Source organism: Bactrocera neohumeralis, chromosome 2 (assembly GCF_024586455.1).
Source record: "Bactrocera neohumeralis isolate Rockhampton chromosome 2, APGP_CSIRO_Bneo_wtdbg2-racon-allhic-juicebox.fasta_v2, whole genome shotgun sequence".
Classification (NCBI taxonomy): Eukaryota; Metazoa; Arthropoda; class Insecta; order Diptera; family Tephritidae; genus Bactrocera; species Bactrocera neohumeralis.
This window is the reverse complement of record NC_065919.1, coordinates 9,260,977-9,405,155: the sequence shown is the minus strand read 5'-3', so window position 1 is coordinate 9,405,155 and position 144,179 is coordinate 9,260,977. Positions and strand designations below refer to the sequence as shown.

The 144,179-nt window shown below is 36.1% G+C and overlaps 3 protein-coding genes and 1 long non-coding RNA gene across 5 annotated transcripts; 3 read left to right on the top strand and 1 right to left on the bottom strand.

Annotated features, from left to right (window-relative positions):
- The first annotated feature begins 16,904 nt into the window (after positions 1-16,904).
- On the top strand, positions 16,905-24,420 carry LOC126767859 (uncharacterized). Of its 2 annotated transcripts, none has more exons than XR_007669168.1 (2): positions 16,905-17,215; positions 24,280-24,420. It is a non-coding gene; the product is annotated as an uncharacterized LOC126767859 (long non-coding RNA). The 2 variants fall into 2 exon arrangements; XR_007669167.1 differs by lacking the exon at positions 16,905-17,215 and adding an exon at positions 23,980-24,223.
- On the top strand, positions 18,389-20,110 carry LOC126767834 (uncharacterized). Its single transcript, XM_050485503.1, has 4 exons — positions 18,389-18,832; positions 18,892-19,057; positions 19,119-19,650; positions 19,740-20,110. The coding sequence occupies exons 1-4, from the start codon at positions 18,447-18,449 to the stop codon at positions 19,916-19,918; spliced, it is 1,263 nt and encodes a 420-aa protein (XP_050341460.1). The 5' UTR covers positions 18,389-18,446; the 3' UTR covers positions 19,919-20,110.
- Positions 24,421-24,898: 478 nt separating the features above from the next.
- On the bottom strand, positions 24,899-26,677 carry LOC126767836 (uncharacterized). The gene is made up of 4 exons (XM_050485507.1): positions 26,102-26,677; positions 25,869-26,034; positions 25,257-25,782; positions 24,899-25,133 (listed from the first exon to the last, which is right to left on the bottom strand). Exons 1-4 carry the CDS (start codon positions 26,485-26,487, stop codon positions 24,952-24,954), a joined length of 1,260 nt encoding a protein of 419 aa, XP_050341464.1. The 5' UTR covers positions 26,488-26,677; the 3' UTR covers positions 24,899-24,951.
- Positions 26,678-50,536: 23,859 nt separating this feature from the next.
- LOC126767839 (uncharacterized) lies at positions 50,537-125,492 on the top strand. Its single transcript, XM_050485512.1, has 6 exons — positions 50,537-51,536; positions 62,173-62,559; positions 102,656-102,810; positions 110,148-110,358; positions 111,518-111,775; positions 121,036-125,492. Exons 2-6 carry the CDS (start codon positions 62,490-62,492, stop codon positions 121,524-121,526), a joined length of 1,185 nt encoding a protein of 394 aa, XP_050341469.1. The 5' UTR covers positions 50,537-51,536; positions 62,173-62,489; the 3' UTR covers positions 121,527-125,492.
- The last annotated feature ends 18,687 nt before the right edge of the window (positions 125,493-144,179 follow it).

Sequence of the window (144,179 nt, the reverse complement as noted above, 5' to 3'; positions counted from 1 at the left end):
ACTTATGTGTAGAGCGAAAATGGTTGTTTTAATATAACACCTTCTCAAAGTTGTAGATTTACTTGCTTAAAGCGAAGTATCGAAAAATCCCATTTTATAATAGGTTGTCAAAAAAGTCTTGCGGCATTTTCGCTAGTTGGCGCTGAAAGCGCGTAGTTCTAGTTTTATTCGTCGCATCGGGTCATGCTATACCTTTTTGGAAAGCTCATTTCACGCGCTAACACGTGTTTTCGTTCGAGTTATAGCGTCGCAAACATGGAGCAAAATAAAGAGAAAATACGGCTAAAATATGCCGTACTACTACGATAAAGGCAAAAATGCATCTCAAGCCGCCAATAAAATTTGTGCAGTTTATGGACCCGATACAGTTTCCATTTCCACCGCACAACGATGGTTTCAACGTTTTCGTTCTGGTGTAGAGGTGGTCGAAGATGCGCCACGCTCCGGAAGGCCTGTCGTCGAAAATTGCGATAAAATCCCTGAAATGGTCGAAAGAGACCGGCATAGTAGCAGCCGTAGCATCGGTCAAGAGCTGGGCATGAGTCATCAAAAATTCATTTCAATTTCAATAAAAAAAATGCAATAAAAATACCGCAAGACTTTTTTGACAGCCATGCGAGCTTAGATCGCATTGTCGACCTGAAATGTCTCTTCTTACTAACAAAGCTGCTTATTTGTTCGAACCACCGATATTGGACCACTATGGCGGTGGTATGTATTTCACTTTAATTTTTCACCACTTTATTTAATAAATTTTCCCAATAAAAACTGTTTCTCAAGCATTCTATCATCTTCATTACGCATTGCAATGTACAATTCGCGGTAGTTACTAAGAAATTAAAAAAAGTTTATAAATGTTATGCACACATTACAACGGTACTTGTGTGAGAGCGCAATGGCATTTACTTATAGAGACATGCATGCTTATTTTACGACCGCAGAACAACCCACTAGAATAACACCAATACTTTTTAATGGAAGCGCCGACACCCACACCGCTGAGTTATCGTTGGACGAGTTAATAATATAACAAGTAAGAAAGGGTTAAGTTAAGCACAAAGAGGCAATGTTATTATAAAAACACGCTTTCCCAAATATATTAATATAAGGAAGTATTGACCCGATTCAATGCATTTTTAACAACTATAGGCACTGGAGTCACACATATTATTAGTTATTCGAATATAAAAATGTTTGGAAAAGTGGGCGTGTCCTCGCTCTTTAATAGATTTAAGTTGTTTAGATCGAATCGTTGTAGTATGTATATACAAAGCTGTCATAGAGACTGATCAATCGGAATCAGGTTTTTGTATGGACAACTTTTTCATTCGTGAAGGCTATTACACCCCCTAAGCCACGGAAGGTAACTTATTTTCTGTCTTTATTTGAAAACATCAGAAAGCACATATTTATACGAACAAATATGCAGGAAAAGTATATATTTTGAATAATATTTTCATGTGGACTGCCCAGCACAGATTAGCTGCTTGAGTGGCCTTTGATTAGATTACTCGTGTGTGTGTATAATAAAAAATATTTTCTTTGTACATATTTCCCAATATTCAGCTCAAGGATTTTTCGTACGAAAATCTGTATTTCGGAAATTACTAGGAACTTTTAAATATTAGATACATAAACATATGTACGTATGTACCTTTAGATTGCGTCGAAGCAGGAGAGACAAATAGTTCTTTTAAACTGCGTGGAAAATGACAAAAGCGCTCCACTGCTGTGATTGACAGAAGGAAGTACCAAAAATATGTTAACTTTGAGCTACTAACTGAAAGAGTACAAAAAAAAACTTTTAAAGCTACTAAATGGAGTATAAATTTTTCGATGTCTGAAGCACACTTCCAATAGAGATATTTTGCATAATAGAAAAATTATATATACACATACGTGGCAATTAAAGACAAAATAGTAAAACAGAAAGCAACAGCGGCTATGAATTTCAGCTCAATGCCGTTGAAGGGTGTAATTTTACCTAGAAAAGCGAGTTGCTCTACGAGAAGATAGCTGAGAAAGCACAGGTATATCAAAATATCTTGAATATCTCAATTTCTTAAAAATATGTCTCAATATGGACTATTGAAGAACCGGCTTATTACTCCCATTTGGAAAAAAATTTAAGCGAAAAATATAATTAATTTGAAAGATAATTTTGATTTATATTTATATTGCTTATTTGCCTTTGGTTTCTCTCTCTGCTCGATCGTACTCGCTACCACTGTGGGCAGAAAATAGTAAGACTTTTTAATTTCAATTTCGCGCGAAACATTTTAATTTTTCGAAATATTTTTTCCATGTTGGTATAACCTTCAGTGACATCAAAACAATCATTAGTGTTTAGTATACGCTTGTCTTTCGGAGGTACATAAAGTGCATTCGACGGTTTTTAAGAAGAGTAAAATTATTCAACAAAAAACTTCCATTAAATTTGGTAAAATGTCCATTACCGAAACGTTCAGAATGCTGGAAAGGCCTTCGGTGACAATTTTCAAATTCTTCAAATAGGGCCGAGAACGCGTAGACGATGAACCACGTTCAAGATGACCATCCACATCAAGTGATGATCAACATAAAATAAAGGAATTGGTGTTTGAGAATCGATAATTAACAATCAGAGATCTAACTGGCATCGTCGCAATGTCGGAAGATGACAACCATTTTAAAAGATCATTTGCGCTTAAGGAAATTGGAAGCATGATTGCTTTCGAAATCTTTTTTTTTTTTTTTTTTTTTGGAAAACAGCGTCCCGTTAAAGTCTGTGAAACAATACTTTCCGACTACCAGGATGCCATAAAACGTATTAATACTGGCGATGAGTCTTGCAGCTATGCTTATGATCCTTTAGCAGACGATCAAATGGCCGAATATCATGGCAAAGGATATCAAGGTATGTAAAAATCAAGGTAGTGTAGACGTTTTCTTCGATTATAGAGGTGTGGTGCACTCTGAAATCGTTCCGACCGGTCAAACTATCAACAAAGAACACCATTTGCTTGTTAACCGTCGTTTGCGTGAAGCGATTCGTAAAAAGAGGCCGCAATTATGGGCCAACAACTCTTGGTTTTGCAATGCCATAATGCGCAGTCGCATAGTGCATTAATTTTTCGTGAGTTTTTTGCCAATTCTCAACCAATGTCGTGCCGCAACTACCGTATTTGCCTGATTTAGCTCCGTGGACTGCTGGCTGTTCAGCAAACTCAAACGACCGCTTCTGGGAAACTGTTTTGAGACAAATGAAGACAGTAAACGTGAATAGCTCTTTGAAAGCTCTTCCGGAAATTGACTTTAACAACTGTTTCGAGGATTGTTAAAACCGTTGGCATATGTATATTGCGGCCAAGGTTGTTTACTTTGAGGGGAACGACATCGACTATGAAGAGTAAATTTTAAAATTATGCTCAAAGTCTTACTATTTTTTGCTCATAGCAAGTAGTAAGTATAATATTTTACCATATTTTTGTCTTTTAAGTCTATTCACACAAATAGAAAACGGAGTTAATTGTTTTGGACTTATGCAATTCACACGCAAACGCACACAAGCACAAGCAATTTCAATTTCGAGAAACCGTTCCAGTTTGAGTGTATTAGCCACATATGTATACTATATAGTATATGTATGTATGTATACTCCACATATGCATAACTTTCGTTATGTGTAAATTCATTCGATTTCCAATATTGTCTATATTTAGCGCTGTTAGCAAGCTATAGGGAAATAAAACTGTCAACCCACTAAGTGACATTGTGAAAAGGGGCCAAATCTGTATCTATGCATATATGTGCTCATATCGTTGTTTGTTTTTGAAAAGTACGTTGTGTGCAGCTAAAATGGGGAAAGTTCAATAGACATGTGGAGCTAAAATGTTCTCGAGCAATGAAGACAAAAAAAGGAAATGAAATGGAAAGCGAAAATGTGCTTGTGCCAGCGCACTCGGTGCTATAATTGTGCAGTTTCCCAATGAATACTTTGATTGTGCACACAATTTGTGCTTGCGAATCTACTCACCATATATATATACATATCTGTATTGTATGTCTGCATTGTGTGCAGTTCATGCAGTTTTATTAGGATTGCAGCCTTGAGCTACTAAAAAATGCAAAACGCTCACAATCCGAATAAAAGCAAAACAAAATTTCGAAAAAGCAAACAGCTCTGCCAATTGAGACTTTTACTTTACTGTTATTTATACACATATATATGCATTTTTATATGTAAGTTATATAGAAATATCAATTCTTATCGATCACGTAGTCGGAGAGTGATGCTGTCACTGGCAGTGACTTTCAACGCTAGTGGGTGATTTCGATGAAGTCAAGTGGTTTGCAACAAATATCGAGGCACGAATCATGGTGCGTGCCGAAATTCGACGAAAGAGACGCGTATGTGGAATACATGTTTGGCTTGTGGATTTGTGGCTCAAATGTTCCCCTTATTTTATCAACGAAATACGCTATCCGGACGAAGTGCTTCACATGTGTCGCCATATGTATGTATGTGTAGGTGCCACTTGCGTTTCTGTATTTACTTTGGACAATTGACATTTTGCATTTTATTGATTTCTGATTTTTATAGTGAACTCAAAAAGCAGAAAAGGCGACTTGAAAATTTTATTTCGTTTTGACTGTTGTTGAGTGAGTTGTTGTATCGTTATTTTGTTTTGCAGCTTCACACGCGCCACAGCACTCGGCAGTAGACACGTGACCATTTTGCGATTGCAGCTTTTACGGCCAAATCAGCGCGAGTGTGGACGTGGTGAAATAAATATTTATAGGAAGTATTGTTCTTGCCGCACGACTCATACTGCCATAAGTGGGGCCAAAATACGAAAATAGTGAATTACATAGCGGAAAATCTGAGTTTATAGTTTAATGGACATATATGTATCAGCATATACCCGAGGAGGGAGATTCCACAATCTGCGTCAACTATCGTGGGATAAGCCTCCTCAACATCGCATTTAAGATTATATCACACGTAGTGTGTGAATGATTAAAGCCACCATCAACAAACTGATTGGACCTGATCAGTGTGAATTCAGGTCTGGAAAATCTACAATCGACCAGATATTCACTAGCCTCCAAGTCTTGGAAAAGACGAGTGAAAAAAGGAACGACACACACCACCTCTTTGCTGATTGAAAAGCTCCTTTGGCAGCACGAAAAGGAGCTGCATTTATGCCGCAATGTCTGAACTTGGTATTCCCGCAAAACGAACACGGCTGTGTAAATTGACGTTGAGCGATAACAAAAGCTCCGTCAGGATCGCGAAGGATCTATCCGAGCCGTTCGATACCAAAGAAGGTTTCAGACAAGGCAACTCCCTTTCGTGCGACTTCTTCACTCTACTGCTGGAGAAAATATTTCGAACTGAAAAGCTAAATAGAGAAGGTACAATCTCCTATAAGAATGTACAACTGTTGGCGTACGCCGATGATATTGATATCATTAGTCTCAACAACCGCGCCGTTACTTCTGTTTTCTCCAGACTCCATAAGGAAGCGAAGCAATGGGGTCTCGTGGTGAATAAGGGCAAGACGAAATATTCAGTCGTCGCATTCGCGGCTTGGCTCACATGTCACAGTTGACAGACATAACACCCAAGCCGTAGATAATTTCGTCTCTCTTGGAACCAGCACTAACACCAGCAACAACGTCAGTCTCGAAATCCAACGCGGAATAACTTTGGACTTGGCTGCACTTGAGATCTCCAGTTGGCGGCAAACAGTGAAAAAGCGGTGTCTACGCTAATAAAGAAGAGGAACATTTACCCGAGGAATCTCGAAAATGTTCGGAAAATTAATAGAAACCGGTGCAGTCTAGCAAACGGTCTAAAAAGTGACAAAACCTTTTCGAAGTCCTTCGAAGTTAGGTTGTTCCTGTGGAGTTCAAAAAAGGAAACTATCTTTTAAGTAGTTTAAAGTAGTAAGTCTTAAGTTGACAAGAATTTGTAATCAGCTTTCTCTTATTTTATAGAATTTTTAAGGTAATATTCTACGTGTTAGAATGCTGAGGTACGAGTTCATATAGTAGTCTACAAGGGTAATATAACGACATTCTATAAAATTCATTGAGTTTAAAGCGTATTTCACTCTTGCATTCTTAAGATTGGACCAGTTTTCACCACATTTCAGAACGAAATTAAAGCTCTTTCTTGTTTTATAATAATTTTTCCCGGAATGCACCAGAGTATATTGGCAATTTTCCTACAATTCTACGACTACGCACTTTTCAGTAACTACCGGCCTTTATATGAGACGTCTCTCATACATATATATTCTTATCAGGCCTCTCTCCAAGTTCAACGTTATTTATTTGTTTGTTGTATAAACTCAATTATCGCAGAAAAGCAAATACTGTACAAAGTAAGTATGTAGACTCTTAAGAAGGTACGATTAAATGAACGTTAATGAAATGATAAAATGTTAATTTAAGGTGCTCTTCACAAACAGTCCCTCAGAGAGCCGCCTCATCAAAGAACCATATTGCAATAAAACTGTTCACAGCACAACACACATACGCACTTGTGTACACAGGCACGTTGACTCGCGTTTGTCAGTGGCGCTGCTGAAGTATGATAAACATAAATCTTAATATTGTATATTTGCCAAAACTGTCATAAATAACGACTCAATGCGGCGGCGACTGTAGTTGCGGCTGGAAGATGTTGTTGAGCCTGAGCGCACGAATGTGGAGAATGTTCATTGGAGCGTATGCATTCGAGTACATACACTCAGTTAGTGTGTAGAAAATGCATGAGCGTATATGCATGGCTATATTACATATCTATTGAGTGTGCAGTTGAGTGTCTCTCTGAATGCGTGAATGGGCATGGCGCGTTTATGACACGAAATCATGATAAACTACGTTTGCCAAGTAATACGTATAATGTTCACATATCTACATACGCAAACATGTACGTGTATTTGACAAATTACCGTATGCACTCGTACGCTGCAGTGAAATCAACTAGTTGCAAGCAAATGTGCGACTAGTAAGAACCTGATAGCCTAACCAGTCCGACTTTACAACTGGTGCGCGCTGGTGTCTTATTGCTAGATTGTGGTCAGATATACATAAATGAGGTTTCATACTGCTTCAAAACAGATGAATAACTTACTGGCTAAATTTACTTATATTAAAAAAAATATTTTTTTTTTGGTCCTCACGCTTTTACTATTGAAATACTCCTTTCCAACTTAAACTTTCTAAAAACATGTCCGTATTCTGTCAGTTTTATGACTAGTGCGTTGTAAGTCAGCCAATTGTGGTTGTAAATTAATATCCAGTTCGATTCGATTTACCTCCGGTTGTAGAAATTTCCATGCTGTTTTATGCCTTGTTATTCTATATGCGTGTAGTAGGGGGTGTGCTGTGTGTGATATTATAATTTATGATGTCTCAAATGCATAAAGAAGAAAACGTGAATAGACCTTCTCACACATGCCTATATAGGTATATACATAGCACAAAAACATGAATGTACAAAAATTAAACACGCCATAATATGGTACATGGAACCACTCACTTATATGTATGTGCTCTCAGCAATGTCTAAGTGTACAGCGAACAAGTACAAATTCACTCCAAGAGAGCTATCCCACACACTATGCTAATATTTATTAGAAAACGGACTAAGCTCTACATTTTGCTTAAGCAAAGCAAGTGTCTAAGTTTTTTGTATTTTTTGATCGGCAAAAATTCAGTACAGAAAACTGGTAGGTCTTTGTATAAAGATCTATGAGGAAGACAGAAATTAATGGTAATTTCGCAGGTTTAAAGAATTCAATAGTGGAATGTTCTTTTGTTATGTTGATATACATATATACATACATTTTCCTGATGAACCATAAAACTTTCAACAATATTCATTGTTTACTTTATCTGTAGCGACCGTTAAAGGCGGTCCCTACGTTGTTTGTTTGTGAATTCTAAGCCACAAACAACACTGTAACAGCGGTGCCTACAACGAGCATCCGTATTTGCCAGACAAGGCTCCGTATTACTTTTCTCAATTTCCAAAACTCAAGAGAAACTTAAAGAACTATCGTTTTACAGTTGAAAAACGCTGAAAGAGCTAAAGGCTGTTTCGGTAATTGTAAAGAAACAACGTAATCTCTCAATTTCATTAAGATAACTTGGCCGATATATGGGATACAGAGTTTGTCCGGAAAGAAATTGGACTGAGTCGATTTAATAAATTTATTGAACCAATTGTTACAATTCTTTAAAGAATTTCAAAATCGGCTCCTTCTGCGTCGATGCAGCGCTGCCAACGCGGTTTTCAAGCATTGAATGTGTCACGGAAGGCATTCTCCGAAATAGCTTTAAGAGCCGAGGTGCATGCTACTTGGATCCCATCTGTAGTGTCAAGATGCTTGCCTTTCATCGGCATTTTCAGCCAAGAAAACAAAAAAGTCCGGGCGGGCCACAACTGGGATATAGGGCGGTAGCTGCTCACAAGAAAGCTGGTGTGAGCCGGGGCGTTGTCGTGGTGCAGCTTTCAATCGGCTGCAATGTCTTGTCGGACTCGATTGACCCTTAGTTTGAGTCTCTTGATGACTTTCACGTAAAACTTGGCGTTGATGGTTAGACCAGCAGAAAAAAAAATCATGGTTAACGATGCCTTTGATGTCAAAAAAAAACAATGAGCATCGTTTTCATTTTGGATTTTCTCATTCTTCTGGTCTTCATCAGCGACCTCTTCCCGGCCCTTCAAAACGGCCTGGTGACACCGAAGCACACCACTTCTTGCTAAGGCAACATCTGGGTAAGCCTGCTTGATCATATCAAACGTCTCTGTCGCAGATTTATCGAGTTTCACATAATATTTAATCGCGTACCTCTGCTCTAACGAACGCTGCATTTACGGCTTGCACACTCACAGGAATATGACACGCCAAAATGTTTGTCCTGACTCTCCGGATATACGGAGACTACTGACCAACCGCTCGATCGCTAGGAACGTCTCTACCAAATCCAGTCGGGCGCGCACGCTCTGAAGTAGAGTCGCGGCGAAAGAAAATCAGTCCTATCACTGTAAAGTCACCCCGAAGTTCGAAAATCTTTATGTTACTATCTCTCTGATTCTCTCTGAATTTCATTTATATTTGAACATATTGACCGATATATTTGGTAAAAAGTCAACTGTAGGTACTGGGGTCCAAACATTCGGCACCGGGGGGTTTGAACAGTTTTAATTTTTGGACTTCAACTCATCACATCATACCGTTCACTTATAACCCTATATCTTAGTCGATTATTTTGAGGTGATACAAACAACCGTTATTCGAAAAATGCTGTTTTAGCAGATTCAACTGAGGTCAGTCAGTACATTTTAGTAGTCTGTAAAGCAAAAACCTTTTTTTAAAAGTGCCCTCCAGCAGTACCCCTTCAGTATATCTGCACCTAATTCTAGCATATTGTTTGTTTTTACTATTTCTTTTATTTTCATTCAAATACTTTATTTCGCTTAACATTTGATATTAAAGATTATAACAATTAAGGCTCTGTGAGTGTATTCTAACATCGAACTCTTAAAAAATGTGGCGCTCAGTCCTTTACTTCTGCATATTTTTGTAAATACATGCCAATGCGTCTGCGGTTCGTCCTTCAGAAACCTCATATGTTAACGAGTTCTAACACACGCGCACCTTCAGCTGCACTTCTTGATGTTGACGACTACACATTACTTACTCGCACTCGTCGAAATTTTAATTATAAAAGTTTTTCAAACGAAAACAAAGTGAAGAAGTTTAACACAAAGAAAAAAAAAAGAAAAAACAACAACAAAAGAGACTTTCTTTTGGATATGTTTTCCTATTTGAATGTAAATTTTTTTTCCTGACACTCATACCTCGCCGTTCTTGCTTTCCTTTCGAGACGAATCATCTCAAGACTATTGTAGTGCTCTTTTATTTGGGATACCAAAATTTCAAAGCGCTTGGCATTGAGCTTCGTGTTGAAAGCGCCCGAATCAGCAGCAGCTCAAGTTGCTGCGTGTGCGAAGACGACGCGCATTTAACTACACATCGAGCACCTGTTGGGCAACAGGGGAGCGGAATTTAAGTACATGTTTTGGAGCCCACTCGTATATGCGTATATGAAAGTTTCTGCACAATTATGTGTAGCTAGATTCAGACAAGTCAGCGGATAGGAACGTTTACACGCACGAAGAAATAAGCACGTTGGGATGCGTTTTGTATTCGATCACAGTGCGCCTTTACTTTGAGCGTTTCGAAAAACTTTAATTAGGAATTTCAATATTAAAGTTTGAAAAATAATTTTACAGAATTTCAAAGGATGTAAATGTCAGTCGAATAAAAGAAAAGTGTATCGTTCTGTAAATGCCATTGACCACGAATAATCATTGAAAATATGTTACATCTTTGAGCAGTTTCTATGTGTGACCTCATAATACTCTCTCTTCTCTTCCTTAAACTACTGATTTTTTTTGGTATATAGCACCGGTGTGATTGTACAACAACATTATTAATAACAATAATGTTGTACTGCAACTGATATATAGTATATGAATATATATGTATATATTCACTCACACGTTGGTAAGTGCTCTTCGTTTGTATTATATTAAGCTGGCTCATGACGCTTTTGTTTTATTTTCTTTAAATATTAATTATTCCGTGTGCGTGTGCCTGTTTACCAAATATGAACAGCTCTCTCTTTAAGTTGTTTGCTGTTACAAAAATAATAGTCAAACAAATGTATGTATGTATGTATCTACCCACAAAACAATAACTGCAATGCATATGCGGCGAATTAGATGGTACGACTCTCACTCTCTCTTTATTAGTCGTGCTGCTGCGCGTTGAGTGAATACAGCAGAAATGAGTAATTCTCAAGTGGCTCGTGCTGAGAGCGAAAGCTCTTATGTGAACTACCGCTCAGCATAGGTATACGTATAATCACAATTAATTTTTTTGGTTTTCTTTTTAAGCAAACTTGATAACGAACTTTCGCAAGAGATTGTTAACAGATTACGACAAATGGTGAGATTAACATTCGCTGCTAGAGTTTTGATAACCAACTTCTGTATTCAGTAACATTATTCGATTATACTGCAGCTCTGTTAATAATATGTTATATGCTGTTATAGTCATTAACATTCCGCGGTTATTCTGCAGCTCTGTTACTAAAATTTTTGTTTTAATTGAGCAGCAATGTAATAATAATGGCCAAGCGTAGGAGAGTAGTCAAACGAACAAACCATACTTATAGTACAAAGTTTGCTTCGATGTTAGTACCACCCAAAAGGTATCCTATAGAGTAAGAAAATATAAGTGAATAATGTAACGAACTGAGTCGATTTAGTCATGGCGCGTTTGTGTGTATATACTGAACTGGTTTTTGAGTTTTTAAAATATTGATCTTATGCTTAGCACACGTTCTTTTCTGCCCAAATTGTTGGTCATTTGTCGGAACCGTTGATATTGGACCACTCTATCATATAACTCCAATATAAACTCAACCATCGGAATCAAGCGCTTGCATAGAAAGCCTTTTCATTTGACGAGATATCTTCACGAAATTTGGCACTGGTTGTTATCTAAGGTAATTGTGCAATCCTCGAAGAAATTGTTCAGATCGGAACACTATAGCATTTAGCTGACATAAAAACTGTTGTTTCAAAATCAAGTCTTGTAAGAAGTCTTTTATATGTATTTATGCAGACTATGATAGCTTTGAAGAGCTTTATGCAAGACATTATTATTTCAGACTCTTCCTATTCCATGGCTATTGCTTTTAATTAATAATTATAATTTTGCTTGCTATTTCTCCACTGCTCCAGAACATTCAAATTTGTTAGTCGTAATAAAAATATAAGAACAACAACGTTTCGTTATCCTTCACCAATTGCAGCTTATGTAACAATTATGTCAGCTGATTTTTCTTGCGTAAAAAGCTTCAGGCACACAAATTTTTATGCGCAAATTGCTGACCAGAAAGTGCTTGACACATTTTCAATCTCAGTAACAGCGCTGTCAATAATTCATATTAAATTATAATCGAATATGCTGGAAGGGAACTTCGCTCATAAAAGCAGCTGCACACCCCAAAGAATATAACTAAAGTAGAAATGCATAAGAAAAATGCAATAAAGCGTATTTGATGCCAATAGGAAGAGTTTTAAAATATGTTGGAATGGGGAAAAAAATTGGAGACATGCTAACAATGACACCGATGAATGAAAACGCTGCTTTAGATGCTCAAGTAATGACAAATTATTCAAAAAAAAACTCAGCGAAATGCCATTCACTTTTTTTTTTTTTAGGAGATTTCGTTTTCAATTTTAACAATTTTTCGCCACTCTTTGGAAATCCGTAGAAAATGCAACTAATTTTTTGCTGTCATCATGAGAAGTGGCATTTGCGCGTGTAAAATGCGCGATTGAGCTTTTAAATTGAAACTATTTGCGTCAGCTCGTTGCCAAGCGCTTTGCGCCCTTGCACGATCACACTGCTGCCAGCAGACAGAGTCATCAATATAACTTTATGCTGCTGATAGTTTTGTTCGTGCTCAGACAAATGCGAAGTTGCTAGTTTAGCACCGGCATGCCGGCGTTCTGCGTCCACGCACCCACTCATATGTTGGCGCGTGGCCACCTGTACCCGCACAGCTTGAGCTAGTTTCTGCGGAGTCTAACCATTTAACGGCAGGAATTCAATTACCAAAGTTTTGACAGTGAAAAATTTCAAACTCACTTGTGTCATTGCTTTTGCGGGGCATGATGTGGCAGACGCGTATACAGGTGTATGAGAAGCAGATAGACACATGACTATTAACGCAACTTCCTTAATGTTTGAATACACATTCTTATGTAAATTTTATAAAAAAAAATACAGAAAATAACAAAAAAAAGTAAATAAATAAAAAATAGATAAGGAACCAGAAGGACAAAAATCGTTTTATTGGGTATATGAGTAATAGGGAAAGGTTTGGACTAATCTACTTTTGACATAAGCCAAAAAAATTAATACAAATTATTTATTTTTCATACAAACTACATACAAACTGAACGATCAAAGTTCTCATAACGAGTTTTTCCAAAAGAGTGCAATAAAACAAAAACGGTTTGGGATATCACATTTCTTATTCCTGTGAAAATACATTCGATGCCATTATGTATGGAACTCGATTTCTTTTGCATGGCCACCACGGGCACGCTTGCGGTTTTCAAGCATAAATCGACCGATACTGCTTCAATTTCACTTTCGATATTTGTACGAAGTTCATCAATCGCCGCTAGCTTGTTAGCATAGGCCACAGACTTGACGTAGCTCTACTTGAAATAGATTCACGGCGTCGAAATGCACGAACGAGGCGGCCAATGGATTGGGCCATTTCGTGAGATAACACGTTATCCAAACTTGATTTTCAAGTTGTTGCTCAGCCAAATCACGAACACGCGACGATTCTGCTGGTCAAGAGGTTTCAGTTCTTACGTTAATTAGATCTTGTAAGGATATGGCCAAGGTATTTTCAAAGAATTCGCCTCTCACTGATTTGGGTCTTCCTTAATTGATGCGCTAGCGGCAGCAATATTCTCGACACTACGAGCACTTCTTTGTCTCACTGGACGTTGCGCTCTTAAAGGTTAGGTCACTGACACCGAATTTCGGTGGTAAATTTTAATGATTTCGACTCGTTGTTAGATCGTACATCTGTCCATGATGAAATAGCAAACCTTACTGAAGCGAAATGTCAAAAGAGCCTAGAAAAATATGGCGTCGTTTGTTGTCCTTATCGCTTTTGTAGCGTTCGTATTGAAAACCCCTTTATGTGGAGGCTGTTTATTGATTTGATTTCTAATTTACCTGTAAAAATTAAATTGCAATCTTTTTTGCAAATAGAAATGCTATAATATTTGCATTTCTATTTGCCGCTTTTATTTTCACACCTGCCCTTCGACCACAACTTCCGTCTATTCTCACTTCATTCTATGATCTACTTGTCAATGCATTTATCCACACTTTTTTCTTGGATTTGCAGTTTTCGTATAGAAATTAATTTGATAAATTACAAATAGCAACAAGTTAGGCAGATAAGAAATCAGCAGCAGTAAAACCACGGAAGGGACACCACGCCATCAAGCGATTCGCACTGCTCGCTTTCCAACTCACTCAAGCGAATTCATTTAATTTTAATTTTCGATTAAGCTTTGTTAATGATTCCAATTGGAGCATGTTTCTAATTGCATTACGCTTGTTGCAATTTAACAATCAAGGTCGTCTCCAAGCGTCCACGTAACCGAGTAGTAGTAATCAAAGCGACCCTCCGAAAAAGAAGTGTTTGCATTTGAAATTGATTTTCAAGAGCTAGCGATGCAACTCCCAGTTACTGCGGTGAAAAGAAAAGAAAAGTGAGTTTGCGTAGACCTTTAAATAACAGTATTCGGTATAGTTTGGATTTCTTCAAATCACTTTTAAGCTGTCGTGGAAATTTAGAATCGCAGTGACTCTAAATCGATCGAACTATTTTTTATATTTTATTTACAGATATACTTTTTACCGTTATTTTGTACTTATCCTTTATCCTACAACATCCTGAAAGAGTTACTTCACATCCAACGCGATTTTTAATTTCCGTTTACTCAGTATTTTTTCTTAAAGCAAGCATGTGTCCTCTCTTGTGTGAAAACATTTCTTATACCTGCATGTATTCCATTTTCCTTTGCGTACTCCGGTCCTGCTCTTTAGTGCATATACAAGTATATGCGTTTCTCCTACTCTTTAGCTACAGATACGTTTTCTTCGGCTGAAGGGCTGATATGTTGAAAGCAACTTTGGTGCATAATCAATCTTGTTGCCTGCTATAATGGTTACATCTAGCGCCACAGCCACTCAACAGCGGCGCAAGCCCGTACCCAGGTGCTCACACACACATACACCGCCGCATTGCTGCAGAAGTTTTTAGATACATTTTCGGGTCGCACTTCCGGTGGCAAACTTAAGATGCCACGCATACTGAAATAGCTGGTAGCAACTTTCTGAGCCACGGTGGGGATGGGACTGAAAACAATTGTACTTGCTTAGCTTAGAAGGATATAATGAAGAACTGAAAGAAATTTCAGCAGCAAACGGTAAGAACGAAGTTGAAGTTATTGCTTTACCTTGGTGGCTTGCGCTGCTTTCTGCGTGTTTGTATTATTCTGCTAGTGTTACCTGTCCATCGGCTGTGCTTGTCTCAGCCGCAACAGGCGTTAAAGGTTGCACCTTGCCTTAACAAGCAGAGCAAACTGTTTGTTTATTTCGCAGCATTCAGCGCATTCACTTTTCTAAGGAGTCTTTATTACTAACTAAAGCAAATGGCTTGCTAAGAGAATATTGCTTGAGCGCTGCTTACCGTTCTTCGTTATGGCGTATTGCAGTGAAGAATTTTAATCAGGACAGTACTACAGTGGTAAGACCCAAGTGCTCCAAATCATGATTAATGTTGCGTATCTAATTTTACTTCTGTGTCTTTATTAATAATGACAGGTAACGAGCGCGCTACGCTTACTTAGTACAGCAATGTGGATAACTAATTGAGGTCTAAACTAGAAAGTGGTATCAAATGGGTTTTCAAGTGATACTTCAATTAATTAATAAACAAGAAAAAACGTCAACTTCGTCTGCACCGAAGTTGTAATACTATTCACAGGTGATACCCTATACATATCTTTATATATAAAATTACGTGTCACGTTGTTTGTCCGCAATGGACTCCTAAACTACTGAACCGATTTTAGTAAAATTTAGCACACTGCGTACAGTTCGAGCCAACTTAGAAGATATGTAGGATAGTAAAAACCATTCATAAATTCATTAAAAAAAAGTTATCTACTCATGTTATTGTAAAATTATTTTAGAATTCTAATTTGCATCCTAGTTTTTCTTTAGTCTGTAAGATTCATTGTTCATAGACTTTAATAAATAAATAAATAAATAAATAAATTAAAAAAAACGGAAAGGCTGGCGGACATTGAGAAGGCAGCCGTAAATTCTTTATTTTATCCAATGAAATTTATTAGTATGAACATATTCAAAATTATATCTGAAGTACAATCCATTGGATTTTTATTCCGTGAAAAACGTTTTCGCCTTTATTTGTAAATAAAATTTTCACTATTTAATAGTTTATTATATGAATAATAGTGTAAAATATATACCACAGCAACGCGTGGCCGGATCCACTAGTAGTTTATATATAATATAGAAGGTATTAACGGTCTTTATCGTGATGTGGATCAGTCAGTTTATATGGTAGCTATAAACAATAGTGATCTGAGCTAAAACATACGTTAGAAGCTAACCTTTGACAGATAATCCATGTCAAATTTCATGAAGATATCTTAACAAATATCTCGTACAGCTCATCGTGCATCGACTGCGATACTCGCAGTAGCAGCACTTGACTCTCAAAAAATCGTAACGTCGACTCAACAGATGCTGTCATCGTGCATGCCTCTGTACCGTATAGAAGGATAGGAATAACAAGTGGCTTACATGTAGTCACATATGTAGTCCCAAATTATTGCTATTATGTATTAGATTAATATATGTACATACTTTCGTCTAACAATCCGTTACGTTTATACATACTAAATACATTAATAAAGACAGGTTTTACACTTCAATCAGACAAGTGATTGAAATTTAAATATTTTTATAGCGATCAGTGCATTATACTATTTTAGGTACAAATTCTGTCACGGAACGCATTCGTATTCTCAATTCATTTGTAGTCTAAGTGCGTTGGAAAAATAATACTTAAATGTGCAATTACTACTTGCTATTCACATAGTGTGGACAGTAAATATTTGATAACAAGTATAAACAGATATGTAAATGTTTATTAACTCACAATTACGCAGCATATTTTTTAAGCGTGCTGTTTAACACAACTTTAACTGTTTCTGAATTATATGTATACCGATTTTTTTTTTTACTGAACACACTTAGAGCCTTATCACACGAGGCAACTTTTGTTGCGGCAACTCTTGGTTTATAGGCGAGGGGGCGACGAGGAGAGGGGAATCGCGCCGAGTTTCCAGTGTTCAGCAACTCGCTTTGTGTTCTTATTCGTAGCAGTTCGCTGCGACGTTTTTCGGCATTCGTGTTCTTTCTTTCGTAGTACATAGTTGCATTTGCGTATATTTTTTTGAAATTAATATTTTGAATATATTTAAAAAATTTAATTTCATCTTTTGGTAAGTAATTTGCAAATATGTTTACAAATATACATAATATAATATAAATATTTTAGAAAATGGAGTATGACGACAAAATCGAATTAATTAAAGATATTGTGAAATGTATGGAGGAAGCCATACAAATTGATTCAGACGATAGTGAAAAGGGTGATATATCTTTGTTTTAAAAAATAAAATGTATTTCTTAATTGACAGAGCTGATTAATATATGTGATAGAGTGGCCCAAATACCTATAAGGAAAAAGAAACGACAATGGGTTAAAGTAAAGTGAAAGAGAATGAGAAAAAAACTCGAGCAGAGTTGCGCAACACAAGTTGCTCGTGTGAAGGTAATGCGACAGCAAAAGAGAATCGCCCGAGAATTAGCAACTAAAGTTGCCCCATGTAATCGCAAACTTATTTTTACTAATGTGAATTTGTCTCTCACATAGAGCAACAAAAGTTAAGCGCTCACAACTCATTTGCTTGCGGACTGAAGAGAAAATTCGTTAACCAAATACTTGCATCTGCGCGGATATTTATATTGCCGCAAATTCAACCGGCTTAGTGGTATACTTAGCCAAGAGAGCGTGCTAACTACTACTACTAAGACGTCTTAAATAATTTCTGCTTTAATGGAAACATGACAGCAACTCGATCACATTGTGGTCTTAATTATTAAAATTGCCTTACAAATAATATTTCAATGTGGCATTTTTAATTGTTCTTAAGCATTATTCATAATAGTTGAGTACTTATTATCTAACTGAGACCGTCTTATGCCATTTCACCTGCAGTTTTACACCCTAAGTGCTAGTATATTGTTGGGTATATACACTTGTGAGTTAACAATGCTCAGCTAAGAACCATCAGACAACTGCTCGAACGGTACTCGAACTGAATATTTATACAAGTATTTATCAAGCAATTTTGCGCTAAGTTAAAAATGATACCCATTTTTGAGTATCAACTTACTATATCATTTATGGTTGTGATGACACCACCAAAATGCCAAAACCAAAACAAAACAAAAAAATACCTGTCTACCTTAAAATACTCTATTTCTGCTACTTGTATAGAATTTCAGAGTAATGATCTTATCTACTTATAAAATGTTGCTTGGTCATTTGAGCGAAATCGCACTCAACGCTTCGCGCTTTAGTATTTAAAGCTACGTTCATTTATCCGCAGATCGCAAAATACGCACAACGATCGACAAATAAACAGTAACTGGCAATATAGAGACAATATGGCACCTAAAGCAGAGGAATACAACGAGGATGAGCTGCAGCCGCCACAATGGTTGGATAGTGAGTTTCTTATGCAAGTGTTGCAGAATTGTGAGCAAAACGCAAGTGATGTGGTGTTGAAAAGCTTCAAACTCACTCCCGCCACTGTTAAGGGTGACCACTATGCCAGCATAATGTTTCGTGCATTGGCCGAGTATCGGTTAGGTGGTGTAGAGAAAAGCAAATCGATGATCATTAAAACAATGCCAGAGGTCGAAGGCATCAAAAAAGATATTTTGGAGAAATTTGACATATTCGAGGTTGAAATTGGCATGTATACGCAGGTACTGCCACGCTTCGAAAAGCAACTGCGCGATATTGGTGATAACACAACGCTGAAAGCACCGTAAGTACCAATCATTGTAGTAAAACATAAAAGTGATACATTTTTTTTTTGCGCTCAAGTGTACTCTACCATGCGTTATCACCACACAAGCTCATCGTATTTGAGGATATCGTGCCACTGGGCTATAATGTAATTCGTGAACGTTTTGCGAATGAGCAAGAAGTAAAAGCTGCTTACGCCAAACTGGCCAAATGGCATGCGATCAGTCACAAGATAATAAAAGAGGTATGTGAGGAGGTTAATTTTGAATTTCATCTAGTAATTTTATTTTACAAACATCGCCTAGGAACCACACTACTTCGATCAATATCGCCACAGTTTCTTCTCGCAGGACAGTATTAGGGAAAATCCATTCTTTATGAACGGTACGAAAACTTTTATGAAATTTGTGCAAAAAACACCAGAGTTGAAGGAATATTTGCCAACTTTTGAGAAACTTTTGGAGAAAGTTGATCTGCTCGATGAGGCTGTTGCTTCCTATAACGAATATCGGGTTGCGCCGCTTGATGACGCTTACTATGTGCTCAATCATGGTGATTTCCATTCGAAAAATATGATGTACAAGCATAATCCAGATACCGGAAAATTTGAGGATGTTATGCTCTTGGACTATCAATTTTCCCATGTTGGTCCAATAACCAGTGATTTGATGTACTCCATATTCATGTTGTTAGATGATAAGTTGCGTCCGCGTACAGCTGAATTCCTGCATTACTACTTCACGATTTTCAAGGAAACTCTTGAGAAAATAGGATACGACGGCCCTTTACCGAGTTTGGTCAAATTGCGGGAGCACTTGTTCCGTCACAGATATACAGGTAAGTGCGCGAAATATTTTCAAGATTTCTTTTAAGCGTTACATAAGCAGACCCAAGATTGCTAATTTTATTTTATTTTCATTTGGAAGAATTGCTGATGATGATGATATTTCTGCCGATGTGGCCTAAATTTTGTCGAGGAGATATCTCACCAGATTTGCTGACAACCGACAAAGAGTACGCTCTTAAGATTTATGACAAAGAATACCTCGACGAGTTGCTCCGGATTATTCCGAATTATTTACATTTGGGTTATCTCGAGGTTTAGTACAAAATTTGAAGTTAGTTTCTATAAGGTGACAAATATGTGAAGGATTTAAGTGCAAGTTAGCGTTAGTTTTATTAAGGCTGTTGTTATAGAAGATGCGATTCAAGCAATAAAGTTGTTATGTCCGGAGAGTTTAATACTTTGCTCGACACAAACAAATAAAGAACCAAATAAAATAAATACTATATTATATATTAGTGATTTTTATTTTCCGAGAATTAATATTAGCGATAAATTTTTTAAACGCCTTTTCGTTACCAAGAAGCAATCACTATAACGATATTGCATCACTATAGCATACAGCTGATATTTAAACTGACCGAGCAAAATCAAAAACAAGATTTTTACTGGCGTAGACACCGCTAACGCGGCTATAGCCGAGTTAACAACAGCGCGCCCGTCGTTTCTTCTTTTCGGAATGTGGCGCCAATGGGAGACTCCAAGTGAAGCCAGGTCTTTTACACCTGGTCTATCCAACCTAGTGGAGGTCTTCCTCTTTCTCAAAAGTGTATATACCCAACAATATACTAGCACTTAGGGTGTTAAACTACAGGTGAAATGGCATAAGGCGGTCTCAGTTAGATAATAAGTATTCAAGTATTATGAATAATGCTTAAGAACAATTAAAAATGGCAGATTGAAATTTTATTTGTAAGGCAATTTTGATAAGTAAGACCACAAAGTGATCGAGTTGCTGTCATGTTTCCATTAAAGCAGAAATTATTTAAGACGTCTTAGTAGTAGTAGTCAGCATGCTCTATTGGCTAAGTATACCACTAAACAGGTTGAGTTTGCGGCAATATGAATATCCGTGCAGATGCAAGTATTTGGTTAACGAATTTTCTCTTCGGTCCGCAAGCAAATGAGTTGTGAGAATTTTACCTTTGTTTCTCTATGCAAGAGATAGGCTATTCTAACAATATATATATGTATATGTATGCATGTATATACTAATGATATAATCTTTAATTAATTCATATATGACAAGATGACTTTGCAATAAAGCGATGGAGCGGCAAGCGTGCTTCTAATTATATGCTTTGTACCTAAACAGTAGCATATGACGTTAGCAGAGAGCAAATGAGCACGATTAGCAAAAAAAAAATTGCGGTAAACAATTCAAAAACAGTTAAGATTGTGTAAAAAAGCACACTGAAAAAATATGCTGCCTAATCGTGAGTTAAAATATATACTCGTATATATAAGCTTATACTTGTTATCAAATATGTAGGTACTGTCAACACTATTTGCATAACAAGTACTAATTGCCCATTTAATCAATATTTTTGCAACGCACTTAGTATTCCCAATAACTGCGTTTAAAGTTTTGGTCGAAGATCCTTGTTGAGCGCCTCAGAATATGGCGCTAATTTTTAAGATTATGGTTTCGTTGTCAGAATATCATTAAAGGTATGAATACTGATTTTGATCGTTCTATTTTGATGGCAGCTATATGCTACTGTGGTCCAATATTGATGGCTCTGGCACATAAACAGCTTCTCTGAGAGGAAAGATCGTGTGCAAATTCAGATTGATATACACAGATGAACATGACTAAGTCGACTCAGCTCATCATGCTTTATATACAAGTATATAAATTTTATAGAGTCTCCCATGTTTGCTGCTGTGTGTTAAACGTGGTAGTAAACTTAATATGTCCTGTTCGGGGTATAAGTATAATAAAAGTTTCGATGATGATCGTTTATTTGAATTCCATTTACATATAGGGTCTCTTTGTGGGCCACTTCATCAAGAACTGCTCACTTTTCACACATTATTTTTTAAACTAAACATATTTCCCTTTATAGGTGTATGGTATACTTACATATATGACATAACGACTTGTGTATATTAAGACATATATATTAAGTGGCTTTGGGTCAGAGATCGGCATTTTATAGCACTCTCGCTTACCTCACACCTGCAGCTTCACTTTATAGTTGGGGCATTGTCCATACAACAATGAGAAAACATCGCGCATGTCAATATGCGAACCATTATACAATTATTAACGTTTTCTGGCGACGTTTAATACATTTCGTGATGTATTTCAATATTTAAATAAAAAATATATGTATGCATTTTTACTGCTGATATGAATAAAAAATAAATAGAGAAATACGCGAATGAAGATAGTATCCAAAGATAAGATAGATAGTTTTCACTATGCTATATTTCCTCTCCAGCCGTCCATCAGCTGAAGTAACGTATGGGAGAGGCAAATGAAATAGAGAATCCGTAGGAAAAGAAAAAGAAAATCAAATTCGTTCTACATGCGAAGTGCAACTTGAAAAAAAACCAGTAGTGATATTTGTTCTAATTAAATAAAATTAAATATATCTATATATATATCTATGTATGTATAATGTGTCAGTGCACTAAAAATTAATTAATAATGTTTGAAAGCTTGCGGCAAGTGTCCTCTATTATTAACGAGTAAGTTTGAGTAAAGTTGAGTCAAGTAATTTACTGTTTAGTTCGAAAACTACTTAAAAGCAATAGAAAGCTTGCTGATAGTTCATAAGTACCACCAGTCAAATGCTTTAACCGTTATATAAATATTTTTTTTTATACTCACGCAACATGTTGCACAGAGTAAAATAGTTTTATTGATTTAAAAAATTATTTTATTCAAGCAAATTTGTTGCGTAAAGTGGTTTCTGGGTCTTAGTATTGGGATGATGGGCGAAATCAAACTGCGGTCATGCCTACTTTTCATATATCACAATTTCATTCTCCATTACGGTACATACCTGTATAACGGTACTTATGTATGTACATATAGAGCGCTCACGAAGTTGAAAATTGTACTGATGAGGACATTTTGGCCGAATTTGTGGTCATCTTAAAAAAAGTTGAGTGGAACAAAGTTCACGAATATAAAATACTCGTTACATCCGAACTTTGTTCTGCCTAACTTTCTTATAAAAAAAGATTTGGCACATGAGAACACTTCACCGCCTTCCGGTTATACGTTCATTAAGCACTCCGCACCACATTATTATTATTTCTTTAATTTTTAGGTACTTATGATTAATAATGACTTTTTTCTTATCATCACCCCTGCATTGATATTGAGTTACAAATATAATAATGATATCAAGTACTATAGTAAGTGCTTAAGGTTGAGTCAATACTTTTATCTGTTTAATTTTACAATGTTTTTTTCATAAATTGTCGACATTTTTATCTATTTGTTTCTTACCTTTTGACGAATGCGTTCTTTTATTCCGTTGAGAAATAAAAAAGGTCTGATGTAATTCAACAAATGAATTACGCTAGCCGTGGGGAAGATACAATTTTAGAGCTCTTTAGTTTTGTTTGCATAATTCGCGGAAAGTAAAGACCAATAACCATTTTAACAGATAATCATAATCATTTCAGAAATAAAAAGAATAAGAAACAAAGACTGTTTGATTAATTTCGCTATTTAGCCTACCAAGGGTTTAAAAATATTTTATGCCTAAATCCGTTTGAACCATCCATACTTTTCTGAGCCGAGCGCATTTTCCTATTTATGCAATACGTAAATTTACGCGAAACAATGGCATGATAATATTATCTACCGAATTAAGTTGAAATCGATCGAGTAGGTCCCGAGATATGAATTTTCACCTAAATGTAGACGGCGTCATGCCCATTGTACAATTTTGTTTTCGGCTCCTATAACACTCCTATCGAAGAATTTAATGTATCTGGTATATTTATTTATTGACTTATCCCACTTTTCTTAGTTTTTAACAAAATCGTTATTTGAGAAGTGGGCGAGTTATAACCGGAATTCATACAAATTAAAAAAAAAAATGATCTCAGCGAACTTGGTAGTTGTAGCTTAATTGATGTGGAAGATATGAATGATACAATAAATTATAATTATTAGGGAGCGAAACCAAGCCCGCTTTAAAAAAGTGTGTCCAAAGATGCCGCTCTTTAATGCAATTCGTTGTAACAGCCTTATATCTTATTGTGGAGCTTACTTAAGACATTTTAAAAGTTTGTGATTAATGGACTTTGGTGGGCGGGGTAATGGTCCGATTCCAGTACCAACTCTCCTTAGAGCCTTATCACACGAGGCAACTTTTGTTGCGGCAACTCTTAGTTTATAGGCGAGGGGGCGACGAGGAGAGGAGAATCGCGCCGAGTTTCCCGTGTTCAGCAACTCGCTTTGTTTTCTTATTCGTAACAGTTCGCTGCGACGTTTTTCGGCATTCGTGTTCTTTCTTTCGTAGTACATAGTTGCATTTGCGTATATTTTTTTGAAATTAATATTTTGAATATATTTAAAAAATTTAATTTCATCTTTTGGTAAGTAATTTGCAAATATGTATACAAATATACATAATATAATATAAATATTTTAGAAAATGGAGTATGACGAAAAAATCGAATTAATTAAAGATATTGTGAAATGTATGGAGGAAGCCATACAAATTGATTCAGACGATAGTAAAAAGGGTGATATATCTTTGTTTTAATAAATAAAATGTATTTCTTAATTGACAGAGCTGATTAATATATGTGATAGAGCGGCCCAAATACCTATAAGGAAAAAGAAGAGACAATGGGTTAAAGTAAAGAGTAGACAATGGGTTAAAGTAAAGTGAAAGAGAATGAGAAAAAAACTCGAGCAGAGTTGCGCAACACAAGTTGCTCGTGTGAAGGTAATGGGCGACAGCAAAAGAGAATCGCCCGAGAATTAGCAACTAAAGTTGCCTCATGTAATCGCAAACTTAGATAGCAAGTAACATGAGACCAAGTTTCAAGATATCTAAATGTTTACTCAGGTTATTGTTTGCTCGTACAGATGGACGAACGAATCGACATTATTTTTTTTCGTTCTTATTCTTTACCCATTGACTATTGACGGCTACACTTATAAAAGCTATAACTTAAACAAAACACTTTCAAATACTGGAAATAAGCTGCACATGCATGTGACGTGTTCCTTACTTAATTAAATTCAATATAATTAAAAATAAGTTATTAATTTCAACTTTAAAAAATAAATTTTTTTTTTATTGTTAATATACAATTTAATCCTCCAAATAGCCTAGATGCAAGTATTTAGGTAAAATGTGCTCCAAATATTTGATATATTCCACCGAATCGTAGAAAGAGCGGCGATATTCGTCGGATGTCATGATAAGTTCCACTTTAGTCTCCTTTTCATTGAGCGCGTACCACATGGGCAAAAATGTCACCAAGATAAACAGTTCTAATGAAAATAGAGAAAGGTATTCCATTGTATATTGGTTAGAAGTATTATATTCGTTATATAATTATTCTACACCGTTATTTGTGAACAATTTTTAAAAGTAATTAAGTGCTCAATACTTGCCCAAGTTTTTATGACGCATATGTTCTTGTCTTATCTGCAAAAGTGTCGGTGAAGTACCCTTAAAACCGATATTGACTAAAGTGTCTTTGAAAACGGTGTAGTAATAGTAAAGCAGTGCTGGAAAGTCTAAACGTAACTTCTCATCCAGCAGACAGTAGATGGAATATATCAAATCATTCACACTCGGACCCACATAACAAACTTGGAAGTCTAACAGCATTACATTGACCATGTCATCACTTTCCTTGTGATGTTTAAACATCATATTTTTAGTATGAAAATCTCCATGACAAAGAACATAACAAGCGCCCTTTTTCGGCGCTTCATGGTACTCGGCATAAGTTTGGCGACAACTTTCAAACAGTTTGGGTTTCAATTTCTCAAAATATGGCAAATAAGCCTGTAAAGAAGGTGTTTTTCTCAGTAGATCTACGAAATTGACTATGCCGGATGTCATAAATGACTGCTTTTCTATGTTCGGCATGTTGAAAAAGCCCTTCTGAAAGTCGTCAAAATACTGCGGTTCCTGAAAATGCATGGAAGAATGTATTTAATTAAAGTCGGATATCCGGTTCAACCAAATATTTTCATATTTTCAAGTGTAGTAAGAACCTCTAGATTGATTTTATAACTGATGGCATGCCACTTGGCTAACGTAGAATAGGCCGCTTTCACTTCGTTCACGGTAAGAGCTCGATCACGCACCACCTCATAACCGGCGGCCACCAGGTCTTCAAAGACAATCACTTGCTTAGGGCTTAAAGCGCTGTATAAACACCTGCAATTATGCGTTCATTTAATTGTACTGTGAAATCGCGGAACATTGTTGTTTATGAAATACTAACTGTACTTTCAGCACTGTATTATCGCCAATGTCGCGTAGGATCTTTTCGAAGCGCGGTAGAATCTTAGTATACATGCTTATTTCCTTTTCAAAAATATCCATCTCGCCTAGCATCTCTTTTTTATGTCCATCGCTTTCTGGCATAGTTTTCAAGATCACAGATTTAGTTTTGTGCACACCATTCACTCGATATTCCAACTGCGCCCGAAACATTACGCTTGCATAGTGATCACCCTTCATGGAAGCTGGTGAAATGTTCACATTCACAATTTCTATTTTGCTTGTTTTCTGCTCACAGTTCTTCAACACCTTCAAGAAGAAATCATTGTCCAACCATTCGGGCGCCTCCAGTTCATCGGCATTGTAATCGTCGGTGTTTCCGGTCATTCTTATTTACACACGCTTCCGTTTATTTTGCGAATTCAATGTGAATTCAATGAAATCACAATTCTAACTGAACGTAAATTTCAAATTACTTAAGCAGCTGAGCATGCATTGATAAGCGATATGGCAAACTATTTAACTAATAGAATACACTGACTGAATGCGAACATTAGTTTCACAACATTACTAAAATATTGAATCAGTTGGCAATATAAAAATTAACAAGCACAATTAAGGAAGAGCAAAGCTCGGGTATAACCGAACTTTTTATACTCTCGCAACTTGGAAGGTGCAAAGCGAGAGAAGTACCTTCAGCTGCCTAATGTTTGTTAGTTATATGTATTCTAGGGCAAGTTTTCACCAAATTTTATTCCTTCTAAGCACAAGTGTGCCTCGTTATTAGAAAAATAAACTCTCTAAATTGTATTAAGATAACTCACATATTGGCCGATGTACCAGTATGCATTATAAATTCACCCGGAAGTTCGAAAATCTTTATATTACCTTTAGGTATATGGGGGCGAATATTGAGCCGATTTAACGCATTTGTGCCACACATACAAACTACTATCAGGAAAGGACTTTCTCTGAATGTCAATTAAATACTGGATAGTCGAAAAAGTCTTTTCGTATTTCTAATCAAATTTCAACTTTTTTTAATATAAATAATAATAAATAAATAAAAAAATGTGTACCATTTTGGTCAACCAATTTTTGTCATTTTTCCGCTAGTACCATTTTGGTCTCAACTGAGAGGAAAAATTTGAATTTTTGTCATTTTTGTGTGGCCGCTCAAACCTCAGACATTATTCTATCACGTGAAATCGAAAAACAGCTGTTTTAATAAAAATAAACAAACAAAAACACAAGTGGATAATAAAGATAGTATGCGTGCAAATGGGTACCATTGTTGTGCAAAATCTTTAAGATAAAATACTTATTTTTATTAACATCTTCTCCTGAAACATCCTGCGCGCTAGACTTCTCAAATTTCATTGGTGGCTTGCGTGACATTCTTCCCATTTTTATACAAAAATTTCAAAATATAGCGAATTTCTTCATTTTTTCACGCACCTTTGAAAAATTTTCTCTTTTTTTAACTTCTCCGAATTATTTTTTATGAATGCTTAAATGAAGCTTAAAATCTCACCTTTCCAATACTATATGGTATGACTCAATGTGATTGGTAGCACTGGACATGTATGACAGCAACGACATCTATTGACAAAATACGAAAAGACTTTTTCGACTACCCAATATAAGTAAATAATCAGCGTGACGAGCTGAGACTTTTTCGACTACCCAATATATTTTGTATTTAGATTCTCCTTTATTTTCTTCTATGTATTACAATACCGACGACTGAACAGCTTTTTATCATCGATTGTAGACTTTGTAGCACGTACATATGTACTTAATTTGATAAAGTTTTTTTTTTTGTATACTTACCTGATAACTTTGTAAAATAAATGCTAACGTTTTCACAAAATTCTAAAGTGTTGTTGATTTTAAAAACCGCCTTTAACAACGGGCAAAATTATAGTTTACAATTGGCGTAAAGGTAATAGAATTTCAAGTGGCATTTGCGACGTCTCTTCTTTACAGCACAATAAGAGTGGATAATCCAGATAATGTGACTAGACATTAGGGAAGCGTCGAGCAAACTAATCAATTACTAAGTATTTTCTGAAACTCGTTGCTATCTCATACGTGCGTGAGAGCTTCTACTGTGAAAGCTTACAGAGTTATGGGATTTTTTAATTAATAACCCTTCAGTTCAACGTAATAATTTCCACATCAGTGTAACATGCAATTATCTTCGCAATTATTGATTTTGTAAATAATTTGAGAGACATTATAATGTCTTATAATTACATATCTTAATTATAGAGAATAAACAATATTGTAGATTTATAACTAAATTTTAATTAAGCATTGAAAAAACACATTGTAATATAAAACTAAATACTTAATTTTCTTATAATGTTATCTTATATTCATGTGTGGGGTTAATTAAGGGGAATTTTTTTTCGAAACAAATTATTTTTAAATGCTGGTTGTTATTATGGAAAATATAGTAAATTTGTGAATCATAAAAACGCAATTAAATTGATACACATACAAAGTAACGGGGTTGCCTTTTATATTTAGAGATTGGAAAACAAAAACAAATAATATACTTGGAAGATTACTATATTGTTTTTCAACTTATTCTCCATTAAGATCTTAACACTACAGATAAATGACAAACAAATAGTTGTAACTGGTCAATTGAGAAGTCTCCGGCCTAGCATAGTGAAGGACATTTTCTGGCAAATTCGTTTCTTTTCTATTCAACATTGTTCTCTTCAAGGGTGATACACTGATTAAAGCAACCCGCCAACTTTTCGATACCTTCCTTGTAGTACGATTCGTAATTTGCTTCAAAATAGGCCTCAGCTTTGGCGATCAGCTCTTAATTCATAAAAAATTTATTCCTAGCGAACATTCTTTTCAGATCTGAAAATATAAAATAGTCGCTGGGGGCAGGATCTGGAAAATACGCTGGATGCGGGAGCAATGTGAAGACGAATTCATGGATTTTTGCAATCGTTTTCACTGATCTGTCACACGGTGCACAGTCTTGGTGAAACAGCACATTCTGCTTCTTCGAATGCGGCCATTTTTCGATGATTTCGTACTTCAACCGATATGTAATAGTCATAGTAACGTTATGTAAAGGTCGCTGTTGATGGTCCTTCCTTTTTCGAGATAGCCAATAAATATTTTTCCATGCGTATCGCAAACTAAAGACGCCATAATCTTTGCCAGCCGACTGTTTTTTGCACGTTTTGGAGCGGGTCCATCGTATTCAGTCCACTCGGTTGACTGTCAGTTGGAGTTCGAAGTGAAATTATGAATCCATTTTCCATCTATTGTCACTCGGTCTTATTACGCTTGAACATATCCAAAGATTACTTTGAATCATCAACTTCACCATCTTCACTGAAAGTTTTGTGCCACTCAATTACATGTGTTCGTAAAAAGTCAAAACTTCAAGCAAAAGCTAGACGAAAATTTCACGTCTTAAAGAAACAGGCGCTAATTGATAAGAGGCGAATGAATTTCAACGGTTGCACCCAAAAATCTAAAGTATTTTGTAACGATTCGGTCTGCGCGCGTAGTTTAAATGAGCCAGCTTCGGTCAAATTGACAAACAAATAGCTTCACTTTGCTAAACTCCCTAAGGAACAGTAGATTCGACGTCGAGCAGTGATGACGATCTTCAGGAAAGCAGACGAATGTGTTGCATTCAGATTACTGATCCACTACTAACTCGGGAGTATTCTGACTATTTAAATATCATAGAAACCATTTGACGCAATAAAATAATTTTTGCAATTATTACACCGACACTTATATATGTATGTGCCTACATAAACAACCGCATATACGTATGTATGTGTACAAGACCTTCCTGGTAGGAAATTCCACAAGCATTGTAAGCTCATTAAATTTAATCTTCTTGGTATGTCTTATAGGTTCAAAAAATAAGAAACAAAACAAAAACGTATCCATACAAGAAGTTGTATTTGATCAATCACTTTATATCGCAGGTATGTATGTATATGCTATAGTGAGCTGAACAATTTGTTCGAGTATAAATCCATGCCAAATTAGAAATTTGTGAAGATATCATCTAAAAATCCAAGAATTTGATCGACAAATGAGCAGAAATGCCTTGTTCTCTTAGTGGATCTAAGCCCCTGTTTCACGACAAAACCACAATGGGTTCCAGGATATAGAGATTTCTGTGAAAACTGTGAATCAGATGAACTAACCAGAACAGGCGCTAAACTACAGAAAAGAGAAAACTTATATGGCACGTCTTAACACTGTCAAATAAGCAGGTATTCCAGTAGACTAGGATCGTCATATAACAACTATTATAGAGGTAGAGAAGACTGTAAGACGCTATACAGGAAACAAATTACAATCACTTGTCGGGGTTTTCTTGATGACGTTTCGTTTTCGAACTGAAAAACTTTATCACGAGCGCGCGATGGTTCCGAGTGGAGACTGTAGAATGAGGAAATTATAGTCCCGGTGGTATTAGCTAGATGCGTAGTTAGACAGCCACTCCAGTCATCTACCTATCTACCTAACCCTGTTTAAATAAATAAATTGCCAACATGAAAAAAACTCGCAATACTAAGCTTGAATTAGCTTGAATTAGCTTTAAAGACTGATTACATGCAAAATTTCTTATAGTGCTGACGCAAAGCACTCATATTTATAAAGCTTACTGTAATTTATTGCTGTTCTCTCGCACAATTACATAATAACCTACAAGCACTTCACATAAGCACTCTTCTCGTTCTCTCCTATAGCATACTCCGCCGTTCACATAAGTATAACCTCCCCGCCCCAACTGTTCTGCACATACGCCAACGCTCATACATGGAATTACGCTCATGGCTTGATAGCAATAAATATTCATTCATATTTGTAATTTGTGCGCTCTCTGGCTGCAGTTTTCTGCTTCACGCTGATTTCTTATATCTCCCGTGCTGTCGTTGTTGTTGTTGCAGTTATTATTGTTAAGCCTTTTGACTTACAACAATGCGGCGGCGATAATTTATGAGCTACATGTGTGAGGATTGTACGGTGGCAGGTAAAAACTGCCGCACAACACACACACATACTCGCATACACAGTAGCTCTGCCGAGCAATGTTTAACATACATTTGAAATGAGAATACAAAAACGGCATAGTTAACGTCATCAGCAGCAATAACGCTAACAAATAAGCAAAATAATTGCTGTGCTGTAATAATGCTTTTTATTTATTGATTCGAAATTAAAATATGGCATTTACAGTACATATCGCGTATACATAGTATTCTGTTACGGATGTATGTAGTGCTCAATTGGAGGTAAAAAAGTTTCGTTGTATTGTTGTAAGTGAAATATGTCAGGCATGCAAAACAATAAAATACCGTAACATAAGTTATGACAGTCAGCACAGGACATGACATGATGCATATGTATGTACATACTTACATATATACATACATACATATTCGGAAAAAACCGCACTATATATTTAAGAGTTATGAGCTAATTATTTATACTTATTAATTGAAAGGATAAAGCTTAGTGAGTGAGGCCTCTTGCTTTCATTTTCCTGAATACTAAAAGCAATATTGTTGTGAGAAATTTCTCGCTCAGTTTGTTCAGCAAATGAAAAACAGTTTATGTGTTCTTGTCACATTTGACTTCCATGAAGTCTGCTTATATTCCTGCTACCACAAACAATGTTTATATTATTTAGTCTCTCACTATATTCGTGTGGTGTGCCAAGAGATGGCGTAACTTGATTATTATGTCATTGTTTCAATATTTCGAACATATGTTAGAAAGCTATTGCCGTTGTCCTTATTTAGATATATGTCGTTCACTTGAAGCGTAATTACATATACATTTTTTTGACGAAATCTGTAAAGTTTTGTGGCTGAAAAAGTGTTTTGCTTCTTCATTTTCTAATATGAATAAAATCTTAGAAGAAAGTCATTGTAATTTGGAGACAATTTATGCTAAGTATAACGTATTTTTCAATAGTGCATCAAAAGTTTTTTTTAAATAAAACAAAAATGGTTGCGAACTTGATCATCATGGAAGAAGTCCAGCTCAATGGCGCCCGCGGCCCATAAACCGCATCAAACCGTAATTTTTTTGGATGCAATGGTGACTCATGGAGTACGTGTGAATTGCTGCCTGACCAATAGTGCATATTTTACTTATTGACAAAGCTTTTCAACCAGATGCTTATTTGATGAAAACTCGGATCTTTTTCAAGTTGTTGCGCAGTCCAATTTACAAATATTCGACGATTTTGGTGGTCAAGCGGCTTCAGTTCATGCGTTTGGAAAAACAGCGCGTGATAAATTTTGTCCCAAACGCCTTACAGCACTTTCAATTATCATTTGCTGCAGTCGATGCAGAATGCTTTTAATGGAAAATGGTTTACATCACAAAAGAGAATCAAAAAGCTTGGCTTGATTCATTCATGGTCGCAAAGTCGTCGTTGTTGTTCGAATACTCCTCTGCATCTAAGCAAAGTTAGCTAGCAAATTCTGGATGTGTGAATATGTGCACTATACCATTTTGCACGACCCCATTTTGGCATTTTTCCTCTAGAGACATTATTCAATCAGTGTAAAAGTTTTCTGGTTTCTCGTCGAAAAACTGCGACAAGTATTTTTCACAGGTAGTCCAACGGTGCAAGGTCAGAGTTATATGGTGAATGCATCAAAACTTCCCAGTCAAGCTCTCCCAATTTGTGCCGAGTCATCAAAGATTGTGTGGTCGAGCGTTGTCCTCGTGGAAGACGATCTGTTGATCAGTTTTGGCCGCTTTTTTCGATTGCTTGCTTCAGTCTCATCATTTGTGGAAAGCAAAATGTAGAATCAAACGTTCGACCAGGCTGGAACAGTCCATAGTGATTAATTCTTTTCCAATCCCACCAAACACTCAGCATAACCTTTCGAGGTGTCAATACTGGCTTTGCGACCATTTGTTGAGCTTCACCCCGCTTGGACCATGACCTTTTTCGCACATTGTTATCGTTTTTGATGCACTTTTCGTCGCGAAATTTTTCACAGACAATTCATGTGGTACCCAATCACCGAGCTTCTTTTTAAAGTCAGGCGTTTTTAAATAGTTCAAAATCGTTAGATAATGAATTTTAAGTTCCTTAGTGATGTCATGCCTGCTTATGTGACGGTCCTGGTCAATCTTTTCCATAATTTCTTCGACTTTTCCAACGATAGGTCTACCAGAGCGAGTTGCATCATTAAAATCGAAATTTCCAGAACGGAACCGAGTTAACCATTGTTGTGCTACAAGAACTAATATAGCATCGTCTTCGTAACCTTCACAAAAATTTCAAAATATAGCGAATTTCTTCATTATTTTCACTTATTTTTGAACAGCTGTAACTTTTTTCAATTTCCCCGAATACAATTTTTGTTGAATGAAGCTTAAAATCTCACCTTTCCAACACTATATGGTATGAGACAATGTGATTGTTAGCACTGGAAATATACGACTGTGACGACATCTATTGACAAAATACGAAAATTCTATAATAATATATGGCTTAATGCTGTTGTCAATGCTGCTGTTGGCACTTCGTCACTTGTCATAACACAATAGAACATCTGAAAATCACAATCCAGTCAAATGCTAATTTTAGCAGGCTGTTTTATCGTTGCCGCTTAAGTAGAAATACAATCACCTGCTGCCAAGGGGCAATTTCTGTATGATAATTTAGCATGCTATTTCCTTTCAACATAGGTTGAATGCGTTGTGCGTTATGGCACAATAGTTTCCAAATTGAAGACAAAGCCTGGATTTGAAAATCTTCCTCAACTTTGAAGAGTTTATCCACTTTATTTAAATAAAATAGACACACAAAGCGGAAGAGAGCGATCAAGGCACATTCATTTATCACATACTCAGTAGTTTTACGTCTCATTGTGTTTATTTGCTCTTCATAATTTTTTGGCAACCTAAAAGCAAATAGAAGGTAGTAAGCCACATATTTCAGATTTTTGTGCAGCGAAAGCCCCACGGCAGCTTAATCATTTGAAATTGTTTCACAGAATAACCAAATCTAGGAATGAGAAAAGAGCATGGCTTTGATAACTCCTCTGTTTATGGCATTAAGGGGGTATTCTGGTTTAAAAATTCGAAAAAGTCGATTTTTTTTGCATATTTTTATAGTATAACCCTTCAAGAAATGTCCCTAAGAAGATTTTTCAAAATTCAAATTATTTACCGAGTTACAGCTCATTTTGTGACGAAACCGTTTCACAGCCTTTCTCAAACTTTATACTCTTTTTTCTCATAACTAATTTTCTAGAAACGGTGTGCATGATATCTCAAGTTCTACTCAACCGATTCACATGAAATTTTACACAGAGTTGTCTTATACATTATAGTATCGCACTACGAAGCTTTCGAAAGAATCTTGTTTTTTATTTTTAAAAAATTCCGAACCACAAAAAAACAAGGAAAATACGAAACTTTTTTTTCAAACCTCCACCATTTTGTAAAATTTTTTTTAAGCGTTTCGTAGTGCGATAACTACACTTTCACTCTTCACGGATTTCGCATAAATTTTCATTTTAGTTCACGGAAAGGATTTATATCCAGCACACCAGGACAAGCCATTGTTTCATCAGTCTCTACTTCGCCGACCTGCAGTTTTTTAAATTTAATTTTTTTTTATATTATTTATGTTTTGTATTCCTAAAATATCAATAAAAACCATGTAAGAAAATGGATAGTCAATATAGTTTTTGATTTTTTTTTAATCAAGTCAAAAAAAATACCTAAAATTCGGGCTTCTAAACCGGAATACCCCCTTAATCGTCGTTGAATTTAGCATAGTTGAACAAATAATTGAATAAACGACATATCAACCTTTGGTTTTAGACACCGAAGTGATACATATTTTATGTTTTGCCGAAAGGTAATTGTCTCACGTCGTCTGCTGTACCGCAACAACTATTGACGCACGTTTCCACAAGTGTGTTATGTTGAGTGTTGTTATGAAGTTTAGACCTCACATTAAGAGGAGATGGCACAGGCGCTCACACCATTCGGAGAAATGACGGGCTTTACGGTGTTCCATTAGCGCAACACGGTTAAATTACTTTCCTTATTACCATTACGTTGTCCGTTTTTTGTGGCAGCCAGTGCGTGTGATTGCTGCGTCAGCTGTCTTTTATGCCATTTTGTCATCGCTACACGTGTTAATGCACCATTTCTTTGTAAAAAAAAAGCTAGGTAGCCACTGTGTTTCCATTTTGCGGTCTCAGCTCTGGATTCTACAAAGTACTCTGGTTCCGCTTTGACAATGTGCTGCATCATACATTTTCTATGTGCTCAATTTCACGTGTTTACAACAAAATTACACATTGAAATTTTGTACAGACGCAAAAACATAGGCAACACAGTGTTTTGTGTGAATTTTACTTGTTTAATGATCGCCTATACAACATGTGACAAAATATTAAAAAATAAAAATAAATGCTAACACTGATGCAGCGATGATTTTAGCTCACCATTACCACCACTCACTACTCATGCCGTGGTGCTACTTGGGTGGGCGCTGCGCTAATGAGCATTCCCTTGTCATGTGCTATCGAGCAGCAAGAATTGTCGCGAATGTAGAAAGTTAAAGTTGCATAATCACAGGATTACTAAAATATTAGCAAACACAAAACTGTTGACTGCTTCTGGTAAAATATTTCGCCCTCACTAATCTTGCTTCATTTGCCACGAATGCAACTAATCCTTATTCTTGCCGAAACTTATGCAATATTATATAAAAGTTGGTGATTTGCCTAATCCGTTTCACATTAGCACCGTTAAAGAATACTAAACGCACGAAAGGACGAGGAATAAGCCTTAGGCATAATCCATACATCGATGAGTAAAGAAAGTTGTCGGAGCGAACGAAGCAAATTTCGAAGAAAAAACTGAATTGGTAGGGGATTTATAAAATTATACCTAATAATTATTATATTAAAGTGAAAACCAAACAGTCCAGAATTGGATCTCTGCGGTTGAATCCGCAGAATACGAATCTGCTTGTGTTGTCAAGAAAATACAAAATCCCACCATGAATGTTCCTTTGCTAAAGCGGATATAACTCTCTCTCAAGGAATATAACAAGAACATTGGGGTAGTATTGGACAGCAAACTGCTGTGGGAGCACAGTGTGGAAGAAAGAGTGCGAAACAAACGTAAGATTTTCATATAGAACCTTTGGGCATAGCTTGGCGGGTAATGGTGCTTTGGCAAGTACCGATTACATGATCCCACTTTTTAACTGGGAAAGAAGGTTCAAAGTAAACATTGAAAAAGATGGTTGGCTGCTCGCGACATACCAAACAATGGGTCGAAAATGAAGGATAGATTTTGTGCCTAGACAGTATAGTTCATCAGTATATTTTCAAGCAGAGGTCTGTGCTTTTGCGAAAGCAGTGGAGCCAGCCTCTAATTCACCACCAGGCAACTCCAGAGTTAGTATCTACGTGGACAGCCAAGCAGCAATCATATCGCATATTTGCCTGAAGTATCTTGGGAAGCAAGGCAGCAGTGGAAAGTGTCACCAAAAAGGGTATACTGGGTATCAGCTCACAATGGCAATGAGATATTGGACGAGATTGAGAGTGGTGTACGGTTGGCACCCGAAAATGAATACTCACTGGTAACTGACTGGTGGCGGAGCAAACCATCAGAATTGAACTAATAGATCGAGAAAACTACAGATAATGTCAAGAGCAAGGCACCAGGCAAACAATAGAGCATCTCTTGTGTGTCTGGGAGCCCCAGTATATGAGAAATTGGAGGAACTATCGATGGTGAGGCCGCAGAGTCTATTGAAATTCGCGTCAAGTGCAGGCTTCCGAAATGATGACTACTCCTCATTGACCTCGTAACTGAACTCCATCTTTTATCGCAAAGGACCAAAACAAATCTAATATAACCTAAAGTGAAAAGAGAGTTCTAACACTCTTTTGCATGATTTTTTTAAAGTTAAAAAAAATAAAAAAATACAAATTTTGGCGCCTTTGGTTCGTGAAAATATCGCCATATCAGAGTTATGCCAACACACTAAACCAGCTAATCAGTGATCGTGGGGTACAGGGTCACATACGTACATAATGTTACGGCCGTAGTGTGCATTGCATGTTGCAAGCGCCAATCTGCAGAAGAAATGCGAAATCGGAAAATTAAATTAGCCAACTAGTGGAGCAGTAAATTCTCAAACGTAGTCTCAAACATGCATGCAAAAAACACACAGTGATAGAAGGGAAGATACAAGCTTTCAAAAGGATATATGAGGGCTAAGGTAAAAAAATTTCTTGAATTACATGCGCAGCCATGTTGACGTCCCCTCACATTTCAGCATTCAGCAGTTCGAAGTCAGTCCACGTAGGAGTAAAGCGGAGGCCATTCAATGAATTACTATCTTCACATACGCCCCAATCCATCAGTTAGTCAGGCAGGTAGTCTGTCAGAAGTAGCATTCAACGTGCTCATCGCTCACTAATGCGATAAAGATCTGGGGTTGGAACACCGGATATGCGCTTGCTCCACTTTCAGCGTGTTGAATTGAGGAAAGAAATAAACTTGAAGAAAAACCGTATGTTCAAGATAACTGTAAAAGGGTGGAAATGTGCTAAAAATCTATTTGCATTCAATTTAAATTTATTAAGCGTTGCTGCGCTAAGCCAAACACACGCACAAACACATGCCTGCACTAGCGAAATCGGTCTAAAATGTTGTTAGATTTAGTTTGTACGGCTTGCTTACCCTCTTACTAATTATATCTGCGCATCGAGCAGCCAATTTCTAGCGTAGACACACATGAAGGCAATACACAAGCTTAGTGCTGCACTTCGTTAGAAACAGACAATTGGAGAAACACAATTCTAACGTATTAATTGCATACCATAAATCGTGGCCTACAGTCAGGCGCAATACTATTGGACTAGCGTATTCGTGCTTCTTGGCGAGCATGTAATATGTAACAAATTGATTCAGTTAGATGCCAGTGGAAACGCTAACGGTGCTCATGTCTATCTGATTCTAATTGTAGATAATGAGCGTGTATGCGCGAGCTGCAAGCAATAAAGGAATTTATTTCACATATATCCATTAAACAAGCACTCATTACCTTCATAGGTACGTGTATTGGTAGAAGACCTGGCGTAAATTCAGGTGAGGCAAAAGCACATAAGACACTCAATACTTAAAGACATGCCGTCTACTGATTTCTCTTAACCGTGGTAGCTTTTTGTTCGAAATTATTCGAACTCGTTGTATGCGTTGTTAATGCCGTCCAACTCTGTTATAATAAGTATTTTCTTAAAGCTGATACGGTGGTCCTACTTGAGCAGGATCATTTTGTATTTGTTGTTTATATTCTAATCGACATGTAAAAGCATATAGATATGGGTATATAAAAGGTTGTGGTTGAGATTTTTATACTCTGAACAGGTCAACACGTCGAAATCCCTACAATAAAGTATGTATTTTAATGATTGGACCACTACTTCATATGCAGCTGTTGACAGCTAATTAGAAACGACACCTGTTTTGAAGTAAATTCAAATTTTAATAGTAAAAATTTTGTTAAAATTCGTTTTTGTTTTGAAGATTTTAACAAAAATATGTGGAATCAGCGATTTGAGCGCGACAACTAATTAGAAACGAAAATATTTTATCAACAAAAAATAGTGATATGTAATGATTTTGCTTACTTTCAACTAGTATTTTATTGGTTATCTCTTTTACTTTGATATTGCCTCACATCGATTCCGAATTTACGTTATAAGATTCTGACAGCGCAAAAATGGTGTAGGTAGCCATGCCATTATAATTTCATCACAAGGAACATTTATATTTGGCATATTTTTGGTACCTACAGTTTTTTTTTACATCACCCAGAGATGTGCTATAAGGTTTAAGTCTGTGGTAGACGATTCCCACTACAAAACATTGATAGAATTTTATTTTTATTAAAAAACTTTTGTGTTAACTTAGACGCATGCTATCAATTGTTATCTTCCTTATAACAGGCAAGTTTTCCTCAACCCATGGCAGCATGACATTTTTTAGGATGTCGAAATATTGCTCCTTGTTTAAAAATCCATCAATCTTATGGAGTGGACAAACACCATTTCAGATAAAACATCCCCACACCATGAGTGATCCTCCACTATACTCAACTACGCGAGGAACATAGCGAGGATCAAATTATTGGTCGGCGAACATATCTTCGATCATCAGGTCCTAAACGATAAATTTTTGTTACATCGTTCCAAGCCGCATACCTCCGTTGATTTGTTGCCTTAGACCAATAAGAGTTGGCAAAGTCTACGCGTCGTTTCTACGAATTTTAGTCAGAAGTAGGGTTCTGCGTGGTACCCTGCCGCGAAGTCCAGATTCGACCAAAAGCCGGGCAATGTTTCTCTTGGATATTTGGATTCCTCTAGAATTTTACGTTGAATGTCAGTGAAACTCTTTTTTTAGGTCTCCTCGGGAGAGAGTAGTAGTTCTGCGGTATATTTCTGTTGAAGTTTTTCGGGTTTTTTCTTTCCGTGCAATATTGAAAATGGGTTTAAAATTCTGCATATGCCTAAAGACATTCAAAACAATTTTTTTGAGCATTTGATCTTATTCGAGATTTCTATGCACATCTTTTCAGACCGAAGATCAGTCTTTGTATGAAAACTTATTTCTTTATTCTGGAAATTCAATGTGGATTTTTATCTAAGACAACAGCACAATCTCCGAAGATTTTGATTGGATCGGACCACTATACATATAGCTGCCATACAAACTGATCTACCACAACTCAGTCATTGTATGGAAAACCTTTTTATTTCAGAATATATCTTTAGGAAATTATGTATGTGCTATAATCCAGGAAAATGACACGATCTCCGAAAAAATTGCTCAAGTCGAACCACTATATAGATGGCCTACAAACAGACCGATCAAAATCAAAAAAATATTTGTATAGCCTTTTATCTTATAAGAAAAACACCTCCGAAGCAGCCGGAGTTAACGATTTTTCTTGATTTTGTTTTTTTTTATTGGCAAGTTCTATCTTTTTCCGAATCGTAATCAGATCATGGTCTGAAGAAACAGCCCAGTTGTAAAATAAAGGGGAACTAAACTATTATCCTTCGATTATATGCAGTATAGCTAATCAGCAAATTATCTGGAATTACGCCTCTTAACAACTTGAACAACTTGGCACAACAGTAAATCATACCATAATTATTGCTAGCTACCACGAAGGTGCACTCGTGTCAACTCGGAAACAACTCTCTGCCCGGCACGCATAAATGTGTACAATTGTAGGTGTAAAATTTATGCGAAGCCTCCTGTGCACCGATTCCCTTGCTCATTTTGCAAGCGTTCCTTAACAAAAGTTTCCTCTTCGTGTGTGTGTGTGTATGCTTTGTTTGTTTGTGTAGATCGCAAAGTCATGTATGCCACGTACTGTGGCAAGTTTTAATGCTTAAGCATTTCATACATAAGTCTTTTAAGCCTATTCTCCACACACGACCATTTGCGAGTACGCTCACGCGTGTATGTGCGCATTCGGCATTGCTGTTTTACGCGCTAATGCGAATAAATGTTTTGCTTGTTGTCGATGTTGGCTTATTTATGTTTTGTGCGTTGCACGCACAAGTGAAAGCACAGCAGATTTATCAGGTGTGATTTAATGTTGCAAATTCCAAAGTGACTTTATTTACTAATGAAGAGGATACAACGCATAATTCACAGAAGTTTTCAAATTGGCCTGAGCTCGATTTAATGATAACAATTGGTGTTTGCCGCTTTTGTTATTTCAGTAGGATCAATGGATTTAATGGACAATTATGTATGCTCCAGTGTAGTCAGGTATTTAGATACCAGGATAATTGATATGTACTATGTCTCAACCAGAAGTTCATTCGATTAAATATCGCCAAAACGATTTTTCAGTCAGTTTTTATACCTTTAATAGTGTTTGTCTCTATATGCCTAATCTATCGCCTACAATTTGGAATTAACGATCTGAAATTTTGCACATACTCTTTTTTCATTAAAAACTGCTCTTATGGCGGAATCGCCTTATCGAACCACTAAAGAATATGATTGCCATACAAATTCACCGTTCAAAATCAACTTCTTGTGTGAAACACATTTTGTTTGACGAGATGTCTCCCGGATATTTTGTATAGATTAATTTCCAAGGCAGCGCTACAAGCTTCGAACCTATTATTCAGATTGGATCATTACTGCATATAGCTGCCATACAAACTGACCGTTCAAAAACAAGTTTTTGTGTGAAACACTTTTTTGACGAGCTAATCCAGTTGAACCGCTTATCTATACCCCTTTATGCTATGAGAAATGCAACTATGAAGAGTATTAAGTAAGTTAACGTTTTTTGCTGTTTTTTCTGAAGACTTCTCTTTAATTTGGAATATGCCTGGCGCTAGCCATCAAGTGAAAACCTAGTTTTTCAACATGGTAATAAAAGAGTGTATTTTCTGAGCTTTTTTTCATCGCCTGCATAGTTTTAGATTAAAACGCTTTTTTTATAAAACATATATCCGAAGCTTTGGATGAAGTCATCGATGCAATCAAGTCTTCGCTTCGCACTTATCATAAACAGGCGGACGTTTGAAACGCATTTAGTTGAAAGTCTACAAAATATTTGGGGCATTTCATCATTTTACGCGACTTCGTGACTAAATTCCCACATTGAAACTAAATTGATTTTTGCTTTTGTAATTTCGCTTTAAGGACTCATTGAAAGTGTCGAATCTTGCCATCAAATCGATTGGGTTCACGTGCGATTTCTGCTCAATTGAAACGCTGCAAATTGCGTTCACAGCAAGTGCATCAAATTATTTGAACAAGTGTTTGTGCGCGTACGTACGTGTGTGCGAGTGTCCTTCCAACTTCGCAGGCTGAGGTACAAAGCAGTCATACATCTATTGTAGTACAATCGTGGAACGCAAATGTAAAAGTAGACGTAAGCAATGGTGAAGGAGAAATGGCAAAAACAAAGCGACAGCGGCGCTGCAGCTAAAAAGTATGCGATAAAGAAGCGTGGGAGGGCACGAACTGTGCAAAGTCAAAAAACTTTCTGCAATAAATCATGAGCGAGTTTTTCGCTTACTTTCTTTCGCACTCGCGCTGCAGAGGAATGCAGAAAGTTTTTCTTTTCGCCACTCATTTATACCTGCTGAGGTGTGTCAGTGCCAAGAGAGGAAGCGCCGCCAGAGCCAAGTGGAGTGGAGCGAACGCTGATATATGATTACTTTTGTTAGCCAAGTGTACATAGGTGGCTGGGCTGTGGGTCTTATGCGATTTTAAGAAACGACAGCAGCACTTTCTCGAACTGATAAGTGTAATTGCGCAAAACTTTCGGTATTTATTATCAAATTTCTACACAGCAAAAATGGTGAGAGAAAGAGGCATATTTAGCCATGTGGAAATTCAAAAAATTTAAGTTGCTAAACTCCTTAGAATTACTTTTTTCTGCCAGACTTTCGCAACTCACAGAACAAATGCATATAAAATTAAATTTATGATTTATAAATAGTGAAATTTCATGCGCGCAGTCGCACCCTGCCTTCCACATTGCTTATTCTGTCTTGCTTATGAACTCAATGTTTGGTGTTGAGGAAATGTGGGGAAGCAACAGTGGACTGGAATTCAAATACTGAAGGAAAACAGCAAGAAATAAGTACAAACAACATGAAAGAAGTAACCGCTACAACAAGCAATAAAAATAAGTACAAGTTCGTATAACTGTATTGAAGGCGTTTGTTACGCCTGGTCTGCAATATTGCTGCCCGATCAAGTTTGGAAAGACTTAAAGTATGTTAAGCGAGGAGCGCGTCTACAGCAGCTGCCACAGCGACGCACTCTCATTATCATTGCGAAAAAAGAAACATGCGACGCAATCAGCAGGCGTAGCAGCTTTGCAACAAAGCGTGGTTGATCATTAGGCAACTAATTGTTGGGCTTTAACCGCTCGCGAAATGCAACCCTTTTTAACCCACTTAAAGAGCAGTGTAGTCGGCAAAGAAAGTATTATAAAGAATTGAAAGTGCTGCGACCTTGTAAGCGCCATGCGTTGGAGCAAAGACAAAAATAAGTCTTTAATTCGAATTAATTTCAGATATTTACTGTTGGTTAATAACGCGGGCTGGATTTAAGTCTGTTAATTAATGTTGCGAAGCTGAATATTTACAGGTATTTCCATGTGAAGTTTAGGTTCAATTTAAGAATTTTTAATGAAACTCGCTACTAAATACTAGTGTGCACCATCAGATCATATTTGACCCCGTCCACTCGACTGATCCGGAAAAACTGTGCACGGAAACAGAATTGATAAAAAAACAAAAAACAGTTTTCTATTCGACAAGTAGCCGAAGTATGTCACTTGGGAGTTTGATTGGACTTTAAAACGCAGGTGGCAATCCACGTACCCGGTTCGTCTTCTTCCTTCGCGTCGATCAGCTGAGCCAACTGTGGAGAGCTTCCGTGCGAATTTCGCTGTCTTTTCCGGTCGCAGTAGGTACATCCAGCATGGTGGCATGTCATCGTTGTTGCCACTGTCATGCTCTTCAAACAACGGACGCTTCTTTTGCGATACAGCTTCTGAAAACTTAACTTTCGTTCAGTTCCTTTGTCGCTTTTTCGGTTAATTTTTTGTTTTTAATTATTCTTTTGGTTATTTTTTTTGTTACTTTTTGGGTATCAAGTGTGTCAGTGCTAAACTTGCTCCAAAAAATCTATTGCAGAGGTTCCAAATTCAAGGCTTCGTTTGTGATTATGACGTCGAAACAATTCAACAATCCAGAAAATAGCGTTCCAAAAATGAAACCGAAAAAGTCAAAATTTGCTGAAGGCAGTGAAGTCATCGTAATCGAGATTTATAACAAGTAAAATACTGATTCAGAAGCCTATTTTGATATACATTTGTATTTTGTGGTGGAAGTCCGCGTGAAATTTGAACAGATGATATCTTTTATGCGACGACACATCCTTCTATGGTGATTATTTGTATTAAAATATGTAAATATACGAATAAATGTCAATCCGAGTCAATATTGATCAGAGGGTGCATCTTACGTGGCTGCACAACTTTCGCAGGTGTTAACTTTTAGGGGTTTTAAGTGGATTTCAAAATGACAAAAACTCGGAAGTCATCTTCACTTGAGTATATTTCTTGCATGCCCTAACAAAACTGATGTTATAAATTTCAATTAAATACAAAACTTTGACTTATGCGTTGAAACGAAAGTAAAAGTTTGACATTATTTGACTCAGTTGCGATAAGAGTAGCAGGGAGACAACTATAACAAAAAGAAAGTTGAAAAGCTTTGAAAACAGCCAGAACAAGTGCTATTAAGCGAGAACTGTGAGTGACTTGGAATGTAATTCAAAAACAGCCAAACACATTCGGATTCACGACAGACTGTTTGCGCGTCACAACGTGCAATGAGCAACATGTGTGAAATTGCCAATGACAAAGGCAACACCACAATAGCTATTGACACCGCAAATATTTACAAAAACAACCATGTAACTAAGAACATGCGTCGGTGTGTAAGAATAATTCAAAACAGACAGAAGGGAAAATTTCAATGAAGATACGCAACAACTGTACCAACAGCTAGCCAAAGTAGAAATCGCATCCGGTACAAATTGCTAATAAAATCAAGTTTATTTGAATGAGCTACACGCAATTTGAGCGCGCAACAGTTTTAAAAATTTTTTATTTTTATCAAAAACCAAAACGGAGCAGAACATTTGTCATTTAAGGTTTTCACGCACTTCTCGTCAATATTAGTTCCCATTTTTAGACTTGATTTTTTCATATTATTGAAGAAGTTTGGAGTTCGAAACTTTTTGCTATCTAGACTTTATGCCATTTCAGATTATTATTCAGATATTATTAGTCTGACCGAAGACAAAGCTTTAAAGCAATTTTATTACACTCGATTTCCAATTTTTCATCACATATATACGCTTATTTTGAGTAAGACGAGTGAAGCTTATACTATATACTGTATTCTGATAGTAAATACCTAAAATTTCAAAACTACATCTAAGCAATATGCTTATGCTAGAAATTACCCATGCGACACCTGGAAATTTTATAACCGAGAAGTAAAAAACGAGAGTACTACATACATATGTACATACATCCTGTAGACGTGGGTTCGCAGTTCGCCTTCTGCTGGCGCAGAAAATCAATAGTGAATAGTATCGAAGCCTCGAAACTTATTTGATCCAATGCAACCGTATATGTGCTTGAACAGATTTGCTTCATATAGAATGGCGTTTTTGCTACAACATATATACATATACATATTCATATATACAACATAAGCATATACTATATGTATGTACGTTTATTGATTTTGCTGAGCAATGAAGCATAAGTGCTCACACCCATACATACTTACCAAAGCGAGCCGATGAAATGCTTTTTTCAACAATAAGAGTATAAGGTTGCAGCGAAAGCAGCCGTATTCCTTCATGGTCACATAGCTTTCTTGAGATCACTTTTGGCGAAATTTTAAAAAATTTATGCAATGTTGTTGTTTACTACTCATGGCTTTATGCTGATGTCAGAGTGGAAGTGAAAAGCGATGAATCGCTCAAAGTTGTCAGAGTGAGAGCGAACACCAAAGCGAATTTCAGGTCAAAGCCACAAAGCAGGTTATGCATTGATTTCTCGTTTGAACTCTTCTTGCTATTTTTAGTCTTTGTTGCTTTATTCTTTAACGTTTTGCAATTTTCTTTGTTATTATTAATTTATCATACGGTGAAATAGCGTACTTAATTAAAATTGTCCAATTAGTTTGAGGGGAATGGGGTGCAATTTTATTGAGGATGTAGCTAAATACAAGACTTTCTGGTCCGTAGTCTAGCCTTTGCAAGACTGAGGCTGAAACATGTCGGTAATCTTAGACATAGCATAGAAACTGTATTAGTAGGCCAAACAAATTTGTGATAGGTTCAAAGCGCTTTGTTGATCTGTAAGAATTTTATGATCCAGCTCTTTGGAGTCAATAGGTACCACAGCGGACTGGAGTTAGCTGTCCAGATGAGAACTTTCTTGGATAGTCATTTTAACTTAACCTAACCTACCTGGTGGAATGTCTATTTTTGCGTAGTTATAAAATTTTGCTGAATATTGGTGCAGTTTTAACGATAACATGTTATATTCACGGTTTACATTCCTTCGTTCATTAGTTGAATGTATTCCAGGTCATGTTAACCATAACTTTAAGAATATAAATCTCTTCATCTCAAAAAGCCATGTACAATTGCCACTTTCACTCTACCATTTTAGAGCATCGATCTACGCTTGAACTATTATCGCTCCAGTCTTTGTATCGCTTCCCGCTTCCGCTGCGACCTCAACCTTAGACAAAAAGGTAGAATGTTTCATAAGAACGATGTACAAGGGCCTTGAAAATCCTACAGTTTATCTCATAATATTAGAGAATGCTCATGCTCTAGTAATGTGAAAATATTCGTCATGCGCATTCGTTTTCAGTTCGGTGATATCTGAACTTTGGACAGGAAAACTAAGAACTTTTGAGCAGTTATACGAGGACTCTAACTTGGATTGGTGTTCTTATGATGTAACCTGAAAATCTTGAAATGTTGGATTAATTTGAATTTTTGGATCGACAAGGAGAAACTGTAAAAACGGACAGCATCGAAATGATAAATAATAAAAGCTATGTTGCAATTCATATGTCAAGCGACCTACGAATTGCTTTTGAAACAAAAGCACATGTTGAACGAAAAGGAGACGCTATTTTCTACGAACATAATTTAAAAAAAACAAGTAAGGAAGGGCTAAGTTCGGGTGTCACCGAACATTTTATACTCTCGCATGATAAAGTGATAATCGAGATTTCATTATTCGACATTTACATATTTTTTTATTTTGCTGTAAAATTAATTAGATTAGATCAATTTGTGTACTTTGAGTATTGAATTGTATTTTCATTTCCTAATGTATATATTATACAGAGAAGGCATCAGATGGAATTCAAAATAGCGTTATATTGGGAGAAGGAGTGGTTCTGAACCGATTTCACCCATATTTCGTACATGTGATCAGAGTGTTATATACCGAATTTCATTGAAATCGGTCTAGTAGTTCCTGAGATATGGTTTTTGGTCCATAAGTGGGCGACGCCACGCCCATTTCCGATTTTTAAAACAAGTCTGGGTGCAGCTTCTTTCTGCAGTTCGTTCCGTAAAATCTAGGGTTTCTGACGTTTTTTGTTAGTCGGTTAACGCACTTTTAGTGATTTTCAACGTAACCTTTGTATGGGAAGTGGGCGTGGTTATTATCCGATCTCTTCCATTTTTGAACTGTATATGGAAATGCCTGAAAGAAACGACTCTATAGAGTTTGGTTGACACAGCTATAGTAGTTTCCGAGATATGTACAAAAAACATAGTAGGGGGCGGGGCCACGCCCACTTTTCCAAAAAAAATTACGTCAAAATATGCCCCTCCCTAATGCGATCTTTTGTGCCAAATTTCACTTTAATATTTTTATTTATGGCTTAGTTATGACACTTTATAGGTTTTCGGTTTCCACCATTTTGTGGGCGTGGCAGTAGGCCGATTTTGCCCATCTTCGAACTTAACCTTCTTATGGACCCTAGAAATACGTGTACCAAGTTTCATCATGATATCTCAATTTTTACTCAAGTTACAGCTTGCACGGACGGACGGACAGACGGACGGACGGACAGACAGACATCCGGATTTCAACTCTACTTGTCACCCTGATCACTTTGGTATATATAACCCTATATCTGACTCTTTTAGTTTTAGGACTTACAAACAACCGTTATGTGAACAAAACTATAATACTCTCCTTAGCAACTTTGTTGCGAGTGTACATATAAAAATAAAGAACCAACAACAAACAAACCACCAAAAATCTATTCAGAGAACAATTTTAAGCTTTGATGAATCTTATATTTAGCATCGCAGTGTATTCGTAAGTTCACAGAGATGAGTATTGATTCTACAATCCTGTGCAGTATGACTGAAGACCATCTGATCTTATATCATTTTAGGCTTATAATGTGGAAAATAAACAATGGCTTACACCTATACTACACGTATGCATATATATTTAACACAAAAGCTGATCTCTTTGCCATAAATATTGTTATCACAAAGGGAAAATCAACTAGTATAATATAGAACAATATGTGCCTTGCACAAACAAAAACAAACACATCTAAACTTGAAGCCTTTTCGGCACACGTGCGGCAATAGTGAGCCATACAACAGGAGCAACTATCCCAGGCAATCGAAGTTATAGCAAAATCACGCTCAATTTTATTTTGATGGTATTTATTGATGTTTGCTTTACTCTTCGTTTTATTGCGTGTCGCTGCTTAAATCCTTCGAATAAGTTGAGATGAAAGTCGGGCTGCAGCATACTAAAGTTTTTCGTGCAAAAATATGCAAAATGTAAAAGGAATTTAATAATGAATATTCAAAGACATTTGTACTTTGATAATTTTGTACCTTTAGATTTATACGCATTTTAGAATAATCGGATCCATTAGGTGGAATTAAATCAAGTGCAATAGCGAGCAGAAGCATGTAACGTTATAAAAGATATAAAAATGTGATTTCAACTCGTTATTTGCCTATAGACACATACTATATATGTATTTATAAGCACTCTAACAAATTTTCGATAGCAGATAAAAAAATGTGATTCGTTTTGCAAAATTTTAGATTCGCTTCATCTCGTAGATGTTCTACAGAATGGCTTCTTGAAACGGTATCTGGCATTAAGAATTTTTTTTTTGCTTAAAACTGTCTCAAGTCCAAAAAAAACAAAAATAATATATAAAATATTGGGAAGTAACTGCGACCTTACCACGTCAAGGGGCTCTGGCATGGCGGACCTTTAGTTCCCCTTAAGAAAAGTGGACCCGACAGCTTACCGAGTTGAGCCAAGGGTCGTAAGGAATTGACGTATGATAATGCTAAACAAAAACAAAAACCAACTACAGACACAAAAAGGCAACAAACAAGGCAACAAACAAGGACAACGGCCATGGACAACGAGAAGGACAACAGAATCAGCGCAGCTGCAGGTAAGGGAGGGCAAGGAGCTAAGCGGAAGTTTAGAGGAGCGGTCGCTGTTTGAGAAGCATGCTAGAGAGGACGACGACGCCATGCCCTCATACAGCGGTGCTCTGCAGGCAAAATCGACTGCGGTCGCTGATGAAGTTGCGAGCACTTTCCCCCTCTTTCAGCGGCTGGGCACGATGACCCTCACAGGAAGGGCATGAGCGGAGCCAGCCTGAAGTGGTGCCTGCGGCATCTCCGTGAGGGGAAGACTACTGAGGTGGCGGAGGTTCTAGCCAGGAGCAGAGCCAGGGGTAGTGGTGAATCCCCCGCAAAGGAGCGTGGCAAACCGCGTCTCGCAAACCGCGTCACCCCGACTATAAGGCTAGCTTCCTGCTGATCCAAGAGCCTTGGGTCTACAAAGGAAAGATTCCAACAAGGTAGTCTGAGATCTCTCTAGCGAGAGACCTAGAACTTGTGTAGTAGTCAGGAACAATATTGACTTCTTCTGCTTTTCAGAGTTCCTGACGCAGGATCTGGTGGCGGTGCAAGCCAGGGAATTTGAAGGTACAGACTTTGTCCTGGCATCAGCATATTTTCCAGGGTAGGAATTCACAGCACCCCCAGAGGCTGTGGATAGATTAGTGATATACTGCAGGAGACACAGGGCATTAACATGTGTTTAAAACAAAAAAAATTTAGTTCAGTGAATTTTTTAACGATTGCGTCCAAAAAATGGCGAGATAAACTTTAATTGAACAAAAACAGTGTTGCGACAAAACTGAAAATGGCTCAAAATGAAATTATTAACTAATATTAGTTCAAGGCTTACTCATATTCGTTGTTAAGCGCCAAAAATTATGCCTTGCATAGCGCCAAAGTATAAAGAGAAACAATAATCAACCAAAGAGTGTATGCTGCTACCAAAAGAGTACTAAAGAGCAGATAAGAAGAGTGCCTTAATGTACGTAATAGTTAAGTAAATTAAATACAATTGCATAATTAAAGTGTTTTATGGATATACCAAATTTGCACTGAGTACCTTTGAGAGCCACACGCGCTCTAACGAATTGGCTACAGGTCATTTCGTGCTCGCGCTAGCTCCTCTCTGAAAGCTTTGCCATTCACTCCAGCATACTTGACACTACCAAGACATGTGGCTATATTTTGGTATGTTGATATAGCTATTGTGCTGTTCGCCACTAGACACTCTCACCGCTCTTCGTTTGCGCTCGTATGCACGAACTTAATGACGGCGAATAGATGAAAAGTATGCCGCGCTTTTCGGTCACGCTGTGACGAGGGTATGCAAACAGCCTGGCATGCGACATTTCTTGAAACAGTTTCAGCACGAAAATCCTTCCGAGAGGATGTTAAAATATTAAAGGCGCGTTCGTTACAGCTAACGGTATATACAACAAATATTGTGTTAATAATGCATTGTGAAAACAAATAAGCAGCATATGCAAAAGTGTGTGCATGAAACGCTTCAGTTATAATATATATAAACAAATATTCGTTATAATAAAAAAAAAAAAAACAGAAAAAAACAAAACTACAGATATTAAGGTTTGAAGGAAATGTATGTGTATTAGTGATGTTGCAACTATTTGCAAGCGAAAATATGTACCTTTAATGTTTCTAAATGTTTAATTAAATTATTTAATATGTGCTCACCTTTGCCGAATAATAAAAAATATTGCTTTTGAAAAGTAAAACTAGTGAAAAGCGAAAGAAAATAAAATCACAAAAATCGTTTTAGGTAAAGCTAAGTTAAATCGAGCAATCGATGAAAGTGGCGGCTATCTAGCACGTGTCCATTCTGGCAACAGCCGTTTGGTGTACTCAACTCTTGACGAGCCGCTGGATTATACCACATATATGTTTGTATGTATATATTAATGCATGTCTATATAACGGTAGTTGCGAAATAAGTTGCATCTCAAGTTATTCGTACATATGCTGTGAAGTGATTCAAAATATTTACTTATATACATAAGTGCAAATGTATATGGTGCTAACAGTGTGGTTGTGCAGCCTATAATGTGGCAGATGAATTACGAAAACAAGAGTGATTCACAGAAAATGAGAATTCGATTTGGAAAATTACTTAACAAGTAATCAGTTTGAATAAAGTGGTGAGATCCAAAATTGCATGTTCGGAAAGTGATACGTTTTACTTTAGTTCGACTGACGTATTTAAGGTGTGTGCAAATACTTGGAATACAAAACCAACAAGCAGGTGTACTAGGAAGCCACAAGCCACTGCAAGCGATTTGGTGTCAATCGATAATTAGGTGCAGAACAAATATTTCAGCTATTAAATCAACAATGTAAGCAAATAACGGATACCTTCATCATTTCATGTCATAAAGCAGAGACAAATATTGGTTTAAACCGTAGGCAAGCAATAAATTTTATTTTTATTATTATTTTTCTCTTTTGAATACTTGTATTAATGAAAAGGTAAGTTCTTTGAAGGCATGCTTGAAAACTGGAAGAAATTCGCTGCTCATATACAGAGGTGCAATACATTTTTTATTGAGGTCAAGCCTCGAAGAATGCCTCCTATTCAACCAACAACAAGTTAATTCTGGTTGCACCGAAGCTAAAATGCTCTTCATAAATAAATACATAAGATTCCATAGAAGAAGTAGGTTTTGTAAGTTCGGTTAGTCTGACAGCTGTATGCTATATGTAGATGGGCTCACTATTTCACCAATTTTTACGGGGATTGTTCTGTTGCTTAGGCGATAATTTGTGCAATATTTCGTGAAGATACGTCATCAAATAAGAAAGTTGTCCACATAAGGATATGTTTTTGATTGTTCAGTTTTTTTGGCAAGTAAATGTAATAAGTGTCCCATCTGAAAAATAAGTTCGGAGGTTGTAGTGCTGCCTTGGCAAATAATCTATGCCAAATTTCTTGAAGATAACTCCTCAAACAAAAATTGTTGCACACTTCACAGAACTTGGTTTTGATTGTTCAGTTTCTATGGCAAATATAGTCTATAGTGTTTCGATAACGGCGCCTCCGACAAGCGAGCAGCTTCTTGTTGAGAAACAAACGTGTGCAAAATTTCAAACCTACATTTCAAAATTTGAGAGACTAGTTCGCGTATATACATTTCGTATATTGCCTTTTATATTTTGGATTTGGCAACCCTAGTGTTGCAATCTGGCAACTTACAACTGTATCATAAATTTTGGCTTTTTTGTTGTTATACATCCACAGAACAGCGCTCGTTGTTTGAGTTGTTTGCAGTAACTTAAAATATTCATCTCTGCCAAAAATTTAAATTAAATCACAAACATTTTCGCGCGATTGTTTTTTATAACAGCAACTGCGCAAAGCTGAACTCAGTTAAGTTTTGGGCGATTAAGCTCAATCAAGTACCAGTGTTTATCGATTGCAGAGTGGATTCAATTGAGGTTGTAGATCACTTCAATGCCATTTTCGTATAGGTTAGGATTAGGTTAGGTTAGATGACTGATCAAAGATCGCACGCGGACTACTATGTATATTCTATTAGAACTATAAATTAGCAAAACGCTTTTTAGCCAATACAAATTTGCACAGGCGTTTAATTTCTATTCCCGCCAGCTCTTAAGTCTTCACCTCCCAAACGCGGAACAGTCAAGAAGGAAGTGTTGAGTTGTTTCCACCTTATCTTGTTTCATAAAGCTTCCGCAGATGGCGTCTGATGTGATTCCCAGCGTTACTGCATGGGCGCAAATATGGCAATGGCCTGTTGAAAGCCCAAAACCTAGGGAGACGCTAGTTTTACTGAGTGCAAAGAGATCACTATATCTCTTGGAATCGATTTTCTGTCAAAAGGCTTTTGCAACAGCGTATGTATCGAAGATGGCCCAGCGCTGACCAAGCTTCCGGAAGCCCAGCTGTTTAGTAGTAGAGAAATTTATAGGTCGTTCAAAAGCATTTGTTATTCGGGAGTGATGCTGTGCGCATGCTGCGAGTACCAAATCGTCATGTGACCTGCCGGGAGATTAAGGCAACTATAGGATTAGCGGGTCAAGCATACATGAAAAACTGCATGAACATTTGACTAAAAAAAAAATTTGTTCAAGTTGGATCGCACACAATTTGTCAATCGCTAAAAAAAAGGCTCGTGTCGATTGATCGAGATAAATGTCAATAAAATGTTAACAGGTGATGAATCGTGGACTTACGTATAAGTGTTGTCATATGAGCCGAATATAAGAAAAGTTGTTCACGCACGTAGCACTCCCAAAAAATGGTCGCCTGTTTTTCTTGCAAGAAATCTAAAAAACCAACCGCCAAAAACGGATCACTCACATCGACTGAAATAACTGCATTTTTGAGCAACACTTTGAATTGCTGAATCATACATCATATAGTCCTGACTTGCACCAAACGACTTCTTTTTATACCCGTTCTTAAAAAATGAATTAGAAGTCAGCGTTTCTCGACACTTGAAGCGTCGTTCGATACGTTCAGAATGCATTCTTTGGAGATATCTCAATCAGAGTGACAAAAGTGCTTCGACAATTTGTTCAAACGAATATAAAAGTGCATACAACTTAATGGAGAATATTCTGAAAAATATTAAAGCGATACGATGACTAAAATTCGTTTCTGTTCTCGAATCTCGAAATAAAATCTTCTGCATTCCTCGTTTACATATTTTTTATAGGGATATAGGCAAATCTTTGCTGGTTTTGATATACAATTTTACAAATTCACTCCTCATTTTCGCTCATACATATTTTGAAGCTTCATTGAACTAGCCACAATATGTTGCCAACCTAACCTCAAATCAATGAAAGGTTATTTATAGACAGTTCGACACAGTAAAGGCTCTTTAAGTGTAAATGTACAAACAATAAAGTATATGTACATAAATATACTGTGACAATGTGTTCATCAATATTTATTTTGTCGCGCTCAAAGTAGTCATCACTAGATGCAATACACTTCTGTCAAAAAATTCCTTGAAATACTTTCCAAAAACGCTCCTTCAGCGATTTTTGTTTTATCTGTACGATCGACTGAAAGCGGGTTCCAAGGAGCGGTAATTTCAGTTTGAGTAATAAGAAAATATCACATGAAGCCAAGTCTGGTGAATACAGCGGTTGCTCGATGGTATCCATGAATTGTTCTTTCACAATTTCGGCCATTTTCCATAGATTTTGTCACGCAAACTCCTCAACATAATAATCATATTGAACGTCTGTCCCTCTGAAACAAATTCATAATGCACCAAACAACGAATATAGAAAAGAACAATGAGCATCACCTGAATTTTTGAACGGCTTTGGTTTTTTTGGTTAAGCCTTGCGTTTTTCCCTCTATTTCCATGAGTGTTGACTTGTTTACATGTCAAACTCATAAACTCATGTCTCGTCGGCAGTTGAAATGCTCTCTGAGAATGTGAGGTCGGAAATCGCACGCTTAAGCATGTTCAAAAAACCTTATTACGGCACTCTTTTTGAAAAAAATTCAGCTTTATCGGAACGATTCGAGTAAAAACGCGTTTCATACAAAAATATTCATCAAAATCTTACATATGCACTCCCGAGAGCTGTCGAGCTTTTTTGTCATTTCTCTAACGTTTGCCTGATGATTTTCAGTCACCATATTCTTAACTTTTTTAATATTTTCATCAATTGAAGAGGTCGAAGGTCGTTAAAAGCGGGGCATGTCTTCAAGGAGCACTCGACCGTCTTTGACGGCTTTGTCTCACTCGTAAGCTTGTGTTTTTGATATAACTGAATCACCGTAAGCCTTTTCCAGCAGTCGTAATGATTCCGCATTCAAAATTTGGTTAGAAATATAAAATTTATAAAAAAACTTTTGTTCCATATTTTTATCCAAAGTAAAAATGGCAACTTAGTACTAATGTGTACCGACTTAAACAGCTGCTATAAGCAAACTGGTCCACAGATCGACTCATATTTTGCGTAGTAATTAAGAACAGTCCAGTTTATGAAAAAAATAAAAAAAATTTCATTTAATTTTTTAATTTTTAAAAAATGTATTAACAAAAATGTTTTTTTTGCAAAATCATTTACCCGGTGAATTTTTTACAATTTCCGGTTGCTTTTTTGTGACAATGTTATAAATATATTACATTATATTGTATTAATTGCAAACAAAATTAGACCAACCATTAATCATTGGGGCGTGTGTGCTTACAGTTATATAAGCGCTTGACAATTACTTTGTTTTGACTTTTCTAATCAAGTAATGATACTACTTCCACCAGCTATCCTCATCAATCACTTGCTGTGGTTTTTACATATTGAATACCAAATGAAATACAAATATCCTTGTATATACAATCGTGATATAAAGGTTATCAGATATAAATTTCATCCTTATGAAAATATGACAGAATTTTGATTTTGTAATTAAGCCTATCTTAGCAAAAAGTCTGCAGGCATGTTTCTGTAATCTGTAAATTGGTAATGATCAATGAAAAATATGGTTTAAAGAGCACGTATATCTAAAGTCACATATTTGTATATTCAGTTAGTTTCATTAAAAATATTTCACTTGTGAGCGGACAATTACGATGTAAAGTTACTATGTTATACTTGTATGCTTGCTATTCCAAAGTTTGAATAAATTTCACTCATTTTTGATGCTTCTCATCAGAAAAACTATGTCCGCTTAGATAGGAAACGGAAAGTCGAAAGTCCCTATTATGGCTATATAGCTAAGACGGGAGGGTGTGGACGCAAGTCAGTTACAGTTGCCAGTTATCTTTGTCGTTAACTTAACGAATTTGCTGATATTTCCAGATAATAATTTAAATCTCTAGATAAAGATATGAAAAATTTACCGCGTTCCATTATTCCATGTGAAAATAACTGCTTTTAAGAAGAACTAGTGTGCTAAGTTATATTCTGATATTTTCTCGGCTCTTTTGTTAATCTATCGTAAAGGAAATTATATAGGATTTTCGTTAGAGAGTTAAAGCACTTTGAATATAATATTTTTCTGAAGGGTGAGTGTAGCTATCGAATTTCATGCAATTTTACGCTACATCATGATATGCAGAAAATAAATATTTACACTCAGTTTAACTAGTTTCGTTTTTGGCGACTTGAAGATTAGGTTTCAGAGGGTTTCATAGAGATATGTACGATTTTACTCTTTTCAGAGATGAGAACTGAACTTAAAAATAAGTGTGATGACTTTCTCGCAATTTATTTTTGATAAGGCTTTTGTCTACATTAAGCAATCAGTTGGTCTGAAGATTCTAGTTTCAGTGACAAACTGAACTGATTCTATGATACTCTGTAGTGAAAACTTATAGCGGAATTAATTACAATTGATATCTCCTTATTTCCATAGATTTCACAGTGTTTAAGCACTCTCATTAGTCAAACAACCTAAAAAATATCTTGTCAACCACATATTTAGTTATAAACTCACCTATTGGAAAGAAGGAACTCATTTATTTGTAAAAAGTATGTAATTCTACAGATCTATGGAAATAATTGGAGAAATTACGAGGTTTTCCGTTAAATATGGTGGGTGATTTTAACTCTCGAATTGAGCCCCGTGCAATTGATATAAAAGAGAAATGGTAAAGTCATAGCTTTACTCCTTCGGTTAAGCAGCAACCGCCTGATACAGCAACAATAATAATACACAACTGGTACTTGAAAGCAGACGGTTCGGCTGCGGGTTTAATAGGGTGTAATATTTGCGCAGTTTCTATGGAATTTTGCGCATTGTAAGTGTTAATGAGTGAAAAGTATCCTCCAACTGCAACAGTTGTTGAGCATTTTCGCAAATCTTCATGCACCATTCGCCGTTCGCCGTTCGCCGTTCGCCGTTCGCATTTCGCTATTCTTTTTTCTCATTTTCATTTCGCTGTTATTATTTTTGCCAACGTCGTTTTCACCCCTGGCACATATTTTATAACACAAATAAAAGACGGCGGAGAGAATACGAAACTTCCAATGCAGAAAATAGAGCGAAATAAGATACTGTAATGCAAAATATAGTAAAGAAATAAATAAAAGCTAAAGTGAGGACAATTTCAGGTCAATCTAAATATAAAGGACCTGTTACTGAAAGTGCCGATGACTGCAGCACTTGTACAAAAACTACAGCTCTGCCACTTGTGCACTACTGAGCAGGTCAAGTAGCACGATGAGATAGTTTCATAGTTGGGTAGTATTAAGAAGGAAATGCAACTACTAACAAAAAAGAAAAAAAAAACAAGCAAAATGCTTAGGGCGATGAATGCGATGTTGCCTTGAGTTTAAACATTCGGATTATTGAAGCTGCAGCGATCGATTCGATTTCCTTATTCTCCACTTATTATATCATATTGTCGCTGGAAATTTCTACAGAGTCGCAACGTGCAGCTCACCTTCATTTCATAATGACAAGCTCGGCGTTATGACATGCCTATTCATAGTTTTCGAATTGATATCTACAGATATATGCGCGTGTACTGCATTGCCACTGTTAACTTGTCAAAACAACAACACGGTTAATCCACTCGCCCCACTGCGTGATGCATGCGACACGGCGCTAAAACCACGTAGTTGCATTGTGATGACGCTGAGTGTGTGCAGTTTTGTAGTCGAGAGTGTTGGAAGGCAGCTGGAAGCGTTTTTAATGACTTTGACGCTCTAACTTCTCGCCGCAGTTTGGCATTATAGCAACATTATTTTGCCGCAGCCTCGCACAACCATCTAAAAAAATCAACGGTATTGTGTGAGAACATTGTAAAAACTGCAACCGTAGGCTCTTAGGCAACCTTGTATGAAGTGGGGCATATCATGCGGTATGATTTTCTTTCTGTTTTTGTCTTCCACTCTCCGTTATTACCGCACTCGTTATTTTCTCTTTTCATGGTTATGAAGTTCAAGCTGTCGAGCAGCTGTTACTTTTGGCGCCTAATGGACCGGTGTTGCAGCATAGTGTACATAGAATGCAAAATACACTGCAACAACAAAAACAAACAAGATTTCTGAATGCAAAGCTTAAAGCAACTACAGTTCATGATGAGAGGGGAGAAGCCCCCTTTCAGCGACTGATGTTGGGGTTAGTAAGAAAAACGCTAGCAATATTTGTGGCTGCTCGACTGTCTGTAATCGATGTCAATGCCGCCACTTCCAGTGAATGCTCTGTGTCAAGTTTAACGCGAACATTTACAGCAGCAAACGGCGCTTGAAGCGTGCTTCCTGCAATTATTGCTGTAACAGCTGGTTTTGAACTTTGCAATCCAGTGCGCGTTGGCAGAACTTTGTGTTTTCCTAATGTGCAATAAATACATTGCAAGGTTGTGTCGTTTCACAAAATAAAAAAACTTAAAAATTGCATTTTTTACAAAATATTGAAATTCCGTTGGATTTCAGGATTATATGTACAAGCTATCTACAAATTTACAGCAACTTGCTTGTAAACTGAAAGTTTGCCTTGCTTAGTTGAATTTAATCATATCCAATTAAGCATTTAGTTGTCGAATTACAAAGTTTTGACACCATTCTTCCTTTTAACCTCATCAAGCAATGAAATGCACTATTAACCCAATTCTAGCCAGGAGTCTAGCTAATTGACTTAGCTTGACTTTGTCTTTTCGAAGTTGAAATTTAATTTATTTTGCCAGGATGTTATAAACTTTCAGCGAACTGAATAACTTATCAGTAAAAATCGAAAGCAGTGAATTGAGAAAAATGTTACTTATACGCCATGTAGGTCGCTTTCCTCGCTGTTTGAATAATATACTAATACATTGAACAGGGTATATTGGGTTTAAAATGCTTGCAACATTCAAAAAACAACTGTTGGAGATTCTATAATCTATATATAATGTATATATATACATAGGTACGTATAAAAGGTTAGCCTAACGTTTTGGGCATATCTATCTTCCTATCCGCTTATCTATCAGCACATATGCGTACTAGTCCTATAGTTTTAGAGATATTAAACTGAAATTTTGCACACGTTCTTAACTCATCAACTGGCAGCTCTCTGTTGGAACCGCCGTTATCGAAGCTGTATAGCATATAGCTGCCATACAAACTGATCGTTCCAATCCAAGTCATTGTATGGAATTTTTTTTTATTTGAGAAGATATTTTCATGAAATTTGGCATGGATTATTGCTAAAAATATTGCTGGAATCTCCGAAGAAATTGTTTTAATTGCACCACTATAACATATAGCTGCCATACAAATTGCCAGTTTGAAATAAGGTTTTTGTACAAGAATTTGTTTATTTGAAAAATTTTCTTGACGAAATTTGGCATGAATTATTGCTTAAGTAACGCTTTAATTTCCGAAAAATTTGTTGAGATCAGGCCATTATAACATCTAGCTACCATAGAAACTAACCTATCAAAATGAAGTTCTTGTATGGAACACTTGCTTAGAGTATTAGAGTTTCGGTGCCAGCGCAGTTAAATATTTTTTTTTTGTTTTTGTTTTGCAGTTCGGATAACTTTATCACGATGAATTCTGTCAGTACATATATTACTTTAATGCACTTCACTCTTGATCGTAAGATGGCGTTCGGTTGATTAATTAAGAGTGATTATTATTTGGAATGAGCAGCCTATGTAAAGCTACTTAAAAGTGCGTAAAATAAACTAAAATCTAATGAAATGCCGAGAAGTGCTTTGAGTGATTGCAAATTTCATGTTAACTGCAGACTATTGCGTATTTTGTGTTTTTACATGAAACTTGCTACAAACGTAGAAGCAGCAGTTTCTCAGCGATTCAAGACCACAACATACATAGTTTCTCACTGTAAAGAAGGCAGCGTATTTGCGTTCAAATTCGTGTTCAGATTTACTTTCCGCGCTAAAAATGCTTACCTAGTAAATATTGGCTCATTATGAAGATACGATTTCGTTCGTGTGCCTTGCAACATTTAAGTGCAGACTTGTGCAATTAAAACAGTATCCACAAGTGCACTGCTACTGGTTTATTATAGAACGTTTTTCAAATTAGCCCTGCCGTAAGCTGAATGCAAGCGCTGTTGAGTGCATGAATTTGTATTTGCTTTCGTTTCGACAGCAAAAGTGAGCCACATGGAGGCAAATATGAGCTCGTACATAGTTAGTATTGAAATGCATATAATATTGTATGCTATGTGTATGACATACTTACTTGTGCATATCTGATATATGTATGTAAATAAAAGTGAGTGTACCGTCTATTGCCGCTGGTGGCATTGACACGGTCCTCAAGTGAATTGTGCAGCTGGCAAATACATTTTTTTTTATTTTGCTTTTATTTTTATTTTTAAAAATGCACTATAAGAGCAAGCGGCCGTCACATGATTTTCTGTGCGTTGCACTATTTTCCACTCATGCACCAATTTATTTATATACATACATATGTATATATTTTTGTTGCTTTTCGAAGCAGACATTTAAATACTCGTATCATAATGCAACACAAATCTTAATTGCAAATAAGTAACGAAGCAAAGTCAGCAGACAACCGACAGAAATGTGCTTGCTTAAACCCAGCCCTCACAAACACACACACGGACATATACATATATGTATATATTTATGTATACACATGCTTACCTGCTGTTGTGGGGGGATTTGCATAAACGATCCACCAGTGAGTAGCTTAGCGAGACCTTGCATGCTCAACTTTCGCTTTATGCCTACTGTATGCCAACAACAAGCGGCACTGCACTGAATTAAAAATACTTGAGGATCCTTGAAAATGTTGCAATTACTGCAACATTACAATGTGCAACGCAGCACTTGCAACAGTAGTGGCAAACTAAACTTGGGAAACTGAAATACAGTAATCTTACTGCCACACAGTTTATATACCAATACATATATATACATAGGTATACACACATTTATTCACATACATACTGCTTGTTGTGTAGAAGCAGCCATGTGCATAATTCTAAATATGAAGCAAGCAGCCGTCGGTTGCTGGATGTGCTTATTACAGTGTACCACCGCAGTTGCAAACCAAGTTATACCCATGCATATAAGTTTGCGCTGCTCACCCCACGCTTGCTAGTGCAGTGGCTTTCAGCTTTCTGTTGCTTTCATTGCTTGCCTTCAACCTCAGCGCCGCGTCATTGCTGCCAGTTGTCGGTTAGCAATTGAAATCTCCTTCCACTGCCTACTCCGCCCGCTGGGCTGGCTGTGCTGCGAGGCCAAGTTGTGTGATTATGACTGCCGCAGCGACACATTTACACTTTAACCGGCAACGCATCGGAGGTTAAATACACCGCAACCGACTAGCTCACTTCTGCACGGTCTGAACCCCTTTGGGGCACTTTCCTCCTGCTCACTTTACTGCTGTAGAGGTTCTTGTTTCCGCTTTTATGCCAACGCCTTTTGTCTGGCAACCTCGTCGTAGCTGCGCCTGTTGCAGTCCATTTTATTGTTTTCGCTTTTTTTTGCGAGCCGTTCGCGGTGGATAGGAAATACCTATTGTTTGCATGTGAACGTTTTACTCATTAAACATCACTCAATCGGCGCGGCTTCCTGTGTGTGTTTGGTCTCGTGTGGCCGCCTTGCCTGCAGTGCATATTCACGTCGTTGCACTCATATACATTTTTATTTTTGTTTTTGTAATTATTTCTTAATTAAAGTGTGCATTTGTTAAAAGGCACAAGTGGAATATGAAATGAAGCGAAGCACTTGCAGTGTCTTAACATTAAAGCGCCAAATTGCATTCTCTGTACAGTCATAAAATGATTTCAATGGCTTCACACGCGTCTCCATGTCTCAATAGCGCTCGATAAGGCATGCTTTTGTGACAAGAAGTTGACTTGGCAGATTTTTGATGAGAAGAATTCAATCTGCAGGTAGGTACTGGCAAGCACACTTTACAAATTCCATTCACGGCGCTTCAGCTAAATTTTGCTTGTGATTTAATAGAGCTCTCTGCATGCCATTGTCTTTAGTACATATGTATGTACATGTTGTTATTGTCGTTTTTAAAAGCTTTTCCTTTCTATTATTGCAGACTTTTGCATGAAATTAATGAGATTGCCGCACACAGCACGCCTAAAATAAAACGCTGCAAACAAATCATCATTCCAATGCCAAATTTTGCTGTCAGTTACACGGGCAGCACAATGTGAAAATATCGACCCATAGGTGAAAGTCAACAATGGCGCAATGACAAGCACGGCTGTTAAAGTGAGCAGAAAAGCGAAAAGTGCTCGCGAGTAAGACTTGCTGCGCTACGTGTATAAGACAAAGGAGAAGTGGCCGTGGCGTGAAGGGCGCCAGTGTTGGTTTTGCGCTACACAAATTGCTGTCGAAAATTAAAAGGCAATCATGCTGATGGATCACTTGCGTCGCTTCGGCTTGCTCTTCAGCACCCATTTGTTGCTGCTGATGCTGCTAGGTAAGTGTGCGTTTGCGAATTGTTTGTCCTACACATGCCTGCATATATTTATAAACCTATTCTGGCGTATACATGTGTACTAGTGTGGGTCGTTTTTTTCTTTACAAGCGCGTATGCTGGAAATTTGCTACGGTTTATTCAAAATAACAGTGATTATGGGTCGGAAACCGGTTTGCGAAACAACTATTTTTAAGGCTCAGTTTAAAAAATCTGAATAATCGGTTGTATGGCAACCCATCCAAACCTACTGATTTCGACAAATTATCAATAGCTACGTATTAATTTTCATTCGAAAATCTCAAAAATTGGCGAAACAGTTTTCTAACCCCTAAAAAATACGCCTTAAAAAGCGCTGACTTGAAACCGGTTTTAGACCAAAGGTGTCTTGCAAAAAGTTCTTCAGAATAAACTGTAGAACACTTATCGCAAACGCGACTTTTTCGTTTTTTTTTGTTTTAGATTTCTTTTATCGACCCGCTCTAATACACATGCCTATAATTATAAACTAATGCTGGTGTATTCATGTTTACACACATACTTCGTAAATATCCAGTGTTGAACTAAAAGTGTTTCATTTCTGTTGCAGTTGATTTTAATAAATGTTATGAGATATTTCCGAAATCACAAACTCCTACGGTGCAAATTAATTTTGAATAAATCTTTGACGCAATAATAGTCCAATTGTACTATTCGTAAATGTATTTAATTAAGTTCAGATTTCAGGCAACTTTCAACTGTTCTCAAATTTCAAACAAGCAGTGCTTCTATGACATTAATTAAAATTTATATGTCAAAGTTTTGCCCAAATACGAATTATTTAACAGAAATTATTTATATCTGTATTCTTGTGGCTTCCAGGAATTGTTTTAGGAAAATTCAATGTCTTTGAGCAGAGAAATAAAAATTGCAATAACTTCATGCAGAGACCGATTGATTCAATTGTATTGTAAAGGAATATTTCAAGCTTTTCACGTTTATGCACAAACCCAAATTACATACAACAGCAATTATTTAATTATTGAATATATTCGGTGTTAATATTTGAGCATTTAAAGTCATATCAATTTGCTTGAGTCATATTTCAGCATTACATGCAATTTTTTTCAAGAAATTCACATAAATATTTTTTTCCTCGAATCATCATGTTACTCACGCACATTCGCACCGACATATTTCGCATTGCTATACACGCCTTCCGCTTTTTATAAAGGAATAATTATGGTAATTTCGCTGTGGTATAAGGTAATGACACTGCCAGTCGGGCACCAACTCGTCAGCTGGGTGTCGATGGCCGCGGTGTGTGCGTATCCAGTGCGCTTTGAGTTGGGCCAGCCAGCCAGCTCCCGCCATTCGCCGCTTTGATGTAATATTTTATCAGATAATTTCTGTTGCTTTCACTCAAATTCGCTGCTTGCGTTTAACGTATAGTCGAAACACTATAATTTGCTAAATTATTTCCTTTCCTTTTATTGCCCACGGTATTTTTAGATATTTTTGGCGTGCGTGCTGTTGATTTGCCGAAATTAACACCGGCTTCAGTCTGTATTCAAATTGTCGACATTGCACGGCAAATTTCAGTTAAGCGTGCAATTGGGAAAAGAGAATTTCGACAAACTATTAAAGGGAGTGGCGTAAGCCGTTGCGAGTGGAAAATATGCAGCCGTCTGTTTCAGAGCTGAAAAAATGTGCTGGTTTTAATTTTTATTAATATTATTTTTAGCTGGTTTTATTTGTTTTTAATTATACTTTCCAGAATTTAGTTTGCTCGTTATTACTCTCTTTGGTCTTGCTATTAAATCTATGAAAATATTTTTATGAGTTTATTACTTAAGTATTTATTTAGGCAATGCTAATTTTTAACTGAATAAATTCATTTAGTGTTATGATTTGGTTAACGTGAAACAATTGTTGGAAGGTAAAAACCGTAAAATTAAATTTAGTTGATTCTATGCTGAAATGCATAAAACATTTTCAAGCATATTTACGACATAAGTAATATTAATTACCAGCACCCAGTAAATTTGCAATTGTCTGATGGCAAATTTTTTCATGCATTAAGCAAGCTCTTATTTTTCACAGTAAAGAAACAAAATAAAAGTGTCAATCATATTTTTTGTATAAACGCTGAATTTCTGTTTCATTTTATTTGTAAACTTTACTTTTTACGGGCGTAAACCCTTACCACTCTCTGGTGGCGGCACACGCCGGCAGAATGGAGCTGACAGATTGAGAAGACTGCAGGAAATGTTTAGAGCAGTGCATCAGAGAAACAGTGGAGCATCTCTTGTGTACTTGTCCCGCATTGACAAGACCACGCTGTAAGCATCTGGGGTTCCCACGGTATGATACTCAGAAGGAGGTATCGATAGTGAGGCCGCAGAGTCTGTTAGAATTCGCGTCAAGCTCAAGCATCCTAAAGGATGACTACTTCTCTTGGACCTAGGAACTGAACTCCATCCGGTAACGCAAAGGACCAAAACTACCAGTTTAACCTAACATAAACCCCTGAGTATAATGTTGCAAAAAATTTATTTATTATATCAATACATTTGCGGGTAGAAACTGAAATTAATATTCCATCCTGACTGAAAACATCTTCAGCGCATTCAGCGAATTTTGGCTTGTTCAGTGTCGCCTGCTTTTTGGAGCGACATGTCCGACCGTTTTGACATCATATTCATAAACTCACGTCTCCACACTAATAAGGAAGCATTCGATGAGTGCAAGGTTCTCAGTTACGTTGTCAGCCATTTCCCTTACAACCTTTGTCCGTTGAAATTTTTGCATAACACTCAGGTATTTTGGTACTAGCCTAGCTTTTACCCGCTTCATACCCAAAACAATAACCAAAATGTATTGAGTCAATCGATATAAGACTTTGAAATCCTCTCTTATGTCAATATGAGAATTTTAAGCACATTTTCTGTAATTTCTCCGATTTTAACGTTATTAGTCGAGTTGGAGGGAAGCCTCGCATTCGTATGACATCACAACTTTCAGTGAAAGCCACTAAAATGCTAATACGAGCTTCTGCAATACTCTCAATGATACCGTAGCTGTGATTCTAATCGAAAACAAAATTTTAAATTTTCTCTTTTTTAATTTTTTTTCCATGGTAAAAATTGCCAGAAACACTTTCAGCGTCGCATTCAAAGACACACTAATAGATGTATGGAGTGCAAGCTCGACACGAACATTGAAAAGTGTGGCACCAACAAAGCAAAATTTTGTGTATCTATAATCTAGTACGCGGTCAATTTGATCATACCTGCTGTTCATAAAAAAATTTGTATCAATATTTTAGGAAAAATTTGTTTTTCCAAAGACCAGTCCGAGTCAGAAGTGATCATACCATCTGACCTGTACTTTGCTGCACTGATTACTTCTGCTTGCAGACTACAGTTACAAACTGGAAATTGAAAATTTATCTCATATATTTTAAGTAAGAGCCTATTCGGTAAACTATTCAGTCATAATTCTAAAATATTATATGCAAGTATGTTACAAAAACGCCTTGCTATTGTTGCTCACTATAGAAAAATGAATGCAGTAAAAGCTTCGAAGCCCATATGTATCAATAAGTCAGAAGTGCATAGCAAATCAAAACACCATCAGACAACAACGCTTCTTATTTATTATAAAATTAGATTTTATTGCTGGAAAGTTTTAACATAAAGAAACATAGTATGTTTTTACCGTTTTATATGTGCCGGTTGCAGCTGTTTGAAATGAAGCAACTAATTGCTGCTATTCTGCTCACAAATTGCTTTTAATTAACTAAGTTAAGTTAATTTATTGTACGATACTCCAGCTAACGCGCACAAAAGAAACATCGAAACTATGAAAAAGCACAATAACGGAAAAGTTGAAAGAGAAAATAGAGTAAGCGTTAACGAATGTACTGTTTCGTTTGTACGAATAAATCTATATTAATGTGCAGCTAATTAGTTAGCCATTTATGCGAGTAATCGAATTTCCAGCAAGCCTGAGGGGAGCGGAAAACTCCTACTCTCATGCGTACATGAGAGCTCATGCCAAACTTTCGACATAGATAACATGGCAAATCCAGTGTACGCATTAAAATGGTAAAATGCCGGCCTTCATGGGGCCAATTAAACACAAACTCCGCCAATGAAGCGACAAAACTTTCACCCATCCAAGCGCTTTTACGAACATTGTGTGTTAGTCCATGTGCATGAGTTCACAGTTTCGTATTCGATTACTGACACGGCGTATAACGGACATCGCTAAATGTGGTGAGCGCACCGCAATCAGGCATGCAAGAGTTAAATGAACGCGAAAATAGCAAAATAATTGCGAATAAGCAGAAAGTTTCATGTTAGCATGATATAGCGGAATTACAAATATTAATCAGAATATAAACAAAAATTTACAACACAAACTACTTTGAATTTGCAACAATACATAAATATGAAAGTTGCAAGTACGCTCGGACGCGAGTTACGCATACCCAGCGCACAAACTTCGCAGGCGAACATTTCTGTTGCATTCGAGTTGTGCCACGAATTTTAAATAAAATGTGTTTATTGCATTTTCAGAAAATTGGACAATCGAAATGTATATTTTGTGTACATTCTTTAACTTAAACAATTGTCTAAGCCACGAATTTCAAGCACGAATGGAGTAAGTAAAGGGGTGAACGCCGAAACAAAGAACAAATTGTACTATTGTAATGGTATCGAAAAGTTGGAGGGTCACTATATTCGGTGTATCATCTTTGAAGGGAACTATATGTTGAATAAAACAAAAATTAATTTTCGCAAAAATAAGTGTTTTATTATGGAAGGTCGGCGATTCTTCAATTGACCTGTTTCATTATAAAAAATTGCTTAATACAGAAAAAATATCGGGTGATTTTTTAAGAGCTTGATAACTTTTTTTAAAAAAAAAACGCATAAAATTTGCAAAATCTCATCGGTTCTTTATTTGAAACGTTAGATTGGTTCATGACATTTACTTTTTGAAGATAATTTCATTTAAATTTTGACCGCGGCTGCGTCTTAGGTGGTCCATTCGGAAAGTCCAATTTTGGGCAACTTTTCCAGCCATTCGGCCGGAATAGCCCGAATTTCTTCGGAAATGTTGTCTTCCAAAGCCGGAATAGTTGCTGGCTTAAGTAGTCTAAAGGCGTTAAATCGCATGATCTTGGTGGCCAACTTACGGGTCCATTTCTTGAGATGAATTGTTCTCCGAAGTTTTCCCTCAAAATGGCCATAGAATCGCGAGCTGTGTGGCATGTAGCGCCATCTTGTTGAAACCACATGTCAACCAAGTTCAGTTCTTCCATTTTTGGCAACAAAAAGTTTGTTAATCATCACCCGATACATATGATTTTTGTAAATAAAGTGAAGTTTTACATAAGCGTACACTGGCCGGTTCAGCCTTTCTGTACGTTTAAGGAATTGGCCGCTTAAGGGGTTACATGGGTTTCCTCGGGTAAAAAAAAAAACATTTTTTCAACAATTTTTTTCTCATACAAAAAATAAAATATTGTAATATATTTTTATTGTTACAAACATACACTATTAACAAAAAAATTGTGAAATTTTTGGAAAAAAATTTTAAACTCGGCTATTGCGACGAAAGTGAAAATTTGTGTTTTAGTTAAAATCTTAACTGAGAATTTGAACGAAGGAAAAACGAAAACTGAAAATTGGATTTTTGGCAGACATTTTTACAATAAAGTGAAAGTATCGGTATATTTTTTTCAAATAGCTGTAATCGAAAAAAAAAATTTTTCTTCCAAGTCCTTAAAAATTGTACCTCAAAGAACTATGTTTAATTTCATGAAGAGTGGTTGAATAGTTCCGAGAGATAGTTTCGAGAAAACGCGTTTAGCACAAGTTCTCAAGGCCGTATTTCCAAAACTATTACTCCGATCAACTTGAAGCTTTAGGACAATATTCTGGAGATATTGTAGAATTTAATAAGATAATAAAATCCGCAAACCTATCTTACCCCTTATTAGATTGTCCGTCTTACTGGAAAGAAATCCAGTTGAGAGTCAAGTATATGTATTTTGAAGAACCTATTACGTCTCATAACTTTATAATATGATGCTATGAGCTTATTTATTTAAGCTTTGTAATTTTTCGATTCATGGTATCACAGAAAATTTTGGATAGTCTTCACAAAACATTTCCAGACAAGTGTTTCCTAATCATTTAGTTTTTCTTCAAAGTTCTTATTCAACATAAGCAAAAATCAGCACAAAGCCCGTGTGACGAAAACAGTATTTATATGTGTTCGCTTTAGAGCAAATTAGAAAAACAAAAAATCCCATATACAACGCCAGCCGCTAAAAGTAGACTCTTTTAAAATTTGAATTAAACCGCACACCTGCACAGACCATAGTCCACCGCCACGCCCATTCATAAATAATCGAAATAATGCCATTCGAAGGTGTATACCAAAACGTAATGGTGATTCACCACATTTATTTAATTTCAAATTCAAACCAACTAGACTGGTGGTATGCGTGGTATAAAAATATTTTCCAATAAAAACTTTCGCCAGGAAACAACCGAGTAGCAGAGCAAATAAATATTAATACAAAAGTTTGCTGCGGAAATGCCAAACCACGTTAATGGCATGAATGTTGACCTATCCGTTGTAGCCACTATTGTTATATATACATATATATATATCTTCATACTCATAAATATATTTATATATAGTTGTATGTATATGGTATGCTCATAAATATGCTATAACAGCGCAGCAAAAACAATAACGACAATAGTCGAGTTGAATAATCATATGCGAAAGTTGCCTCCACCGTTGGCCACACCTGCGTATGTATGTGCACGTACATATATTACATATACATTTACATATGCAAACATACATACATATACATATACATACAAACAATACGACATGAATCTCATTAGTGTGTATTCATTGGGTGGAGTGGTATGTTTTGACATTTTGCGCGTCGAACAGGGCGTATACGTAATGTGAAAAGTTGTTCGTTCACTTCTCATTAGGTTTGAATGCATAAAAGTGTGCTGTCACGCATTAGCTGTGTTGTTTGGCCGTGCGGGACTATATTCTACATTTTCGAGGTATTTCTGTGCAAGAAAAATGTGTTCAGCAAAAATTTATGACAATTGGTTAGTTAGCAAAGTGGCTTATATTTCATTTTCCCGCATAAATGTGACAAGCAAAGCAGCTAACTCTGTACATAGCTATATAGAGACAAGTAGCAGGTAAACGCGTTATATTCAATTTATGATCTTAACTAATAAACTAGCTAGAGAACTAGCAGTGATCATTATAATTGAGGTGGCTTGTTCTAGGCAAAAATAATTTTTTTTATTTTTTTTAATTGGCTACTACTGTGACTACTTGCCTTTTAGTCACAGCAAAGAACGTCAAAGACTTCTAAATTTCATACTCTTATTACTAAACTAACGTTGTTACTATGAAGTGTTTAAGTCACTTAATCTCAAACTGAAAAGTCATATAAAGCATTTTGTGAAAAAGATTGATACACATACTTGGCTACACAAACTCTTGAAATTTTAATAAAGCTGGTACACTGAATTTTACTGTATCCTTAATAACATTGGCTGCAAAACTTAAGCAAATATTACTACAAGTAATGCTTTTTGCCATTCTCCTGGTTCAAAGTCTACGCCACTCATGGCTGTACATTTGTGACATGTGTCACAAAAATTTACACTCTTCTTGGTTTTCCCTACTCTGGCATTTTATGGCGCATGTGTATGCATTACGCAAAGCTTTTGTGTTCAACATCTCGTATTTTCGTAAATATACGTTGGATATAAAGCATACACAAAGTTGTATAGCTCTTAACCGGGTTACGTATACCTACCGATGAAGCGTACCCTTTGTGAGCAAAAATGTTGCAGCTGCAGGGTGCGCACGGCAAGAAAACTTTCAATGACAGCGCGACACATGAATTGAACTTTGTACGCAGATGTGAAAACCTTCGCCAACTAGTTGGACAAGCTATTAGCTAAATGACAATGAAAATATAGCTAAAAGCAAGCAAAATAGCAAACACAAGCTCATAATTAGCTAACTTTGGGAAGTATCTTTTGCTGCTTTGTATGTTATCTAATGTATTGAGAGTAAATTTATTAATTTTAAGTGTGAAAATTTCGTATTTCGCATATAAACAAACAACTGTGAAGCCATGCACACTTAAATATCGTCACCTAAAATGCAAAATAACGTAACATCACTTTTCATAAGTTTACAGGCGCAAGAAAAAAGCTATAATAGAAACCACTTGTATTGAATGAAATTTGAGTTTTGGTTATAATTTGGCTATTAAGAGGTTTTGTGTTGGTTATCATATATATATATAATGGTTATATATTGGTTATTTAAACCGATAACGATTTAAATTGTTTTTTTTTTTTATGATACGCTGTTTTGCATTTTAGGTGACGATAAATAATAATATTTAAAACATTGAGTTGCTACACGTCTGTACAATTAGGCTGCGGCTACCACAGTAAGCAACCACTAAGTCAATCCGCAAAGACCGGAGTTGCAAATGGGAAGCAATTTCACATATAATTCGGTTCCAATGTTGGTGGACATGTAGCAGCAATAGCAACATTATTCATGATCGGTGGATCGGAGTCGCAGTGTGGATGTGTAATGCACAGACAAATCCCGCTGACGTTGTTACTGTTGGGTGGGTTCACTTAAAATAGCTATACCACACACATATCTAACGGTAAATTGAATTGAAATGCGCACACATCTAGCAGGAGACAAGCGCTGCCATAAATATTTGCAAACCGAAATAACGGTAAATGCTATGTAAATTCATCTGCAGTCGTACGTGACAGGGTCGCATGTTCAGCGCATAAATTCTGCATATTTGCCAAATGCATTAAAACTTGTGGGACTCAAACTGATATGTATGTACTATATTTTCGATATGCACAATAGCTATGCATTATGCGTAATAGTATATTAGGCGAACTAGTTCGTTACCTCTCGTTCGGGCTGATGGCCTATGAGGTGATAATTTAATAAATTATTTATTTATTGAACACACACACATGCTCATATAGTTCATATGTAAACTCATATATAAACTCTAACATTATTTGTAGGAAAGCTGAACATTTTTGGGCATAATATCGAAATAAATGTGTCCTACCTGTACGCGCAAGTTGAAAAAATTAATAACTCTGTCCAATTTTGTAAAAAATATTTACTTGTAAATAGAGAAACCGCTACAATATTTACCTGGAAATGTAAATAGTACAAGCAAATAAAAAAATGGCAGCATAAATTAATATTAATGAAGCACTTGCGTTGTAATATATGTGAACGTAATTATATATAAATATTTAGTGGCATTTTTATTGACTCAGAATAATTTCTATACAACATATGTGCAGGCTTAAACTTATTTATAAATATTCTAAATAAAAAATAAAAAAATTTAATATAATTCACAATTAATAAAGTTTATTATATGTACAAAGACTTGATTTTGATCAGTCAGTTTGTATGGCAGCTATATGCTATAGTATTCCGATCTAAGCAATTTCTTCGGACATTATAGCGTTACCTTAGATATTAATGCATGTGAAATTTCGTGAAGATATCTTGTCAAATAAAAAAGTTTCCCATATAGTACTTGGTTTATATCGGTCAGTTTGTATGGCAGCTATATGCAATTGTGCTCCGATTTCAACATTTTTTTTAGAAAGTGTACCGTTTTCTAAGATATTAATCCACACCAAATTTTATGTGAATATTTTGTGAAATAAAAAAATATTCCATACAAAGACTTCATTTTGTTCGAACAATTTATATGACAGCTATATGCTATAGTTGTCCGATTTCGTTGATTCCGACAAATAAGTAGCTTGTTAATGTGCAAAAAACGTGTGCAAAATTTCTACTTGATATCTCAAAAACTGAAGGACTCTGCGACGTTTTCTACTGGGAGCTACACTTTTCGGCGTGAACTTCTCTGTACAGTTAAAATAATTTAGCTAATACAGTCTTTGTTACGCTGGCACAACATCTAAAAAATTTATATAAAATTTTCAAACAATTTAGACACTGATTTTACTATAATATTTTATATTTTAATACAATATGCAGCAAAAAAACGCACCTTTCATGTTGACTTGTGCGAAAGTCTCATAAAAATTGAATCGAATTCCAACAGCGACTCCATACAAACATTCATTAATGCAATTCAAGGTGCAATAAGTTGTGTCTAAATTTTTAAAATTTTCCAAAAAAGAAACTATGAGCCCTTGTTTAGAAATATGCACCAAATGTATTACCTAAAATGTCGGCAAACTATTATGTTTAGGGTTTTGTCATTTGCTCAGCGTTTTTTGCTTAAAACATTTCACCATACTTTGTTTTTTTTTTAATAATTTTTCTTGCTATCTAAATAACCTAGTTCAAGGCCACTGCAACATCGCACTGGCGAAAGTTGCCAGTTTTCTCATTACTGTTTGCGACTTTCGATTTCACTTCCTTCTTATACTTGAGTGAGGTGCCTGGTTTTTATAAAACACTGCTACTTGCTGACACATCAATTAACGAATAGGTATTGAGGCGCCGTTTCATTTCCGCTCCGAGCATTTCACTGGCAAGTGCACGTCGCTGCTCTCAACCAACTAGTTTCATTGTTCATTTTGCTTTTGATTTAGCAATTTTTCGATTCCTCCAACCTCTATAATAATTGTCTATGTTTGAATGTAACTGAACTTCTACAAACTTATAATCAAGTTTCCGAACTTTTCATAGTGATTTCTGCGCTGCATTTGGGCACGCCTTGCCCTCCTTACCCATCACTCTGTGCGTACTGTTGACTGCATGCTTTACTGCAGGCAAATGTTACGTATCGTTCAGAGCAAACTTTTCCTTCCAACTCTTCTCAGTTGGCAGCGAAGTGCACTGAAATCGGAGGCAGTCATATTAGTTTTTTCACGGAACTGTGTAATAAACTGCTGCTGTAGAAGGTTCGTTTCAAGGTTGTTGCAATATTAGTTCAAATTACAAATTTACCATTTGTTTGCTCTTCGTACTACATACAAAAATGTGGTTTGGGTTTCGGTGTTATTTCCCTTCAAAGCAAAATTCTTCTTACATAACTAATACTCGTTATATTAATGTACGTAGTCTTTAAGAAACTTATAAATTAAATAAGTAAATTGTTGTAGACAACCTTTGAATCTTTGCGGTTAATAGTTGCGTATTTATATTTCTCATTTTTAATTAATAATGTATTTCAACTCTAAATCGAAGAAAAATTATATTCCGCAAATATTCAATATTAATTTAATTACCTTTCATCAGAACAACTTTTAATAAATATTAGACAATATAAAGTAATCAATGTGAGTGACGGTTCCTTACCTCAGCTTCTTATTTTTCTCAGAAAGTCTAATTATAAAAATCAAAATCAAATACATAGAAGTGCATATAGCAAATAGAAGCATCAATGACCACATTTGCATTTGCAAATACTGCGGTTGTTCCCAAAGCAAAAATTTTTCAAACAAAAACAAAATATGCTGACGAATGCAGTGAACGGTAATGTCGAAATAATATTGCAGATTGCATGATGAGGAAATGAGACAACTGCACATTTGTAATGAGAGTACTTAAATGGAAATTCGAAATTTGGTTGAGTTCTTTTGAGCATTGCCATTTTTCATGTGCTGTCCAACGTCTTTATGACTGAGTGAATACACAACTGTAATAAGAAGAGGCTGTGCCATTCGTTTGCTTGGCAACTGTATCACTTACTCAATACGGGGACTGAAAAGTTCGTATCCCTTAAAGGAACACATATATTTTTCCTAAGTGTTTTAGATTTTAAGATTCTGCACAGACTACTATTGCAATATATTTTATATATTGCTTTAAAGTATTCCTCAGGTTCGATGATTTGCACTGCAATGTTACTTTGGAGTCCGCCGTTTCTTCCGTGGAAGTTGCGCTTGTCCAGTTTTGTATGCGGTTACGGAGCTTGAATCACTTTATATAAACTCCAAGTTGCTTTAATGGACCCCTGCCTCAAACACTATTATATATCGCTGACAAATCTATGCATAGATTACGCCGACCCAATACTAATGAACTAATTGTACACGAGTTTTTTGTTATTATAGCGACTAAAAACATTACTGAAGTAGTTTCGAGGACTGGAGCCGGCTAAAAATCCGAATCCGTTTCCATTACTTAGACTGAACTGTCTTGGAAATGGAACATCCTTTCGTTGATATCTGCGCAACGTCAGTTTTCTCGATCGATTTCCAACTGGTTGTTTGAACTCGTCATGCATTCGAAATGGTACTGTAAAGTTGAAGCTTAGATTATTCAGTTCTAGTGGATTTTAATGATAATTGTACGGTTCTCAAGAACAATCTGTACTTTACTTTGTGTACATGCTTGGCCAACGTCCACTACACTTTAAATAATACAATTTAGTTCTCTAAATTTTCGAGTTTTAGAAAACAAGTGTTGGTCCATATCGTCATTTAATATGAAAAGAATATTATAGAAGTCTTATTAGACACTGTGGAGGGTATATTTAATTTGTAAAATCAGAAGAAAACATTGTAGACATTGTAAAGTATACATACATATATATACAACATATAGCTGCCATACAAACTGATCGATCAAATTCAGAACAAATAATTATTAATTATTTTAGTTAATTTCCTTTCTATTTGTCGAGTAAGTTTGGTGGTTACGTAAGTTGCCTTTGATATTCACATAGCAATAGCAATAAATGCAATTGTGTGGAATTATATTGCAGAACGCAAGAAAATCTGATGGCTTAACATTGCTTTGCATGGAACTCTTTGCCACTGAGAGAATATTTGTTTTCAACAATTTCAATACGATACTTGAACACATTTACTAACCAATCTTAATGCATCGCTGACATTCTACTACAAATCGTAGCTTAAGGTAATACAAGCGTACTAAAGTACGTTTGAGCAAACATGCAATTGAGAGAATCTGCAGATGCAAGTAAAATAAATATTTGCATGCCCACAATGAAGCAGAATTTTCCTGTGGATAGCAGCTAAGTGCATGCCAATATGATATGTGGATCGGGTGGCATGCCAGGTAGCATACATGTATAACTGCTTGCTCCCAAAGTGCTGACCAATGCATATACTATACATACATACATATATGACGATATTGAAATTCTATGATTTTTCAATGGTCCATTCAAATATAGATTACAATTTAAATTGATCATTTCTCCAGTTACATTTCCCTTCAGTACGTCTTGCTGCTATGTAAATATAGTATATACATACATACGTGGCACGGTGTATGCGAATTTCAACTGTGTGTTATGAACAGCTGTCACGCATTCACTCAAAGTACAAGCAAGCACAGCTATGCAAATACACCAATATACATAAATAAACGCCGTCAACCAATTTTCGATATCTTAACATATTTATATAAAGCCGTGTATGCCATGGCACATATCGTTTTCTGTTATTTTGATAAATTTGTTGGAACATTAGTGCTTTAATATCTCGCAGGATCTGCAAATAGCTACATGTGTATATAGCTATATATATAAACGAACGTTTTCAACTACTTTGTGGACGTGTGTTACATGTGTGTTGTGAATTTTACAAAAAAAAAAATTGGAAAATTTTTGAACTCAAGTTCGTAATCAGGACACACGAAGTACCGCTCAGTTTCTTAGCATTTCAGTGGCTAATTTTTTCTTCAAAATTGTTGAGAAGTGTTATAATTTGTTGTCAAAAAAGTCTTGCGGTATTTTTTTTTAAATTTTTTTTTTATTGAAATTGAAATGAATTTTTGATGACTCGTGCCCAGCTCTTGACCGATGCTACGGCTGTTACTATGGCGGTCTCATTTATCGAAAAAAATATGCCGTATTTTCTCATTATTTTGCTCCATGTTTGCACGGCTATAACTCACGAACGACTTAAAAGAAACGACAATCAATCAAAAACGTGTTAGCGCGTGAAATGAGCTTTCCAAAAACGTATAGCATGACCTGATGCGACGAATAAACCTAGAGCGTGGCGCATCTTCGACCACCTCTACACCAGAACGAAACCGTTGAAACCATCGTTGTGCGGTTCAGTGTCTGCATTTTGGTTTTTATCGGTTTCGGATCATTTTTAGAGCGCCATACGCTAGTTAAACCAGGCTCAATAATTTTTGAAAGGGAAAAGAATTTATTGTTCATTAAATTCATCGAAAAAGGAATTTAAATAATAAAAATGAAAGGAACTATAATTTACTGGCGATCTGAGATTGGAAAAAGCAGGAGAACTTTTAAGGGTCTATTGAAAAAAGTTGATAAGCCAAGTTGGTGCTAATGAAAAGAACTACAATTTTCGATTTAACATTTTTACACATAATTTCAAAATTTAAGTGAAAAATTCAAACAAACAAGTTTTTCAATATTTTTTCGAAATTTTGGAGTAACCTAAACTTTGAAGCTACCCAACACAGCCCTCTGTTTTTGATTTAAAATATTTAATTTGACACTTTATATTGACTTAACATCAAGAAAGGATCATAATTGTCAATCGAAATTTTTCTCGGTAAAATATTCCTTTTTTTATTTTTTGTTGTTTCTTTCTTAAGTCGCGAGGCTTTTTTCCTATATTCAATAATTACAGATTTTTTAAGTCGTCATGAAACGTAAGCTCATTCGTTGACTGTTTGCTTATTTTATGACTTGCACAAATAAAATTTATTGCATGACGCCCACGCAGACACTCTAATTAATATTGCAAACAGACAAATGCGAAACGGCCAAGCAAACATGAATCAAACCATAAAGTGAACAATAAAAAAAAATAAACAAAACAAAAAAGTAATAAATATATTACTTAAATAAGGTTATGTGACCATAAAGCAATTTTGCGTTGATCGCTTCGAAATTTTCCACAAAAGTAATCGATATTACAGACGTTGAGAAGTTATGACATTTTGAAACTGATATTTTTGGCTACGATGAAAATCTACAAATATTTATTGCAACTGAAGCACATCAATAATATTGACTAATCAAATTAGGCACACTCGCCATTTGAAGTATAATTTTCACCACCCACAGGTATTTCAACCGAATATAATGTATATGTATTATATAGAAAAGTTATATAATCTTATACATATGAGCGTGTGTACAAGCATAACTATGTCTGGCTAACTGCGTGAATGCACCAACATTTGCCTTTATATCTAATAATATAAGTATACCCAAGCACGGGGACTCGTTCAAGCAGATGAGCATCATTACCTATGAGCACACACATGTATGTGTGTGCACCTGCCCGCTAATAATAAACGCATTATTTATAGTCCGCGTACACTTAAGAGCGTATTATGTTGCCACATAGCTACTTATATACACACACTCTAAGCGAGCTTAAATTAGTTCAAGTGTGACGAAGGGCTGGTTTGTTACTTAATAGCTCGATAATTACAAGCTGAGGTAGCTTTGAGGCACAATACATTGGATTTACCATTAAAGTATTATATATCCATAGACTTAGTTGAAACTGGAATTGAAAGTAGTAAGTTTTTTCTTCTTTGTTGTCATGAAATGAACTATCCATTTTCTAATCGGCATTTCTTGTAGCTGCCGATATAGACGCACTATGTCATATAGGATATGCTATGATATGGCTGCCAAAAAAAAAACTGATCAATAAAAGCCCGGTACATATGTATATGAAAAACTATTTTACTTGATATCTTCTCGAAATTCGCCACAAATTATCATCCAAAGCAATGGAAATTGTTCAGATGAGACTTCAAACCATACAAGTAAAGAATAAATTGGGGTTTTGTGTTTCAGACATCCAATTTCCAAACAAGCGAAATCGTGTCCGCCAGTGAAAAAACACATGTCATTCACCCAGCTATTTGATGAAATGGACAAAATTCACCCTTCAATTTGATCACAGTACATTTGGCACAGCAATTAAGGCCAGTCCCACCAACTTAGCAAAATACATTTTTTTGAAGTATCGTTTACCAGAGGAATTTAAATACAATTTTTGTGTGTTTTTTTGTTTCAATGTGTAATATTATATTAAAAATACATGTTTTTCAAATTAATGTTCGGAGTACTTTGACAACGGTTTGTATTGCTTAAATGTTATATTTTCTCTAATCTTGCCAACGGGAATCATTAACGGTAAAATGGAGAGCAATAATCGAAGCTTATTAAGGACTTATATGGGTTTACGGGTTTCAAAATATCGATTTTTGAATGTTATATTAAATTCTACATCTCTAAAATGTTGTTCGAAATTTTCAATTTGATCCGAAAATAGTACAAACTTGTGCGCTCAAGGCTAGCTAGGCTAAGTGCGCCGTCTTTGAAGGCGTTTTTCTCGAAAACTATTCAACCAATCTTTATGAAATTTTACACAGGTCCCTTTTTATATGAGAAAAAAATTGTTGAGAAAGGCTGTTTTTTACCCAAGGAAACCCATGTAACCTCTTAAAAGCTAAAGCTTTCACGAGCATAAAATAATATGTCAACGATTTTCGACACCTGAAGAGGCGGTTGATGCGTTCCGAACGCATGTTTTGGAGACACCACAAACAGAGTGGCACAAATGCTTCGAGAATTGATTCAAACGCATGCAAAATGGAAGATATTTTTAAAAACAATGAAGCGATTTTCAGTGAATAATTTTTGCTTTTGTTCTCTAATACCGCAAAATCCTAGCAACTCTCTGTCTCTACGTTAAATTCAGTAATTACAAAAGCAAATCCTTTCTCTCGCTTTGAAATTTCACCCCGATCTTAAATTGGAAGCATTATTTTGTTCTTATGAGAGTGTTAATCAAAAATTACATAAAGTACAAATTTAGGAAGACATTAATAATATATTTAATTTATACATATAAATCATTATGCACGTAAATTTCAAAACTTCATTCATATCTATGCCGAACCATATGACGCCAGTGCTCGTTTGTCCATATTCTCCATTAAGATGACTACAAATATGCACATAAATATCTAATACACATCGCACAAGCTGCACTTACCTACTGTAACACTTTTTAAACCAGCAGGCGCCTTTGAAATAAACAGCACAATTTTCGGAACCGAGGTCATTATCCTGATCACGAGTGGTGAATTTCATACCCACATGCCATTTCAAGCTATCGCCAGCAGTGCCTGCATAAGTACCCAATATTTTAAGAGGATAGCCCTCCGACTCACTGCCGACTACAAATTCTGAGTAGCGCGAATAATAACTTTCACCACTATATCTCTCCAATTCAATATAGAGCTTATGCTGACAACTACTGGTGAGGGCATATAGTTTTTCCAAACCAATCCAATAGTTTTCGGCCAGCACCCCGAAACCGTTCTTATACTCCAGCCAATCTCTATAAAAGTCCACAGCATCACTGACACGTGGTTGTATAACCAACCAACCACCATAGTCCACCTACAGTATACGGCAAACGGTGTGACAATAAACTTCTCCAATGTTATATTGCAAACACCACTTCTGAAGCTCTCAGCTGCTGCTTCCAAACAGCCGACTTTCGAACTCTGAAATTTTACCTAAAATAGTAAGAATAATCTTTACTAATAATACATTGCAGTACCTCTGCTGTTTCTCAACCGATTGCAGTTTGGTTTCAATGAGAGATATTTGTGCCAAAATATCATCTTCCCGCTTTTGCACAGCATCCAATTTTTGAATGAACGTTTTAACGACATCTATTTGCACATCGCAATTATAGTCATAAATCGTGCTTGAATCTAGCGTTTCACCGCAAACGTTCTTAATGGGAAACCACAATATATAATGTAGTAACAGGAACAATATACAGCGGAGCATTTTGTTTTCTGCGACGTGCTCTAAGCGACTGTTTCGTTTAAGCTAAGCTGGCGTGCTCACAACTCTTTAATATTATCACCGTATTATACACGGACGGGTATTACCTACATCTGTGATAACCTCCGAACTTCTTTGTTATCAATTCCTGCTCACAGCAAATCAAACACATTCTTGTGAAACTCAGATCGTTGCTTTCGTTTGAAAATATTTCCAGTGTTCAGCAAAGTTCAGACTGTTTATCCTTTATGCTTATATTCGTCAAGGGTAGAACCAATAAATGAAAACGGGAAAAAATGAAAAAAAAACCGATTAGAAATGAAGCATAAGCGTAGTATATATCTCTTTTAATTTTTGATGAATATATCCGCATTTGAAATAGTGATTATTAATCGCTCATAAGGCAAGAAGTAGGATTATCACTCGAGTATAGTACTTGCATATGTTGTTGAGCTATTGAAAGCTATTTCGAAAGTGCATCATATATTGATTTTCAGCAAATTATACGTTCAATCAATTCCAAGAGTTGCTTATTATTTTTCGGGTCTCGAGAACAAAAACAGATTTTAATAATCGAAAATCGCTTTATTCTTTATCTATGTATATATTCTGCATTAAGATCTAAATATCTTTGTATGCGCTGGAACCAATTTTCGAAAATCTTTTCCCACTCAGATTGAGGTGTCTTCAAAACAAGCATTCTAAACACATCAACCGCCGCTTCACGTGTTGTAAAACGTTGACATCTTAGTTTATTTTTCATGTACGGGAAATAAAAGGAATCATTCGGTGCCAAGCCAGTACTAAGTATTGGTGAATGACTCATTAAATCGTTGTTTTAAGTGCACAAAAATGCATCGTTCCTTACTTGTTTAACATTTCTTTGGTCTAATCGACACCGGATTTGCCTTGAGCTATTGATAAATTGTGTAGGACCCAACGTAAACAATGTTTTTTATAGTCAAATGTTCATGCAATATTGAATGTATGCTAGATCTACTAATGCTTATAGTTGTCGTAATCACGTGATAGGTCACATGATGATCTTGCAATATCAGTTAAAGCGTCAATGGTTTCCGGAAGAACAACTGATTTTGGACGAACTTAACGGAATTCGTTTGGAGTGATCTACGACCTCGATTGAATTCACTATCCACTATATATACATATGTATAATTTAAAGAGTCTCTGACATTTCTATTCTAGGTGTTCTGGGTGTTACGAAATTTGTGTTGAACTTCATATACCCTTCTCAGGATTCAGGTTCTCTTTGATTGTTTTCAAATGTTTTTATCACTCAATCAAGCAAACATTTTCTACTAAAACTGCCTGCTGAGAATTTGCATAAAATTTCCAATTACATTCCTGGATTTTATTTATTTCTATTGCTCTTCATTTGTTTGCATATAATAATAAAGCCGTAAAACAATAAAAATAATATATGTGAAATATAACACACGTATGGGCCCCATGGTGAAACAAAGAAGTTCAAACTGCTCTACAATTAGTATGGAAGCAAGTTCGACTGTTCGGACGAATGCTCACCCGAAAATAATTTTCGCCGAAACTGAGGCCTATTTTCATGCAAAATTGAAATCTTAATACAAAACTTGTATCGAAAAGTTGGAGGATCGCTATAATGACACTTTGTATCACTCTTGAATGAAACTAAGTGTGTTAAATAAAAAAACGTATTTTGCGACCAAAAGAATTCGTGGTAGGCCGCGGAATTTTTATTTGTCCTGTTATGATTAAGAAAATTTATTAAGCAGTTATGTTATGACAAAATCTATGTAAAAGAATATGAGAAAAAATAACAAAACAAAAAAAACGTTAATTACTTTTTTATTTATAAACATTTTTTTATAATCCTGATAGGGACGATAACCATTCACATACTTTATAAGAATAAAAGAATTTGTATTTAAGATGATCCAAACATGAGAAATCGAGTCCGTCAGTGAAAAAACGCATCTCATTTATCCAGCTATTTCTCTGACAGATGTCATCAAAAAATTCCAAGAAATTTTGTTTATACACTGCACGGTAGACCAGTTGTGTTGTGGAACAAAAATTTAAAAAAAAATGTGAAAAAAGATATATAAAGATACGCCCCCAATTAATACCCAAAAATTGTCTATTCTCTTCCATGTCACAGTAAGCGTTTCCTTTAACTTCGATTATACTGAATTGCTATTGAGAACTCTCTTCCTTTTGCTACTTTCATTTGCTATATGAAATCATTTGAAAGCAAATTTTGTGCAAATTAAATTCAGCTGCCACCAAACACATTGGAACTCTAAGAATCTGCTCGTGTATGTATATCTGAACACATTATCCATTTGCTGTTACTTATAGTGCCCATACACGAGCAAAGTGCGTTCGATCGGTATGAATTCGTTTGCCCATATACGACACACAAAACCATTTTGCGTCCGTTCTTCACAGAGTTAACATGTGCGACAGGCAAGGGGAACATTTCTTGGAATTTATTTTTAATGTTGCATTTTTATCTATTTCATGGAATTTCGTTAATAAGTTATTCCAACTTTTATTTTTCTTACACTATGTATGTATATATATGAGCGCTTAGGCAAAAAGCGAAAACTTTGAAGCGTGATTTCTCGGTTTTTCATTTTTACGATTATTCTTAATTGGCGGGCAGGATAGAAAAAAAAACTAAACGTCGTATGGAATTAGGCCAAAGTTTATTATCATTGACATAAAATTATCTTATATTTAAACTAAAAAAAATATTAAGAAAAGTCAAGTTTTAACATATTTTTAAACAGCATAAAGTAAAATTCTTTTGATCAAAAACCTCTTCTTATTAAATTTTTAAAAAAATTTTAAATTTTACACTTTTTTTTGGAATTTTTTTAGTTTAACTAGAAGACGCATTATTACAAAATATGAATCTCTCTGAATCTCATCCTGGCCGCCGTCCGAAAAATGTACATGCGAGATGCATCACTTCCCAATGGCAGAATATCAAAGATTTCGTATCCAAAAAATTTGTGAAAGATGTTCAAATATATAACTATAAAGCCTAGAAATTTCGATTGAATCAATAATTTGTTTCCCTCCCAAAAAAATCCTCAAAAAAATCGATTTTTGAAGCCTCGAAAGCAGGCTCTCCCCTTAACTCTTGCCATTGTCCGCGATCTTCACTGTTCGGCGACGCGAGAGAAATGAGATTTTGTGCGCCGACAACGCCATACACGATAAACATGTTCGCGCACCGATCGTAAAAAATCAAACATTTTCGCGAACATTTACACGATAAACCGCAAGCGCACACATTTATCGAACGCACTTGTGTGCTCGTGTATGGGCGCTTTTACGCAAAAAAAATTAATCACGTATTTATAACTTATTCAATACGTACTCAGTACGCATTTGAATTGCTTTGCAGTAACTTTAGGAGAGGAGCTCACACATTTTTTATGTTTTCCATTTCGCTTGGACCAAAGCACCGTAATATTTCGTTTTGCTATTAAATTGTTTACAAACTCAAATTCTTTCATTTGCTTTTCTTCAGTTTGTAACGCTGGCAGAGATAATATCTTCATATTTATGCATTTTTAAATTTTTCGCTTGTACTCAAGTTCTTGTTACTCAACTTGTGTGTGTTTAGCTAGCGATTCGGCGAAGTATTGCGGAAAGAACCATTCAGAATCCTTCAACGGTAGTCGATTACACTTGAAATAGCGTCCTTGTTGTTAGCAATATAGGAAGGGGCCATGTGTAGAAGTTCATGAGAGTGAAGAAATGAAATGAAAATAATAAAACAGCCTTCAAGAAGCTGCAATCACAATAGACAGCCGAATGATTTTCTACTCGATTTGTACTCCTGCTCTCTGAGAACACTCATCAGCAACACGATATTCATATCATTAGCCTCAACCACCGTGCCTTTAGTTCCGCTTTCTCCAGACTGGATAAGGAAGCGAAACAAATGGATCTGGTAGTGAACAAGAACAAGACGAAGTATCTACTGCCATCAAACAAACAGTCATCGCACTTTCGACTTGGTTCCCACGTCACTGTTGACAGTCATCACTTTGAAGTCGTATATAATTTCGTCTGTCTTGGAACAAGCATTAACAGCAACTATAACGTCGGACTCGAAATTCAACACAGAACAACTCTTGCCAACAGGTGCTACTTCAGACTGAGTAAGAAATTGAGAAGTAAAGTCCTCTCTCGACGAACAAAGACCAAATTCTTAATGTCACTCATTTTTCTCGTCCTGCTATAAGGTGCAGAAGCATGTATGATTATGGTCGACTTGCTGTGCTAAACTCGGAATGTGCAGTAGTGGGAAGATATTCAGCAATTTAGTACAGCCGAAATTACTATGAAAAAAATTGCCTCCATACCTACACTAATGTTTGCTGTTGTATAAAGTACGCAGAATTTTAAAAATTATTGAAAGTCTCGCATTGCTTATACGCCCTGCTATCCTTCATAGGCGGTGTGTATATATGAGTAAATAGCTAATGACATTGTTTTTGTGTACGACCACTTTACCAGTTTTAAATTAAATTTTGTGAAATTCCATGGAATATTTGCACTGCAAAAACAATAACATGCTTTTCCCAATAAAAAACAATTCAATTAATGCACACACAATATTTTTATTTACATTTAAAATATGATATAATAAGTTATATTGCGCCTGATTTAAATGCCACACTTGATTTCATAATACACATTTTTGTAGGCTGCTACTTTGCCATATGAATACACATGTACAAATGTACACTTTGCAAGGCTGAAGCTTTTAAAAATGGTAAAAAAATTATAATAAAATAATAGGATGAAACCAACCGGAAAATAAAGACAATACAAGCAAAATGAAAGTAATAAATATTTGCGTGCGATATGTGATCGGGAAGTGCTAGAAGGGGTATGTTGAGTTTTAAATGTAAAAAAATTGTTTATCTAGATATTCGGCAAAATAAAAAGTATGGAAAAATTAACAATTTGTGGCATACAAAGTGTTGCAACTTTTTAATTAACACTTGTTTAACATAAACACGGAATTTATGTAAAAAACTAAAATAAACAAGTGTTTGGTTTTTATTTTTATGTTTAGAAATTTTTTAATAAGAAAATATGAAAATTCTTGCTTATTAAGATTTTATAACAAAAAACACCAACATTTCTTTTCATCCCTTGTGACGGCCGTTTCTTTAAAAGTTTTTTCGTAATTTTTTACATTTACTGAAATGAAACCTCACACAGCTCCCCAGTTTTAATTGTACGAGTATGTATATTAACAAAGCAAATTTCTAAGATTTTGATTTTTTTTAAGAAAAAATATTTTAGATATAAATGTAAATAAAAAATGGCGAGATTTATCGCTCAAATGGCATCCATGAAGGAAAAAAGTTGACGATCGGTGTTCATGAAACCAGCAAAGTGACTAACCCTAAGTCAACAACAAGTAATGAATAGCTAATTTCGGGTATAACCGAACATTATATACTCGTGCACCTTGATTAAATCCAGGCAGGTACCTTCACGTCTATAAAGCTTCTTAGTAATATAGGGTCGAGGGTGGGTTTTCAACTGTTTTAAGAAATCAAGAAGATTCAACCCTTTTGTAACACATGGAAATACTACTATCAGGAAAGGATTCTCTCTAAATTTTAATTGCATATTTCACATATTGGCCGATATTTTCTGTAAGAAGTCAACTATAAGCACTGGGTCCACATATTCAGTACCAAGGGGCTTGAACAGTTTTGGTTCGACTCTTCAGCATGTAACATAAAAAATGACTCGTACCAAATTTGATTGAAATCGGTTTTCCGATTAGTTTTCGAGATATGTGATTTCACGTAAAAGTGGGCGGTGCCACGCTCATCGTCCCATTTTGACCACGGCTCCATTAAAGGCTTCTCATGCCATCCCGGCATAGCCGGGAATGTCTCTGGCGTATTTAGCTATTTATTTGTCGAGCTTTTTGTAGTTTTTAAAAGTACCGCTATATTGGGAGTGAGCGGGGTTTTAATCCGATTTCATTTACTTTCACATTGTCGGTAGGAGTTTTTATGGTATTTGCGCTTAGCGAATTGGTTTGTGCGTTAGGAGATATGTACATACATGACACTTATTAGAAGGCGGGGCCACCCCATTTGAGCGTTTCTTCGCTGTGAACTTGACGCTTGAATTGATTTATAGATTGTACTAACAAGCCATATGATTGCCAATATTTTTCGATTCAACGCAGAAACTAACAACATGAAAACGATACACAATATTCGCTTTCCACAAACATCCCCTCCTCTACTAATTTCGCGATAAACGCCATTTTTCGATAACAAATGATTTCGTATTCACCTTGCAGCAAATTTATTACTATCATCTGTTGTAGCGATTCGGTGAAAAGACAGTTCCAGAATATTCGTATTTACCCGCCTAAAGTGCCATCATTAAAGAGCGTGCCAAGAAAGGCACTCAGCGGTGCGCGGAGCAGAAGTGAACGTAGCAAAGATAACAATGATAAAATATAGCAACGTAAGTGCAGCGCATGCAACATGACTTGATCGAGAGATAATATTATATAAGAGAAAGTGCATTTTAGCAAAATGGCTCAGTTTTCGAAAAGCAAGCAGAAAAAAATGTATAAGCTCTTATATAAAGCACTTATATAAGACACTTTCGTTGCAACTACTTACTTGCTGCCGCACAGCAAACATTATGCGTGCAAAAACAACAAAATACTTAACATGCTCGTAACCGACAACATATGCGTGATAGTGAATTTAGCTTCCATGCGCATAGTCTCAGCCCGGCATCAGTTGTTGCCTCTTCATTTGCTAGTACCTAAAATCCTGTAAACACTTGCACTTAGCTATATGGGTGCATGTGTGTGTGTAATATGTGCTATGCACATGCCATATTTCTGGAAATTTGTTTACCCGTGCCCTGGCAGCGCGTGGAGGGTGGATAAACATACTTGTAGCGGCATAATATTTAGAAGGCAGCAAGTGTTTGGCTAAGTCACTTAGAATTCATAGCTGTCAGTTGATAGAACTTTTGTTGCCGCGTAAGCCTGCGCTTGCTCACTTATTTGTATTATATACATATATTATCCATTTGCGGCGTGGCAAGGACGTTTCGAAGCCTGCCTTTTTGCCAGACCGCCGCCTCATGCCCGCTGTATGCGCTACCAACAGTTTGTAGTGTTATCCAATTGAAATGCACATCTTCACATCTGCATATAAGAATGGCAATTCGCCAACAATGACTTGCATAATTGCATATAATTAATAAAAATAACAATGGAACTGAAATTCTGGCAGTTTGCTGTAGAAGAATACGGAAAGTATTTCTACACATTACTTTTTCCTCATGTGACGGCGTCTTTTGTGCCATATAAATATGGGAGTGCAATAATTTTACCTTTGGCAGCCTCATATGCAACGACTCTCTTGCTTTTGGATTAAAAATATTTCAGTTTTTTTGGACTTATTGCAAACAAATATTTCTTAGCTCTGCCTTTAAGTAAAGCAACCGACTTTCTCTCAATCCATTGCAGTGTTTGCTTTTAAACCATGGTCCTTGATTCATTTTAAATTCACTACTTTTTACTTGCATGCTCGCCGGTTATTAAGTAGTAAGCTTAACTTGGAAGTAGAAATGGTGAACGTCTGTGTGGGGACCAAATACAACGTAGCGCATAAGACTTCGTTAGTAATTTTTTTGTGGCGACTTTTTCTCCACTACCGCAGCAATATTCACATAATGAATAAGAAAATTCAGGATTTATGCGACTTTATTTACTGCTACATGATTTAAAGTGAAAAGATGCAAAACGTTAAGGACAACTCCAAATAAAAGGAAAAAGCAGAAATCATGTGCTCAACCTATTTGCACATTTTTGCTTCTTCCACGCACAACAAAATAAGCCAATTTTAATACACTTCGAAACATTAAAGAAATGACTTATTTATTTCTATAAAAAATTCTTATCTTTGGGTAAGAGACGAGCTTTTCATCTTTCTTAATTTTTAAAGCTCATTGTAACATATCGACTCAAGGTGATTTGGTTTTTATTGTTGCTTTAGCTGGTTCTAAAAATATGCAAATCGCAATTTTATTGCGCAATAGTTGTATCAGAAAAAAAAATTACTGAGCTTCGCTTTAGAGAGCTTAACGATGAGATTTATTTACAATAATTTTTCATAAAATGTAATGCAAAGTGAACATACATGCGTATCTAATAGGGTGTGTCATTCTGAGGCAACCTTTTTTTTCAACTGAAAAACAGGCTAAAAACTTTCAAAAATGTGAAAAAAGTCACTCAAAAGATGAGCTCAATAATATTAAGATTCTATAATCGACTTCGACTACATGAAGATCGATTCCGAAAAACGCGATCGATTATGGTAAACTCGATTCGGACTAGAAAACTCGATTCTCGAGAATGTCAAGAATCGATTCTTAATCGAATCGAAGATTTCCATCCCATTTTACGGAAAACCATCGCGTGCACATATAATAACCTCCGCCTCCTATTAACATGCCTCATATCAAATCAACCATATGGAGTAAAGTCAGCCAGATGTTCGAAAATCCTTTTATCATTTATATAGAGGCTACCTCAAGTTTACGCTCAAATTGATCTATTTTAGGCACAAAGTTACACTTTTATGAGTAAAACACGCTCTGGAATTTTCATTGAGTTAACTCACATATTGGGCAATATATGCGGTACACAGTCACCCAGAAGTTCGAAAATCTGTAAATTAGGTATATGGTGGCTAGATAAATAGTAAATATTGAGGTTTTGCACTGTGACCTATGGTCTATTTTGCCCTCCTCTATACCACATATGGTTTCCAAAGTCCAGCATCCTGACAAATCCAGGAGCCTGCTGGGCGCGACTCAGGTGATGTTATCCTTGTCCATGTAGATGGAACCTAGAACATTTAGCCTGGTTCTGCAAGTTGCTGGGTACCCCAGAATCAGGTGTTCTGTGGTTTCCTGTTTCACATGGCAGAACCGACAGTTTGCCCAGGAGACTATGCTCATGTTGAACAAGTGCTTCCTGCGCCTGCAGTGCCCTGTTTAGGTCGCGACAAGAAGGCGGAATTAGTATATTGGGAGGTTGATTATTTCCATAAACCTTGCGAGGGTGTACCCTCCTAGAAGCAGCTTGGTATGGCGTATTCCTGCTGCCTGATGCCAGTTCTGTTCTCTCCCCTTTTTCTTTCCGTCTTTCAGAGCAGCTCCTTAAAAATGTGGGACCCCACTGCAATGGATAGTGTCTGGCCCCATCATAACGAGTGGAGTTCCTTTATAACAACACAAGTATTTCGTTTCACTTTAAATTTTTTTTTTTTTGGATGCATTTGTGCATTTTATTTTTTTGTGGAAATTTAGTGAAAATTTATATAATCATTCAATGATTCAAATATTTATTAATATCACAAATTTTACCAGAATTAGTTTTTCGTCAATTTCAACGATCTTTTCAGCTATCTGGGAAAAAAATATTAAACGTATTTTTTGGCCCTCCTTAATATATACTCATACATATGTAAATATAAATATCATAATAAGCACTCTAAGGATAAGCAGTTTCCACTGCAATGAATTTAAATAAAAACGAATCTCCTTCTCCGTTTGTGAGTGCTTAACGCTTATTAGCACTTCATAATGCAAATTATTCTTAGAGATTCCAACACTTCATTAGCACCAAATTGTTGCAAATTAAAGAATACTTAAGATATCTCTCTTACAAGTGTATGCCGGTAAGCTGTGCAAAGCAGAAATGTTTTCAAATGCAGCAAACAAGAAAGTCGAAAAAATATTCTTGCAAAAAGTTTCGTAATTAAAATCCTTTTCAAGTAATTGAAAGGTATTTAAATGCTCTTCCGGCCCCTTCACACATTTTGGCAAAGTAAATACATTACAACAAATACTTGAGCCATATTTGTTTATATGCTGAGCGTGTGTGTGTGTTAAATCTAAAAATGAACACACATGCAAGTATATGTTTATGGTTTTATGCTATTCGCAGTCACTTAAATGCTTTCATTCGCTCTGCTGCCACAGCTTCGACTTTAGATGCACACAGCTCCCAAACATCGGGTTGGAATTAACGAAATACTATTTGGCGTAAATATATGTATATATGTATGTATGTATGCCAAGTCTCATATACTGCTCTGAATATTTATGAATACATATATGTGAATAAATCGGGAGTCGGAAAGCCAAATATGCGCCTGTTAGAATAAATGCATTTTACGAGTGTCTGAATAAATCTACACGTACATACATATATGTATAATATAACGGCACAAAAATTCTTATTCAAGCGCACTAAAATTTGGGATTTACCCACACACGCAACGATTATTTGTAAGCGGAAACATTGGAATATTTAAGTGTTGAAATTGAAAAGCAAATATTATGCTAAAATAAATAAGGAAGCTTAAGCTCGTATCAAACATTCTATAATTAAGGAAAATAGTCGAGAACAGGCTATTATGACTAATAAATTGTCTTTAAATTTATTCACCACAACTCAAAAATTCACGATATGCTATGCAGTATAAAGTCAGTCGCAAGTTCGACAATTTGTTATATGTGGATAAATCAGGGATAGTGAAACTTACATTAACCTTTTTTTGATCAGGAATATATCCTTTCGGAATTTCATTAATTTAACTTAACTTTAACTTAACGAGTCGAGTAAGAACGCGTTTCATACCAAAAATATTCACCAAAATCAGTCGAACGAACTAACGAGGGATGTTGAATTCTCTCCATCTCTCTAAAACTTGTCTGACGAATTTCTAGCACCATATTTTTTAATATTTTCATTAGTTGAAGAGATCGAAGGTCGTCCAGATTGAGGCATGTCTTCAACGATCTCTCGACCGTCTTTGTACCACTCGTAGGCTTGTGTTTTTGATAAAACTGAATTACCGTAAGCCTTTTCCAACATTTGCAATGATTCTGCACACGAAAATTGGTTAGAGATACTAAATTTGAGACAAATTGTTTATCGATTATAAAAATCGCAAAGCACTACTGAGGTTTACCGACTTAAGCAGCTGCTGTAAACAAACTGCTTGACAGATCGCGCTCATATTTCGCATAGTAATCAAGGATAGTCTTACCTAAATTATTATACTCTATTATGCAAAATTCTGCCCGAGTACAAAAACAACAACTATGGCTATAGCCACATTTAATGGCAAGATGATGCGATTTTCTCCTAAAACACTGAATTAAATCTTCTTCATTTGAGGAATATCAGCACTAGATACTCGACTACGTTCTAAGTATTATTAAATTACCAAAAACAACTTAAAAACTAACAGGATCAGCGAACAATGGTGTAATATTAAAAGGAAGACATTGCAGCACAGCATGTTGCAAGCATGTCACCAGCAGTAAAGTTGACGCAGAACTTCAGCACTGTGTGGCAGCTAAGTAACACAAGTAAGGGGACTATGTCAGAAATAAAAGAAGAATTCAAGAATAATGCAATAAGTGGAAAGTCAGTTAGCAGGAACTGCCTGCGTCGTTGGCGTTGCACGAATGCCTCTGGAATGCCTGACAGCATTACCGAGCAGCATGTTACGCAGTAAAGTGAAAAGTATTTGAGGAAAAATGTGGAAGGCAAGCAGCGCGCTGTTGCCGATGACATTAGGGTAAACTTATGCTATTATATGTGCGCCTAATGGCTAAATTGAAAATTTATGAAGATAATTTCAGCATAATTTCACATCAAGATGCAGTAAGTGCATTACAAAATTTACATAAGTGCGGGTGGGTACGAGACGGCTTGCAGCACTGTGGCATTTTTAAATTTTATTTTTATTTTTTTACTTTAATGCAGTTAATTGTCTGTAAAAATATATTTTATTCGTGCAGTTTTTTTCGAATTTTAATGCAATCACTTTTTGAAGAAAGCGGCAAATTTCAATTTTTTTGAAATTCACAAATGGATGTAGCACGTGAAGAGCATTAATAATATTTAACTTTAGTAACAAAACTGATAGAGATATGTCGAGAAATATTATCATGTCACCAATTTGATTAATTTTCTTCTAAACGCCACTATTTTCCCTTGACTTTTAGTTTAGATGTGTCCTAAACTTACTCAGTAGCAATACATTCAATAACTTCTAATTTGTTTTCTCGCTTGTAGCAACAAATAAATGCAAAATGTGCCTGTGATATACAAACAGGAATTGAACTTTTATTTTTCCCTATTTTTTATATATTTTTATCTCACAATTTTTTCTTTATACTCCACCAGCTGCAGCTTTTTTATTAAACTATATATAGACATAATAAATAAGTTTGTCCATATATAAATATATGTGTATATATATTTTTAAATTCGCCTCGGAAAACTTATTCATAATTTATGTACATATTTTATTTGCTTAAGTTATTTATGCAAATTCAATTCACACAAAGTTGGCGCAAACGCAGTCCCCACGCACTTAACGGGTGATGTACTTTCGTCAATTGGCTTTTTTTGACAGACCATGTGAGAATCGTGTCAAGCTGTTATGTTATTTTTGTTCAGCATTGTTTGGCAATTCATCGTGGAAGGACTTACGCCTGAACAACGTTTACAAATCATGAGGCCTAGCATTTATTTTTGAATAATATTCGACCAGATAGAACACGTCTAGCATGCAGTGAGGAAAATGTAGCAGCAATAGCAGAGAGTGTACACGAAGTCCGTGGGAGTCGATTCGGCGTATGGAACGACTTTGAGCATATTAGGTCGAGATCTTAAATTGAAAGCGTACAAAATACCTTCCCAAGCGACATTGCTTCGCTCTATTGTTTTTTAAAAAGTTCCGAGAGGATTCGACGTTTTCGTGATAAATTTTGTTCAACGATGAGACCCATTTCTGGCTCAATAGGTATGTAAATAAGCAAAGTTTACGCATTAGTTATGAAAAGTAACCTGAAGAGATTCAAAAGTTGCTATTTAACCTAGAAAAACTAACGGTTTAATGTGGCTTGTAGGTCAGTAGAATCACCGGTCCATATTTCTTTAAAAATGATGCCGATGAGAACGTAACCGGCAATGGTGACCGTAGCGCGCCATGTTTACCGAATATTTGAAGTCTGAAATTGAAACTTGTGATCTCTGCGAATCACACACATCTCATCAATCACTGGTTTTATTGAGAGAAGAATTCGGTGCACAAATAATGCCATGTTTAAGGCCGGTCGATTAATCAAAAAGATCGTGTGGTATCACATCTTTTCCTATGGGGATACGTTAGGTCTAAAGTCTATGTTGACAATCTCGATTCAAGCCTTGGCGCAAAACATCACGCATGTCATTCGCCAGTTACCAGTCGACATGCGCCAACGATAGAAAATTGGACTCAACGGATAGATCTGAGACGTGCCCGCGGCCAACATTTAAAGGAGAAAACCTTCAAAAAAATAACTAAAAAAGAATGTAATTTCGAATGATAATAAAAATTCCCATTAAATTTGAAGTTTCTGTGTTTTTCTTTAAAAAATTGTGGAGCCTCGAAATGGCTCACCCTTTATATGTACACATTGGTTTTTGCGTACATTGTACATTGCGTATTTAAAAAATTACAATAATTTTATTGACATACGATAAAAATTGTGTGTGGGTATTTGTGCAATGCTCAGAAGCTTTAAATTCCGTTGTAAGTGCTGTGTGTGGATGTGAATTTCATTTGTAAATTGCGCCGTGAATTTTGTTTGCAGTGCCTCATTGGAAAATGTCAACAAAAAAATAGGAAAAGTTTAAAATGCTTTAAATTTATGAGCTACCATTTAATATTAAGGTGAATAAAATATTTAATTCTTAGCACCTAATACTTATCTCAACATCCGAAAAGCTTTTGGTGAGTATGTAATAACTAAGGAAACCTGCCCAAAACGGTTTCCACGATTTAAAAGTAGTTATTTGGCATGGAAGAAAAACAACGTTCTACTCGGAGAAAAGGGTTTGAAAATGAAGAACTAGAAGCATTACTCGATGAATGTTGAGCCCAAAAAGTGCTCGCAGAATCTTTGACTATCGTTTCAAAATGTTTAAAAGTTATCGGATATGATCAGTGGCAAGGAAATTGGTTGTTATATTAATGAACTGAGGCCAAGAGATATTGATACACCATATCGCATGCCAGAAATGTTGTTTTAGCGCTGCATTGGTTTGTGACTCGGACTTGTGAAAAATTAATCGACTACTACAATAAATGCAAAAAATCGTATGCGAAACCTGGCCAATCAGGCAAATCAAAGCTGAGTATCTATGACACTAAATTAATGCTATGTACATGTGTTTGGTTGTATCAGATGTGTTCTATTAGGAGCTTATAAAAGAAATTCAGAAAACTGAAATTCGCGACTAGCAATTCTCTCATGAGACAAAAATTTTCCAACATAACAACGCTCGGCTTCATGTTTCAAACCGGTTTAAAAACTATTTGGTAAACAGCGAAGTTTGAAGTCATTTTGTTTAGTAAATTTGAGAAGCTGAAAATTTTCGTATGCACAGTTATCACTGTTATAAATATTAGTTTAATCATATTAAGACAATAAAGAATATGAATTCTTAAAAATCAGTTCTCAACAAAAAAGAGTCCAAAGGCAAATATTTGAAAACAACATAAAGCATTTATAGGTTGACAAAACTTTGATCGCAATTAACCATAACATTGCAACAGTTTTGAGAACTTGTGGCTAGCACGCTTAATCCAGTACATACGCAAGCTGCTGCAATGAAACGCAACGGAAATAAAACATTGGGCAGCATTTCCTGCTGCTGCTGACATTCATTGTCACTTTGTACGCAAGTGAGAAGCCTGACGCTGCCAAGTAGGCCTAGAGACGCAATAGCCTCAAACGGCACTCAACTAAAGTGAACTCGCACGAAATAGGCAACAAAAATGAAAAAACAAAAAACGCAACACATAAAATACAATGAAGCGAGGCGACACATTCAAGTGGAAGCGTTTAGATACAAGCGTTTACTTTTTTGCACTTTTACTTGCAAATTGTGCTACATAACGGCATACTACTAGGGGGGCTGTTTAGTGCAACGCTCCGAGTATTGTTTGGGGCCAGTTCAGAGAAGAAAGTTTTGCCATACAACCGAACACACGCACACACATACACTCAATAGTGTATGAAAGCAACGAATACACACAGGCAGACAGACCGACTGCTGCGCTCGTCCACCGTTGGCGATAACTGAAAATGTCTGCTGTTGGAAATCTGGGTCGAAACGCTCAAGCAGCACGTCTGTGTGTCATCACTTTATAGTACTGTTATTTTTATAGTTTTCCATGTTGATGTTTTTAATTTGCACTTTTTTCTATTTTTTGTTGTCTGTTTTATTTACTTGCCTCCGCTGCGTCACCGGCCGCAGTGGAAGTGCCAGCGTCAGCGCCAAACTGCCGCAATGATATCCACTCGAGCGTGGGTATGTGTGTGGTCGAGCGCTCGACTTTCAGTGCATATGTTCGTTCGGGTAGATGTGTTGATAAATGAAAATGTTTACTTGCATTTAGTTGTGCACATTAAACACAGCACAGTAGTGCTGTGCTTGTTTGTTTGTATGTGTGTGTGTGTGTGTGTGAGCACTCACAGGCATGCATATGCGCGCACACACGTGTACTCCGCACGGAATTCACTCAAAGTGTGTCACCAACTGCTTGTTTGCCAGTGCCGTTTGAAGGTATGAAAGTTCCTATACAAGAACGTGTGTGTATTTGTGCTTGTATTGGTACCAACATAGTTGTGAGGTTTCGTTGAGATTCCTGTCCGTTTTTTAACAAGAGTGTGTGTGTTTGCGCTCATGAATATAAATTCGACTAAATTAAATGTAACATTGTAGTTGTATCTACCGCCAGTTTGGCTGTTTTTCGTACACATTCACTCGCGTGTTCAACATAAATGTGGTTAAGTGCTTTTATGGCATAGCCTCGTAGTTGCGCCCTTGCGCCCCACAATATGCGCGTTTTTAGAAATGCAAATTGCTAAAGAAAACATGAGAAGCACAAGTGGAAAGGCACGCCGAATAGGTCAAGAGTTCCGGAGATTCACAACTAAAAGTAACAGCGAATTGTATTAGCATGCATATTTACTCATGTTCATGAGAGCTGATATTTAATTCATTTGGCAACCTACGGTTATAATAAAGAAAACTAATACAAACCATAAAAGAAAATAAATTTGCAACAAGCGCTAATATTGTTTTTTATATATTCGGTTTACAAATTTATATTAGAAGATATTCGTTTTCTCAAAACCGGAAGTAAGAAGCAAAGTGAAAAAATTCTCGAAATAAAAATGGAGGCTCTCGAAATAAAAATTGAGGCAGCCCAACACATTTGGGTCTGATATGTAAGACATGACTGTCAAAAAATATTGGGTAGTCGAAAAAGTCTTTTCGTATTTTTTCAATAGATGTCGTTACAACCGTACATCTCCAGTACTACCAATCACATTGTGTCACAACATATAGTGTTGGAGAGGTTTTTTTTTTTTTTTTTTTTTTTTTTTTTCAATGCCATTGTAACTAGTTAGTTTTGCTTAATGTATAATAAAAAATAATTAATGGTGCTCTGCGTATAATTGCAGAGAATCTGGTTACTGTATATTGGAGAGGTGAGATTTTGAGAGCTTCGTTTAAACAAAAAAAGATTAATTCGGGAAAGTTGAAAAAAAGTTACAGCTATTCAAAAATGAATGAAAATAATGATGAAATTCGCTTTACTTTGAAATTTTTGTATAAAAAAGGGAAGAATGCCACCGAGCCACCAATGAAATTTGTGAAGTTTACGGACACGATGTTGTATCAGCTCGTCTAGACTAACAATGGTGCGCGTGCTTCCGTTCTGAAAATTTCGATGTGAAAGATGCAACTCACGCTAGTCGATCTATCGTTGAAAAAGTCGGTGAACTTATGGAAAAGATTGACAAGGACTGTCATATAAGCAGCTTTGACATCGCCAAGGATCTTAGCATTCGTCACCAAATGGGTTTGAATCATTTAAAAGAAGCTGGCTGCAAAAAGAAGCTCAATGTTTGGGTACCACATGAAATGCATATATGAGAAAAATTTAAGGGACCGTACTAACATCTGCGATTCTTTACTGAAACGAAATGAAATCGAACCGTTTCTGAAGCGAATGGTAAGAGGAGACGAAAAGTGGATCAAATATGACAATAATGTCTGAAAGAGATCACAGTTCAAGCGTGATGAAGCTCAACAAATGGTTGCAAAACCAGGATTGGCGACTCTAAAGGTTATGCTGAAATCGGGATTTGAAAGGAATCATCCACTATGAGACACTTCAGCCTAGTCGAACGGTTTCCTCTACATTTTACTGTCAACAAAAGATGAGATTGAAGCAAGCAATCGAAAAAATTGCCACAACTGATCAACAGAAGGGGATTCGTCTTCCATCAGGACAACGCTAGACCACACTCATCTTTGATGACTCGGCAAAAACTGGGAGAGCTTGGCTGAGAAATTTTGATGAATCCACCATATAGCCCTGACCTTGCACCATCGGAGTACGATTTGTTTCGGTCAATGCTGAGCTCTGTTAACGTAATAAAGTTGGCTTAAAGAGAAGCCTGTGAAAATTACTTGTCGCAGTTTTTCGCCGAGAAACCAGAAATGTTTTACACTGATGGAATAATGTGTCTAGCGGAAAAATGGCGAAAAGTGGTCGACCAAAGTGGTACATATTTGGCTCATTAAACTTCATTATAAATATAAAAAAATTAGCAAGTTGAAGTTTGATTAGATATACGAAAAAACTTTTCCGACTACCAATATTTTATTAGATTTTTTTATCGTATTTTTCGTATATATTTCTTTCAAATATTTGTAATCGAAAAAACCCTTCGTCCAAATTTTTAAGAATTGTACCTCAAAGACGTGTGTACAATTTCATAAAGATCAGTTGAGTAGTTCTCGAAAAGTCTTGCCAACCGACTTCAAAAACACTGTTTCGAGAGAAACGCGTTTAAAGACGGCGCACTTAGTCGCGCTAGATTCGAGCGCACAAGTTCTCAAGACTTTATCTCCGAAACTATTACTCCGATCTACTTGAAAATTTAGACAATATTCTAGAGGTGTTGTAAGATTTGATAAGATACTAAAAAAAATCGATTTTTTGATATCCATAAACCCTTGTAAGTCCATAAGCAGAATCACATAAAAAAATTAGCGGAAAAAGTCCCTTTGAACAATCAACTTCAAAAACAATAGGATTGGAATACGAAGTACATAGCGTTTCATTTATTTACTTGCTGAAACCGAACGCTGAGCACAATTGCTTCTGCCCCACATACAACACAGCAGAAAGTGAAGCATAGAAAAAATCACAAAGAAGATAAATAAACAGAAAATGTGAGAGGAAGCTTATGTAAAACCGAATTTCGGTGGATTGAGGTGAACTTAAACAAACACTGTTGAAAAATGGCACAGAAGAATAGTAACAAATGGAAAAGTAAGCAAATGCGTTAGCTTTTCGTGACCTTGCACACAGTGCGCTAGGAGAAGGAAGAACAAATATTTACTTCAACCAAAATGGTGAAGTGAAGTATTGGCTCGAGTCCACTTTTGGCAAATTAAAATAAGCAAATGGAGACGTTTTTATGAATATTCAAGAGTGTTAAGTCAAGTAGGTGAATTTTTTCGAAAAAAAAAAATACTAAATTGGCAGCCGGGGACTCCAGTCTGTGTCTAACATTGCTGTTCTACAGAGACATGCTACTAACATTTTAATATTTAATGCAGTAATGTTGAAGGCAGTCGCTTTTTAATTGCTCAGCAAAGAAAATAAATATTTAAATGGCAGGCGGTACGCAGCGCAATTAAAGAGTCAGGACAAATTAATAGAAGTCAACTGAGGCTAATCATTTCCACGTGAATGTACAGAAAAAAATATTGTAAATACGGCTCTTTATACACTTAGAAAAGCAGTTAAAAGGCAATTAACAGCAGCTGTAGACTTCACAAACACTTTATTCCTTGATGAATATATGTATGTATATTATTGGAATTTTGATATATATATATATATATATACATATATATGGTGTATATATATTTTTTTCAAAGAACACAACTTTTAATAGATAGCTGAGAGAGCTCTTAATTATGTCAACTAATGTTCCCAATAATCTACTAGCTTCACAATGGCATCAGCTTATTCTATCTGAATTTTTCTCAAGTGACCTTGCAGTAGTTGGTTTTGCTTCAAAAGCACTACATGCTAATATTAGCGTTAGCCGTGCACTCATGCTATAAAGCTAAAGAACTAAAGATGATTCAGTAGCATTTTTAGTTGTCATCACACATGATCTTCTTCCCACACAATTAATTGCCATACTTTGCCAACTGCCTGTGAATAGCCCTTGGAGCACACGTGCGTATAAGTAACCTTTCTGAAACAATCAAATCGGGTAGCGTACACTTGCGTTTGCTAATAGTCTCCCATGCGGTGAACAAATTCAATTTACACTCCATAAAATAATCCTTACAACACGATTTTAAGCACTTTATCTGCAAAGTACACAACAACAAACTGTTCAAACAGCACCTTTAATGCCTATAAAGCCAAGCACAACTTAAATGCTGATATGCAAATCGTCAACAAAACCCATAAAATACTTTCAATTAATGCCCAAACACCGCTTCATAGAAGAATTTTGATGTGGATAACACTTGAATGCTGTGCGCTTATTCCAAGCAGGTAAATGGCTGACATGGAAATACTGGCATGAGCATGCAGATGTATATTCGTGTGTAAATTTTAGGACAGTTGGCAAAGTTGGTTGACGATTATGAGATTTGAGTACAAGAAAAGGTGCGTCGTTATGTGCTGTGCCGAAGATGTGTCTACATTGGCCAACAGGTATGCGCTGTTAATGAAGGGCATGGCGAATGAACTGCTGGACTGTAAATTAATTATTTTTTAATAGCAAAGTTTAATGGCACGCCAGGTGCGACATTTTGATGGTGTGCATAGAAAACTTGGTAAGTGGATTGAGTACGAAATGCAAGATACGAGTAATAATTGCTTATCGTTTTGAGTTAGGGGGTTCCTCAACAATATGACGGCGCTCCGGACTAGACGCCTCTGCGAAAGCAGGGGAAGCGATAGTTGAGTCGGTTTTTACATTTCGCGTAGCACAAGGGCGTCCCCTCTTCTTTTGAGTAGAACAGGAAAACACAGGCGTAGCGCTTAGGAGCTCAGTTACGACATCCATCTGGAATTTTATAAGTGACACATGCTTGGCGTTTAAATTAACGATTTTGAGATGTCCCCGATAGAGGAGCAAGGAATACTGTGCCTAGGCTCCATTGAAATTTTTTCATGTACCACTTATTGGAGCGTTGTTTCGCATTTCAAAACGATCCCCTGCCAAGCTTTTTCAAGTCTGACTCAGACTTCAGTTCATTGTGTGTAAGCTCGCTCTAGACTCTAACTAACAAGCCTTATGTACCTGTATGTATACATGCTCGTACAAATTAGATCTCCCTTATTTGTACTTCTTACCTTTATCTGCGAAGGTTTGAATTATTCTCATTTAGTTGATAACAATTATGATCAATGCGAACGAAATGAAATATTTATGTTCAGCATTTAATCAAGCCTACGCAGAATACCAAGCATAAATGCGAAGTGCCCGTGAAGGCACAAAACCATGCTTTTGTTTCTTGTTAAGAGTAAATTTTCCGCGAAGTATATGCATATCATAAATATGAGTCAACAATAAAAACAAAACCTGCTTCATATTATTTTCAGCCACCACTCTAGGACTATTCTATCAACCCTTAGGCCAAAAGCTGTCAGTGTGGCGTTTCAATGAGTTCTGCGTAAGAAATACAAGCTTTTACGCTCAATTTTGTTTTGTGTTTTTTTTTACTGGTTTTACTTTCAAATCTGTTTTTACTTTTTCGCATTTAACCGAAACTTTACTACTTTGTGGCTGCGTGCTGTGCGTCAGGACACATATACTGCAGGCCGCCTTTAAACGTAGCCTTGGTCAGCTGTCGGATGTTGGTGTGAATATAATAAAAGCGCAAGGGTTGTGGTCTTAATGCAGTAGTACGCAGAATTATTTGTTTGTTTTTCTGTAAGCCATTTGCGGTTGACCTGAAAAAGAACGTCGAGTGTCTGAAAATTACTCTCGGCTGGTCAGCTGGTCAGCTGTTCGAATTTGGCAAGGCAAACATTTGGCACATATATAAATAGCAGAAAGAGCATTAATAAAGGCAATCAGGCTGAAAAGTTAAATCATGATTTATATTAAGGACTTCACACGGATTACTTATGTACACGCGGCTGAAATTATGGCTGCGGTCGTCATTGACAGGTTTGAAAAGCCATCAAGAAGTCAATCGGCTTTATGCTTTCAATGCGGATTGTTATTAATAAAATAGGATATTGCACACGAATTATGTGTATTTATGATGATCTTTTTTTTTAATATTTTATATATTGCATATATTTGAAAAAAATTCATTAATTTTAATTTAAGGGGCTATACCAATGTGACGCAAGAGAAATTATGCGATTTTCGTGAGTTTTTTTTAAGAGAAAATACGCGCGTGAATATTTCGAACTTCACTGAACGTAATATGGTATATTTTCAGCTATAGTTTAAGATTTTTTTTACAAAAATGTTGAAAAATAACGAAGTTATAGGCTGTCTTAGGAGGTGCCACAAAAAAAGTGCCCCAACTGCTGGCATGGTTCAGGCCGAATGAGTAGCTGAAACAAAAAAATTGAGTTATTTATTTATTTAACAAAAAAGAAATTTTGAAAAATGTCGTTTCGAGGAAAACGCGTTTAAATTTTTACTTATATGTGTTTGCACCTCTGAGCGGCCATTCTTTAGCACGCTGCCATCCAAAAACTATTCAAAATACGATCTTCCCGATTTCAGGATATTTATGAAAATATAGCTATCGAAAAAGCAAAAAAAAATTTTTTTTTTTTTAAAGTGTCACACTGGTATAGCCCCTAAAGTTTAATCAGGATTTATGTTTTGTATTGACTCTACTTAGCTTGTATCAAAAAATAAACTGCAACTGTATACACTCTTCAATTTCACACTGCATTTTTTCCTTTATTCAGCAATATTTGCAATTTATGCTGGCACCAAATACAAAAAATGCATTTTCTTCTTTTACAGAGACCAAGACAATATGTGGAGATGTGCCGCCTCACTATTGGGAAACACCTTATTCTCAGCCCTACTTTGACAACTCGTCGAGACGTGAAGTGACAGCGACAGTGGGCCAGGCGGCGCTGTTGCATTGTCGCGTGCGCAATTTAGGCGATAGAGCGGTAAGTTGCCTACTTTTAGGGGCTCAACACAAATAAAAATCATTCAAGTTCTTCGCATAGAAAATACACTAAGGGAAAAAAATTTAATTTCTACGCCTACAAAAGAGCTGGAAATTGTTTACCAGGAAACACAAAAAAAGACACTTTCCCTTGAAATCGCATCCAATACTCTATATAAATGCATATGCACGCATACTTATGCGGTCTACGTTCATTACATTTCACGAAAAATTTCATAATGGAACTCTGTTTTTAATTTCAAGGTAAAGTCTCTCCACAATTTGTAGTAATTGCACTACTCGCACGTAATTCGCCAAACACCAACTGCGAAGTAGATAAGCGAAAGAAATATTTAAACTGCGAAAGCAAAGGCGCGAGAACAAAGCACATTACAAACAATGAAAACGGAAGTGCCCAACAGGAAAGAACGAGACACAAAAGAAATAAGCAACAGCACGAAAATGCACGTAGATGTGTAATTAAATATATTGTGGCCGCCAACATAATTGTCTATCTGTAAATGCAAGCTGCAGGCGCAAAACAGCATTGCAGCGAGTTATACTGCGCGCCGACAGAAAACTGTGGCAACGCTACAACCGCCCTAGCACGCACAAACCGCCACCAACAGAGGGATAACTACATTTTATTGTTATCTTTAAATTTCGTCGGCACAACACAATAGGCTGCAGTGAAAATGAAGCACAAATAAATACGTGTAAAGAAGCGAACAAACCGAAAGTATGCCCTGCGGTATTTGCCTCAGGCTTTCGCTTAAATGCGAGCGTGTGTGCGATTTACACTCAAGCATTATCCAAAGCACTTGCAGTGGCAGGCTTATGAAGCCTCAGCTACTGCTTGCACAAGTGCCCAAAACAATTGCGGCCCGACAGCACTTGCAACCACATACACATATGTTGATATGTAGATATGTGTATAAAGTGGGCTTTGTGTTTGTGTACAAACTTATTACTTTTATCTGTCTGCGGATTTGCATTCACCTTGGCACATAATAGAAAGAAAAAATCTTAATATAAACTAATAATTTAGCGCAACTGCTGCATTGTGCTATACAAGTATAAAGTAATTTCGCTGTGTGCGGACAAAGATATTTCTATAGCATGTCTACACTTCCTTCTGTGTTCTCATTTCTGCATTTACATGTGGCGCAGTGCAATATAGTCAAACCGATACGTATTCACATCCATTTGCATAGCTGTGGTAGGTGCGTAGGTGCAGATGACTAAATATTAAAGCATTTGTATCGCAACTGCAATTCTCATTAGTCAGATAGTGGTTAGCGCTACCCTGGTTATATCTTGAAATAACTTACAAATATACAAAATATTCTCCATATAACTGATATGTTGTGTCGTTGCGCTCAGGTCATTTGGTGCTCTTAATGCAACTGCTAAGATCCATTATGCTTTTTGTAGACACTTATTATTTGGTGTATGGAGGGTTCCAAGTTTCTTGTGTCGGGTTTGTAATAGGGCTGGCCATTCACAGAAATTATCGGAAATCGTTTCCGTATTCCCTTCTATTTTGAAGTAGCGATGCATATTCTGGTGTAAGGCAGGCACATTTTTGGCGCATGGTCTACAAAAGGCCAGTGCCCGTTATAGTGGCTGGTAGTCTGTATAAAATATTTATGTCCCTACTTAATAAGTTCTTGGTTCTATTCCTGCCATACTTGCGCTATATCTGCCTCGTCATCTTGCAGCTTGCTATTGATTTCCATCTCATCTAAGCCATTTTTTCATAATCATTAATGCACACTTTCGATCGTTCCTAGTGGGTATGGTCTTAAGGAGCCTGCTAGGTTTGCCAACTCGTCAGCCTTTTCGAGAGTGTTACTGAGACAGGGAATCCTAATTGAGGGCATAAATCTTTTCTGCAATTGTGACTTCGAAATATAGGTTAGATATAGGAAGAGGTTATAAAATATCATCCATTTACTTCTAGAGGGTTGCCTCAACTGAAATATACTATTGAAATTTAACCTTCTATAGACTAACTAGCTTACGTTTAGCAGGCTTAGGTTGGCCTTATGTCGATAATTTTCCAATTCCAACAGCTTAATTCCTTTATCCTTGTAGCACAACTTACATATTTCGGGTAAACACGTCTTTGGGAGTTATTGCCGATATATGGTTACCATGTAAAAATCAACCAAAACCTCCGAAATTGTTGAGTTTGTCTTATGGGTTCTCGGGAATTACTCAAACGAATTTATGCATTTTAAACGCCTAATCACAAAAGTTGCCTATTTATCAAGATATTTTGCTATCTAATCGATTTTGCCATAAGCATTCAATTATTTCTAAGTTTCTCATATAATTTTCGCATTTCAACTATTTTCATTATATATACCAATTTCAAACATGGAAGACACTATTGGTGCTAAGTTTTGTTTCGATAACCTAAGCTTGTAAAGTTTAGTTGTCCTTGGAGCTGATAGTATTGTTCAAACTGTATGGGTTTTGAAGCTTACCTTGGACTGTTGGTTAAAAATATATGTACATATGTATATGGGTAATATGTTAAACTTTTTACAGACCGGTGATGCCCATAAGTTTCGGCACTTAAAGGTTGAAATAAATTTATTTGTCAGAAGAACGCACAATTTTGTGAACCTTTTTTTTTGAAAAGGCCATTATTTAGTCAATTAGTAAAACTGTGTATTAAGAAAGATTAACGTTCTTTAATAATCGGCTCTTAAGTAAAAAAACAAACCTCCGTAGAGAGATATCTGGCGATGAGCCAAATTTCAAAAATCTTTCATGCACTGGTGCTACCCAGCTATTGTTATACCAATTCTCCTTTGCGATGCAGTAGTATGTTGGGCAGGCGTACGGAAATCCACCTACCGGAACCCAATGGCCACCTACCGACTATATGACCCCGCTTTTCAACTGAGAAAGAAGCTTTAAGGTAAACATAAAAAAGGATGTCTGGCGTAAAGATATTTTGGCAAGACTAAACATCAGTACGGATGAATCGAAAATGGAAATGGAGTTGGTGCGGGAATATACTTTCCAAAGTTAGGCATAAGGCAACCTTTGAAGTTGCCGGACCACTGCAGTATATTTCAAGCTGAGGTCTTTGCTATTGGGAAAAGGGCAGCAGTAGAAAGTGTTGCCAGTAGTAAGCAATTGTCAAGAATGGTGTACGGCTAACATCCGATAACGTGATAAACATTGGGAAACCCATGCATTGTGTATACGACAAAAGCATGGTAAAGAAAATCAAAACGATGGAATGATCTGCCTGGGTGTAAGACTGCAAAAGTCATGTGCAAAACGGTAAATTGGAAGTACCGGTATTAGAAATGCCTAGAACAGGTCACAGGGAAACAATGAAGCATTTCTTGTCCATTTGTCCCGCATTGGCAAGACTACGCTGCAAGCATCTGGTATCGGTAGGGAGGCCGTAGGATCTGTTAAAATTCGCGTCAAAGGCAGGCATCCTAAAGGATGACATGAGGATCGCAAATCACACTTTACACTACGTGCAAGTAGAGGACACCAATTTATTAGCTTCTCATAATATCTTTAACTGGTAAAAATTCTATTCAATTGTGTGCAGTTCCTGAAAAGGTCCATGTCATAATCGAAACACTTTCGATACTACAGAAGTGAAAATAACTTTCTTTAGTGCTGGCAGTTTATTTTTATCTCTTTTGAATTGCGAACTCATAAAATGCCTTATTAATGGCACATCAATTTATGCAAAGCAAGCTGAATTTCTTATTGCCAAACAGTTCGAGTATGAAATACCTTTTGAAAGGAAACTTTACTTAACTCACTTAACGGTGAGGTGCCTTACCCCGTTGTTAATACGTATATGAGCTAACATGAGCTATGACACACACACGTGCGCTGAGGCTTCTATTATCGTGTAGATTTATGCGCATGTGTTCAGATGCTCAATTTGCTGCCAGCGCCGCATAATTTCGCCGCCACAATGCCCAGCAACAATGGAGGTTACCACGCCAGAATGGGGGTTAAGTTATTACCGAGCGCCAAAGCCATAAAAAATGTTCGCATTAAAAAAATAAGTAATAAGTTTTAAACTCAGATTCGTAGCGAAAAAGATGGAAGCTTGCACATAATTTTTAGTAACCAACAGTTATGGTCTACATACAAAAGATTTGTGCCTGTGTAAGTGCCTTGTGCGCTGCTGGAAAGGTTGCACCTTTTATCCTTTAGGTAATATTTTATGACAACCAATTCGCCATTAAAAGCCATAGAGGCAGCTGGAGAATAAAGAAAAAAGCAAACAAGGCATCAGGCTGATGCAGCAATATCCTAGAGGAAGCGAGGTGAAAATAAATATAAAAGCAAAAAAAAATTAAAAAAAAAAAAAAACCGATAGCGTTATTGAAGTGTTACACTATCGGCCCATAAAATTTACATAAGCGCATTGAAGGCTTAAAATATTCATGGCATGTGAAGGGTCAGCCACTAAACAAGCGCTCGTACACACGCGTACACACAAAAGCGCACGCTTCAGTGTACACCGTGCAGCCACAACTTACACCCAGTAGAGAATAGAATTGAGTGATTAATCACTGAAAGCTTCCAACAGATAGTCAGCAGTACATATATACCACTTAAATTCAGTAATGCTGGTTACGACGGCTTATTAAGTGTAGTGTAGGCACACACGCGGCAGCTTTCGGGTAGTTACTTTTTGTATCGAATTCCAAATGAGTCAGGTTCGTATTTGTTTACTGCACACTTTACTACTGGGATTCGTACGAAATTAGGCACATACATATATAGAGGCATGTGTAGGGCTGGCTTGAGTGGCATAGGCCACTAGATTGTTCGTTATGGGCATTAATAGATAATGACATTTTGAACGTGAGCTGCCAAGCAATTAAGGGATCGAGCTTGGCAGCATGTGCACAAATATTTAAGCTTTCACAAGCGTTGAAATATAGATTTTTTTTGCTTTCTTAAATCTGAACGAATCTATCAGCTAAATGTTGGTCTGTAAAATAATTATTGAAAGTTTTGCCGTAGGTTGATTATAAAAATTTGAAATTATTTCTGATATGAAATTGAAAAATTTCTTTAAAAAATTGAATAAACGCACTTAAAATGCAAATGATATCTTAAGCACAGTTATTCATTTTTTTTTTTAATTTTTCAATTACTGCATTGCATCTCAGAAATAATTTTTATGTTAACACGTACATTTCGCATATTAAACAATTATCTGCGGTAATATAATTTATAACAGGAAACCTGTTGAGCAACTGTAATAAGTAAGAATAGTTCAAAAATTAAAATTTTTTTTTGCAAAAAAAATTTTTGTATACAAAAAAATCCAAAAGTGCAAGAAAAGCAAAAAAAAAATTGTGAAGAATAGGCCAGCTACTTATTTTTATAATGAAATTATTATCTTCGTACAAGCAAATGTTTAAACTTTCTTCATAAGTTGAAATTTTGAAGATTTATATTACTAAGCTTTTCATATTGAGTCGAAGTAAAAAAAAATACGTGTCCCATATTTTGACTCAAGGAACACAAATAAAAATTTCACACAAAAAAAAATTTCGCACCAAAAAAAATTTTGAGGTAAATTTTAGATTGAAAGACCCATTTCCATACCCCAAAACAAGGTATTAAGCGTTATTGCTTATACTAATATTTAATTGCCGGATATAAATGAATATGCAGTAAAAAGTTTGATAAAGTGGTTTCCTAGGGCCAAAAACAACCTTTTTTCAACAATTTTTCTCATAAAAAAATGATATATTTTCTTGGAATTTTGTTTGTTACAAACATACAATATTAGCAAAGATATTCTGAAATTTTTGGAAAAAAATATTTTAAACTTGACCATTGCGATGGCATTTCCGGTGGTTCCTCGGGAAAAAAATGCGCCAGTGTTGGCAGGATAACTCCTTACATGTACATCCAATATTAAAAAATACGTGTTTTAGTTAAAACCTCAACTTAGGACTTGAACGAGAGAAAACAGAAACTTAAAATTTGATTTTTGACAGACATTTTTACAAAAAAACTAAAATTTCATTAATTTTTTTTTAAATAGTTGTAATCGAAAAGAAATCCTTCGTCCAAATCTTTAAGAATTATATCTCAAAGATCTGTGTAAAATTTCATGAAGATCGGTTGAACAATTCTCTAGAAATCTTTCCAACCGACTTCAAAAACACTGTTTCGAGAAAAACGCTTTTAAAGACGGCGCACTTAGCCTTGCTGGCCTCGAGCGCACAAGCTATGAAGGCTATATCTCTGAAACTATTACTTGGATCATCTTGAAAATTTAGACAATATTCTAGCGGTATTGCAAAGTTTAGAATGACAATAAAAAATTCGATTTTTGTAGACCCATGTAACCCCATGTAATAGATTATATCCATGTCCAAGTCAGAAACACGTGTTTTATATATATATGTATGTTTTTATTTTTAGTAAATATTTCATGATGTAATTGACTATGCTAAAACAATCGTCGATTTACTTTAACAAATTTTGTATGCCCTTCTTTAATCTCACTGAGGATCCAAAATATGTTGTCTGGCGTTGCATATATCTCAAGTCCAAAAATCAAAACCAGTTTTAACAATGGGTCAATACACCAAGCACCAGTTTTTTGTCTTACAATTTCAATTTGGCTTAAAGTTTTCCACCCAAAGTGAGTTTCTTTGAGAAGAGTGCGGCGTCAAAGTGGCAATAAATCATTTTCATTGCGCTTCTTTTGCATTTTCTACACCTATTAAAGCTTTTCTCAGCAACTTTCAGTTTCAATTTAGATGATGATGATGATAAAATTTACATTTTTGACCAAATGGCGGCTACTCCAAGAAAACAAATGGTTTTTTGTGGAAGAAATTGCACTTAAGCGTAACTTAAAATATCAAAATTATTGTTACAAAACTTTTTTACCTGACAAGTTTATCTAAAACATTAATGTGAAAATTTAAATATCGATCGCTTTGGAGAAATTTCTTCACCGTCTGAGATACCATTTCAACAAGAACTATAATTACATTTATGACTTTATCCAGAAAATTTGTCGGAAATTCAAACCTTAAATTAAAAAAATAGAATCTCAAAACATGTCATTACTTTGAAATAAAATATACACTTTTCGTTATAAAGTGCGCGTAAAAATACAAATGCCATAAGAGAGCAGTTGTTAAGTAGCTGAATGTATTTTCAAGCTCGCTAATTAATAGCACAATAGCACTGGTTTAAGTGCTTAACAATCATATATCTTCAATCAATCACTTGAATGTGGATTTTACTTGAACGCTGAATTGCTCGAATGCTACTAAGCAGCATTTGGTTGGCTCTTTGCAGGTGTCCTGGATACGTAAACGTGACCTGCATATACTCACTGTCGGCATACTCACCTACACGAATGACCAACGATTCCAGTCACTGCACACTGAGGGCTCCGATGAGTGGACACTGAGGATATCGTCGCCGCAGCCAAGAGATTCTGGCACATATGAGTGTCAAGTGTCCACAGAGCCAAAGATAAGTCAAGGCTTTCGACTGAATGTAGTGGGTGAGTAATGATTAGATATTAGACTGCTTATGCATTTAACTGGTAGTTATATATTTGCAATACTATTTGGTCAGTTGTGTTAGAGTAACTTAAATGTGTTTGTGAATGAATTAAATGGATTTAGTTTGGAATTTAGTATTTTCTGTATATTTTTATTTGCGTTAGTAAATTGAAAAGGAAAAATTATTAAATTTTAAAAGATCGTAAAAATATAACAAGCTGGTATGTTTAAATTTTAGACTTTCTGTGTTCTCCGAAGCGGCTCACTTTCATATGATGCAATAAATAAAAAAAAGTCGATTCTGGTGCGAAGAAAATCCACAAATTATTAATAAACAACCATTACCTTCACCTAAATTGACAGTTTGGTGTCGTTTTTGGTCTATTGGAATCATCGGTCCGTACTTCTTTCGAAATGATGCTGGTGACATTGTTAGTGTCAATGGAGAGTGATATAAATATATAATATTTATATATATATATATATATATTTTTAGATCGATAATAACCAACTTTTGATGACCGTAATTGGAAGAAGTTAACCTTGACAGCATCCGGTTCTTCCAAAACGGCGCTACGTGCCATGCAGGACGTGGCACAACCGAATTATTGCGAGAAAAGTTTAGGGATTCGGTTATCTCAAGAGATTTTGACATTGTATGGTCTCCAAGAAGTTTAGATTTAACACCATTTGACCACTTCTTGTGTAGTTATTTGAAGACATTTGGTTTAAACAGGCTCTCTTCAAGCTTTAACAGTCAATATTGAACGTACTATTCATAAAATAAGATTTGATTTAGGGGAAAAAGTACTCGGAAATGTGGTTCATCATAGTACTTTAATTGGAAACCCCTGTATAAACTTTATTTTAGACTTAAACAAAACTTTTCGTTGCAAACTAGTTTCAGTTGCTTATGCGAAAGTGTAGCTTGCACTTAATTAAGTGCACGAACGGCAAGGTAACTGTAGTAAAAGAACCGCCTTGAAAAGCTCGTTTAATTAGAATAGCAAAGATGTTTTTTGTTTTGTTTTGGTTTGCTGAGTGTTTCGTGGCTGCTTTTTTACACAGCTGTTTCACGTATATATATATGTGTATGCATAACTGTATGTGTTTACTTTTAATTTCCTGACGCTGTTTTTGCCTTTTGTTTTCTTACAGTATCTCGTGCAAAAATTCTTGGCAATGCGGAACTTTTCATCAAAAGCGGCAGTGACATAAATCTCACCTGTCTCGCCATGCAATCGCCCATACCGCCATCCTTTATATATTGGTATAAAGGTAAACGCGTTATGAATTATTCACAACGTGGCGGCATCAATGTCATAACGGAGCGTTCGACGCGTACCAGTAAATTATTGATAGCCAAGGCAACGCCAGCCGATTCTGGGAATTATACATGCTCACCGAGCAGTTCAGGTAAGGTCACACACATTCATCATATACATACTCACACACACACACAACTAAAGAACCCAGCTTAATGCAACCGAGCGAGCATATTTTAATCCCCATCCTCAGCAACAAAGCTACAATAGCACCTTCTTCAATCCGAGACTCCGGTGTAGTTAGTGATCTTCTCCGCGGAGCATGCCCCATAAATGCCACATCACCGCAATAGTTACATATTTGTACGCCATTGTGTTAGTCACACGTGTCTTCAGCCGCAGCTCTGTGCTGGCATTGTTAAAGCACTTGTAGATTAAGTTTGTGGCATGTACGTGTTGCATTACCACTCGTGCATATTATGATTTTTATGGCGCTCAAAATATCAAAATATCATTGCTGCTATACTCGCACGTAACTGTTGACAGTTAGCTTAGCGTCAGTGATGCCACATTGCGATAGTGTTTGGGGATATGGTGAAACGCACACGTGCAACAAAAAGGTTCAACTTACCTTTGAACACAATACTAGCCCTGCAACAACAAACAAATCCAGAAAAATAGTTACGCTTGGAAATTTCTGACAAAAGGTGAAGTAGTCTGAGTAGAGTCCATATATAGGGTCGTTCTTTAAGCAATTTCGGTTTTTAGTGTAATTTAATTACGAATTTTTATTGTTTAAAATATTTTATAAAAATATTTATTCTGCATTTTCTTCCTTTTGCCATATTTCGGGGCAATAGATTGATTGAACGCTCATAAAATTTTTCATCTTTGTAAGCAACAAACTGGTCCAAGTAGTTTGAGGTGAAAGTTATATCCGTAGAAAAATTTGCAGATACTGAAACAAGTAATAGTCCGAAGGTGCCAAAATTCGAGAATGTGGTGCGTAATGTAGCACATCACATTCAAGCTGCAGAAGCTTTTGGCAAGTCATCAAACTTGTATGAGTTCCCGCATTATGCTGATGCAGCATCACACCTTCTCTTTTGATCAATTCTGGCTTCTTCTGTATGAGTGCATCCCTAAATTCTTCCAGCAGATCACAATATACTTCAGAATTAATAGTGGTATTATCGAGCAAACTTCGAGATCAACGATCTCATTGAAATCGCACCAAACATGCAACATAATCTTTCATTTTTGGTGACCACAGACTTCAAAGTGGTTTGAGCTGGCTCATCCTTTTTGGTACATGATCTCTTGCACTTTACATTCTTGTAAGCAACCCATTTTTCCTCGCCAATGACAATGCACTTAAAAATGAATCACTTCTGTGGCTGCTGGATGGATCTTTTCAAGCTTCGATATTAATCCTAGGCTTTTCATGAGCTTGTGAACATTCGGGTTATTCAAAATTTAATTTTTCAGCAATTTTCCGACTTGTTATTCGCCGATTTGCATCGACCAACCACTTTAGTTTAAGGGGTCAGGAGGGTAATCTGGCCTGTTTTTGACATTTTTTTTTCATAGAAATTATTATTCTGCAATAAAACTTTTCTCACATATCATGAGGTATATCGTGGAGTGTATAAACAAACTTTTTCGAAATTTTTTGATGACATCTGTTGGAGAAATGGCTGTGTGAATGAGATGCGTTTTTTCGGACATGATTTCTCATGTTTGGATCATATGAAGCACAGAAACCCAATTTAGTCTTAAAAAGTACGTGAATGGTTATCGTGCCTACTAGAATTATGAAAAAATTTTGAGAAATAAAAAAGTCATTAACGTTTTTTGTTTTAATTTTTCTCCATGTTTTTTTACATAAATCATTGTCAATAAATTATAAAAAATATAAGGAAGATTGCCAGGCGTTTTGTGAACATTTAAAAAAAAAAATAAGAAAATGGGTTGAGTAGTTGTACCGAAATCATGTCCGCCAGTTTAAAAAAGTGTGTTTTGAGAAAAACGCGTTTAAAGTTTGAGGTGTGCACTCCGAGCGCTCCGAACGTTGAGCGGTACTATTATTTTTGAGTCGTTTTCGAAACCTTCCAATGGTAAAGTGGGTTTCTACATTAGTTCTAAGGGTATAAGAGAACAAAAAATGCAAGAAAAAAAAATTTTTTGAAAAAAGATTACCCAACATTGGCTTCAAGATGCCTTCGAAATGCATTCTCAGTATCGAAATTGCCGGAACGAATTTTCGCAAACCAATTTTGGCAGTGGCATTCGGTCAATACATCCCATGATTTTCGCTTTACTTTTCCTGTGCTTTTGACCCTTTTAATAGTAAAGCAGTAAAATATGCCTAAAATGTTGTTACTGACCTTCCATCATCGATAAGGCGCGAAATAAACACTATTCCAAAAAATTAAGGAATTTTGTTTACAAACAAGCTTTTCTATATCAGCTGTTCAAATATATAACTGTTAAGTGTGAAGTTGGCTGGAAAAATTCAATAAGCCCAGCTATTGTTCTCAAACGAAATTACTTAGCAGCAGTATTTTTTTCAATAAAAAAGCTTAACGGCTTCGTAAAATTTAATTAAAATGCTTCTGAGACAGTAATGTATCTGTTTTATGATAAAGAATTTAAAAGTGGTATATTTCTGACCGACTGGCGAAGTTAAAAACAAGCGTTGTTTGGTGCACAATATGCCCGTCGTTTGTGGCTAAAAAGGTAGCAGTGCTCCTTTATGAAACAATAGAAAGGTTTGAGTCCATTTTTACTTTTTTTACTTGGTACTTGTAAGACGTTTCGCTGAATCGAGACACAAATCAATATCATAAATTTATAAGCTCTGCAGAGTATCCAACAAGGTTTTTATTTCGCGAAAACGCAGATGAAATTATGCAATACAGCAAATATTTGGCATTGTCAAACGTCAATTATTTATTTCCGCTCTTTTACCCTACGCTAAAAGAAAAAGAGCAAGCGAAACAAGTACGAGAAATTAATATTTTATGTCGAACCGTAAACTGTTGAATAAAAAAATTATTAAGCAAAAGGCACTTGCTCTCATTCTACTTAAGTGGCAAAATCAACAAAGAAATAACGGGATGTGGCAATCAGTAGGAAGCATCCGGTTTCCATCACTACCCTTATCAAACAGCGTTTGAATGCAAATATTTTCAATTTACTGCTATCCCGGTGTCCTTTATGTGTTATGTGTCCTTTGAGTCAGCATTTGTTTTACTTCCCCTTTTGCTGGAACCGTAAAAGAGTATTTAGATTTTAAGGATACTTAATTGCTGGCTTGTATCCGCAATGGTGAGTGCCACGGAAATGAACAACACAACAAGTGATTGAACAAAAGGCATTGCTAAGGGTTATATTATACCTAATGTAATAATAAACATACATGTCCGTCCGTTTGGTTACTATTGTATTATTGGGATTATGAAGCCCGTATCTTAACTTCTTTGTGAATTTTTTACTCTTCTCAGCTTATGTTCGTTATTATCCTGGCTTTCGCTTAAATTGCAACATTGTTGTTGTTGTGTACTCGAACGTCATTGCCTAGGTCTTGACACTCCATTAGTTTATCTAATGATGCCACAGCTGTTGTTTGGAAAATTGGTTATTAAATTTTCTTTTTTTGCTTCAATTTGTGCACTAACAGAGCTGCTTTTCATAGTCCAGCCAGTGTCTATTGTATTTTTGCTCCTTCTAGTCATTTTTTGTTGTTTCGCTAAACTAGATATTTTACAGATAACGAGGCGTAGTCTGTGCAGACGTCATGCTACTGGTTTGGTGCTGTGTTCGGAACTTGCTCCAATAAACTATTTGTTATTTTACAATCACACACATACATAATTGCACGTGTGCTTGTGTATGAGTGAAAACTAAACAGCCTATATACTTTATATAAACCGATCAAATTTCATAGATTTTGAAAGAGTTTATCAGGTTGCCATGATTCATTTAAGCTGCTTTGTCTCTGTCAATACCAAATGCCTGTTGTTGATTTTATGGGTTATTATATTGTCAACAGGTAAAAAGGAGGCACACATTTCTTCAATTTTTGGGTTGGCCGAAATATGGCAATTGTGCGAAAAGCTATAAGCAACTACTCAAAAGACATATGACATTCACACAGCGGATTTGTTTAATATTACAACCAATTGTAGCAACTCTAGAACTTTACCGAAGTGATTTTCTAATGATCTAACAACAAGGTCTGAATAATTTTTTCCATAAAAATATTCTTTTAAGATTTATACGCATTTAAAGTTTGTATAAAGTCAATCAAATGTTGTCAGCATTTTCACAAGTGACTTGCACAACAGTGTTGCTCATACGACATGGTGTACTGCACATGTGCTCATGGTGAAAAATGACGGTGCATGGCTGCATAAATACTCATGCTGAATTATCTCGCATAACTTTCGTAGCACTATTTTCATCGAAAAATTCTTCAGACCTTTTCTGTAAAGTGAAAAATTGTGTAATAGAATATTCCGCATTCAAAGCTTTTGTTTGCTTTCCCATTTTATAAACATGGTAAAAGAAACATGATTAGGCACAAATTCAACAGAAAATCAAGCTTTAGATGACGTTGAAAGGTTTTCTAGGACAAAAACTGAAACTTCAGGAGTCAAAATTAAAAAAATAATACTTTTTAGTTGACGTACAGCTTTATGGAGTTTCATTTGGTCAGTTAAGGTATTTTTCATTTTTCTTGAAACAACTGCCGTCTTAACTAATTTCAATTATTTTGGGTAGTCGAAAAAGTTGTTTCGTATTTTGTCAATAGATGTCATTATATATCTTTAAGCTTTCTATAGAGCAGTATATGGTCTGACATATACCACCGTAAACACAAGCAGATTTCCTGGTTCTGTAGTATATTATGTATAATATATCAACAACAGCCGCTTCCTTTGGAGAGAGAAGTAATAAAGTAACTTTAAAAGCCATAAAATGCATTCCGACAGCCATAGTTAATATTGGCGTGGTTGTAATAATTTTGAAAACTTTTGATTGGCGTAAGCTTCTTTTGGATTTAAATTTAAAACCTCAACAGCAAATCCTCAAAACTGAAGTATTTTCCAAGCGCAATGCTTCATGGCAAATATTTCCTTGACACAACAGAACAACACAAAACAAAGAAATATATATCAATGCGTGCAAAGTACGCAGCTTCCAACCAAAAATTGGTAACCGTGACGGCGACATTTATTTTTGCGCACACAACGTGTCGCATAATTAATTTGTTGTGACAGCGAAGAACTAAGACATACGATACACACACGTCTAAATACATTATATTAGTATACATATGTGTGTATATATTTGTACGAAATCGCTTGTGTTTACACATAAGTACCGACACATACTTAATTGCACCGAATAAAGACAAAGTGTTTTACCACAAAAATCCATTAACTGCTGTTAAGTCAAAAGTTTTATTGTCGTGAGAACATTTGGATTAAAAGGATTTGCTGAGTGAAGCAAACAGTACACAAAGCATGAGCCAAGTAAGTGCGCTAACACAGTATAGAGTGTACATAAAATTTTCAATGTTAGCGGGTGGTAAATTAAATGAAAGATTTCAAGGTTAAGTTTTCAAACATATTTGCTCATAATGAACCGGCGAAGTTTAGTGCACTGTCAAGACAAATGAATTCATTACTTATAAGTTTGGTTAACTAATTTCAGAGACAGCATCTTAGAAAAGTCAAACTTTTCGAAACCGAAATTTCGAAAATTCAGAAGAGCATAAATACTTGTATAATTATTTTTAGCTGCACTTAACAGCTATTTATAATTGACAAGTGACATGCTGTTGCGACATGCCGCTGTCGAAAATGAGCCGAACTGTTTTCGATAGCGCGACAAACCCAACTTAGACATATTTTAAGTGAAAGCAGTTGATGTAATTCCAGGAAAGCACTTATAACTGAGACGCACCCAACTCACCTTCCCTGCTTCCCAAATGATTGATACAACGTTGCCGCAGCTAACTGTGTGCACAGCAATCACATGAATTATGCCTTGTAAGTAAGTCGGCAGAAATAGAATTACGTGGCTGTGATCACAGCATGGTCAACTGCAGACAAGGGCAGTTCATTAGTGACGAAAACGGCAAATTCAATTACTCACCCAACATTACAGGTAGACTTTAGGTCATTGAGTTGACAGAAGTCAGGAGCCGAATTATTTATTTCTTCTTCTTCTTCTTTAATTTATATCACACACTCATTTATCAAAATTGCGACTTTATATATGCGGCTTTCGTTACTCACTTATAAAGAAGACACTGACATTGTGACATACATATATACTATACTCCACGCACAATCGCGCTCGTTGTGGTATATTGGTGAACGCTGCAGACACTTACACCCGGTCAAGGTGAAGTTTGAAAAATCATAATTTTCTGGCTTGACATCTGACAATATTTACAACTTTTCATCGCTCCTACAATATTTCATATCCCACAAGCACATATACATACATCACACAACTCAGCGGTAGGTATGGATTTATAAGATGAGAATTTCCCGTTAGTTCATTTAAAAGTTCAGGCGAGCGTTAATTCACTTGAACATATAAGTCCGCTGTCAGACGATGGAACGCTTACCGTTGCAAAGATTTAAAATATATACATTAGGGTGGGTAGGAAAAAAAAATATTTCAAAGAGCAGTAAAAATTTTATACAAAACTATTAGTTTAAAAAAAAATTCTATTGATTTAAAAATTCCTAAGCAAAAAATGGCTTAAAATAATCAAACTTCAACTGTTGATATTTTTTAAGCAGTTAGGTTACGAAATAATCGAAAGAGACCATTCTGTAGCGCGTTCAATTTATTACCAAATCTATGAATCGACATTTTTTTCAATTATTGGCAGCGAGATATAATTTGTTCTATCTTAAAATAAGAAAATAATAGAAAACGGTTAGGTGGAGGACCTTCCTGTTACAATTAATTGCCCTTATTTTTATACCCTGAACAGGGTATATTAAGTTTGTCACGAAGTTTGCAACACCCAGAAGGAATCGTCGGAGACCCTATAAAGTATTTATATAAATGATCAGTACGTCGAGCTGAGTCGATTTAGCCATGTCCTTCTGTCTGTCCGTCTGTCTGTCTGTCTGTATATATGCGAACTAGTCCCTCAGTTTTTAAGATATCGTTTTGAACTTTTGCAAAACGTAATTTTCTCTTCAAGAAGCTGCTCATTTGTCGGAACGGCCGATATTGGACCATTATAACATATAGCTGCCATACAAACTGAACGATCGGAATCAAGTTCTTGTATGGACAACTTTCACATTTGACAAGATATATTCACGAAATTTGGTATATATTTTTTCTAAAGGAAAAATGTGCAGATCGGTTGACTATAGCATATAGCTGCCGTACAAACTGAACGATCGGAATCAAGTTCTTCTATGGACAACTTTCACATTTGACAAGATATATTCACGAAATTTGGTATATATTATTTCCTAAAGCAACAATGTAATCTCCGAAGAAATTGATCAGATCGGTTGACTATAGCATATAGCTTCCATACAAACTGAACACATAGTTACTAACAGAAATGCACCTGTGAAGGGTATTTAGATTCGGTGCAACCGAAGTTAACGTTTTTTCTTGCTATTAGCTTTCTTAGAGGTGTTGTTTGTCAAGCAATTTTTCAGAGTACGAAACGAAAAAAAAAATTTAGTGTTTGGTATATGTGTACATATTTATATAAAGCATGTATGTATGTATATACGATGTGTTCATTTTAAATTTTATTATTTTCTCCAATTTTGATTTTATTTTATTTTCTTTTGACCCACCCCAATGTAAATATATACATACATATATAAAGCGTATATACGGGCTGTTCATGTTAATTTTCATTATTTTCTCTAATTTAGATTTTTTGTGACCCACACTAATGTACATATTTATATGAAGCATATACATATACGGGCTGTGCATGTTAATTTTATTATTCCTATTATTTGCTCCAATTTTGATTTTATTTTTATCTTGACCCACCCTAATTTATATATACATACATATGTCTATAAAGTCAAAGAATGTACGTTCTGTTCATGTTAAGTTTTACTATTTGCTCAAAATTTTACATTATTTTTTTGCACACCCTAATATACATATTTATACCAAATAATAATATATGTTCGGGACCCACCCTAATATATATATTCTGTTCATGTTATGTTTTACTATTTGCCCCAATTTTGATTTTCATTTTTCGTTTATTGCGTCGGCCTTTGGTCGTCACACTGGCTGTCACTTACTTTCCTTCAACGCATTTATTTATATTTTTTGTTGCGCTGTCTTGTGCGAAAATATTTAATATCTCAACTTTTATTTTTTTTGCGCTTGTCACATTTTTCAGTTTTTCTTCGAGCTTATTGATGCCGCGATGTCGCAAAGGGCTTAACAAATTGAATTATGCTTACCGAGCGCGAGGGAGTTCTACGAGTTGCTACACGAACAGCCAAGTTGTTGTTGGTGTTATACGTTGCGGTTACTTGTGGTCGGATATCTTCGCAGTACTGTGATATTTCACACTGTTTGGTTTTTTATGGTTTTTCAACGTATAAACTTTTATTTCTTACATTCTTTGTTTTCGCTCAGTTTATCTTCGCAATCCCCAGGCTGCTGCGCTGGGCCTTATTGTAGCTCATTTTTGGCATAATTTAATTTAAAAACTTTTTGTATGTTTTTTATGCGCGCTGGTCAGCCTGACGCGGCGGTCAAGTGGCAAAATCTTCATTTTAAGCAATTTGTTTTACTCGCAGAGCTGTCAATTTTAAAAGTTGTCGCTTGGAATAATTTCATGCTGCCGCCGGGCTCATATTGGTATTATCTAATTAAAGAGTATAAAGAAGATCATTTTGACCGCAAATTACAGCATTTGTTCGAAGCGTATATATGTACATTCGAATTACTGTGAGATACTCTTCAATTCCATTAGTATATATCAGCGGTGTAGATAATTCTAACACTTTCGAATTATTCAAGTTTACTCTATTAAGTATTAAGTTTCTTGAAATTTCCCATTGAAATTAATCACATACATATGTATATGTGAGACTTTATCCAAAATTTCTCTCTCTGTGTTTCTGTTTCACAACCTATCTGTTTGAAATGTTTCTCCTTCCCCGTTGTGGTTTTCACAGTGAGAAACATTTTCAGTCTTTGCAATGCCTATTTCTAACTCGCAATTTAGATGGTATACAAAGAAGCCACACTAATCCAAATCTCTGCACAAATCCTCTTAACTTAAACTAATTAAATATGTCAAGCAATATTTTTCTACTTCCCCACGTTGCATATGTCACTACTAATATATTTCTTGCATACTCTTCTCTTGTACAGATTCTGCATCTGTGGTGGTGCACGTCATCAACGGTGAACATCCGGCCGCCATGCAGCACGGCAACAGCAGCGCTAATCGCCTCTCCAGCACACTACACGGCTATCTCCATCGAATAACCCGACGCGCGCTCACCACACTGGCCGCAAGCTTTACCCAAGTGACAACAACAGCTAAATGTCCAAGTGCACATCGTTTGGTCACCAGCCTGCAGCAACGAACGACAGTGTGGCCGATGACGGTGTTCTGGCGCTTGCTACAACAACTGCTGCTTGCCGCGGCCACAACAAATTGGTGCATCGTGTCTGTGGGCTGGTTGCTCTCCAGGTGGGCCCTGCAATGCGGTCAATGGCAGCACCGTCAAGCACAACTGCAACAACAACAACAATTGCAAATGCCGAGACATGAAGTGCGACGGCCACTAGAGACGCATTGCTGGTGTTGGTGGCGGCATTGGCGGCGATGGTCCGCTAGCGCTTCGTTGCTTAGGTGATTGCGAAATTGAGCAAAAGCGCTCAACTAATCGAGTATAGACGAATACAATGGCATGTAGAGGAGCATATTGACTGCGATTTTACACGTTTAGTGATTGTAGTTGTAATTGTATATATGTAGGTATGTGTATTGTTATTATATTATTTTTTTTTTCTACACTTTTGTTACACCAATCGCTCAGACTCGCTACGGTTCAAACACACAGCTGCATTTCGTAACTATGTGTATTAGAGCTGGTCGATTTGCAAAAAAAAAACGGAAAAATCGCATATGCGGGAAATGTTAAACGGACCATTCTGAACAACTTTGCCTAAGATAGTATGGGTCTAAAACTGGTTTCAATCCAGCGAGTTTTAGGAAAAAGTTTTTCAAGGATTAGAAAGCTTTTTTCGTAAAATTTTGAGATAACTGAAAGAAATATTATTATAAAGAGGCACTTTGATATTCCATTGTTCATTTGTCGAAGTCGACTGGACCGGATAACTATATCACATACCTTCCATACAACCGAGTATTCCGATTATTTAAACTTCGTCATAAAAACAGCTGGCTCGAAACCGGTTTTAGACCCATATTCTCTTAGGCAATGTTGTTCAGAATGATCCGTGGAATATTTCTGTCAAAGGCGATTTTATATAAAAAAATCAAACCGCTCTAATGTGTATATAAGTAAATAATAGGGTGTCCGTTATTTCCTTAGTTTATTTTTTTTCGCAGAACCTCTCCCTGAATTATCGGTTTTGGCGATAAAAAATTAAAAATAATCCTAAATCAAATAACTTTGTTCATATACATGGGATTCTTTGATCCTTTGCTTTAAACAAAGTCTTACAACTTTGAAAAGAGTATTTTTAAACAAAAAAATTTACGCTCTCCAAAAATATTATAACTAGTTTTATCATAAAAAACGTTTCTTTAAAAGTAAAACACAAATAAAGTCATGCACCATGAACTAAGCATTCACAGAGTACACCATGCCGCATGAGCAACACAGTTGTACCATATAAATCACTTGTATGAATGCTCAATATATTTGATGCATAACTTTAACTTCATACAATTTTTGAACGAAAACGTTTTCAAATCAATTTTTAGAAATCAAAATTTATTGGAATTACCTGTTTTCAAAATTGTAGGTTAACTTGCTTTATGTAAAATATAACAAAATGCCAAATTACATGCTTAAGAAAAGTAAATTGGTTTACGTTGGACAACTTTTTAGCGTTAAAATCGAAACTTCTGCGTGATCAGCTAAAAAAAAATAACTTTGGAAATAACGGTCAGCCTAATATACTTATGTCTGCGGTGAATTTCGCTCACATAGCAGCACTTCATATCCAACAAAAGCATGACATGAGCAATTGCTGCATTCTCATGCAAATACTCGTACATATTCATATATGTATGTGAACAGGTGCTATTCTCTTCGATAAATTTTAATATTGAATTGGTGTGATTGGTTTGCATGGAAATGTGCAGACAGTAATACAACTTTATTTGTACTGCAATTTGATCGGTTTAAATGCGGATTTAATTTTCACGATGCCACGTTGTAGCGAGCAAATCGCATTTTAACCAAATCATGTTTTCAATGTAAATGAAAATTACAAATATATGTAAAAAGGCGAATGAAGCAATTGGTGATGTAAAATAAGAGAATAACTAAGCACAAGCGCCAGCGTATAATTAATGTATTGACTGTGCTGCGTACATTTTTAGAACAATAATTCGTGAAAACAACGCATTTTCCCATTGTATTTGAGCAATGGGTTCATAATTGTAATTAAATCACTTGTTGTAAATGTATATGATAAAGATTAGCATTTATATGGCTTATCAATGGCGAAAAATATTAGTTACAATGCCACAAATTTGTAAAGACTATAGAGTGCTGTCAAGCACAGAAATTTCAAACAGTATTGCAATCAACGAAAATTCGAAAGTTCTTTTGGGGAAACGGTTAAAATATTTACACATGCATTATACTGTCCAAATTCTCTAATATGAACTGAGGTACAATGAACTTTTTTTTATAACAAATTATATTCCAAAACACTGCAACTTTTTTTAATCGAAAAATCGAATCAATCGAAACGCAAATTCGGCCATAACCCCGTAAGGGATGTCTACGCCGGGAAAGAAGTTTCGAAATCCATTCTCTTATGCGAATTTTTCGAATTTTTCTAAATAATGAAATTCTATGGTCATAACACGATTTTTCATGCGCTTTCAACATCCCTTTTACAATTTTTTTTCTACATTTTTTTCTAACCAATAACGGCAAATATGCAATCCAGAGTAACTGTCATTAAAATAAAGTGTAATAAAAATGAAAGAAACTAATATAATTCAAGGTTTTTTTAACTGACAAAGTATACTTCATAGTTTGTGGAATTTGTTCGTTAGTCCAAATATTTCACCCTTTTTCTTTAATCATTTGACGCAAACGTTTGAAGAACGATTTATAAGCGGCATGCAACATACCTTGGCCCATTTCACCGCAAATTTTACTCTGTCCGATTATAGGTGAAGTTTTCTATTCCAAAATTGATAATAAAAAGCAATGCACATAATGTCATTACTAAAACAAAAACGATGGTTTGTAATATGACAGGTTCGGAGAAGCATTACATGTTAGTGTTAAATCAAAAAAATTTTTCTTTGCTTCAAGTACAACAGTTCAATGAATGTTGCTCATGAGTAAGACAAAGGATAAATTAATGTTAAGTGAAATTTTTCCTCAATGGCTGAACAAAAGGAAATATTTTACCTATCGTTGGTAAATTCTATAACTAATCCCTTGCCACATTCTAATCGACTCATCACTCATTATGCGTTTTCCCAACATATTTTTATATGCTGAACGGGGTATATTAAGTTTGCCATGAAGTTTGCTACCCTTTAAAGCAAACAGCGAAAATTCTTTAAAACATAAATATATATATATACATATATGGTCAGCATCACGTGCTGAGTCGATTCAGCCTTGTCCGTCGTTTTTTTATAGTAGAAGGAATCATCGAAAGCCGAGGTACGGGACTTTAAGCCACTAAACCTAACCAACATCCATCTCATGTCTCTTCCACGGGACCACCGGACAAAGTATTACTTCATAGAAGAGAATAAGACATCTAAGTCTCCACTATTGTTCAGACTGACTGACGCCTAATCTGTTGTAAATGTCTTTAACTTGTCATAATTAGAGCTGCCGCTTCGCTGACATCTTTCCATTACACAGAGAACACGTACAAAAGTATAGTCAAATTTTCCACCGGAAAACTACCTCCAACTGTGGTTTTAAGCTTTTCCCTTATACTTGAAAACCTATGGCAATGATAGAGTACGTGTTCATAGTATTCTGTACACATCGGAAAATATGGACTAAAATCATGACGATAGTTTTATAAGTTTCTTATAAAGCACCCATGGCCACTGAGTATTTGGGTCAGATGAAAATACATGTCTCCATGTTGTCTATCTATTCAGTCTGTTTGTCCACCTTCGCATGAAGTCCGCCACCGTTGCTGCCACTTTGGGAGGCTTTTGATGCTATCCTTTCCTTTTGCTGCGGTAAATGTTTCAGATAAGTTATATATTCACGCGAATTTTCCTGCTTGGCTGTTAATCGGCGCAATATTGCCTAATACCTCAGCAGCATCGATGGATATGGTTCGGAAAGCACCTGTCACGAGTATTGCAGAAAGTTTATGCACTGCGTTAATTGGTCTATCGTGTGATTTTATGTTTAGCGCCTAAATCCATATTGAAGCCCCAGTATAACTGAACTCATTACCTTAGCTATTAAAAATCGTCGGCTGGAACGCACACAGCCTTTATATGAAAAATATCTCAATGTGCCTGTGGGCAATTTATACTTAAAGAATATAATATAGAAGTAGCTTGCATCGGTCCTCGTACCTAATCTGCACATTTACATATGCATCAATACTCCAACCATAGCCAATCGCAAATTACCATAAAATGAAATGGTCGGAAGTGTTATAAAACATACAAATTTCAAATTACAATATAATTTCAAACAATTTTGACTTTACTAAGTGTAAGCCGAATAATTTTGCGCACTTGAACCCTGTATTAAAAGTCCCAATGCACACGAGAGCTTTCCCGGTACTATATGCCCTTTCAGCATGATGGCTTATGCTCAGCACCCTACGCATACTTATTTCGCATTACATAATTTTCTGCTCTGTTTCATTGCGTCGACGCACCGGCAGTCAAATCGACGGATGTACGCGCGCATACACTTAAACACCTTAACCACTTCCACATGCATACGCATATACATACATACATATTTTGGCATAGACCCATGAGAATGTACGAGTACAAATGCATGTGTGTAGCGCATAAGCGCGCACGTAAGCGGAAGCAGCGCCAGCACTAAGCGCTCTTGCGTGGCCATGCATGAAATTCGTACGCATACAAACACACTCACACATGGGGAGGGCGTCCACTCATTTCCTCATGCCATGTGGCAATAATTTACTAAAATTTTTATGCACCCATATGTAAGTAATTGTCCTCCACAGCGCTCGTTCATAAAAAATACATTAGGACATAATTTCACGCAACGCCCTTGGTGGTTTGGTGAGCGGGTTTAAAGCGCGCCAAGGAGGCTTAACTACGAGTGGAGGTTGCTTTTCAAGTGTGCGCATATTTTTCGTGTACACAACATTTTTGTGGTAAGAGTTTAGGTAACCAAAAAATTGCGAAGAAAGCGTGTTAGAAAATGTTTGTGTTGTGAAAAACCTATGCAAGTACACACATTTTCTTTATAAATGTAAAAAATTAAATAAAAATATTTGAAGTTTTTCTGTTAAAAATTCAGTAAGTCCCCCTTTCTTGGGTTTGGATATAAATCTAAAATTCTTGAGAGTTTTGTATACGATTAGGTGACTTACTAGGTGTTTTTGCAACAATAAAACTTGATGGTTGATTAAATTTTTTTTTAATTTTTTCGAAAATATTTGAATGGTGATCAGTGTTATAACGGATTTTTCAATAATTACAAATTATGTCTGCAACTCGTTTCTTTTGCATGGCCACCACGGGCACGCTTGCAGAAGACCAGAAGCTGAACCCAATTTTCGCCGGTTTTCAAGCATAAATCGGCCGATAATGCTGCAATTTCACATTTGATATTCGTACGAAGTTCATCAATCGTCACTGGCTAGTTGGCTTAGACCATAGATTTGACGTAGTTCCACAGGAAATAGTCTAACGGCGTCAAATCGTACGACGGAGGCGGCCAATTGACTGGGCGATTTCGTGAGATAACACGTTTACCAAACTTAGTTTTCAATAAATCGTTTGTGACATTCGCTGTGTGGCTTGTGGCTCCGTGCTGTTGGAACCACATACTGACCAAGTTTATATCATCCAATTCTGATCAAAAAAAATTGGTTACCATTGAGCGGCAGCGATTCCCATTCACAGTAACGTCCCGATCTTGATCATCACGGAAGAAGTACGGGACAGTGACGTCGCCGGCCCATAAACCACACAAAACCGTAACTTTTTCGGTATGCAATTGTGACTCATGGAGTACGTGTGGATTGCTGTCTGACCAATAACTCATATTTTGCTTATTGATGAAGCCATTCAGGCAGATTCATCGCTGAAGATGATTTTTCGATGAAAATCCGGATCATTTTCAAGTTGTTTCTTAGCCCAATTCACGAACATACGACGATTCTGGTGGTCAAGCGGCTTCAGTTCTTGCGTCAATTTGATCTTATAAGGTTGCAGGCCAAGATTTTTTTAGCAAAATTCGCCACGACAACGTCACAGAGATACCCAACGCTTGAGAATAACGTGTGTGAGATTGATTTGGGTCTTCTTCAATTGATGCGCTAGTGGCAGCAATATTCACTAAGGACATTTCTTTCTCTCAATAGTACGGAAACATTTTCTTCAGTGCCTGTGTATTCAAATTTTTCCTTTAGATGCTCAATTATTGATCTGACAGTACGATTATGACTACCATAAATTGGATGAAGCTCTCTTAAAGTTGAGCCTATGACTCCGAATTTCGGTAGTAAATTTTAATAATTTCGACTCGTTGTTGAATCGTATATCTTTCGATGATGAAATAGCAACCTTACTGAAGATAAAAGTCAAAAGAGCAGAAAAAACATGGCGTCTGTTTGCTGTCCCTTTCGGTCTACTTTTGTATTGCCCCTATTGAAAAACCTGTTACATTCATTGAAAATAAAATAGAATTAATATTAAAAATTCGATTAAAAAAAAGAAAAAGTTAAATTTGGCGAAACATTCTGCGTAGCTTAATTAAAAAGCTTGCTGTATTTAATTTATTAACCACCCTAATGTTCATCAGCATGCTTTCATACCTGACTTATATACAGTAAACAGCAGCTGCTGGCGCACTTGTCTCTTTTCAACATTTATGCTTAACGGCTGTTTTGTTTGTGCGCCTGCACTCGCACATATGTGTGCATATAGATATGTATTTGTTCGCTCCAGGGAAATATAATTTTATTAATATCATAAAATTTTATGCCACAATAATAAAAGTAGGCCATAATGTTGCCAATGACAGTATTTAATATTTAATTTTGCTTTAAATATTTGTTTTTGTTTTTGTTTATGTTTTTCCTACTGCCATAATTACTTCCTTTGTATGCGCGCATTGTCTATTCCACACGAATTTAATGTCACACGGGAGTTAATTTTTCGGAATCATGTCTCCGCCCATAGATAACTGGAGCATGTAATTTGTGAATGCATTTAAATTGCGAGAATAATGAAATTAATTTTTCATTGTCCTGAAGGATATCGAAAAAAGCTAAAATATTTGCATTTTAATTGCGCCCAGCGCGCGTTACTTTTGAGCATCAATCGAATTAACTTTCAGCGATTTTAATACGTTTTGTGCCTTGCTATAATGCCATATTTTGCGGTGTAAATATTAATTATTGGCATCGGCGCCGATACTTAGCAGACATTAATAACATTATATACATAGCTGATGGCAGTTCTAAAAGTGTTGGGGAAAATTTAAGCCTACAAAAGAGTCCTCAAAATCATTTTTGAAAATTTCGCATAATGTTTTGAAGATTATCTTGAATATCTAATATGACATTTCAGAAATATTGAAAATTGAGTTTTGTTACCACGAAATGAGGAATTTGCCACCAAAATGGTGTTGCAACTGGAATCTGCAATCGAATATTTCCGATACCCTCGAAAGTTCCTAGACCTCATAATTTTCTGCATTTCAAAAACAGTCATTTAACCGTTTATATTTTTTAAGTATGTAAATAGTAATGTACATAAATATATTTGTATATATATAAATGTATATAGAAATTTTGTAGGTTAAATTAAGCAGTTCGTTTTGGCGAATAACGCTACTCATAAACATACATACATACATATACCTTTACATGTAAGAGAATATTACTCAGATGTTGAATGTAAAATTACAGCCACTTAAAACAAAAACAATAAAGCAAAGAATTTTTGAAATGTGAAACCTTGTAACCCAAGAATTACCTTACTCTACCAAGTTGAAAAATTACAAAAAAAAAAAAAAATAAGCTAAAAATAAATTAAAAAGTCGAATGCGAAACCCAAACGTAAAAACCATCTAAACTTAATAAATAAGCAACCAAGCATGAAACAAAGCTAACGATAGTAAGCATGTGGAACTACTGAAATGAGCGTTGTTCAAATCCAAACAAAGCACAAAATATAAATATATTAAATGCTACACGTGTGACTAGAAATGTAAGTTATTGAAAACACTCATCACAACACAGTTGTGAGTCTAAACGGTAAATGTAAGCAAATAAGAACCAAACGAAACGAAGAGAACCAAACTACAAACAACAAATATTGTATGCATTCTTGGCGCTATATGGACTAGAAAGCGGTACATTTCCGCTTAAGCCAGCGCGGGGATGGCAGGAATAGTAGCTGAACATAGTTCCGGTTATACTATTCAGCCGTTGATTACTAATTGTTAGCATTAAATTAGCGTAAGTGACATATACAGCCACAAGCAGTGTCGAACTAGCGGTATTTATAGACGAATAAAGTAAAAAAAAAACAACAAAAGTTAGTTAGTTAAGTTAGTAAAAATAAAAACCAATTAATTACCATTGTAAAAATATTTTTTATTTGTATTGAAGTATTGAGTGTTTTTCGTCGTTCTCTTTAGTTTAGACTATAGAAATTTAAGATTTGGCGGGAGAAGCGATGGCACGAAAGTGTTGTAAAATAAAAAGTATATGTTAAAATTAAAGAAAACAAATCAACGCCTTTTTCCTAATTTTCTGACAGCAGTATCAATGCGGAGAAACAAACTGGAGGTGAGTACTAACATAATGCACGCGTATATGATTTCTTTTTCTTCTTTACTGGCGAAGACACAGCTTACGCGGTTTTAATCGTGTTAACACCAGAGCCATTCGTTTCTTTTTTTCCTATGTGGAGCATATTAATTCCAAACCAAACCAGGTCCTTCTTCATCAGGTCTTTCTAAAGGAGTTGAGGTGTTCCTCTTCCTTTGCTCCCCCGGTGGGTACTGCGTCGAATATTTTTATATTATCTCGAGTACTTCTATGGCCGGCTCTTCAGATGATGTCATTGTCCATGCCTCTGCACCATATAGCAGGATAGGAATAATGAGTGACTTATAGAATTTTGTTTTTTTCGCCGAGAGAGGACTTTACTTCTCATCTACCTACTCGGTCCGAAGTAGAACCAGTTGGCTAGGGATATTCTGCGTTGGATTTCGAAGCTGACATTGTTGCTGCAGTTAATGCCGGTTCCAAGATAGACGAAATTAACTACAACTTCAAGGTTATGACTGTCAACAGTGACGTGAGTGCCAAGTTGTGAGTGCGACGACTGTTTGTTTGATGACAGGAGGTATTTCGTCTTGCCCTCGTTCACTACCAGACCCATTTGCTTTGCTACCTTATCCATTCTGGAGAAAGCAGAACTAACGGCTGGTGTTGAGGCCGATGATATCAGTATCATCGACATACGCCAGCAGCTGTACACTCTAATAGAAGATAGTACCTTCTCTATTTAGTTCTGCAGCGCGAACTATTTTCTCCAGTAGCAGGTTGAAGAAGTCGCACGATAGAGAGTCTCCTTGTCTGAAACACTGTTTCGTATCGATCCCGATTCTGACGGAGCGTTTGGTATTGCTCAACGTCAGTTTACACAGCCATTTTCGTTTATCGGGGATACCAAATTAAAGCATAAAAGCAGCTCCTTTTCATGCTGTGAAAAGCAGTTTTGAAATCGGTGTGTGTCGATTTCCTTTTCACGGGTCTTTTCCAAGATTTGGCGCATGGTGAATATCTGGTCGGTTGTAGATTTTCCAGGCCTAAAGCCACACTGATGAGGTCCAATCAGTTTGTTGACGGTGGGCTGTTATCTTTCATAAAATTCGTCTTATCTCACGGTAGTTGGATAGACACTTAAATTCCAATCGTTTCGCATACTTTCATCCGACCATATTCGACAAAGAAGCTCATGCATGCTGCTTATCAGTTTTTCGCCGCCATGTTTGAATGGCTCGGCCGCTTTGTTGTTCTTCAGACGGGTAATTGCTAATCGATTTGGGAATTGGGTTGGACCTCTCCTGGTGTTACGCTTTCCTGCCATTCATGTTCCCTCCGTAACTTTAGTATGCTCTGGGCATCAGTTACTAGTTCACCTCTGGATGTTCCACAAGAGTATGCTCTGGTCTTGAAACCTTCTGTTAGTCGTCGCATCTTTTCGTAGAATTTTCGATCATTACCCCTGTCGGCCAGCTTATCAAGCACTTCATACTCACGCATTACGGCCTCTCTCTTTTGTTTGTCTACAAATGCGTCTAGCTTTCCTCTTCAGCTCTCGTTATCTATCCCATCCTGCACTTATGCGTATATGAATTTTAGCTATATACTATGAGGCTAGCAAAAAATTTTGTGTTTCTTTTTGGACTGTGTTGCCGTTGTCATATCTGGATACAATTAATAATGAGGAGAAGACGTGCAGAAGTACACAATGTTATTTTTCGCATTGTGCGTCAACGGGAACACAGATAAAACTACGTTGGCGCCAATTTAGCGATTTTCCTTTGCGCATCACTAAACACAGTCATATACAGAAGTACATTTCGCGGCTTTTCTATATGTATAAGAAGGAAATACATATATTGGATAACGTTCACCGCGGACTTTGGATTTTTTTTTTCACTTATTATTATACTAATTTTTTTTTTGTAATTCGGCCGATTTTATTCGATTGTTCATTCAATTATGAATTAAGCCAAAAGCAGGAATTGAACAAATGATTTTTATTTTCATTTGATTAATTTTTTATTAATATTTTTTTATTTATTTTTTACATTCTGCTTTAGGTTTGTCCACATTTTGTTCAAATTTTTCAATAAGCTTTATATACTATTAATATTATCTATTATTTTCTATTGGTCGAATTTCGACACTTAATTTTACATACTTAATCTCCCTTTAAGCGATAAATTATTAGCTGAAAGTTACCAATACATCAATTTCTATGGCAGCTATTTGTTATAGTATTCCGAACCGAATAGTTTGTTCGGATATTTTACGGTTGCTTTTAATAATAATAGCTGGGAAGTTTCGTCAAGATATCTCTTCATTTTTATTTTTCAGTTTGAGTGGCAGCTATATGCTATGGTGTTCCGATATCAGTTACTTGAGGAAGGGGACGTGCACAAAATCGTATGTATATCAATACCTCTAAAACTCAGGGACTAGTTCGCGTATAAACGACTCCTAAAATGAAAAATAACCTAGGGTCAAAAAAAATTTAAATTGAGTTTTTTATTGCTTACGATTCACTACATCAAATATAGGCAATACATAACCAATATATAACCAATGCATGACCAATATATAACCAATGTATATATATAACCAAAACTCAAATTTTGTCAAATATGGTGGTTTCTATTATATTTTTTTTCTTCGCCTGTCGACTTATTAAAAGTGATGTTGGGTTATATTGCGTTTTAGTTGACGATATGCAAAATTATTATTTATAAATGTATGTATACATTCGGGAATCTCTGACAATTCCTTCTGGGTGTAACAACTTCGTAGCTTACTTAATATACACTTTTCAGGATCTACAAACAACAAAATGCAATCGTTTTAATTGTTTAATATATTTTTATTTGTATTTTGAAATGTACAAATAAAAAATTTTTCGTTTTTACATTTTTAATATATTTTTTTTAAATCAAAATAGTCTCCAAACAAAAAAAGTTGTTCACTGGTCATGGTGATAGCGGCTGTTCATGTTGTCTGAAATACAAAAATCGAATGGATTATTATTCTGTAGTTCTGCGGCTATCGTCCCTACCAAATATAATCAATTTCATTAAAAACAAAAAAATGTCGAACTTCAAAAAAAGTCACGAAAATCTTGTTTTTTCGTTAAAAATCGTTTAAAAAAATATGAAAATATTTTCGAAAATAAACAATTCTGGTAGGGACGATAACTATAAATGAGTAGAAGAACATATGTAAATTTTAAAGCAATCGGTTGAATACTTTTTTTTTAGAACCATTACAGTTTCAGAAAATGATGATTCGAGAAAAATGCGTTTAAAGTTTCAAGAGACCGCAGACTTGTCATGGCGGCTGGTAGACAGTCGCTTACGACACGTCGGCGACTATGAGCTGTAACTTATCAAATAGTACTATGAATTTCGGTCTGAATTTTTCACAGCATGTTTTCAATAGGTTTTACTGTTAAAATATAAAAAGAAATCGATTTTTCGAAGTCATTACTTGAGAATCATGCATAAGGTAAATGCTTAGTATAAGACTCCCTCCAACCAAAATTTGCATATTTTTTGCGTTATTTTGAGTATATATTTTTGCCACCGAGTATTTTTGATAATTATGTTTATATGATTGTTGTTGTTGTTGTCGTGGCAGACAACAAGCCTAAAGTCATTTGGTGGAATGGTGTCGAGTTGACAATACTTGTCCGCATTAAAATCTGGATCCCTTGCCTTTAAGTAGACCCGACCGACGACCCGAAGTTAATTGGTAACTGCACATTACTTCGTATTGTCATGATTTATATCAGTTTGATTTATATCATTTTGATTTATATTGAGTTGTAATTATCCGGAAATGTGCTACAATATTGCCATATTTAATGCAGCTTTTATCACTCCCGTTAAAAAATGCAAATATACGCGCATAAAAGTATGCAATTATTAATGCATAAAACTACATATGTAATCCTCGTATATTATGGTTTTTCTATTAAGTCGCATATATAATGGCTTTCATAATCAAAGAGAATTATGTCGCGACCACAATTCAATGCACAAACAAGTACTTACTGCACAGCCATTCGAATAATTAACGAGCTCATTAATTTGAAATTGATTTTTTGTTCGTCATTTAGCTTTTGAAATCATACATTTATGACACAAATGTGATAAAAAAAAGGTTCGGCGAAAAAATTAATCGCTCATTATTTGTGATCAAACTCGTTTATTTATTAAACTAATAAATTTTTTGTCATGTTGCGCCGTCAAATAATATGTTACATGTATCCAGTTCAGCTTTGCACGCTTGTCATTTCAGCGGATAGTGTTGCAGAACTGCCCATACTTTAGGCTTCACCTTCCTGCTGCGCCCCCCACGGCTCCTTGCAACGTGCTGCGTAGTATATGAAAATGAGCGCCTCCATGTACATGACAATGTGAACGACATCCGGCATTTTGAGGCAGGGACGTCAGCAGCAGCTAATTACTATATGACCACGCACGGTTTTGTTTCTATATACTACGATCCAAAGTGGTTTCTTTGCTGCAATTTATTGGCCAAATCTTGAATTTTTTTATATCACATTGAGATCGAATGCTTTTGTTGTGTTTTTTTTAATGAAATTAATTTTTGATTCTTTAAATTTGAATTTGATGTTTTGTTGACATAAAAGAAAAATATATTATTGCAAAGAAAACAAAAGATTTCATGATTACTCACATCTATGAAAGTTTTTACGTATTGGAAAAAAAATAGTAAATTTGCTCATATTAAAGCTAAACCATGAAGACCTGGTTTAGGTAAAAATATTGGGTAGTCCAAAAAGTCTTTTCGTATTTTGTCAATAGATGTGGTTGCAGTCGCATACTCGTACCTCCAGTACTATCACATTGTGTCATACCATATAGTGTTGGAAAGTTGAGATTATATGCTTCATTTAACCAAAAAGAAATAAATTCGAGGAAGTTGAAAAAAGTTGCAGCTGTTCAAAAATTAGTGAAAATAATGAAGAAATTTTCTATTTATTTAGAAATTTTTGTATAAAAGAGGAAAGAATGCCACGCAAGCCATCAGTGAAATTTGTGAATTTTACAGAGGAGACGATGCTGCATCAGTTCGTGTTGCACAACAATGGTTCGCTCGCTACCGTTCTGGAAATTTCGATGTGAAAGATGCAACTCGCTCTAGTCGACTTATCGTTGAAAAAGTTAATGAAATTATGGTAAATATTGACCTCGACCGTCACATAAGCAGCCATGGCAGCGCTAAGGAACTCAACATTCATCATCAAACAGTTTTAAATAATTTAAAAAAGGCTGGCCACAAAAAGAAGCTCGACGTATGGAATACGAAAATACTTTTTCGACTAACCTATATTATTGTCACACAAACTGATCGATCAGGATCAAGTCTTTTTGTGATAAATTAACTTATTTAACAAGATATCTTTGGCAGACATAATTTTCTAAGATAACGCTGCTACAATCTTCAAACAAACTGTTTCTATAGAACTACTATAGCATTTAGCTAACATACAAACTGATGGGTCAAATTGAAGTTCTTGTGAAGTAAACTTTTTTATTTGACACGATATCTTCTCGAACTTTGCCATAGATCATTTTCTAAGCCAATACTACTAACTGCTTACAAAGTGTTCAGATAGTACGGCCATATCATATAGCTGTCATACAAATTGTTGGTTCAAAGTCAAGTCCTTATAGAAAAAACTTTGTTTGAAGAAAGTCAGGGATTGAGGGATTAATTTTTCCACACAAAAGTAATATTCAGCCAGTAAATCAATAAAATTCAGACAACATAATTTATGTCACAGCATTTGCCGTTACATGCGCGCATTCAAGACTTCGTTTGTGTTTATATTCTCACGCATACACACAGCTTATGCGAACTATTATTTTCCCGTTCAGGTTCTCTTTTATTTTTTTCAAATTATCATCTGCAGGTATCGGTTGACGCAGCACTTTATGCAGTTAAACAATACTGGTGCAGCAAGTGGATGCAGTAATGCCGGCGCACTCACTGAATCAACGAACATTAACGTCAGCAGAAGCCATTAAGGCATGTCAATGGATGCGCGCATGTGTTGGTATTCGAATGCATATTAAGCAAGCGCAACTGCATATGTGGATGTGTGTGTGTGCGTGTTTGTATGAATTGCTTGTCGCTTTTTCACGCTTTTTGCCCCTGTGACCCAGTATACCCAATGCGTATGATGATCAAATTTATTGATATTGCAACAGTTGCACAAATACATGCATACGCGCCACACTGCGCCTTTCTTATGCGTATGCGTATTTATGCTCGCATGCCTATGCATCTACAATCGCCCAGAGTTGGTTACGCCAGCAAATTGAATTCATTACAAGCGCTGCATTCACAGTATCCACATTTCCACTCGAACGGTGAATGCAAAGTATGACGGACGATTTCTTTTTCTCTGTGCCTCTCTGTTGTTAATATGTATGCATATTAATATGTATTTATGTGCATATGTTTGAGAGTGTAACGAATAATGAAGGTATACATACAAGGGTGTGTGTACTATGACTTTCAATGCACCGTTGCTAATTCTCAGTTTGTTTGTATTCATAGGTGCAACCCTAATGATGTTATGAACAGCTATACATACATATATATAGTATATAAAATATACATGTGTTCCGAATCTTAATTTTAATGCAAATTATTTGAAAATATCTTAAAATACTTCCCACACCTTGATCAATGGTGAGTACGTCTTATTCCTGGCCGAAATTAGTGCCACTTTACTTGTTGTTATACTCTGAATAGCGTTTTTTAAGTTTGCCACGAAGTTTATAACAGCAAGAAGGATAAAAATATCGAAATTTGTCGTTGATTCAATTTTATCAAAAACACAAGCCTATGAGTGTTACAAAATCTTCAAAGACGGTCGAGAGATTGCTGAAGAACATGCCTCGTTCTGGCTGATCTTCAACCTCTTCAACTGAGGAAAATAAGTGACGCATATGGTGCTTGAAAATCGTCAGGCAAGTATTAGAAAAATAGCACGAAAGCTCGATATATCCGAGTCCGTTCGAACGATTTTGGTGGATGTTTTGCGTATGAAATGCATTCTTGCAAGAAAGATCATTTCGTTTTTCATAAATAGGCCTCTTTTGACATGGTTGATCATGCGAACTCCGATCCCACATTCATAGAGAATATTATAACTGCCAAGGAGATATAGGTTTATGAGTTTGACATGCAAAATAGTCAACAATCATCGGAATGGAGGGAAAAACGAGCCAAAACCAATAAATAAATTTGTTCCGGAGGGACAGATGGTAAATAATGAGTTATATTTGGCCGTATTGAGGTGTTTGCGTGCGAACATCAGTTGAAAACGGCCGAAAATGTGTAAGGATGCGCACACCGACTGGATTCGGTGGAGGGCGTTCCTAGCTAACAAGCGAGCGGCTGGTCAGTTATCTGCGAGCACCCGGAGAGTCAGGACAAACATTTTCGCATGACGTGTCTCTGTGAGTGGTGCAAACCGAAAATGCAGCCTTCGTTAGTGCAGAGGTACGCGATTAAATTCTGTGTAAAATTCGTCAAACCTGCGACAGAGACGTTTTTATGATCAAGTAGGCGTACCCAGTTGTTGCTTTAGCAAGAAGTGGTGTGTTTCGGTGGCACCCCGGCCGGGAAGAGGTGGCTGATGAAGACCGGCAGAATGAGCAAATCCAAAGTGAAAATGATGCTCATTATCTTTTTTGACATCAAAGGCATCGTACACTATGAATTTGTTCCTCTTGGACAAACCGTTAACGCCAAGTTTTACGTGGAAGTCATCACCAGACGCCCTACAGCCCAGATGTGGCCCCCGGACTTTTCTTGTGTCCTTGCCTGAAAAGGCCGTTGAAAGGCAAGCATTTTAATGCTTGATGATAATGGAAAAGAACTAGCCACTTACATACATACATATGTATATATACATATGTAATGTACATATGTATATAATATGGAAAATATTTCCAATAATTCTCCTGAGGTTATTGGCCGGTTGCTTCAAATCATTTTTTAATTAACTACTGAGGTTTAATTTATTCTCTATTTGAGCCAATATTGTTTGTGTTTTGTGCTTTGTAAGGTCGACTAACGAAAAATACAACGTTTAAAAATGTTGCCTTTCATAGCTCTCAAGAAATCGCTCATCTGGACCCACCCTATCTGTGGCAACATGTCGAGGAAGTTTGTAATTACATATTTTAATTGTGGCACGCTTGTAAATTCCGGCGGGCGGCCTGAAACTCATTTCGCAAACAAAATCTTGATAAATTTAATTGACAACAAAATGAGAAAACACGCATACTTTAAATAAAAAATTAAAAACTCATATTCATAATAACAAACAATGACAACAAAATCACAAAAACAATGTCACGCAGAGGCGGCAACGGGCGCAAGAAGAAGGAACATTTAATAAATATTCATGAGACTAAAGCGTGCGGTAATTACTCGAGCGACCGTAAAACTGGCAAGCCAAAATGGATATACATACGTATATGCCTGAAATATATACTATATATGCGTGTATGTGTGCGTGTGTGCTTCCCATGCACCGTCGTAAATTACAGGCGCCTCCTTGCTGACAGCGTGTCGCAACATAGCAACAAAATGCTGTTAGTGGTTACAGAAATATTTTCAAATAGTAGCAGTACCGAACAAATTACAACAACAACACAACATGAAGGTCACTAGTTAAGCAAAACATACGGATGCCGACGCAAAGAAGGTGGAGAGCGTGTTTAAGGTTATGTACCTACATAGGTATATAGGTAACAGTAGCGTGGTGCAACGGCGCGTAACGTGTCCTCTTCACTACCCATACACTCCTGCGACAGTTGCTTCTCTAGGGACTTATACAAGCACGTGCTCATGTATGTATCCTCCAGTACTTGTGCGTCAGCCGTGACGTTTTGGCGCTGACGGCGACTTTTAATTGCATGGAAATTTATGGTTAATTAAACGTTAAACAACAACAACTGTGCGAAATATGAAGTTTCGGGAAAATTAAAAATAGGCTTGACAAACCATAATAACAAACAAGCACGATAACCGAGCGCAACGAACACAGCCAAAGTAGCTAAACGCCAGCTCGAGGAGACCGCCGGTGTGTCAACTGCCTCTAGGAGCTGCGCACTATTAACGCCATACGTCGGTGTTTCGGTTGATGCACGCTAGACTACCGTTGCAGGCAATTTAATAACGCGCTCCGTATAAGCTCCCCTAAACATATATAGCAAACACCTCTTATGGGTGTATTCGTGGTATTAATAAACACAGCAACGGGCTACGTGCGATTTTACGGGCAAATACCACATAGCTCCCAGATATAATAACCACAAACAGGTACGAAAATCTGCAATTCATATACATATGTATGTATATATGTATGTACATAAGTAGTTTTTTAAATACTCTATAGTCGAACTATATGTGTTTATGTGCTCGGGCGCTTTCTCTGAATGGTATATGTTTACAGGCGTGGCATGCCGCATGCGAGCAAACTTTAAATTTGTTCTGCCACATATAACACATGACGCGTGGCACGCTAGTTCTGCTCTTTACCGCAAATTAGGCGGGAAATTCCATGAACTTTAATTGCTGTAAAAATTTACTGTCATCACGTGTTGCGTAGAATGCTTCCCGCTTCAGTAAATTAATTGGGCGAAAATAATGCAATTTTAGAAATATGTAGCTTGAAGGAATTACATGGGTTTCCTCGGGTAAAAAAGCATTTTTTCAAAAAATTTTTTCTCATATAAAAAATCAAATATTTTATTAGAATTTTTTATTGTTACAAACATATACTATTAACAAAGAAATTCTGAAATTTTTGGAAAACAAAATATTTTAAACTCGGCAATGGCGACGCCATTTCCAGGGGCCCGTTGAAAAAAATATGAAAATTTTAGGAAATTTTTTTTTCAAGATAGTAAAAATTCTATTTTTAAAATCCGTAAATCCATAAAGAGCTGAAGATAGAAAGTTTGGAAAATTTAATTTTTTTTATTTTTAGTAATTTCGAAATATAAATAAGCTGTCGATATAAATATTGAGATGAATGTAATGAGACCTCACTGTAAGTCTAATTGTAAGCTAATTCAACAAGAGAAACAAAAGAGAAATTTAACAAGTAAGTAAGGGCTAAGTTCGGGTGAAATCGAACATTTTATACTCTTGAAACTTGCACGAAGCAAAGCCAGGGAAATACTTTTAGGTGCAACATGTCAACCAGAGGATCGCATTCTGAGCTATTATACATATATATATATATACATAATAAGGCCTTTAGGGTATGCCACTTTAATAGCAAAAATTGCTCAAATCAAAACTGTTCAAGCCCTTAGGTACCGAATATTTGGACCCCAGGACCTATAGTTGACTTATTACCGAAAATATTGATTAATGAGTCAGATTTATAAATGAAATTTAGAGAGAATCCTTTCCCAATAGCAGTAAGTCTGTGGGCTTTAAATGGGTTGAATCGAGTTAGGGAAGTATTACATATACTTAATATAAAGATTTTCCAACTTCCGGATGACTTTATACCGCATTTATCAGACAAAATGTGAGTTATCTAAATGAAAATAAGATAATAAAGTGTATCTTTGTTTTTGAAATGGTTAAAATTTTCACTAAAACTTGACCTAAATTCTTATAACTAACATATAACATCCAGTTGACTTTACTCGATATGATTGGTGATGGTATATGAGGTACCATAATGAATGTCAGGGAACATTTTGTTAGTGTGAGTGGTTTTTCTGACCCGGGGTAAACTCTTCAATGGCTAAACGAACGAAATTCATGCAAAAAAATTGAGTATCTTACTGATGCCAGCTGCTGTCTCAATACTTCCTAATTTCAAATTTTTAGACATCAAAATGGAATAGCGGCAATAGAAATAAAACACCTAAGAAGATTTCCGAAAGGTCCAGCGCGTATTTGCCCATAGCTGATATTGAACTACAGGAGTTTTTCGTCTGGCTTCATAGAAGACTATACATAACAGTTTCAGTGTGATCACGCGCCAAGATGTGGGAGCCATCTAACCTAACCAAACCTGGGCTGTCGCACTAGGTCAGTCAGGGCTATGATCGGCGACATCACAGTGCACAAGCTTTCGCGACCATATGTCTTGCGGCAATATCCACTGGTGCTATAAACAGCAACCCATTCTGTGCCATAGTTGGTGGGGTTCATAGCGCACCACAACTACTGATGAGAACAGTTAGTTGAACACTCAATTTTCTTGCGGGTGTAATTTTTGCCAGCGTTTTCCACCAAATAAAAACTCCATAGAATATTAAATATAGGCTTCACTATGGTCTCATAGAGCCGAAGACCTAACTTTGTTGAGAGTCCGCACTTTTGTGGCCGCCTAAAAAGTGATATTTGTGAATAAAACTACAACAACTTTTTCAATTATTTTAAAGTTGTAAGATTATATTTGCATGCATATAAAAATAAGTATTTTTCGAATATCCTACTGCGATAAAAAAGGTTCACCACTGTTGCACTCATCCCGAGCTACACCATGGATGCTACCTAGAAAATATGTACTAATACCGGATTTTCCAGTAAGAATGATATTATTTCTTTTCCAAACAAAAACACATGAAATTCAAGTGTTTTTTATTTAATGTAAAGTACAATTGCTACAGTTAAATTCTGACTATAATATCATTCAATGGTCAATGGTCTCCACGACATCTTTTGCGCGAACGAAATCTATGAACCCAATTTTCGAGTTTTTCCATTAAATGAAGTCATATGTTATGAATAGCACGTTCGATATCGACTTCTAAAGCTTGAACTGAGTCTGGTTTATTGCTAAAGACCAACGACTGCAAATACTCTCACATAAATTAGTCGAATGGTGCTTAGTTACAACTTCTTGTAGGCCATTCGGTGTCACAATTTCTTGAAATGATCGAATCTTCAAACTTTCCTTGCAATATATCGATTGTTGCACGTGCTGTGTGGCATGTGGCCCCGTCTGTTTAGAACCAGATGTTGTCAAGATCAAACAATATATGGAAAAAAAAACCTTTTTTTTAAGTGCACATTGTGTGCCGCTTAACACAATTAGATGCTCATTGGTGCCCTTAAACAACTGATTCATAATATTATTGTGTTGATTACAAGAGATGTAAGCGAGTTTCTGCTTATTTCAATCAAAATGTAAGCATATATAATTTGAGATATAATAGAAAAAAATATTTTTGCAAAAAAAGTTAAAAAGTAAATTTATTATTCTACTTCTTTGGCACAGTAAAGGATTCTCTAACGATGTGAGTGCTTTCTCATCTCTTGTCGTTATAGTTCTTATTTCTGTGCCATTTAATGGGACGGGAAAAATTAAATACTTATAGAGCGTAATTTTTCTTAAAATCAATCAATGAAATTCCAAGCTATTTCTTAAAATTTTATAAATTGGCAAAATTTGAGCCTTATTGCTGAATTTGCACGAAAAAATAAGAATTGTGAATCAATAGACACTTCAAAACTTAAGAAATTAACAACAAATTCACACATGTAGACTTCAGCAATGGATTATGTGCAAATATTTGCTGGTTGAATTTCAATTTGAAAGCAATTTCTATGGAAATTTTTTAATTCTGCAAAAATGCCGTTTCTGCTGACTTAGCCGGAAACTGATGCAATTTGCCTAGTACTTAGAAAAAACATTATAGTATACATAAATATATACCTATGTATGTTCAACTTCAAACATAATACAACACGCACATATATAGCACATACAACTGTGCCGGGCAGCTACAATTGCTGGGAAGAAGCACGTACGCACGGCGCGCCAACGCACGCACACGACGATTGTACGGTTATTCTCGAGTTTTTGCCAAGCATTTCAGTTACGCTTATGTTTATTGTTCAAGTGCGGCCCTTATGCTGCCTAGGTCGGGGGCAAAGCTAACACATTTCACTGTTTTACATGGAATTAATGCAAATCTACAACTGAAAGCTTTACACCTCCGCACCTGTTTTGTTTTACTTGCAAACATAAATATGGGCATTAACTTCCGTATGAGCGACTACGTTTGATTTGAGCTGCCAAGCGTAGGTGCGAGCGTGGGTGTGCGTCCGAGATAGCGCGCAGGCATGTTTTGTACGTCATTGTCAGGGAAATGTAATTAAGTTAAGTGGTTACCAACTTACCTAAATGCAAGCATACACACATCAACACACTCATACACACACATGTATGTACTTAAGCATATGTGCATGCTGCAATGAATATTTAGTTGCAAACAATTTCAAATTTATTTACTAAATGCGTTGCTGATGCACTTCATACCGAGAGTGGGGTAAACCTAAAAATTTCCTAGAAGAGTAAGTAAATTTTCTCGTGTGGTTGAGGCAGTTTTAAGTGTTTTAGAATTTCGTGAGCATAAAAGGTGTATGTTCGTATATGCAAATATTTTTTTATGTTAACAAAGTGCAGGAGTGTGCGTTGTTTTTGTTGTTGTTAATCTTATTCTCATCTCATGTGCACTTGTTTACACGCACTTAAGATTTTTGCAGTTATTATGGAAATTGTTATTGTTTGTCTGATGGTGGCCTTTGAACTTTGAACTTAAAAAACTATTATTTTCTTAATCGCTGGTCTTTTACTTAGATTTTAAAGTAAGTTAGTAATTTTGCTTGCCTAATATTTGAAAAAAATAAGAAACTCTAACAAATGTAAAAAAGAGAAAGTTATTTGAGGTTAAGTACGCGTCAAGAAAAGGCGAGCAAATGTCAAGTGAAATGGAATTCAAACAAGAAATAGACAGACAGGTGGCCGAAACATTGAAAATGTTGGAAAAGATCTTCGGTGATAATTGTTTGCTGCGATCAAGTGTTTTTGATTGGTACAAATTATTCAAAGAGAGCCAAGAACGCGTTGACGACGAACCCCGTTCAGGGCGGCCATCAACATCAACTAATGTGCAACACGTCAATAAAACAAAAGAATTGGTGCTTGAGAATCGACGATTAACAGTCAGAGATTTTACTGGCATCGTTGGAATATTCGAAGCCTCAGTAAAACCATTTAAAAGATCATTTGGGCCTAAAAAAAGTAAAAATACGATTGGTTCAAAAATCACTCAAATGTTTCGAAAAACAGTATCGCATTAACATCTGTAAAACAATGCTTTCCGAATACCAGGATGTCACGATACGTATTATTACTGGCGATGAATATTGGATCTATGCTTAGGACCCGGAAACAGGCGACGATGCGCCGAATATAGTGACAAAGGTGAGCCGAAGTCGAAAAAAAC

Bases quoted from the DNA above. Each gene is read 5' to 3' on its own strand.
- LOC126767834 (XM_050485503.1), top strand. From the start codon at position 18,447: ATGGCACCTAAAGCAGAGGAATACAACGAGGATGAGCTGCAGCCGCCA. The intron at 18,833-18,891 runs GTAAGTACCAAT...TTTGCGCTCAAG, and splicing joins AACACAACGCTGAAAGCACC to TGTACTCTACCATGCGTTAT. The intron at 19,058-19,118 runs GTATGTGAGGAG...AACATCGCCTAG, and splicing joins GTCACAAGATAATAAAAGAG to GAACCACACTACTTCGATCA.
- LOC126767839 (XM_050485512.1), top strand. From the start codon at position 62,490: ATGCTGATGGATCACTTGCGTCGCTTCGGCTTGCTCTTCAGCACCCAT. The intron at 62,560-102,655 runs GTAAGTGTGCGT...CTTCTTTTACAG, and splicing joins GTTGCTGCTGATGCTGCTAG to AGACCAAGACAATATGTGGA. The intron at 111,776-121,035 runs GTAAGGTCACAC...TCTCTTGTACAG, and splicing joins ATGCTCACCGAGCAGTTCAG to ATTCTGCATCTGTGGTGGTG.
- LOC126767836 (XM_050485507.1), bottom strand. From the start codon at position 26,487: ATGACCGGAAACACCGACGATTACAATGCCGATGAACTGGAGGCGCCC. The intron at 25,783-25,868 runs GTTCTTACTACA...ATGCATTTTCAG, and splicing joins GTTATAAAATCAATCTAGAG to GAACCGCAGTATTTTGACGA. The intron at 25,134-25,256 runs GCAAGTATTGAG...TATTTTCATTAG, and splicing joins TATGCGTCATAAAAACTTGG to AACTGTTTATCTTGGTGACA.